The sequence below is a fragment of the Ranitomeya imitator genome, chromosome 3, assembly GCF_032444005.1.
Source record: "Ranitomeya imitator isolate aRanImi1 chromosome 3, aRanImi1.pri, whole genome shotgun sequence".
Taxonomy (NCBI): domain Eukaryota; kingdom Metazoa; phylum Chordata; class Amphibia; order Anura; family Dendrobatidae; genus Ranitomeya; species Ranitomeya imitator.
The window spans coordinates 115,404,252-115,548,430 of NC_091284.1; the positions used below are offsets into that span (position 1 = coordinate 115,404,252).

Consider the following 144,179-nt stretch of genomic DNA (forward strand, 5'->3'; position numbering starts at 1 on the left):
TCAGCAACCTCAATACCACAAATATGTGGAAACATGTGCGGACCAGGCACGCGGTGGAGTTACAGAAACACACTGAAGATGTAGGCCAACCAACAGCGGCAGCTACCACCTCTTCAGCTCGTGTTGCCTCTTCCTCCAGCTCACGCACAGCTGGTTTGGCTTCCTCCCAGAGACCTTGTGTAATTCCACCCACAGCACCACCTTCCCAGTCATCCTCACACTCCCAGTCTACTCTACAGCCATCGGTAGTACAGGCATGGGAGAAAAGGCGGGCATTCTCGGCCAACCACCCCCGAGCACAGGCTCTGAATGCAGGCATTGCCAAACTGTTGTCCCTGGAAATGCTCTCGTTCAGGCTGGTGGAGACTGACAGCTTCCGTGACTTGATGGCATTGGCAGTCCCACAGTACAAGGTGCCCAGCCGCTTTTACTTCAGCAGGCAGGCTGTCCCTGCCCTGCACAGGCATGTTGAGGCAAACATAAAACATGCGCTACTGAACGCCGTCAGTAGCAAGGTCCACCTCACCACCGATGCGTGGACCAGTCAGCATGGACAGGGGCGATATGTTTCCCTCACTGCCCATTGGGTTAATGTTGTTGAGCCAGGTACAGATCGTGCGAGTGGCGCAGGACGTGTCCTGCCCACTCCAAGGATTGCAGGAATCCAGTCTGTACGCATCGACTCCTCCTCTTACACCAGTTCCTCTGATTCCTCTCTGCAGGATCCGTCACAGTCCACCCCCACATGGACCCGTGAACGTTTACCTATGACCGACATGAGCACAGCCGTGGCCAAACGTCAGCAGGCCGTCTTGAAACTAGTTTCATTGGGGCATCGAAGCCACACAGCGCAGGAGCTCTGGAATGCCATAAAGCAGGAGAGCGATGTGTGGTTACTGCCAGCGAATCTCCAGCCAGGCATGGTAGTGTGTGACAATGGCCGAAATCTGGTGGCAGCTTTGGCCCTTGGCAACCTCACTCACATCCCATGTCTGGCACATGTGCTCAATTTGGTTGTGCAGAGTTTTCTGAGGGACTATCCGGATCTTGATGCCCTGCTGCACAAGGTCCGCCTAGAGTGTGCTCACTTGCGGCGTTCCAGCTTGGCCAGATCCCGCATTGCTGCTCTGCAGCGCCGATTCCGCCTTCCGGGAACACCGCATCATATGTGACCTACCTACCCGGTGGAATTCCACGTTACATATGTTGGAGCGGTTGTGTGAGCAGCAGCAAGCAGTTATGGAGTACCAGCTGCATCAGGCGCAAAGAAGTCGCAGTCAGCGCCGATCAGACTTCACAACCACAGAGTGGGCCACTATGAAGGACGTCTGCCAGGTTTTGCGTCCTTTTGATTATTCCACGCGGATGGCAAGTGCAGATGATGCACTAGTCAGCATGACTGTCCCCCTTATCTGCCTGCTTCAGCAAACTTTGCAAGGGTTAAGGGATGATGTGGTGGAAGAGGTGGAGGATGAGGAGTCACCTTTTCCATCAGCTTCTGGAGAGTCAGCGCCACGTGGTTCCTCACAAAGGGGTACGCAGGGGCCAATTTGTGAGGAGGATGAGGAGGAGTCAATGGAGGAGGAAGAGCTCCGTCCAGAGGAGGGAGCGACACAATTGTCCAGTGGTCAGTGTGTACAGCGAGGGTGGGGTGATGACGAGCGGGCAGAGATCATGTCTCAAGCAGGGGACAGCGTTTCTGGGCCGGTTGGCACTCTGCAGCACATGGTGGATTTCATGCTGCAGTGCCTGAGAAACGACCGCCGCATCGACCACATTCTCAACATGCCTGATTATTGGGTGTTCACCCTCCTCGATCCTCGCTACCGGGACAACGTCCAAAACCTCATCCCTGCGTTGACCCGGGAGCGTAAATTGCGGGAGTACCACGACACACTGGTGAATTCCATCATCTTCTCCTGTCCAACTGAGAGGAGTGCTGCTAGTGCTTTACAAAGCAGCTCAGTGCGTCGAGGCAGTGGGGGAGGCTCTGCCCAAAGAGGGAGCAGAAGCAGTGCCTCTGCCCAAGGCAAGCCCAGTATGGCACAACTCTGGCACACTTTTGTGTGCCCGCCCCAAATGTCTACACCATCACCGGCGGCTCCAGTCAGCAGGAGGCAACGGTTCCGTCAGATGGTGACAGACTACATGGCTTGCCCTCTTACTGTACTCCCAGACGGCTCTTCCCCGTTCAAGTTTTGGGTCTCTAAGCTGGATACATGGCCAGAGCTAAGCCAGTATGCATTGGAGGTGCTGGCTTGCCCTGCGGCTAGTGTCTTATCGGAACGTGTCTTTAGTGCCGCAGGTGGTGTACTAACAGACCGTCGCATGCGACTATCCTCCGATAACGTTGACCGGCTTACTTTCCTGAAAATGAACCAGGCCTGGATCTCGCAGGAATTTGCCACTCCTCTGCCTGATTAAGTAATTGGGTGTCATCCAGGTCTCCTGCTGTGTTCATCTTTCTACCACCTGAACTGCTATTCCTGGGCTCCAACACCGCCAGTTGCGGCTCAGAAGTGCAGGCTGCACAGTAAAAACATACGACCCAGTGTTATTGGGTTTCAGTAACGTCAGCTGATCCCCAGCTGTGTAGCCGGCAATGTGTCCTGCGACCGCCACGCTGGCACAACAACCTAAATGTAAGGGAACCTGTCCCCCCCCCCCCCGTCGTTTGTTACTGAAAGAGCCATCTTGTGCAGCAGTAATGCTGCACAAGGAAAAGGTAGCTCTTTTTTTTTAGCTCTTTGCACACGCAGAACTTAACACTTATAAAATGTGTTCACTGATACCGTTATACCGTCCCGGAGCTGGGACTTTCCTTCGTAATGTGACGCAGCACAGCCGTCATTCCTACCCCCTTGGTGCCATGCGCTGCCTCCTCAGCGTTGTTTTAAGCTGTCACGGAGCCTGCGCTGTTCTGTTATCCCTTGGGCATGCCCTATTTGCGCTGCCTGTCTTCTGACATAATTTGGTGTCAGGCTGGCTGCGCCTGTGCGGCCGCGCTGCCCGAGATCCCGCCTCGCAGTGTCTTCTGATTGAGTCACACTGCGGGCCTGGGATCCATGGGCATGCGCAGTGCATATCTTCCCCTCGGGCTCTCGCTCATTTCCCTCCGCCTTCTTTAGACTGTGCGCCGTCAGCTGATCCCTAGCATGCCACGGCCGTGACACCGCACAGTCTGAAGAAGAGGGAAGGAGGGGAGTGAGAGTCGAGGTTATGCACTGTGCATGCCCATGGTTCCAAGGCCCGCAGTGGGATTACGTTAGATGAGACTGCGAGGTGGGATCTGGAGCAGCGTGGACGCACAGGCACTGACAGCCTGACACCAAATTATGTCAGAAGACAGGCAGCGCTAATTGGGCATGGCCAAGGGCTAACAGAACAGCGCAGGCTCCGTGGCAGCTTAAAACAACGCTGAGGAGGCAGCGCACGGCATCAAGGGGATAGGAATGACAGCTGTGCTGTGTCCCATTACGAAGGAAATTCGCACCTCCGGAACGGTTTAACGGTATAAAGGGACACATTTTTAGTGTTTACTTCGGTGTTTGCAAGGAGCATAATTAAAAGAGCAACCTTTTCCTTTTGCATCCTTAGTGCTGCACAACATGGCTCTTTCAGCTACAAACGTCTTGGGGGGGGGGGTTAAAGGTTTCCTTTCAACTTGCTCCAATCAGGCTTCGGCCTACACTCTGTTCCTCTGCTCCTCCTGCTGTCCCTGGGCTCTAACACCGCCAGTTGGTGCCTGGAAGTGCTGTGTGCACAGTCAACAGTCGCTCCTCTGTTATTGGGGTTCAGTAACGTCAGCTGATCCCCAGCTGTGTGTGCGGCAATACCTCCAATCTGCTCCTCCTGCTGTCCCTGGGCTCTAACACCGCCAGTTGGTGCCTGGAAGTGCTGTGTGCACAGTCAACAGTCGCTCCTCTGTTATTGGGGTTCAGTAACGTCAGCTGATCCCCAGCTGTGTATCCGGCAACGTGTCATGCGACCGCCACGCTGGCACAACTAAAATGTAAGGGGACCTGTCCCCCCCCCCCCCTAGGCGTTTGTTACTGAAAGAGCCACCATGTGCAGCACTAATACTGCACAAGGGAAAGGTCGCTCTTGAAATTATGCTCCTTGCAAACGCTGAACTACACACTCATGTAATGTGTCCCCTCACACCGTCCAACCGTCCCGGAGGTGGGACTTTCCTTTGTAATGTGACACAGCACAGCCGTCATTGCTACCCCCTTGGCACCGTGCGCTGCCTCCTTAGCGTTGTTTGATTCCGTCATGGACCCTGCGCTGTTATGTTATCCCTTGGCCATGCACAGTTTGCGCTGCCCGTCCTCTGACATCATTTGTTGTCGTCCTGGCTGCGCCTGTGCGTCCACGCTGCCCGAAATCACACCTCGCAGTGTCGTCTAATGTGATCCCACAGTGGGCCTGGTATCCATGGCCATGCGCAGTGCATATACTAGCCTCTCACTCCCCTTCTTCACGCTTCTTCAGACTAGGCGGCGTCAGCTGATCCCTAATAGCATGCCACGGCCGTGACGCCGCACAGTCTGAAGAAGCAGGAAGGAGGTGAGTGAGAGGCGATGATATGCACTGCGCATGCCCATGGATCCCTGGCCCGCAGTGGGACTACATTAGATGACACTGCAAGGTTGGATCTCGGGCAGCTTGGACGCACAGGCACTGCCAGCCTGACACCTACATGATGTCAGAAGACGGGCACCGCTAACTGTGCATGGCCAAGGGATAACATTACAGTGCGGGCTCCGTGACAGAACCAAACAACGTTGAGGAGGTGGTGCCCGGCACCAAGGGGGTTGGAATGACGGCTGTGCTGTGTCACATTACAAAGGAAAGTCCCACTTCCGGGATGGTTTGACGGTGTGAGGGGACACATTATATGAGTGTGTACTTCAGCGTTTGCAAGGAGCATAATTTTCGGAGCCACCATTTTCCATGTGCAGTATTACTGCTGTACAAGATGGCTCTTTCAGCAACAAATGCCTGGGGGGGGGGGTTAAAGGTTCCCTTTCAACTTGCTCCACTGCAGGCTTCGGCCTACACTCTGCTCCTCTTTGATTCCCTGGGTTTCAACACTGTCAGTTGCCACCTGGAAGTGTTGTCTACACAGAAAAAAACACTAGGTGATGTGTCAGTGGGGTTCAGCACCGCCAGCTGTTCCCCTGCTGTGTAGTCGGCAACGTGTCCAGCACAAGCCACGCTGGCACAACAGAACAAAAGCTGCCACCAGTGCAGGCTTCGGCCTACACTCTGCTCCTCTCCTCCTCCTGCTGACCCTGGGCTCAAACACCGCTAGTTTTTGCCCGGAAGTGCTAGCTGCACAGAGAAAAACACCAGCCAATGTGTTAGTGGGGTTCAGCAACGCCAGCTGTTCCCCTGCTGTGTAGCCGGCAACGTGACCTGCAAACGCCATGCAGGCACAGGAACTGAAATTAAAAGGGAACCTGGCCCCACCCCCCCAGGTGTTTCTATGTATAACAGCCACCTAGTACAGCAGTACTGCTGCATTTGTACAAGGTGGCTGACTTTTTCTCCTTGCCCACGTGGAACTCAACACGTACAAAATGTGTCTCATTGAGACCATTCCACTGTCCCTGAGGTGTGACTTTCCTTTGTAATGATACGCAGCACCCCCCTTGGTAGCGTTTCCCGTCTTTTGTCATCATGGTTAGCTGGCTGCGCCTGTGCATCCGCCCTGCTAGAAACAACGCCCCTCGTTGTCATATTTATTTTGTCAGCGAGGGTGTGGTTTATGGGCACGAGCAGTGCATATGTTCGCCTGTCTTAACTCATCTCCTTCCGCCTTCTTCAGACTGTGCGGCCTCCTGGCCGTGGTAGGCGATAAGGGATCAGCTGAGGCCGCCCAGTCTGGAGCAGGTGTAAGGACATGTGTAAGCGGCCAACCTATTTACTGCACAAGGCCACGAATCCCAGCCACGCAGTGTGATTTTTTGAAAACACACTGTGGGTCTGGGATTCATGTCCATCGCTAACCGCAACGGCCGACATGAAATGAGGTCAGAAGACAGGAAGCGCTCACAGCGCATGGCCAAGGGATCACAATAGCGCAGACTCCTGTACAGCAAATAAGAACGCTCAGGAATCTGCGCCCAGTACCTAGGTGCAAATTTTGACACCTGTGCTGCGTCTCGTTAAAAAGACAAGTCACGCCTCCACAACTGTTTGACAGTATAATGGGCTAAATAGTGTACGTGTTTTAGTCAGCGTGTGCAAGGAGCAAAACAAATAGAGCAACCTTTTACTTGTGCAGCATTAATGCTGCACAAGGTGTGGCTCTTGTACCTTGCAACACCTGAGGGGGGGGTTAAAGGTAACCTTTGAAATTGGTTCAACTAGGCTTCGGCCTACACTCTGCTCCTCTACTCCTCCTGCTGACCCTGGGCTCAAACACCGCTAGTTTTTGCCCGGAAATGCTAGCTGCACAGAGAAAAACACCAGCCAATGTGTTAGTGGGGTTCAGCACCGCCAGCTGTTCCCCTGCTGTGTAGTCGGCAACGTGTCCAGCACAAGCCACGCTGGCACAACCGACCAAAAGCTGCCACCAGTGCAGGCTTCGGCCTACACTTTGCTCCTCTCCTCCTCCTGCTGACCCTGGGCTCAAACAACGCCAGTTTCTGCCCGGACATGCTAGCTGCACAGAGAAAAACACCAGCCAATGTGTTAGTGGGGTTCAGCACCGCCTGCTGTTCCCCCGCTGTGTAGCCGGCATCGTGTCCAGCACAAGCCACGCTGGCACAACCGACCAAAAGCTGCCACCAGTGCAGGCTTCGGCCTACACTTTGCTCCTCTCCTCCTCCTCCTGCTGACCCTGGGCTCTAACACCGCTAGTTTTTGCCCGGACATGCAATCTGCACAGAGAAAAACACCAGTCAATGTGTCAGTGGGGTTCAGCAACGCCAGCTGTTCCCCTGCTGTGTAGCTTGCAACGTGACCTGCAAACGCCACGCAGGCACATGAACTGAAATTGAAGGGAGCCTGCCCCCCACCCACAGGTGTTTCTATGTATATCAGCCACCTTGTACAGCAGTACTGCTGCATTTGTACGAGGTGGCTGACTGTTTCTCCTTGCCCACGTGGAACTCAACACGTACAAAATGTGTCTCATTAGAGACCATTACAATGTCCCTGAGGTGTGACTTTCCTTTGTAATGACACGCAGCACCACCCTTGTTAGCGCTGCCCGTCTTTTGACATCATTGGTTAGCTGGCTGCGCCTGTGCATCTCCCCTGCTCGAAACAACGGCCCTCGGTGTCTTATTTTTTTGGACAGCGAGGGTGTGATTGATGGGCATGTGCAGTGCATATGTTTGCCTGTGTTCACTCATCTCCTTCCGCCTTCTTCAGACTGGGTGTCCTCATGGCCGCGGCAGGCGATAAGGGATCAGATGAGGCCGCCCAGTCTGAAGCAGGTGTAAGGACATGTGTGAGCGGCAAACATATTTAGTGCACCAGGGCACGAATCCCAGCACCGCAGTGTGATTTTTTAAAAACACACTGTGGGTCTGGGATTCATGTCCATCGCTAACCGCAACGGCCGACATGAAATGAGGTCAGAAGACAGGAAGCGCTCACAGCGCATGGCCAAGGGATCACAATAGCGCAGACTCCTGTACAGCAAATAACAACGCTCAGGAATCTGCGCCCAGTACCTAGGTGCAAATTTTGACACCTGTGCTGCGTCTCGTTAAAAAGACAAGTCACGCCTCCACAACTGTTTGACAGTATAATGGGCTAAATAGTGTACGTGTTTTAGTCAGCGTGTGCAAGGAGCAAAACAAATAGAGCAACCTTTTACTTGTGCAGCATTAATGCTGCACAAGGTGTGGCTCTTGTACCTTGCAACACCTGAGGGGGGGGTTAAAGGTAACCTTTGAAATTGGTTCAACTAGGCTTCGGCCTACACTCTGCTCCTCTACTCCTCCTGCTGACCCTGGGCTCAAACACCGCTATTTTTTGCCCGGAAATGCTAGCTGCACAGAGAAAAACACCAGCCAATGTGTTAGTGGGGTTCAGCACCGCCAGCTGTTCCCCTGCTGTGTAGTCGGCAACGTGTCCAGCACAAGCCACGCTGGCACAACAGAACAAAAGCTGCCACCAGTGCAGGCTGCGGCCTACACTTTGCTCCTCTCCTCCTCCTCCTGCTGACCCTGGGCTCTAACACCGCTAGTTTTTGCCCGGACATGCAATGTGCACAGAGAAAAACACCAGTCAATGTGTCAGTGGGGTTCAGCAACGCCAGCTGTTCCCCTGCTGTGTAGCTTGCAACGTGACCTGCAAACGCCACGCAGGCACATGAACTGAAATTGAAGGGAGCCTGCCCCCCACCCACAGGTGTTTCTATGTATAACAGCCACCTTGTACAGCAGTACTGCTGCATTTGTACAAGGTGGCTGACTTTTTCTCCTTGCACACGTGGAACTCAACAAGTACAAAATGTGTCTCATTACAGACCATTACAATGTCCCTGAGGTGTGACTTTCCTTTTTAATGACACGCAGCACCCCCATTGTTAGCGCTGCCCGTCTCCTGACATCATTGGTTGGCTGGCTGTGCCTGTGCGTCCCCCCTGCCCGACACAACGCCCCCCGTTGTCTCATATATTTTGACTGCGAGGGTGTGATTGATGGGCACGAGCAGTGCATATGTTCCCCTGTTTTCACTCCCCTCCTTCCGCCTTCTTCTGACTGTGCGGCCTCATGGCCGCGGCATGCGATAAGGGATCAGCTGAGGCCGCCCAGTCTGAAGCAGGTGTAAGGACATGTGTGAGCGGCGATCATATTTACTGCACAAGGCCACGAATCCCAGCACCGCAGTGTGACTTTAGGAAAAGCCACTGTGGGTCTGGGATTTATGGCCATCGTTAACCGCACCGGCCAACATGAAATGAGGTCATGAGACGGCCTGCACTAACAGGGTATTGCCAAGGGATAACACAATAGCGCAGACTCCTGTACAGCAAATAACAACGCTCAGGAATCTGCGCCCAGTACCTAGGTGCAAATTTTGACACCTGTGCTGCGTCTCGTTAAAAAGACAAGTCACGCCTCCACAACTGTTTGACAGTATAATGGGCTAAATAGTGTACGTGTTTTAGTCAGCGTGTGCAAGGAGCAAAACAAATAGAGCAACCTTTTACTTGTGCAGCATTAATGCTGCACAAGGTGTGGCTCTTGTACCTTGCAACACCTGAGGGGGGGGTTAAAGGTAACCTTTGAAATTGGTTCAACTAGGCTTCGGCCTACACTCTGCTCCTCTACTCCTCCTGCTGACCCTGGGCTCAAACACCGCTAGTTTTTGCCCGGAAATGCTAGCTGCACAGAGAAAAACACCAGCCAATGTGTTAGTGGGGTTCAGCACCGCCAGCTGTTCCCCTGCTGTGTAGTCGGCAACGTGTCCAGCACAAGCCACGCTGGCACAACCGACCAAAAGCTGCCACCAGTGCAGGCTTCGGCCTACACTTTGCTCCTCTCCTCCTCCTGCTGACCCTGGGCTCAAACAACGCCAGTTTCTGCCCGGACATGCTAGCTGCACAGAGAAAAACACCAGCCAATGTGTTAGTGGGGTTCAGCAACGCCAGCTGTTCCCCTGCTGTGTAGCTTGCAACGTGACCTGCAAACGCCACGCAGGCACATGAACTGAAATTGAAGGGAGCCTGCCCCCCACCCACAGGTGTTTCTATGTATATCAGCCACCTTGTACAGCAGTACTGCTGCATTTGTACGAGGTGGCTGACTTTTTCTCCTTGCCCACGTGGAACTCAACACGTACAAAATGTGTCTCATTAGAGACCATTACAATGTCCCTGAGGTGTGACTTTCCTTTGTAATGACACGCAGCACCCCCATTGTTAGCGCTGCCCGTCTCCTGACATCATTGGTTGGCTGGCTGTGCCTGTGCGTCCCCCCTGCCCGACACAACGCCCCCCGTTGTCTCATATATTTTGACTGCGAGGGTGTGATTGATGGGCACGAGCAGTGCATATGTTCCCCTGTTTTCACTCCCCTCCTTCCGCCTTCTTCTGACTGTGCGGCCTCATGGCCGCGGCATGCGATAAGGGATCAGCTGAGGCCGCCCAGTCTGAAGCAGGTGTAAGGACATGTGTGAGCGGCGATCATATTTACTGCACAAGGCCACGAATCCCAGCACCGCAGTGTGACTTTAGGAAAAGCCACTGTGGGTCTGGGATTTATGGCCATCGTTAACCGCACCGGCCAACATGAAATGAGGTCATGAGACGGCCTGCACTAACAGGGTATTGCCAAGGGATAACACAAGAGCGCAGACTCCTGTACAGCAAATAACAACGCTCAGGAATCTGCGCCCAGTACCTAGGTGCAAATTTTGACACCTGTGCTGCGTCTCGTTAAAAAGACAAGTCACGCCTCCACAACTGTTTGACAGTATAATGGGCTAAATAGTGTACGTGTTTAATTCAGCGTGTGCAAGGAGCAAAATTAAATAGAGCAACCTTTGACTTGTGCATCATTAATGCTGTTCAAGGTGTGGCTCTTGTACCTTGCAACACCTGAGGGGGGGGTTAAAGGTAACCTTTGAAATTGGTTCAACTAGGCTTCGGCCTACACTCTGCTCCTCTACTCCTCCTGCTGACCCTGGGCTCAAACAACGCCAGTTTCTGCCCGGAAATGCTAGCTGCACAGAGAAAAACACCAGCCAATGTGTTAGTGGGGTTCAGCACCGCCAGCTGTTCCCCTGCTGTGTAGTCGGCAACGTGTCCAGCACAAGCCACGCTGGCACAACAGAACAAAAGCTGCCACCAGTGCAGGCTGCGGCCTACACTTTGCTCCTCTCCTCCTCCTCCTGCTGACCCTGGGCTCTAACACCGCTAGTTTTTGCCCGGACATGCAATGTGCACAGAGAAAAACACCAGTCAATGTGTCAGTGGGGTTCAGCAACGCCAGCTGTTCCCCTGCTGTGTAGCTTGCAACGTGACCTGCAAACGCCACGCAGGCACATGAACTGAAATTGAAGGGAGCCTGCCCCCCACCCACAGGTGTTTCTATGTATAACAGCCACCTTGTACAGCAGTACTGCTGCATTTGTACAAGGTGGCTGACTTTTTCTCCTTGCACACGTGGAACTCAACAAGTACAAAATGTGTCTCATTACAGACCATTACAATGTCCCTGAGGTGTGACTTTCCTTTTTAATGACACGCAGCACCCCCATTGTTAGCGCTGCCCGTCTCCTGACATCATTGGTTGGCTGGCTGTGCCTGTGCGTCCCCCCTGTCCGACACAACGCCCCCCGTTGTCTCATATATTTTGACTGCGAGGGTGTGATTGATGGGCACGAGCAGTGCATATGTTCCCCTGTTTTCACTCCCCTCCTTCCGCCTTCTTCTGACTGTGCGGCCTCATGGCCGCGGCATGCGATAAGGGATCAGCTGAGGCCGCCCAGTCTGAAGCAGGTGTAAGGACATGTGTGAGCGGCGAACATATTTACTGCACAAGGCCACGAATCCCAGCACCGCAGTGTGACTTTAGGAAAAGCCACTATGGGTCTGGGATTTATGGCCATCGTTAACCGCACCGGCCAACATGAAATGAGGTCATGAGACGGCCTGCACTAACAGGGTATTGCCAAGGGATATCACAATAGCGCAGACTCCTGTACAGCAAATAACAACGCTCAGGAATCTGCGCCCAGTACCTAGGTGCAAATTTTGACACCTGTGCTGCGTCTCGTTAAAAAGACAAGTCACGCCTCCACAACTGTTTGACAGTATAATGGGCTAAATAGTGTACGTGTTTAATTCAGCGTGTGCAAGGAGCAAAATTAAATAGAGCAACCTTTGACTTGTGCATCATTAATGCTGTTCAAGGTGTGGCTCTTGTACCTTGCAACACCTGAGGGGGGGGGTTAAAGGTAACCTTTGAAATTGGTTCAACTAGGCTTCGGCCTACACTCTGCTCCTCTACTCCTCCTGCTGACCCTGGGCTCAAACACCGCTAGTTTTTGCCCGGAAATGCTAGCTGCACAGAGAAAAACACCAGCCAATGTGTTAGTGGGGTTCAGCACCGCCAGCTGTTCCCCCGCTGTGTAGCCGGCATCGTGTCCAGCACAAGCCACGCTGGCACAACCGACCAAAAGCTGCCACCAGTGCAGGCTTCGGCCTACACTTTGCTCCTCTCCTCCTCCTCCTGCTGACCCTGGGCTCTAACACCGCTAGTTTTTGCCCGGACATGCAATCTGCACAGAGAAAAACACCAGTCAATGTGTCAGTGGGGTTCAGCAACGCCAGCTGTTCCCCTGCTGTGTAGCTTGCAACGTGACCTGCAAACGCCACGCAGGCACATGAACTGAAATTGAAGGGAGCCTGCCCCCCACCCACAGGTGTTTCTATGTATAACAGCCACCTTGTACAGCAGTACTGCTGCATTTGTACGAGGTGGCTGACTTTTTCTCCTTGCCCACGTGGAACTCAACACGTACAAAATGTGTCTCATTAGAGACCATTACAATGTCCCTGAGGTGTGACTTTCCTTTGTAATGACACGCAGCACCACCCTTGTTAGCGCTGCCCGTCTTTTGACATCATTGGTTAGCTGGCTGCGCCTGTGCATCTCCCCTGCTCGAAACAACGGCCCTCGGTGTCTTATTTTTTTGGACAGCGAGGGTGTGATTGATGGGCATGTGCAGTGCATATGTTTGCCTGTGTTCACTCATCTCCTTCCGCCTTCTTCAGACTGGGTGTCCTCATGGCCTCGGCAGGCGATAAGGGATCAGATGAGGCCGTCCAGTCTGAAGCAGGTGTAAGGACATGTGTGAGCGGCAAACATATTTACTGCACCAGGGCACGAATCCCAGCACCGCAGTGTGATTTTTTAAAAACACACTGTGGGTCTGGGATTCATGTCCATCGCTAACCGCAACGGCCAACATGAAATGAGGTCATAAGACAGGAAGCGCTCACAGCGCATGGCCAAAGGATCACAAGAGCGCAGACTCCTGTACAGCAACTAACAACGCTCAGGAAGCTGCGCCCATGCAAAAAGGTGTTGTTTTCGACACCTGTGCTGCTTTTCTTTAAAAAGACAAGTCACGCCTCCACTACTGTTAAACAGTATAATGGGCTAAATAGTCTACGTGTTGCATTCAGCTTGTGCAAGTAGACAAATTAATAGAGCAACCTTTTACTTGTGCAGCATTAATGCTGCAGAAGGAGTGGCTCTTGTTCTTTGTAACACCTGAGGGGGGGTTAAAGGTAACCTTTGAAATTGGTTCAACTAGGCTTCGGCCTACACTCTGCTCCTCTCCTCCTCCTGCTGACCCTGGGCTCTAACAACGCTAGTTTTTGCCCGGAAATGCTAGCTGCACAGAGAAAAACACCAGCCAATGTGTTAGTGGGGTTCAGCAACGCCAGCTGTTCCCCCGCTGTGTAGCCGGCATCGTGTCCAGCACAAGCCACGCTGGCACAACCGACCAAAAGCTGCCACCAGTGCAGGCTTCGGCCTACACTTTGCTCCTCTCCTCCTCCTCCTGCTGACCCTGGGCTCAAACACCGCTAGTTTTTGCCCGGAAATGCTAGCTGCACAGAGAAAAACACCAGCCAATGTGTTAGTGGGGTTCAGCACCGCCAGCTGTTCCCCTGCTGTGCAGCTTGCAACGTGACCTGCAAACGCCACGCAGGCACATGAACTGAAATTGAAGGGAGCCTGGCCCCCACCCCCAGGTGTTTCTATGTATAACAGCCACCTTGTACAGCAGTACTGCTGCATTTGTACAAGGTGGCTGATGTTTTCTCCTTGCCCACGTGGAACTCAACACGTACAAAATGTGTCTCTTTGAGACCATTCCACTGTCCCTGAGGTGTGACTTTCCTTTCTAATGATACGCAGCACCCCCCTTGGTAGCGCTTCCCGTCTTCTGACATCATTGGTTGGCTACTTGCGCCTGTTCGTCCGCCCTGCCTGAATATAATGCTCCTCGTTGTCTTAATTATTTTGACTGCGAGGGTGTGATTGATGGGCACGAGCAGTGCATATCTTCGCCTGTCTTAACTCATCTCCTTCAGCCTTCTTCAGACTGTGCAGCCTCATGGCCGCGGCATGCGAGAAGGGATCAGCAGAGGCCGCCCAGTCTGAAGCAGGTGTAAGGACGTGTGTGAGCGGCCAAAATATTTACTGCTCAAGGCCACGAATCCCAGCACCGCAGTGTGGCTTTATGAAAAGACACTGTGGGTCTGGGATTTATGGCCATCGTTAACCGCACCGGCCAACATGAAATGATGTCATAAGATGGGCAGCGCTAACAGGGCATTGCCAAGGGATAACACAAGAGCGCAGACTCCTGTACAGCAAATAACAACGCTCAGGAAGCTGCTCCAAGCACCAAGGCGTTATTTTGGACACCTGTGCTGCGTCTCATCAAAAAACCAAGTCACGCATCCACTACAGTTTGACTGTAGAATGGGGTAAATTGTGTATGTCTTTCATTCAGCGTGTGCAAGTAGACAAATTAATAGAGCAACCTTTCACTTGTGCAGCATTAATACTGCACAAGGTGTGTCTCTTGTACTTTGTAACACCTGAGGGGGGGGTTAAAGGTTTCCTTTGAAATTGGTTCAACTAAGCTTCGGCCTACACTCTGCTCCTCTCCTCCTCCTCCTGCTTCAACACGGGCTCTAACATCGCTAGTTTTTGCCCGCAAGTGCTAGCTGCACAGAGAAAAACACACGCCATTGTGTTAGTGGGGTTCAGCAACGCCAGCTGTTCCCCCAGTGTGTAGCCGGCAAAGTGTCCTGCAAACGCAACGCAGACACAAAGCTGCCTCCAGTGCAGGCTTCGGCCTACACTCATCTCCCCCTGCTTACCCTTTGCTCCAACACCGCTAGTTGGGGCTCTAGGAAGACAATCTTTAATAGGCAAGGCAACGCATCCGGGTTCCAGCACCGCCAGCTGGTTCTCGGCAGTGTTCTTGTCACAGGTACTCCCTCGTGCCAAGCCTGGTTTCAGCACCGTCAGCTGTTTCCGGGTTGTGTCAAGCTCACTGAGACACCTATGCTTGCCTCGTCGTGGTGCGGTCGGGTTAGCCAACTCCAGGGTGCCTCCAGTTTAGGAGCTTCCTATGTGGGCTGCGTGAACTGGTAGTCAAGGCTGGTTCTGTAGTGCCAGTAGGCCCAGCTCCCCCTGTAGGACTGTTGGGGTTCGGTAACTGCGGCTGCCTCGCGGCCTAGCTGTTCTCTCCTCTCCTGTGGGCCTTGGGGTCCACCACCTGGTTCCAGCACCGTCAGCTGGTTCCGGGCCGAGCCTTTGGCTTAGGTGCCTCCTCCTGGGTATCCGAGTTCCGCCAACGCCAGGCGGTCCTTGGTAGTGCTTTTAAGCGCGGGCACCTACAGCTTAGTAACCGGGTTCCAGCACCGTCAGCTGGTCCTCGGTCGTGCCATTGGCTCTTGCACACTGGGGCAACGCATCCGGGTTCCAGCACCGCCAGCTGGTTCTCGGCAGTGTTTTTGTCACAGGTACTCCCTCGTGCCAAGCCTGGTTTCAGCACCGTCAGCTGTTTCCGGGTTGTGTCAAGCTCACTGAGACACCTATGCTTGCCTCGTCGTGGTGCGGTCGGGTTAGCCAACTCCAGGGTGCCTCCAGTTTAGGAGCTTCCTATGTGGGCTGCGTGAACTGGTAGTCAAGGCTGGTTCTGTAGTGCCAGTAGGCCCAGCTCCCCCTGTAGGACTGTTGGGGTTCGGTAACTGCGGCTGCCTCGCGGCCTAGCTGTTCTCTCCTCTCCTGTGGGCCTTGGGGTCCACCACCTGATTCCAGCACCGTCAGCTGGTTCCGGGCCGAGCCTTTGGCTTAGGTGCCTCCTCCTGGGTATCCGAGTTCCGCCAACGCCAGGCGGTCCTTGGTAGTGCTTTTAAGCGCGGGCACCTACAGCTTAGTAACCGGGTTCCAGCACCGTCAGCTGGTCCTCGGTCGTGCCATTGGCTCTTGCACACTGGGGCAACGCATCCGGGTTCCAGCACCGCCAGCTGGTTCTCGGCAGTGTTTTTGTCACAGGTACTCCCTCGTGCCAAGCCTGGTTTCAGCACCGTCAGCTGTTTCCGGGTTGTGTCAAGCTCACTGAGACACCTATGCTTGCCTCGTCGTGGTGCGGTCGGGTTAGCCAACTCCAGGGTGCCTCCAGTTTAGGAGCTTCCTATGTGGGCTGCGTGAACTGGTAGTCAAGGCTGGTTCTGTAGTGCCAGTAGGCCCAGCTCCCCCTGTAGGACTGTTGGGGTTCGGTAACTGCGGCTGCCTCGCGGCCTAGCTGTTCTCTCCTCTCCTGTGGGCCTTGGGGTCCACCACCTGGTTCCAGCACCGTCAGCTGGTTCCGGGCCGAGCCTTTGGCTTAGGTGCCTCCTCCTGGGTATCCGAGTTCCGCCAACGCCAGGCGGTCCTTGGTAGTGCTTTTAAGCGCGGGCACCTACAGCTTAGTAACCGGGTTCCAGCACCGTCAGCTGGTCCTCGGTCGTGCCATTGGCTCTTGCACACTGGGGCAACGCATCCGGGTTCCAGCACCGCCAGCTGGTTCTCGGCAGTGTTTTTGTCACAGGTACTCCCTCGTGCCAAGCCTGGTTTCAGCACCGTCAGCTGTTTCCGGGTTGTGTCAAGCTCACTGAGACACCTATGCTTGCCTCGTCGTGGTGCGGTCGGGTTAGCCAACTCCAGGGTGCCTCCAGTTTAGGAGCTTCCTATGTGGGCTGCGTGAACTGGTAGTCAAGGCTGGTTCTGTAGTGCCAGTAGGCCCAGCTCCCCCTGTAGGACTGTTGGGGTTCGGTAACTGCGGCTGCCTCGCGGCCTAGCTGTTCTCTCCTCTCCTGTGGGCCTTGGGGTCCACCACCTGGTTCCAGCACCGTCAGCTGGTTCCGGGCCGAGCCTTTGGCTTAGGTGCCTCCTCCTGGGTATCCGAGTTCCGCCAACGCCAGGCGGTCCTTGGTAGTGCTTTTAAGCGCGGGCACCTACAGCTTAGTAACCGGGTTCCAGCACCGTCAGCTGGTCCTCGGTCGTGCCATTGGCTCTTGCACACTGGGGCAACGCATCCGGGTTCCAGCACCGCCAGCTGGTTCTCGGCAGTGTTTTTGTCACAGGTACTCCCTCGTGCCAAGCCTGGTTTCAGCACCGTCAGCTGTTTCCGGGTTGTGTCAAGCTCACTGAGACACCTATGCTTGCCTCGTCGTGGTGCGGTCGGGTTAGCCAACTCCAGGGTGCCTCCAGTTTAGGAGCTTCCTATGTGGGCTGCGTGAACTGGTAGTCAAGGCTGGTTCTGTAGTGCCAGTAGGCCCAGCTCCCCCTGTAGGACTGTTGGGGTTCGGTAACTGCGGCTGCCTCGCGGCCTAGCTGTTCTCTCCTCTCCTGTGGGCCTTGGGGTCCACCACCTGGTTCCAGCACCGTCAGCTGGTTCCGGGCCGAGCCTTTGGCTTAGGTGCCTCCTCCTGGGTATCCGAGTTCCGCCAACGCCAGGCGGTCCTTGGTAGTGCTTTTAAGCGCGGGCACCTACAGCTTAGTAACCGGGTTCCAGCACCGTCAGCTGGTCCTCGGTCGTGCCATTGGCTCTTGCACACTGGGGCAACGCATCCGGGTTCCAGCACCGCCAGCTGGTTCTCGGCAGTGTTTTTGTCACAGGTACTCCCTCGTGCCAAGCCTGGTTTCAGCACCGTCAGCTGTTTCCGGGTTGTGTCAAGCTCACTGAGACACCTATGCTTGCCTCGTCGTGGTGCGGTCGGGTTAGCCAACTCCAGGGTGCCTCCAGTTTAGGAGCTTCCTATGTGGGCTGCGTGAACTGGTAGTCAAGGCTGGTTCTGTAGTGCCAGTAGGCCCAGCTCCCCCTGTAGGACTGTTGGGGTTCGGTAACTGCGGCTGCCTCGCGGCCTAGCTGTTCTCTCCTCTCCTGTGGGCCTTGGGGTCCACCACCTGGTTCCAGCACCGTCAGCTGGTTCCGGGCCGAGCCTTTGGCTTAGGTGCCTCCTCCTGGGTATCCGAGTTCCGCCAACGCCAGGCGGTCCTTGGTAGTGCTTTTAAGCGCGGGCACCTACAGCTTAGTAACCGGGTTCCAGCACCGTCAGCTGGTCCTCGGTCGTGCCATTGGCTCTTGCACACTGGGGCAACGCATCCGGGTTCCAGCACCGCCAGCTGGTTCTCGGCAGTGTTTTTGTCACAGGTACTCCCTCGTGCCAAGCCTGGTTTCAGCACCGTCAGCTGTTTCCGGGTTGTGTCAAGCTCACTGAGACACCTATGCTTGCCTCGTCGTGGTGCGGTCGGGTTAGCCAACTCCAGGGTGCCTCCAGTTTAGGAGCTTCCTATGTGGGCTGCGTGAACTGGTAGTCAAGGCTGGTTCTGTAGTGCCAGTAGGCCCAGCTCCCCCTGTAGGACTGTTGGGGTTCGGTAACTGCGGCTGCCTCGCGGCCTAGCTGTTCTCTCCTCTCCTGTGGGCCTTGGGGTCCACCACCTGGTTCCAGCACCGTCAGCTGGTTCCGGGCCGAGCCTTTGGCTTAGGTGCCTCCTCCTGGGTATCCGAGTTCCGCCAACGCCAGGCGGTCCTTGGTAGTGCTTTTAAGCGCGGGCACCTACAGCTTAGTAACCGGGTTCCAGCACCGTCAGCTGGTCCTCGGTCGTGCCATTGGCTCTTGCACACTGGGGCAACGCATCCGGGTTCCAGCACCGCCAGCTGGTTCTCGGCAGTGTTTTTGTCACAGGTACTCCCTCGTGCCAAGCCTGGTTTCAGCACCGTCAGCTGTTTCCGGGTTGTGTCAAGCTCACTGAGACACCTATGCTTGCCTCGTCGTGGTGCGGTCGGGTTAGCCAACTCCAGGGTGCCTCCAGTTTAGGAGCTTCCTATGTGGGCTGCGTGAACTGGTAGTCAAGGCTGGTTCTGTAGTGCCAGTAGGCCCAGCTCCCCCTGTAGGACTGTTGGGGTTCGGTAACTGCGGCTGCCTCGCGGCCTAGCTGTTCTCTCCTCTCCTGTGGGCCTTGGGGTCCACCACCTGGTTCCAGCACCGTCAGCTGGTTCCGGGCCGAGCCTTTGGCTTAGGTGCCTCCTCCTGGGTATCCGAGTTCCGCCAACGCCAGGCGGTCCTTGGTAGTGCTTTTAAGCGCGGGCACCTACAGCTTAGTAACCGGGTTCCAGCACCGTCAGCTGGTCCTCGGTCGTGCCATTGGCTCTTGCACACTGGGGCAACGCATCCGGGTTCCAGCACCGCCAGCTGGTTCTCGGCAGTGTTTTTGTCACAGGTACTCCCTCGTGCCAAGCCTGGTTTCAGCACCGTCAGCTGTTTCCGGGTTGTGTCAAGCTCACTGAGACACCTATGCTTGCCTCGTCGTGGTGCGGTCGGGTTAGCCAACTCCAGGGTGCCTCCAGTTTAGGAGCTTCCTATGTGGGCTGCGTGAACTGGTAGTCAAGGCTGGTTCTGTAGTGCCAGTAGGCCCAGCTCCCCCTGTAGGACTGTTGGGGTTCGGTAACTGCGGCTGCCTCGCGGCCTAGCTGTTCTCTCCTCTCCTGTGGGCCTTGGGGTCCACCACCTGGTTCCAGCACCGTCAGCTGGTTCCGGGCCGAGCCTTTGGCTTAGGTGCCTCCTCCTGGGTATCCGAGTTCCGCCAACGCCAGGCGGTCCTTGGTAGTGCTTTTAAGCGCGGGCACCTACAGCTTAGTAACCGGGTTCCAGCACCGTCAGCTGGTCCTCGGTCGTGCCATTGGCTCTTGCACACTGGGGCAACGCATCCGGGTTCCAGCACCGCCAGCTGGTTCTCGGCAGTGTTTTTGTCACAGGTACTCCCTCGTGCCAAGCCTGGTTTCAGCACCGTCAGCTGTTTCCGGGTTGTGTCAAGCTCACTGAGACACCTATGCTTGCCTCGTCGTGGTGCGGTCGGGTTAGCCAACTCCAGGGTGCCTCCAGTTTAGGAGCTTCCTATGTGGGCTGCGTGAACTGGTAGTCAAGGCTGGTTCTGTAGTGCCAGTAGGCCCAGCTCCCCCTGTAGGACTGTTGGGGTTCGGTAACTGCGGCTGCCTCGCGGCCTAGCTGTTCTCTCCTCTCCTGTGGACCTTGGGGTCCACCACCTGGTTCCAGCACCGTCAGCTGGTTCCGGGCCGAGCCTTTGGCTTAGGTGCCTCCTCCTGGGTATCCGAGTTCCGCCAACGCCAGGCGGTCCTTGGTAGTGCTTTTAAGCGCGGGCACCTACAGCTTAGTAACCGGGTTCCAGCACCGTCAGCTGGTCCTCGGTCGTGCCATTGGCTCTTGCACACTGGGGCAACGCATCCGGGTTCCAGCACCGCCAGCTGGTTCTCGGCAGTGTTTTTGTCACAGGTACTCCCTCGTGCCAAGCCTGGTTTCAGCACCGTCAGCTGTTTCCGGGTTGTGTCAAGCTCACTGAGACACCTATGCTTGCCTCGTCGTGGTGCGGTCGGGTTAGCCAACTCCAGGGTGCCTCCAGTTTAGGAGCTTCCTATGTGGGCTGCGTGAACTGGTAGTCAAGGCTGGTTCTGTAGTGCCAGTAGGCCCAGCTCCCCCTGTAGGACTGTTGGGGTTCGGTAACTGCGGCTGCCTCGCGGCCTAGCTGTTCTCTCCTCTCCTGTGGACCTTCGGGTCCACCACCTGGTTCCAGCACCGTCAGCTGGTTCTCGGCAGTGTCTTTTGCTCTTGTACCTTCTGCTCCCCATCCTGGTTCCAGTACCGTCAGCTGGTTCCGGGCAGAGCCTTTGGCTTAGGTGCCTCCTTCTGGGTATCCAAGTTCCACCAACGTCAGGTGGTCCTTGGTAGTGCTTTCAGGCACGGGTACCTCCTGCTTAGTAACCGGGTTCCAGTAACGTCAGCTGGTCCTCGGTAGTTCCATTGGCTCTTGGACCTTCGGCTACCCATCCGGGTTCCAGTACCGTCAGCTGGTTCTCGGCAGTGTCTTTTGCTCTTGTACCTTCTGCTCCCCATCCTGGTTCCAGTAACGTCAGCTGGTTCCGGGCAGAGCCTTTGGCTTAGGTGCCTCCTTCTGGGTATCCGAGTTCCGTCAACGTCAGGCGGTCCTTGGTAGTGCTTTTTAGCACGGGTACCTCCTGCTTAGTAACCGGGTTCCAGTAACGTCAGCTGGTCCTCGGTAGTTCCATAGGCTCTTGAACCTTCGGGTAGCCATCCGAGTTCCAGTTCCATCAGCTGGTTCTTGGCATTTTCTCAGCCTTCTTGTACCTTCTGCTACATTTCCAAGTTGAAGACCCTAACGTCGACGACCCGGAAGACCACCACGATGACGACGACACGGAAGACCACCCCGATGACGACGACGACGACGGCGGAGACGACGACGGCGGAGATGACGACACTGGAGACGACGACCCTGGAGACGACAACATGGAAGACCGAGAAGCAGAAGAACAAGAGGCTGCAGAACAAAGAGCAGAAGAACATTAAGCATAAGACTTAATATCAGAGCAAAAGATATTATCTAAATTATATGCAGAAGAAGACTAAGCAGTGTATGGGGGTGAGTCCGTTCCTCCTCGTGGTGCCCCTGGATAAAGCCTGATGCTGCAGGCCAAACTGAACGCGGACAAATGTAACTTTTGTGACTGGCAGAACGGAAGGTGTAATCTTCAAACTTTTATAGATAACAACTACGGGAATGCCTGTCACAAATGAGAATATGATGAAGAAGTAGAATAGGAAGAATAATAACAGTGGAATAAAAAGAATATGTAGAATAAGAAGAATAATAATAGTTGAATAAAATGAATATGAAGAATGTAATAAAAAAAAAAAAATAGGTAGAAGATGAAGAAGAAGATGAATAAGGTGAAGAAGTTGATGTCAAAGATGCTGATGATGATGAAGATGAAAGTGTGGGAAAAGAAAAAAAAAAAGAAAAAAAAGAAGGGGAAGGGCGTGGAATAGTGAAACATCAATATCTGACAAAATAAAAAAAAAATTTACATAGTCAATATCTTTGTCACTCCGAACGTCTTAAAAAAAAACAAAAAACATGCTATTCTATTTGATTGGGATAAACCTCTATGACTTTAATGTCTCCGCCACCTCCCCAAATACATCCGGCATTATTCTTAGTTGTTTTCCTTCATGTAGAATGAACCTACAAGGAAAGAAAGGGTTTATTTTAATTCCGATATTTTGGTCCCATTGACTTGCATTGGGATCGGGTATCGGTATCGGCGATATCCGATATTTTTTGAATATCGGCCGATCCAAACCGATACCGATACTTTCCGATATCGGAAGGTATCGCTCAACACTACTTGTACGCCATCAAGGCACCCAGTGCCAGAGGCAGCAAAGCAACCCCAAATCATCTTTGACCCTCCACCATATTTGAGTGTAGGTACTGTGTTCTATTTGTGTAGACCTCATTCCGCTTTCGGTAAACAGTAGAATTATGTACTTTACCAAAAAGCTCTATCTTGGTCTCATCTGTCAACAAGTTTCTTTCCCATGAGGATTTTAGCTTACATACATTTTGGAAAACTGCAGTCTAGCTTTTTTGTGCTTCTGTGTCAACGTTTCATTTCATTCAAATGTCAACGGATAGTTCATGCATCCTGGGCCTGCAGGACGGCTTGAAGTTATTTGGAACTTGATTGGGGTTTATCCACATCCAGACTACCCTGCATTGCAACCTTTCATGAGTTTATCTCCACATTCAGGGAGATTAGCTACAGTGCCATGGCTGTGACCTTGAGATTGTTGATAATGTTCAACAATTTTGGTTCTCAAGTCCTCAGACAGTTCTCTTCTCCTGTTTCTGTTCTCCATGTTTAGTGTGGCATATACAGAGACACAGTGCAAGGGTTGAGTGAACTTTTTTCTCTTTTTATCTAGTTTCAGGTGTGATATTCATATTGCCAAGAAGGAAAAGTTTTGGAATTGTGAAAATCACAGGATTGAAAAGCATTTTACTGTTAATGATCAAAAAATGAAAAGTTTTTCAGCCGGAAAACTAGCACAGAAGCTGTGAAAAGTTGCACCTTTTTTGTGTAATGCAGAGTTGCGCAAAAATGTTATGACTTTTGGCTTTCACGTATGTTTGAAGCAGCTCTGCTAAAATGAACAGAAGTGGGAGGAATAAGGTCAAGATGGGGCATGGTCACGTGTGCTTATTCAGCTTATTAAAAATGATGGTGTTTTTTATGCCAGAAATGTTACTCTAGTATATCTGTCAAGAGAGCTTGAACCAGTGATGTGTCACTTACCAGGCTTTGTGTTGTATTTTCAATACAATCAGTGTTTTATCAGCATGAGATTATCACTAGAGGACTAGATCTCACTCACAGGCCAATCTGGTTAATCTGTGTAACTCCACCTCCATCACTGATTTGCAGCTTGCTGACAATGCACAGTGTACACTATAAGCTGCCAATCAAGGGTGTGTGCAGTTATACAGAGCTCAGCATTCTGATCACTGCTATATCGACAACAGAGAAAACAGGGATTCTATGAAAACTGCACAAAGCAGTCCAGTAAGTTACACATTGCTGCAATCGGGCTCTCTGTCCTTACATCATGCTTCTTTCAGTTTACATGGCAAAACTTGCTGACAGATTCCTTTGAACTCAGATGTGGACAATATTTCATATTTATTTATGCAGTTTATATAGTGCCAACATGTTTTGCATATATTATATAAAATGTGTTAAAAGGGTAGTCCAAAACTAACATTGATTTAATCCTTAGGCTGGGTTCACACTTAACGTATGAAAAATCGGTCGGTGTTTCCCTGCCCAGAGTCGCACGAGTGTTCTCCGTATGGTGATCCGTGTGTAATGCGTTTGCAATGCGATGATGCGATTTTCTCCCACCCAAGTATCTGTATGACATGTGTATGGCTTTATATTTCTCACTGCTTTTCCTCAATGAATTGAATGACTCAATGGGCTGAACTTAGGAAAATGTGTGCATATTTGTCGCAAGCTAAACAGATGGTCCATGTGGTGTCCAAGTTTTTGTCGCACCCATAGGCTTGCATTGGCGAGTCTCGGACAATATACGTGTATAATCGCAGCCTGCGATTTTACACGCACGCTGAATACGCCTGAGAAAAAAAACGGTGATGTGAGCTGTACCATAGATTAACAGTGGTCCGAGTGCTATGCGATGTTTTCTTGCATAGCACTCGTCCATATTCTGTGGTAGTGTGACCCCGGCCTAAATATCTATATATTTAATGTAATAGTCTAATTGCTTTGCTAATATATTTTAATTAAAAATTCCCTACAGGTCGTGGCAAGAGAGCGCACTGTCAGTGCACATTGTAAGGAGGTAACTCAGTGAGCAGATAAAGCAGAAACCAGCCCTATCCCTGAAAATGACACCGAATTCAGTTGCTCGCCAAGTTCCCTCCTTACAATATGCATTGACAGTGCTCTTTCTTGATGGCTTGTCACTTTTCATCAGAACCGGCAAGAAAGTGCACTGTCAGTGCATTAAAAAGAATATTGCATAGTGTTGAGATCCTACTGACAACCGTTGCATGCTCAGTAGAGGAAGCAAAACCCAAGACAAAAACATAATAAGCAATTAACCTGCAGTAAATAAGTAAATAACAACAGTGCATGAATATAATATAGGGGGCTTGGTTAACATACTGTAATTTTATAAAAGTATAAGCCATCCTACCACATCAAGGTGACCCTATTCGGGACTGACCTAACACCTAGTATTAAAACCTTTTCATTTGTCAACGTACATGTGGATAAGGGTTGAGAAGGACTGAGATGCAGATAATAGACACCTAGGCATGGGGAATTACATAAATATAATGTCCAGCACAAAGAAAAGGCAAGCCACACCCTTACTTACACAGAGTGAGAAAAAAACCAAAACAAAACAAAAAACCTAAAGAGATGAAATGGAATATACGTACTAATTTATATTATATGCACACTAGTGCATGCAGTTGTAGGAGCATGTTCACATTGGCAACTAAACAGACAAAACCCAAGACAGAAGCATAATAAGCAAATACCCTGCAGTAAATAAATTAATAGCAAATAGTTTCAGACCTCCTCTTTAATTCTCTTTGCAAGAAAATAATTGTTTTACTTTGGCTGCTAATGTGAAACTGACGTGCATATGCTAGGATCGGCAGAAACCATGAGCAGAGACAATGACTTTGCAACCACTGGAAGTTAATATATATTTTTTTTATTTTAAGATAATTAATTGCTGTTTTTCACAATAAATCCAGCCACAGATATGACCTGCTGCTCTGTTTCCCCTTGTTACTCTTGATCTTTCTCTTCACCATGGGTGATAACATAACACAGATTCTTGTAATCCAGGTTACCAGCTACATCTGGGCGAAACGCATTAAACATCTGGCTGATCTAGAAGATAAATGTGAAACAAGGTTACAATAAAACTTAAGAAAATCTTAGTGATATCTGGTTTTCGTGATTTCTGTAATTTCTGTTACGCAATATGATCCAATGTGGGACATGTGTGATGCCAACAAATATTGTTTGTGTTAAAAGAAAGATCTCTCTGGCACCAGGTTTATTGTCCAAGCAATCAAAGTTTACTGTTTCCTTTGCTCAAAGAATTCTAATCATCATCGACATCAGTATCCTCTCCATCAAAGCACAAAATCACTAAATCGTGCTTACTATATATGCAGCACATTTTTAGATATATTTACTTCCAAAACTGCGTTGCCTGTTTGTATTTGGGGTATAGTTAGGGATGCCAAGGCATGTGGCTTATTTGCTAGATGCCAACTCGTTGGGGTACGTAAATACTGGTGTATGGAGTAACTACCGTATTTTTCGGACTATAAGACGCACTGGACCATAAGACGCACCCAAATTTGGGGTGAAAATTACAGAAAAAAAGATTTTTTATAAGATGGGGGTCCGTCTTATTGTCCGAATTTACAGTATCTTACCTGAGGGCTGGCGGTGGCAGAGCAGGGTCACAGGAGGCATGGTGTCGGCAGAAGTACGGTGATGCGGTGGGCGATATAGCGTGCACCTGAGCAGGGTCCCTTCCTGTTTAGGTGGGCGACGCCATGGCCTGGTGTCCATGGGGGGTTGCAGCAGTGCTGTGGCTTCCGGGGCTTCAGGAAAATGGCCACGGGAGGCCGCACATGCGCAGATGGAGATCGCGGCGGCCATTTTCCTGAAGCCGAGTTTGCAGATTAGAGAAGCAGAGCACTCTGTCTGCGCATGCGCGGCCTCAGGAAGATGACCGCCGCCACCGATAAAGCCATGATTCACCCGGCTCTGCTGCTTACCTTGGATACTGGGCCGCTGCGTCACTTCACCTGTGGAAGGGACCCCGCTCATGCCATACCGCTCACTGCGCCTCATCATCCCCGCACCTCTGCTGCCGCCGCACCTCTGCCGCCGCCACCCCACTGCCGGTAAGCCTGGATTCCAAATATAAGACGCACCCCCCATTTTCCTCACATTTGGGGGGTGTGCGTCTTATAGTCCGAAAAATACGGTAAATGTTTTAAGAACTTTTGATAGACCCTTAAACAATCATCGCGAACCTCTTCATAAACTCGTTTATTAAAACAATCCTACTCCATATCTAATGCTACAGTAAATCCTGTATACATCGAATCCCTACAATAAATCCATATATAAAATTTGCCATATTATAAAACAAGAAAATAATCATACCTCTTCCTGGCTGAATCTGTCCGCTTGAGTTGTGAGCATTTCTCTGATACTAGGACAGAAAAAGAAGACAAACAAAATATTACCATAGGGCTGATATTTCGGTTCAATCAAATATTTCAGTTCAATTAGAAAAATGATAAATATAAGAATACCCTTAATATATGTCAGATGTTTCATGGGTATAGGACTTGTAATTATATGACATTAACTGGAGAATTTAAAGGTTCCCCCCATGCTTTAAAGTGCATTCAAGCTTAACATCTGTGCTGTTTTCTCCTTCGGCCACTATGTGGAGGCACACCTTTGTCACGGGTCATGCTTGACAGTATCAATCCTATTTATCTTCCTGTTGTCAGCGCTGGGTGGGGCTGTTCACTATATTAAGCCCTGAGATTCAGTTCCCACTGCCAGTCAGTTTGTGCTACCAGGCTTTACCTCTGTTCTGTGCACCTGGTCTTTCATCCCGATTTACTCTGTTCCCTGACCTCGGCCAGTTTACTGATGCTACTCTTGCTTGGCAATTTTGTATGTCCTGTACCTCCTGGATCTGACCCAGCTACCTGACTAGTCTTGTTGCCAGCTTGTGCCACCTAACAGCAGCTGACTGTGTTTAAGTCCAGATCCTTGGACAGATGTTAAAAGATGAAGGCCAGGGCTACCCTTGGGGTCTGGGAAGTGGAGTAACTTGCACCAAGCCTGTTCTTGGTAGACATTTTGGAGCTTCCAGGTGACCAAGAACAGTGCCTGCATGACACCAAGTCCTTTATTCTGGTATTCCAGTAATAATATAATCGTTTTATACAAGTTAACATTTGAATAAAATCATTTAATCAGGACCAGTCCAGTGAGGAGTTAACTCAGTGAAACTAGTCCAGGTTCAGTAGCACCACTAAAGGTCCTTGACTATTAACAGTATAGGCACAGCCGGTGTCGTCATAGTTTGCACTCCCCTGTCACCTATGTGTCCCAGCTCTCCTAATAGCCCACTGTAGCACAGATCCATGCCAGGAACAGGGGAGCCAGGAAATGACTTTGGTGAAAACTGCAGCATGATCTGCCTATGTCTTCAACTCTGCTGAGTAGTCCTCACTCCTCTTCACCCTTCCCTCCCTCCATAGACTTCAATTGTTTCTGTAGCCTAAAGGTACCTTCACACATAACGATTTCGTTAACGATATCGTTGCTTTTTGTGACGTAGCAACGATATTGTTAACGAAATCGTTATGCGTGACAGTGACCAACGATCAGGCCCCTGCTGGGAGATCGTTGGTCACTGGGAATGATCAGGACCTTTTTTTGGTCGCTGATCACCCGCTGTCATCGCTGGATTGGTGTGTGTGACGCCGATCCAGCGATGTCTTCACTGGTAACCAGGGTAAACATCGGGTTACTAAGCGAAGGGCTGCGCTTAGTAACCCGATGTTTACCCTGTTTACCATTGTAAAAGTTAAAAAAAACAAACAGTACATACTCACATTCCGGTGTCTGTCACGTCCCCTGGCATCAGCTTCCCGCACTGACTGTCAGCGCCGGCTGGCCGTAAAGCAGAGCACAGCGGTGATGTCACTGCTGTGCTCTGCTTTACGGCCGTCCGGCGCTGACACAGTGCAGGGAAGCTGACGCCGGAATGTAAGTATGTACTGTTTGTTTTTTTTAACTTTTACAATGGTAACCAGGGTAAACATCGGGTTACTAAGCGCGGCCCTGCGCTTAGTAACCCGATGTTTACCCTGGTTACCCGGGGACTTCGGCATCGTTGGTCGCTGGAGAGCTGTCTGTGTGACAGCTCTCCAGCATCGTTGGTCGCTGGAGAGCTGTCTGTGTGACAGCTCTCCAGCGACCACACAATGACCTAAACAGCGATGCTGCAGCGATCGGCATCGTTGTCTATGGATCGCCCCCAGACACAGGGCCACGAGTTCTCGGTACCGGGCCTCTCTGGTTCGGTTCTGAGGCTGTCACGGTGGCTAGACCCGGTCCGCGACCCTGCTAAGGGGCGTCCAATAAAGGTGGTACAGTCTGTCAGGGGTTCGTGATGCCACCTGTGGTGCTCGGTCAGGGTGACCGACGCTGCTGTGGGGTCCACTGGGGTGATGGAATAGCAGCTGGATGGTATACCTTCCCACAGGTGAAGTATGTCCGCAGGGCTTCCCAGTAAGGTAGATGGTGATGGTGTGAGGTGCAGGCAATAACGAGGACACAAGGTTGCAGTCTCTTTACCTCTTTACTGAAGACTTCAGGATCCTCAATCCAGAGCACGTTTAACAGGGCTATCAGAGACCGGCCAGCCTGATGGGCACTTCCAGAGTTTCCCTCGCAGATGGAAATCGTTGCCCACCACTAGCGCCTGTGTGTTGTAGTCCTACCCTGCTGAGCATTCGGAATAGTCCTCACAACTGCTGTTCTCGTTGGTTGTTCTCTATAGCTCTCTCTCTCTTTAGTTCCAGATGTTGCTAGTTTCTCGTCCCCCAGATATGTTATGGCTAGGACGCACCCGTATGACGGGAAGGCCTGGACGTCTTCCGGAACCCTAGAGACGCCCCTCTCCCACTGTTGCCCCCTATGTCTTCTTAGGAAATTTAAGGTAGACAGCCAACTTATAATTAACTGTCCTGCGGAGTTTGAAGTAAGGCCTAAAGTCAGTTACTCCCGCGGTGTTCGGGCCACCGGCTACGCGCCTCAGTAGGATGTTGCCCCGGTCTCACGGCACGACTCCTACTGGTACTCCTTTTTGCTTGATCTCGTTTACACTGTTCCACAATATCCTTCCCTTCTTGTCTCTTTCTTAGGATACCGCCGCAAGGAGGTGCAGGCGCGGCTCCATTACGTTCTGCTCTGTTCGCTAGGCACCTGCCAGGTTCCCACGCCTGACAGGGACCCCCCTGTGTCTTCTCCCTGCAACACCCCCTGCCACGGGATGTTGCCTGAATCCAACCCAGTCAGCTTCTGACTAACTTCCTATCCAACCCCTAGTTTTACTAGTGTGAGGAGGGGCCCAATAAATAAAGCCTTTTGCTCCCCCTAGTGGCCGGAGGGTGAAGTGTAATGTGTGCTGGTGATACCTGGTCAGGAGAATTCCTTCAGTGCCATCAGACGTACCATCACTCCCCTTAGTGGCAGAGTGTCATACTGCAATGACCAGGTCTCTGGGGCGCTGCATCTATATCGCTGCAGCGTCGCTAAATGTGACGGTACCTTTACACCTCATAATGCTGGCATTCTGTCTTGCCTTTACCAAGACAGATTTTAGCTATTTTACGTAGTAGATCGCAAGTGTAGGAGGCAGGGAGGTGAAGAAGTTAGTCATACGTGTAAAAAGAAGCATACACTCTCTGATAACACATATTACTAAGTTTCAAGTATTCATATGTCAAATTAAGTTTGCTAAAACAACAGTGACCATTCAAATGGAATCTCTCAGAAGGCTATCACCCCCAAAACTAATTATATACACATGCAGCTCCTACAAAGACAAGTCCAGCATTTCCTTAACATGACCAGTCCTTTCCTTTGTTACTGAGAAATAAGATTTTGAATTGATATGTAAATGAGGCTTAAGATCTGAAGGTTGGAGGAGGTGGAGATAGGCTAGGAATAGAGCTGTAGGGACAGAGGCTTCAGATTCACAGTAGAATTTGCATATGAATTCAAACACTGTAGAGTGACTCATTGGGTTGCACATAGGGGTAGACACAGGAACTCTGCCTCTGTAAATCTTCCACTGGTTTATTAAAAGTACTGCATAAACCAGTGCAATTGTGAGGTTTTAAGGAACTTAAGAGTGAACCCGCAGATCCACGACAACGAACCTCCCAAGGTGAGCTGACCAGGTAGATCACCCCCTATACAAGGAGCATTAGGGGCAGGCCCAAGGGAGGCTGTTGCCGCAGAAGCTGGGACCCGGAAACAGGTAGAAGGAGGTACAAAATAAAGATGCTAAGTGAAGGATGGACAGAGCGGGGTAAGACGTGGTACAGATGGGTACGAGCAGAGCACAGGTGAAACCAAGGGAGCACTGGGAAGAGGGGACACCAAGGAAGCGGAACAGGACAGAGACGCCAGATGTACGGAATATGTGGAACACACTAGGAAGACTGGACTGGACAAGGAAGCCTAGGAAAGGCAGTGAAGCAAGGCTAACTGGATAAAGCAGAGACTCTGGAGAGGCAAGGCAGAGACATAAGTGGACCTGGGTCACAGAAACACAAATGACAGGCAAAGAGCATAGGAAGGAATTACCTTATATACAAGATGTGCTGAAGGACTTCTGGGTCAGAGTCCCCCCAGGATCATAGAGAAAAGATATGGAGTGCCTGTAGTTCAGGAAAGAGAGGTGTGCGTGCGCAGAGAGGTGCTGGAGCAAGGAGTGCACATGCGCACCCGCCGAGAACCAGGAAGAGGATGTGCACCTGCAGGAGGAGTGCGCCGCCGTGGGTGAGAAGAAGCGGAGGAGACGGCGGTGGACCCGGCAGCTGGAGGAACAGGAGGAGTGCGCCGAAGCAGGTAAGTATGAGCTGGAGCGGCGGTGGACCCGGCAGCAGATACGGTGAGAGGAGAGGCGGCCGTGACAGCAATATTAGCAAAAACAAACTTGGCCTTTCTGGCCTAACAGGAAAACAAAAACATAACATATGGTACAGTCCTTGTTGCTACAGGAATCCGCCACATCAGGAACCAACTCAAAAAGTTCAGTTTTCCAGAGCTTTCACCTCCTGGCCCACCCACACCCTGAATGTTCTAGAAGGTTGGGTATTTGGCCTCTGGACTCCTCCCCCTCTACAGCTGCTCAATCAACCTAGCCATAAACATGTCTGATTAACCCCTGTCAGCACTTAGTGTGCTGGAGTTTTTTCCTAGGTTGGTAATAATAATAATATTTATATAGCGCTAACATATTCCGCAATGCTTTACACACATTATCATCACTGTCCCCGATGGGGCTCACAATCTAGAATACCTCCGGAGTGCCCGGAGGAAACCCACGCAAACACAGAGTTAACTCTTTGCAGATGTTGTCCTGGGTGGGATTAGAACTCAGGACCCCAGCGCCGCAAGGCTGGAGTGCTAACCACTGCGCCACCGTGCTGCCCTTGGTATCACTCAAGTTAACACCCTTAGTGAAACATACCTCCCCACCAATACTTTGCCAGTGACTTTGTCACACACTTATTTCTCAGGAAAGGAGGAATAGACTGGTTATATAAAGGTATTGCTGAAATTGTCTTTGAAAAGGCTACATGCGCATATAAATAGTTTGAAGGTTAAATCTTGCTGATAGATTCCCTTTAGTAATACAGATAACAAAAATATCAATAACAAAGTTTTTACTTTATTTAAATGCTTCATATTAGTATAAGAAAATACTGATCATTCATCGAGATTGTGTAGTAAAAGTTGCATACTTACTAGTCTGCTTTTATGTGACCTTTACCATCAGGATCAAAAATCTTGAAAGCATTTAAGATGGTTTCTTCTGGGTCTGTGCCTAAAATAGACATAATTCATAGAACATCATTTTAATGTAATGCAAGTGCGCTCCATATCTATCACTCACTCCAGATGTCCTAAGATATCAGTTATCTCTGACATTATGCTTTTCTGCCTATTTTTGGCCCAGCCTAAAGAGTACACAACTATAAACTACTTTAGCACCTTGCAAACTTTAAATTACAGAAAGAGTGACAGGACCCAGGGAAAAGCTGTCAGGTGGTGTTGAGCGAAATGAACTTATTAGACAGCACCATCATTGATGTCTCACTCAATATTTCCAGCCGCTGTTTGTTACCTGGAGGGCAATATCATTATTATTACATTTTCTTTGTCGGACTTTGATATATGTTTAAAAGGAGGTCATAGAGTTAAATGTTTTCTCAAAATGCCATATTATACAGAAGCAATCACCTGTCAACCTGTTATATAATTATAATGTAACAATATAAAATAATACTGCACAACAGACATGGCATAATCAGATTATATTGTAGTCATAATATTAAAAGGTACTGGAGAAAAATACTTGTGTCTCATGCATTTATAGTTCGATAATTATGTGATAGAGGTGAAATTGTGCCATTGGCTTCACTCCGCTCAATGCGTGTTACTAGTCACAGTCTTCGCTGCTTACTGGCTTCCAGTTGTCTGAGCCACGGGGTCACCCTGGGCACACACAAGGTGTTTAAGTACCACATTATGTGCATCGATAGCAAGTTGTGGGCAATTATATGGGCTATTCCCATTTGGCCTCTTGCTACTTTCAAAGATTTTCTATACCTAGCCTAGAAGAGTGGTTGAAAGACTTCAGTCTAGAGAACACTCTACAGCAAGATACATAAAATCCAGTCCCTGTTAAATACTAGGGCTTCCTTAGTCATTGCATTTTATTCTAACCTGTCAATTCAAAGTAATGCCAATCTAATAAAATCATTATATCTTTGAACTTTTTTTAGCTTGTTTTGTATTTACTGTTATTTTTCTATTTTAACTTTAGCTTTTTATATATATTTTTCTTGAACTTTTCCTACTCTCTTTTTTCATACTTTTTCCTGGCTTTATGTATGATTTTCTGGTTATTTTGAAATCCCCATTTAGAATATTTGAGCCTCTTATATTTGTGATTCCTGACTAAGTGCTTTCACATTACGTCAAGTACACGCTCGGTGGCCACATCAGGGCATACTCCCGAACTCCTCCGCAAGATGGGATACGAACGTATGCGCTGACGGGGCATAGACTGTAAAGGTGCTGGTAGAGCTCCTTGCCGTGCATCATTTTCAAGCAAGATAATAAAGGTATTAAACAACAGCATAACGAAGTATCACTAGTATAATGACTCTGTTGTCAAACTATAGGATAAGTCTGCACCCGGTCGTGAAACAACCAAATCAAAGAGAGATGTGTGGAAACCACACAGAAAAACGACCAATAAGGGTATATAGTAAATATGAACAAATCTTTATTAATACAAAAATGCATAAATATGAGAACAATAAAAGGGAAAATAGATACAGATCCCTGGACTACAGTGGAACACACAGAGGGAATGGTGGCGACCGCCGCAGCTGATCGCCACTGAACAGAACAGGACGCGCACACCGGCAAGCCGGACACAAAAATAACAACATATGCTGGTGACTATACACATATATACTGACTCCACATAGTGATGGTAAATCTATGACGCACCTGTCCAACAATGGACAAATAAATTGTAGCAAAAAAGATCATATATGAAACTGTATACCACAATGGGTTCCTAAGCAAGCTACATAGTATAGTGCATACATACAGCACCTGCGTGCAGAAGGGATGCTCATATAACATATGAATACAGTCCTAAGACTACACAACCACCATGGGTAAGGGTAATCCGATCTGGATATAAGCAGGGCCACAACAATAAAGTGTTCGAACACACCAGCAGGGCCAAATATGGGGAAAGTCACCCTAGACAAAACATAATGTGGGCACCCTAACCAGGCATGAGTGTGCGGCTAATAGCTGCATAGCGAAGGTGTCGCCAGGCACAATTGCCATAGGAACACCTGATAATTACCTCAGCGTGGGAGCCACCGATGTGTCCGGGTCCTGTGTGCACGTCCGCCCGACGCGCGTTTCGGAGCGGAAGCTCCTTCGTCAGGGGGCGTGCCGGCTGGTGAGGATGACGGGGTTTATATAGCGACGAGGTTAGTGACCGCTCGAGCGGAAGCCAGAAGTGACGCAGGCGCTACCATGGTAATCGGGGACGCCAGGCGGCGGCGGCGTCATGCATGGAAGTCACCATGGTGACCTACCATGCATGATGACGCCGCAAGCCGCCGGGAGGCGCCGACCCAGGCACGCATGCGTACGGGCAACGCTCCAGCGATCAGACCAGGCGCAATGTGGATGGTAGTAGATGTTACTGGAGACTGAAGAAATGTGTAGCCATCCAGGGGAGAGCAAAGAACAAATCACGGAATAAAAAGAATAAAAAAGAATAAAAAGGGAGGGAAAAGAAAGAGAAGGCAGAGAACAGCTAAATAGCATGTGAATATCCCCCAAACACCGTACGCGGGGTGAGACCCATTATGTCCGTGTGCGTAACTCCTGCACATATGGAAACAGCAGTATGTGATCTCGGAAACATTTAACGGGTCATACAGACCAAAACTACATCCATTTCAAACCAATTATCCATATGACAGGCCTAACGCCACCGGTAATACTAAACCCCACATACAGAACAATAAAGAATTTTTTATAAATAGAGCACCAAAGAACAAAAAACTAAACCCCACAAAAAATAAAATACAAAACCACTAAATGTAAAAACACAAACAAAAAACCAAATAAAATAGTTGTATGCAAAAAATTCTTCTGATCATCGTCTTCATGTATCTTCTGTGGTCTCCAGAGAAGAAAAAACTTGGATGCCATTATCATATCACACCATAGCTGGACACAACGAATATCTGAGAATAAAACGGTAAAATTAATAAAAATGATAAAAACAAAGAACAGGGGCGACCATACAGAAGATCGCCACCACTCGCGCCAAGTAACAGGATCATAGGAAGGGGGCAAAACTGATGGTTTCGTTTAAACCATGCGGGTGGACAGTATTTAAAGTCCACATCCATCTTGATTCGAGCCGTGCCAACCTCTGGGAGACATTTCCACCCCTGAAACCCATCTCTATCATGTCGATACCTTTCACCTTCAGACCACTGCTCTCACAATTGTGGTGTGACCTGAAATGCCTCGGTATCGTTTTTAACAAATTAGGGTCCGTAACACGTGCTGCTGCTTCAATCCCAAGAACGTGTTCCCGTACCCTTATCTTTAGCTGCCTAGTTGTAAGGCCCACGTAGATTAGTGGGCAAGGGCATACCGCATAGTAGATTACGTTCCTCGATGTGCACGTAATGGCCTTTGTGATCTTATAGCTTTTAAGTCCAGAGGAGTCTACGAAAGTGTCGTCCCTCCAGATATTACAGCATGCCACACACCCACCACAACTACGACAACCCCACCTAGGTTTATTGAGTGGATCATTTAAAAATGTTCTGGGTGGATTATCCACATAGTGGCTGCGCACTAGATGGTCGCGTATATTCTTGGACCTTCTAAAAGTAATAGGTGGACGATTGGGTAAGAGTTTGGCCAGTGTAACGTCTGTTCTAAGTATCGGCCAGGCCCGTTCCAGAGCATTTCTTATTTCTCCTGCTCTCGAATTATAGCTAGTAATAAACCTGACAACATCAGAATCGTTGCCTTCCGTACGGTTAGCGTATAGCAGTGAGTGTCTATTGCTATATTTCGCTCTGAAATATGCTCTTTTAATGGCCCGACTACTATATCCCCTGTCCTTAAAACGGCATTTGAGGTCTTTGGCCTGAATTTCAAACTCTGAGTCAGTAGAACATATCCGTCGTATGCGTAAGAACTGTCCAATAGGGACCGCCCTTATCATATGGGTCGGATGAGAAGAGGACGAGTGGAGCAGCATATTAGTAGCAGTTGGTTTTCTATAAATTGTTGTCTGTATTGTATCAGTGCAGTCTCTTTTAAGAGTCACATCAAGGAATTCAATGCTCCTTCTATTACAAGTAGCTGTGAGTCTGATGTTCAGAGAGTTGTCGTTTAATATGGACACAAATTGCATGAAGGACTCGCAACCACCCTGCCAGATGACAAGAATGTCATCTATGTAGCGCGCCCAAAGGAGGGCGCGCTCCATAGATGACGGACCATCTGAACGTAGGAGGTCCCTTTCCCACAGCCCCAGGAACAGGTTGGCATATGAGGGCGCAAAAGCCGCCCCCATTGCTGTTCCCTGGAGCTGTAGGAAATAGGACCCCCTAAACGTAAAAAAGTTGTGGGTAAGGGCGAAGTTGAGGACCTCCAAAAGAAATGCAACAAAATCCGGGGACCAATTGGATGTGGACAAAAAGAATTGAGTTGCTGCCAAGCCATCACTGTGGCGTATGCTCGTATATAAGGATTCCACATCCATGGCCCCCATGACCGTGTCCGTCCCCAATTTCAGGTCGTCAACCCTCCGTAATAGTTGATTCGTGTCCTTCAAAAAAGAAGGGAGCTCTTCCACGAGCGGTTGAAGGATCGAGTCAATCCATTTGTTTATCTGTTCGAGGTAGCTACCATTCCCCGACACAATGGGTCGTCCAGGTGGAGTGGACATATTTTTATGTGTCTTAGGAAGTAGATAGAAGGTTGGTATTGTGGGTTCTGTCACCATCAATGCCAAACACAATTCCTTAGTAATCGTCCCTTTTTCCAACCCCCTTTGAAGGATCTCCCTGAGTTGCGAACAGTAGGCGGACAAGGGGTTATAGGTTAACTTTTTGTAACAAGTGGAATTAGATAATTGACGCATAGCCTCCCTTTCGTACATGACTTTAGGCCATAACACGATGTTACCCCCCTTGTCCGCCGGCTTGATCACAACATCAGGGAGATCCCTAAGCTGTTTAAGTCGTAATCTCTCCTGCCTAGACAAATTGTCATTTTTGACAGATTGAGGAATCCGCATCAATTCCTCACTAGCCACTTTCACGAATGTCTCAATGGCACTACAACTCGATAGGGGTGGGAACTTCTTAGAACGCACTCTTATTGCTGATGGAATCATACCTCCTTCCACTGTCTGATGTTCCCTGGATAATTCCTCAAGGATTCTCAAGGCCGACTGTTCGCTTTCTGTGGGGAACAAATCATGCATACTGTTATCAAAAAAATGACGTTTAAATAATAAAGACCGGGCGAATAAATGTAAGTCCTTAATGACCGTGAAACGGTCAACACCCGCAGTCGGAGAAAATGATAAGCCCCTTTGTAACAGCGAACAGTCGGCCTGGGACAAGGGGTAGGTACTCAAATTAATTACCTTATTGTCCTCCCTTGGTACTTCAACGGTACGGGCTTTATGTCTCCTATAAGGATGATAATTTTGTCTTCTAGTTCTATTATAGGACGCTCCCGACCGTGTGACCGCAGAAGAGACTGATCCATCAGACTGTGAGCCGTACGATGAAATGGACGTATTCGATACACTTCGTGTCATAGCATGGTTTTGAACCGATGGTTTCCTCCATTGATACACATTTTGAGATTGATAGTCTTTAAGATCTCTGTTTAGTTTAGATGTCTGCATCTCACTGATGCGTTTAACAGTAGACTCCACTGCTTTGTCCATTTGTGTGTCATACTTTTTTAATTGCTCCTCTGAGCACTTATCACGTAGCTCTGATAGGACCACATCTATCTCTTTATCAAGTCCTTCCATAGTTTTCGAGTTCAGTCCAATCAGTAGCTTCATTAGGACGCCTGAACAGACACTACAGGCCTCCTCCCATTTAGTCACAAACTCAGAATCATCCACCGGAAAGGTTGGCACCACTCGAACCCGAAGGCCCCTAGGAATCATGCTCCTGGAGAGATATTTCTCCAGGAACAATCTATTCCACCAGAGTCTGGTGCGCTTTAGTAATAATTTTTTCATGGATTCAAATAAAATGTCACCACTATGATCCTGGATAGGCGCGCTGCCTGCCCCATCCTGTCCAAAGACCTGTTCGATCTGTCCCAGCCAGGATTGTTCCCTGGCCCTAAAATCCATAATACCTGCAAATAAACCTGTGCAAAACACAGAAGGAGATAACAAGATAATAAAGGTATACCGAGGCATTTCAGGTCACACCACAATTGTGAGAGCAGTGGTCTGAAGGTGAAAGGTATCGACATGATAGAGATGGGTTTCAGGGGTGGAAATGTCTCCCAGAGGTTGGCACGGCTCGAATCAAGATGGATGTGGACTTTAAATACTGTCCACCCGCATGGTTTAAACGAAACCATCAGTTTTGCCCCCTTCCTATGATCCTGTTACTTGGCGCGAGTGGTGGCGATCTTCTGTATGGTCGCCCCTGTTCTTTGTTTTTATCATTTTTATTAATTTTACCGTTTTATTCTCAGATATTCGTTGTGTCCAGCTATGGTGTGATATGATAATGGCATCCAAGTTTTTTCTTCTCTGGAGACCACAGAAGATACATGAAGACGATGATCAGAAGAATTTTTTGCATACAACTATTTTATTTGGTTTTTTGTTTGTGTTTTTACATTTAGTGGTTTTGTATTTTATTTTTTGTGGGGTTTAGTTTTTTGTTCTTTGGTGCTCTATTTATAAAAAATTCTTTATTGTTCTGTATGTGGGGTTTAGTATTACCGGTGGCGTTAGGCCTGTCATATGGATAATTGGTTTGAAATGGATGTAGTTTTGGTCTGTATGACCCGTTAAATGTTTCCGAGATCACATACTGCTGTTTCCATATGTGCAGGAGTTACGCACACGGACATAATGGGTCTCACCCCGCGTACGGTGTTTGGGGGATATTCACATGCTATTTAGCTGTTCTCTGCCTTCTCTTTCTTTTCCCTCCCTTTTTATTCTTTTTTATTCTTTTTTTTCCGTGATTTGTTCTTTGCTCTCCCCTGGATGGCTACACATTTCTTCAGTCTCCAGTAACATCTACTACCATCCACATTGCGCCTGGTCTGATCGCTGGAGCGTTGCCCGTACGCATGCGTGCCTGGGTCGGCGCCTCCCGGCGGCTTGCGGCGTCATCATGCATGGTAGGTCACCATGGTGACTTCCATGCATGACGCCGCCGCCGCCTGGCGTCCCCGATTACCATGGTAGCGCCTGCGTCACTTCTGGCTTCCGCTCGAGCGGTCACTAACCTCGTCGCTATATAAACCCCGTCATCCTCACCAGCCGGCACGCCCCCTGACGAAGGAGCTTCCGCTCCGAAACGCGCGTCGGGCGGACGTGCACACAGGACCCGGACACATCGGTGGCTCCCACGCTGAGGTAATTATCAGGTGTTCCTATGGCAATTGTGCCTGGCGACACCTTCGCTATGCAGCTATTAGCCGCACACTCATGCCTGGTTAGGGTGCCCACATTATGTTTTGTCTAGGGTGACTTTCCCCATATTTGGCCCTGCTGGTGTGTTCGAACACTTTATTGTTGTGGCCCTGCTTATATCCAGATCGGATTACCCTTACCCATGGTGGTTGTGTAGTCTTAGGACTGTATTCATATGTTATATGAGCATCCCTTCTGCACGCAGGTGCTGTATGTATGCACTATACTATGTAGCTTGCTTAGGAACCCATTGTGGTATACAGTTTCATATATGATCTTTTTTGCTACAATTTATTTGTCCATTGTTGGACAGGTGCGTCATAGATTTACCATCACTATGTGGAGTCAGTATATATGTGTATAGTCACCAGCATATGTTGTTATTTTTGTGTCCGGCTTGCCGGTGTGCGCGTCCTGTTCTGTTCAGTGGCGATCAGCTGCGGCGGTCGCCACCATTCCCTCTGTGTGTTCCACTGTAGTCCAGGGATCTGTATCTATTTTCCCTTTTATTGTTCTCATATTTATGCATTTTTGTATTAATAAAGATTTGTTCATATTTACTATATACCCTTATTGGTCGTTTTTCTGTGTGGTTTCCACACATCTCTCTTTGATTTGGTTGTTTCACGACCGGGTGCAGACTTATCCTATAGTTTGACAACAGAGTCATTATACTAGTGATACTTCGTTATGCTGTTGTTTAATACCTTTATTATCTTGTTATCTCCTTCTGTGTTTTGCACAGGTTTATTTGCAGGTATTATGGATTTTAGGGCCAGGGAACAATCCTGGCTGGGACAGATCGAACAGGTCTTTGGACAGGATGGGGCAGGCAGCGCGCCTATCCAGGATCATAGTGGTGACATTTTATTTGAATCCATGAAAAAATTATTACTAAAGCGCACCAGACTCTGGTGGAATAGATTGTTCCTGGAGAAATATCTCTCCAGGAGCATGATTCCTAGGGGCCTTCGGGTTCGAGTGGTGCCAACCTTTCCGGTGGATGATTCTGAGTTTGTGACTAAATGGGAGGAGGCCTGTAGTGTCTGTTCAGGCGTCCTAATGAAGCTACTGATTGGACTGAACTCGAAAACTATGGAAGGACTTGATAAAGAGATAGATGTGGTCCTATCAGAGCTACGTGATAAGTGCTCAGAGGAGCAATTAAAAAAGTATGACACACAAATGGACAAAGCAGTGGAGTCTACTGTTAAACGCATCAGTGAGATGCAGACATCTAAACTAAACAGAGATCTTAAAGACTATCAATCTCAAAATGTGTATCAATGGAGGAAACCATCGGTTCAAAACCATGCTATGACACGAAGTGTATCGAATACGTCCATTTCATCGTACGGCTCACAGTCTGATGGATCAGTCTCTTCTGCGGTCACACGGTCGGGAGCGTCCTATAATAGAACTAGAAGACAAAATTATCATCCTTATAGGAGACATAAAGCCCGTACCGTTGAAGTACCAAGGGAGGACAATAAGGTAATTAATTTGAGTACCTACCCCTTGTCCCAGGCCGACTGTTCGCTGTTACAAAGGGGCTTATCATTTTCTCCGACTGCGGGTGTTGACCGTTTCACGGTCATTAAGGACTTACATTTATTCGCCCGGTCTTTATTATTTAAACGTCATTTTTTTGATAACAGTATGCATGATTTGTTCCCCACAGAAAGCGAACAGTCGGCCTTGAGAATCCTTGAGGAATTATCCAGGGAACATCAGACAGTGGAAGGAGGTATGATTCCATCAGCAATAAGAGTGCGTTCTAAGAAGTTCCCACCCCTATCGAGTTGTAGTGCCATTGAGACATTCGTGAAAGTGGCTAGTGAGGAATTGATGCGGATTCCTCAATCTGTCAAAAATGACAATTTGTCTAGGCAGGAGAGATTACGACTTAAACAGCTTAGGGATCTCCCTGATGTTGTGATCAAGCCGGCGGACAAGGGGGGTAACATCGTGTTATGGCCTAAAGTCATGTACGAAAGGGAGGCTATGCGTCAATTATCTAATTCCACTTGTTACAAAAAGTTAACCTATAACCCCTTGTCCGCCTACTGTTCGCAACTCAGGGAGATCCTTCAAAGGGGGTTGGAAAAAGGGACGATTACTAAGGAATTGTGTTTGGCATTGATGGTGACAGAACCCACAATACCAACCTTCTATCTACTTCCTAAGACACATAAAAATATGTCCACTCCACCTGGACGACCCATTGTGTCGGGGAATGGTAGCTACCTCGAACAGATAAACAAATGGATTGACTCGATCCTTCAACCGCTCGTGGAAGAGCTCCCTTCTTTTTTGAAGGACACGAATCAACTATTACGGAGGGTTGACGACCTGAAATTGGGGACGGACACGGTCATGGGGGCCATGGATGTGGAATCCTTATATACGAGCATACGCCACAGTGATGGCTTGGCAGCAACTCAATTCTTTTTGTCCACATCCAATTGGTCCCCGGATTTTGTTGCATTTCTTTTGGAGGTCCTCAACTTCGCCCTTACCCACAACTTTTTTACGTTTAGGGGGTCCTATTTCCTACAGCTCCAGGGAACAGCAATGGGGGCGGCTTTTGCGCCCTCATATGCCAACCTGTTCCTGGGGCTGTGGGAAAGGGACCTCCTACGTTCAGATGGTCCGTCATCTATGGAGCGCGCCCTCCTTTGGGCGCGCTACATAGATGACATTCTTGTCATCTGGCAGGGTGGTTGCGAGTCCTTCATGCAATTTGTGTCCATATTAAACGACAACTCTCTGAACATCAGACTCACAGCTACTTGTAATAGAAGGAGCATTGAATTCCTTGATGTGACTCTTAAAAGAGACTGCACTGATACAATACAGACAACAATTTATAGAAAACCAACTGCTACTAATATGCTGCTCCACTCGTCCTCTTCTCATCCGACCCATATGATAAGGGCGGTCCCTATTGGACAGTTCTTACGCATACGACGGATATGTTCTACTGACTCAGAGTTTGAAATTCAGGCCAAAGACCTCAAATGCCGTTTTAAGGACAGGGGATATAGTAGTCGGGCCATTAAAAGAGCATATTTCAGAGCGAAATATAGCAATAGACACTCACTGCTATACGCTAACCGTACGGAAGGCAACGATTCTGATGTTGTCAGGTTTATTACTAGCTATAATTCGAGAGCAGGAGAAATAAGAAATGCTCTGGAACGGGCCTGGCCGATACTTAGAACAGACGTTACACTGGCCAAACTCTTACCCAATCGTCCACCTATTACTTTTAGAAGGTCCAAGAATATACGCGACCATCTAGTGCGCAGCCACTATGTGGATAATCCACCCAGAACATTTTTAAATGATCCACTCAATAAACCTAGGTGGGGTTGTCGTAGTTGTGGTGGGTGTGTGGCATGCTGTAATATCTGGAGGGACGACACTTTCGTAGACTCCTCTGGACTTAAAAGCTATAAGATCACAAAGGCCATTACGTGCACATCGAGGAACGTAATCTACTATGCGGTATGCCCTTGCCCACTAATCTACGTGGGCCTTACAACTAGGCAGCTAAAGATAAGGGTACGGGAACCCGTTCTTGGGATTGAAGCAGCAGCACGTGTTACGGACCCTAATTTGTTAAAAACGATACCGAGGCATTTCAGGTCACACCACAATTGTGAGAGCAGTGGTCTGAAGGTGAAAGGTATCGACATGATAGAGATGGGTTTCAGGGGTGGAAATGTCTCCCAGAGGTTGGCACGGCTCGAATCAAGATGGATGTGGACTTTAAATACTGTCCACCCGCATGGTTTAAACGAAACCATCAGTTTTGCCCCCTTCCTATGATCCTGTTACTTGGCGCGAGTGGTGGCGATCTTCTGTATGGTCGCCCCTGTTCTTTGTTTTTATCATTTTTATTAATTTTACCGTTTTATTCTCAGATATTCGTTGTGTCCAGCTATGGTGTGATATGATAATGGCATCCAAGTTTTTTCTTCTCTGGAGACCACAGAAGATACATGAAGACGATGATCAGAAGAATTTTTTGCATACAACTATTTTATTTGGTTTTTTGTTTGTGTTTTTACATTTAGTGGTTTTGTATTTTATTTTTTGTGGGGTTTAGTTTTTTGTTCTTTGGTGCTCTATTTATAAAAAATTCTTTATTGTTCTGTATGTGGGGTTTAGTATTACCGGTGGCGTTAGGCCTGTCATATGGATAATTGGTTTGAAATGGATGTAGTTTTGGTCTGTATGACCCGTTAAATGTTTCCGAGATCACATACTGCTGTTTCCATATGTGCAGGAGTTACGCACACGGACATAATGGGTCTCACCCCGCGTACGGTGTTTGGGGGATATTCACATGCTATTTAGCTGTTCTCTGCCTTCTCTTTCTTTTCCCTCCCTTTTTATTCTTTTTTATTCTTTTTATTCCGTGATTTGTTCTTTGCTCTCCCCTGGATGGCTACACATTTCTTCAGTCTCCAGTAACATCTACTACCATCCACATTGCGCCTGGTCTGATCGCTGGAGCGTTGCCCGTACGCATGCGTGCCTGGGTCGGCGCCTCCCGGCGGCTTGCGGCGTCATCATGCATGGTAGGTCACCATGGTGACTTCCATGCATGACGCCGCCGCCGCCTGGCGTCCCCGATTACCATGGTAGCGCCTGCGTCACTTCTGGCTTCCGCTCGAGCGGTCACTAACCTCGTCGCTATATAAACCCCGTCATCCTCACCAGCCGGCACGCCCCCTGACGAAGGAGCTTCCGCTCCGAAACGCGCGTCGGGCGGACGTGCACACAGGACCCGGACACATCGGTGGCTCCCACGCTGAGGTAATTATCAGGTGTTCCTATGGCAATTGTGCCTGGCGACACCTTCGCTATGCAGCTATTAGCCGCACACTCATGCCTGGTTAGGGTGCCCACATTATGTTTTGTCTAGGGTGACTTTCCCCATATTTGGCCCTGCTGGTGTGTTCGAACACTTTATTGTTGTGGCCCTGCTTATATCCAGATCGGATTACCCTTACCCATGGTGGTTGTGTAGTCTTAGGACTGTATTCATATGTTATATGAGCATCCCTTCTGCACGCAGGTGCTGTATGTATGCACTATACTATGTAGCTTGCTTAGGAACCCATTGTGGTATACAGTTTCATATATGATCTTTTTTGCTACAATTTATTTGTCCATTGTTGGACAGGTGCGTCATAGATTTACCATCACTATGTGGAGTCAGTATATATGTGTATAGTCACCAGCATATGTTGTTATTTTTGTGTCCGGCTTGCCGGTGTGCGCGTCCTGTTCTGTTCAGTGGCGATCAGCTGCGGCGGTCGCCACCATTCCCTCTGTGTGTTCCACTGTAGTCCAGGGATCTGTATCTATTTTCCCTTTTATTGTTCTCATATTTATGCATTTTTGTATTAATAAAGATTTGTTCATATTTACTATATACCCTTATTGGTCGTTTTTCTGTGTGGTTTCCACACATCTCTCTTCTATCATTTTCAAGCATGCAAAACTACTCAGTCTGCATCTGAGTGTTTGCCTCCAGTAGGTGTAGACTCCCGAAAATTATGCACAGCAGAGAGCACATCCGAATCCCATTTTACGGGGGTGTTCGGTTGTATGACCCGGTGGGAACACTTAGCCTGTACTAGATGCAATGTTAAAGCACCTTAAGAGGCATTGACAAAGCAGCACAGGGCCCCACAACATGATTTTGACAGGCTTTTTAAAATGTTTTAATTTTTATGATGAATAAAAGGGGTCTACAGTATTATAGCAATGTGAATCTCGTTCTCCTGCTCCAGTTGCTTGATAATTTATTGGTGAATGAGTTTTGGAGTGATGATCCTGAATCATTTTAGATTTTCATTTATCTTTAGTCAAATTGTTGGCAGGCCTTTCTGCCATCGTTGAATGTGTACATGAAGCTCACAAGAGACATTTTTACAAATGAATTGTGATATCACATAACACCGCATGCATCCATTCTGTTATCAGTGGGTGCTGGATCTTGTTGATGCAGACCTCATTAAATAAAAATGATAATTGAAAATTCTGAATAATGAAGCAAAGGGGGAATGATAGAGTGCAATAGTCATGAACATACATAAGGATCAAAAATGCCTCCACTCACCAGGTATATGGAAATAATGAATACATCCTTATTAAATACTGCTAATGCTGCTTATTTTACTCATTCCATAAATGAAGCTGTACAATGGTATACTTATATATGTTTATAATTAGTGAGAAACAGTAATATCACTTGCTAATTACCGTCAGCCAATTACAAACATAGACAATGTTATCAACAATCTGGATCATGATTTGGTGTAGACGGTAATCCTAAAGGCCTTTATGTACATTAGATTTAAGTTTGCTGAACCTGAGCATTTTAGCAGGACCATCCAACCATCTAATATACTATATTTTTCAGATGATAAGACGCACTATTTTTCACACAAATTTGGGGAGGAAATGGGGGTGCGTCTTATAGTGCAGATATACCTTGCAGGCCGCGGTGGAGCAGGGTCCCAGGGTCGCTGCTGGAGGAGGCAAGAGTGGAACGTTGCTGCAGGCCACAGGCTTGGATGAGGGGCTGTTCAGATTTGTGCCTCTGCCGGTGTTTGGTGGTGCAGGGTCTCTGCCGACATTTTGTGAAAGCCCAGAGCTCCAGCATTTACATGGTTTACTATATGGTGGACTTCGGGAACATGGCCGCCGGGGTGGCGCATGCGCAGATGGAGATCTCGGCACCAAGATCTAGGGAGATGAGATCTCAGCGCTGAGATCTCATTGCATGGCCTATAAGTCTCCTAACACTGACATGTCAGGCATTTCACATTTCCCCTTAGATCCTATTTTGACAACAAAATCATTGTAGCGCAGTGAGTCTATACCTGTACATCTGTATGAAGTAGCTGTCAGCCGAACATTAGCTAAACAGACAACTATCTCTACCAATTCTCCCATACACAAGAGTTCTTGTTTGAGATTTATGTGAGGAGAAAGCCAATTGTTTGGCAATGCCTCATGTGCCCTGAAAATAAAAGTATTGGAAATTGAAATTTCAATTGTCCAATCCTTCTCTCCCTGATATCCTGTCTCGAGACAGTAAGTAGGCACACTTATAGAGATGGTTAACTGATCCCGACAAAATTGACTGGTTCACCTGAGTGTCTTCTTATGTTTATAAGGGTTTAAGGGGACAATACAATGCCTCACATAGTCATCAGAATTCTGGGTGCCATTTCATAGTTCCTTGCACATGGCAATACCATGTACATTGACTCTAAAGCTTAAAGGGAACCAGTCATTAGATTCATGTTGCCCGAACCACCATAAAAGTCTGTCTGTTTGCAACCAAGAATGTTTTACTTTGAAAGGCTGTGGCATTTTAGAGAAAACATAAGTTAAAAATCCAGCTATCCTGATGACAACATCAACAAGCTTCTCCCTGCTCCACTCCAATTGATTGACAGGTCACTCTCATGTGTATACATAGGGGGAGACCTGTCAAACAACACTAGTGGGGCAGCATTTCAGAGTAAAACATACCTGGCTGCAATCGCAAAGCCAAGCCAGGATTCGGGCATCATCAATCTAATAACAGGTTCCCTTTTATTATTCCGGTACATGATGTTTTCATCAAAGTTTGCAACGGAAACTCACTTATTTGCATCTGTATTTTCCTGCTTTAACCATAATCACCATGTATAGCTGTGTAAAGTTCATAAAATGTCATTTCAATCATGATGCTGTTTTCAGGGGCTCAGGTTAGTGTTACTTAAAAAGAAATTTAATTTGTAAAATGAAGCCCAAGGTTAGATCTTTTGGCCACGACATATTGATATAAGGATGTAAAATGATTTATCACTGATGTCTCTGTTTTGCTGAGGGCTACTGGTAAACCTCTTACATATAGCTTTCATGTGAAGAATTCCACAAGCATCAAATATTCCTAAATTCTTAGAGGACATCGTATAACAAATATTGAAAATGGTAACTAGAAAAATATTTTTAAAAATTTGTATTAGGCACAAAATTAATATATGAAAATGTTTTTAAATCCAGATTTAGACTGAACATATAAAAGATGATTATCCAGTGGACCAAGGCTCTAAAAGAATCCCATCTAGGTTCACATGCTTCTAGAGTATTTTTATGGGATTAATCAAAAGCTAATAATACACTTATTGATAATATGTTTTGTGTGTGCCAAGAAAACAACACAGATTATGTTATAAATGGACAAGTACAAGTTTGGTGAGTTGCAGAATAATTTCTTCATGGGGTCCAAAAGATCCCCATTCAAATATGGTTTTCATAATATAATTTTGTCACCTCAAATAACTGTCCCTAATCTCTATGGAAAGTCGAGGTTTGTACAGATTTTAGCCACTAGACAGTGCCCAGTTCACAACCAAATAATCAATCAGTACTATACTTTCGTTGCCCTCCAGTACTGTCAGAACAGGAGTATTTCTATGTGCTATATTTTTTAAATATATTTAGTGAACAAATTCATAAAATATATAGACAGAAGTCTAGCGGTAAAGTTTCTCCTTGAGGGGAGGACCAGGCAGACTTATAGTCCATGCAATGCTCCCTGATAAACTGAAAAAATGTAAAAAATATTTTTATAAAATAAAAATTTGGAATTGTGGCATCCATCATAGTCTGATCTATCAAAGTATAATATTAAGTAACCAGATCAGTAAAACGCAGTAACGACCCCCCAAAAAAATCAAAATTACAGAATTGTAATTTTATTTTGTCAGCATTCCTCCTTAAAAAATGCAATAAAATAAATCACAATATTGATATTTTTATCAATAAAACCATCAACTCAACATGCAGAAAACAAACCCACACTCACACATCAATCGATGGCAAAATAAAATTGTTAAGGGTCTCAGAGAATGGTAACAGATTTAGTTTTTTTACAACCCTCCAAATTTCTTTCTCTATTTAAATGAAAAAAAAAAGATGTAAATTTGGTTTTGTCGGAATTGTACTGCTCTGGAAAATCATGACCCCTAGTCACCTTTACTACAGAATGAAGGCCGTGAAAACAAATTTCAACAGACCATAGCGGAATTGCATTTTTTCGACAAATTCAACTCATCTCGCAAAAGCAAGCTCTCACATGGCTATGACGACAAAAAAATAAGCAAAAGTTATGGTTCTTGGAATAACGTAAGGAACAAAAATGCTCAAAGTTGTAAAATCATCCAGTCTTTAAGAGGTTAAAAAAGAGGAGAACAGGGTTTCTAATGCTACTGATAAGGAGTAAGAACCCCAGAAGCTGCTGGTTACAAAGGGAGCTGTTGAGCTGGTCAGCTTTTGTCATATCTAGAAGGGCTGATTGAGATTAGCATTTAAGGAAGACATCTGACTCCTAAAAATGATTGCATATCTATTTAAAGGGAATGTTTCAAATTTAGGAGTTATTGCCTATTGATTGGATAAGGGATAACATTCCGGGCGCTGTGGGTCTGACCTCTGGAACTCCACTGATTCTGAGAGCCAGAGCTCTAGAGAGCACCATGTGAATGGAACCCTGGTCAATCACGCTAACTGACGTCCATTCATTCTTCATGGGACCACTGGAGAGAGTTGAGCAAAGCACTTGGCCGCTTGTCAGCACTCTCACTAAGAATGAATGAAGCAGCAGCAGGGTGCATGATTTACTACATCTCCATTCACACGTGGGGTCCTTCAGAGCCCCCAGTCTCAGGATCAGTGGGAGTCCTGGCGGTTGGACCCCCAGAGATCGGGAGGTTATCCCATTTAGTGCCTGTACAAAGGGATGCCTTATGGTATGCCTAGTCCATGGCACTTTTTGGCTTATCTTTTTGGGATAAATGGAAAAGATGTGCAAGTAAGTCACATTTGCTCTAGTCAATGCCTTCAGTACTAAGCAAAACATGGTGTGGCAGGTTATCCTGATGTGCTTCTTTAAAAATAGCCCTTTAACCAAATAAATATAGTATTGCATTTAGTATCCAAAATCTGTTAGCCCCATGTGCCCTATGTGGTCTTCTTCCAGGTCCACAATTGCGCTTCTATAGATCTCTTTATCTTCTTATTGTTCGTTGTTCGTTACATACATATTTAGCTCTTGGTTTTATATGATGCCGAGTCAATAAAGCAAATGCATTTTCCTTGGGATTTACTTGTTCAATATCCAAGTGCATCACTTAAGTTTCACTTGAGCAGACTGTCGATAAAGGAAATAAAAATCTCCTGAAATATACTTAAGGGCAGAAAGATGCATTATTGTAGTTTGAAGATTGTGTGCTATGTGCCTTCAAGGGATCACTGAGCGTCTTTCCTTTTCAATCAATATCTCTTTACGCTCAGTTCCCTATTGTCAATCATACTGCCGGTGGCAAACATGAGGCATTTCACAAAAGCTCGGGTTCCCACCATTTCATGCAGTGTTCTACATTTGTCTCTCACTATTTCTTCAGGCATTGTCTGAAACAATGTCATATATAACTCATCCTTTATTGATTAGTTGGTAAATAAAGTGGTCCTTTTCATGTGTATCAAACTTATTTTCTTTACAAGCTGCAAATGCATTTTTGTCGCACTCAATAGAAAACATCAAGCCATTAATATTACGTAAATAGACTTTTAGATATGAGCATTGGGATAATTCCTAATATTAAGGCAATTTGTAGTCTGCCCCGCATCAACTACTGTTGATTTAAAGTAAAAAAAAAAAAGCATTTTATTTAACAAAATTCACTGGAAGGAAAATCATTCTTATACAGCGTGAACAAAAAGATCCTCACAAAGGAGAACTACTAAAGATAATATATAAAAGGAATTTTAATCTATGCATTGAAAAAGGATTCATATCTCGTGACCTTTTTCACATTTTTCACATTGCATCCACAAACTTATATTTTATTGGAACAACCTACAAAAATAGTCCTCCAAAAAAATCTTATAAAATTAATTTTTATTGAGCCATGTTAAAACATAATTAAAAAAGGGATGACATTTATACAAAAGAAGAACAAGCAAACATTGGTCAGAAATATGCAAAAGGTCCAACAATGGTAATATTTCAATAATAGGCCATCATAAATAAATAGCACAATGCTAGACAGTGAATCAAGTGATAAAGTGCATATGCATTTGGACCAATATCAAAACAAGGAGCTGGGTACAACTAGTTCAGTGATAAAATGCAATATATGATATAGCACAGTTGCTTAATACAGGAATATTCCTCTGCACATCATAAGCACATATGGACTAGAATAGAGCAAAATTCATAGAAGATATTTGAACTGATGAAAACACATAGTTACCCACGATCCAGGCTTCCACAACGTACCCCCTGACGCGCGTTTCGAGAATCTATTCCTCAGAATTTTTATTGAGCCATGTTAAAACATAATTAAAAAAGGGATGACATTTATACAAAAGAAGAGCAAGCAAACATTGGGCAGAAATATGCAAAAGGTCCAACAATAGTAATATTTCAATAATAATACCCCTTCTGAGGAAGAGATTCTCGAAACGCGCGTCACAGAGTAGCACATGCCTGCAAATTTGTTTCACTTTCTGTCACTGGTGGCAAGTTTCACTGGACTCATTTCATTTCCCATGAACTTAAATGCAAATTGCATGCTACTTCAACTCGTCTGCAATTTCAAAGTTGATTGTTGTTTTTGTATTGTAGTAATTTGGCTGTGTCTGAGAAATGCTGACATGTGACACAAGCTGCCTTGTGGCCCCTGCCTCAATAAAAATTATGGGCTCTGTTATAGTTTAGCCATGCCTCACCTATTTGGGACAGTGCTTGGATCCAAATCACAATCTACATCAATATGCACATAAATATTAAATCAGTATTTTATTAATAAAACCAAAAACACATGGGCCACCTGCATAGCGAACAAGTCTGTAGGAACCTGTTCACACCACCAAAGAACTTGAAAACACAAAAGCGCACAGAGAGGTCAAAAAATACTCTGTTGTAAAAAAGTCACAGTAAATAAGCAAGTGCTAGTCAAAAAATGAAAAAATACAGGGTATTTAGTTAATACGTTTTTTTGCAAAAAAAAAGTATTTTATTAATACCTAAAGATATTGGTGAAAATTAATTAGCACTTAAACTACAGGATAGGTAATGACTTGTTGATCGGTGGGGATCTGACTGCTAGGACCTGCACCAATCGGTAGAAAGTGGAACTTTTTTTCCCTGTTAGAAATGAATAGCAGTGCACATGGCTATCCTCTGCTCCATTCATTCACTCTGGTGCCTCCAAGCATTGCTCTTGGCTTTTTCCGGCAGTGTCAGAGAATGAATGGAGTGGTGGTCATTCATCCAACCTGTTACACTGCTAAAAATCCTCAACAGAGAAGATAGAATTTCCCGATCTGTTGATTGGTCCTGTTCACAACTGTGGGACACCCAAAGATCAGCAAGTGATCACCAATTCCCATAACCTGTTTTAAAGATCATTAATAGTCAATTGAAAATAAAACTTTCAATATTCTGTACTGTAATAAAATAACTAATTTTCATTAAGATAATTCTCTACCGCTGCCTTTCTGCCTTTTCCCAGGATCCCCATCAGTCCCTGTACTATCTGCTCTTTCCCGACTGACAAAAAACTGTAGCCAAGCTCTGACTTACAACAGCGTTGTGTTGGTCACATTTACCCAGGGCCCAGAATACTTTCAATATATTTTCTTGGCAAACTCCTGCACTAGAAAATGGACCCGTTCTGCTATTTGCCTTTGACCATCTGACCAATTATGATGGAATCTGGTGATTAGAAATTCATTCCCACTCACATTGTAGCGAGCAATTCGATGAAAGTAACTTCTCTGGCCAAGAAGGGTGGTGATGGGCAATGGTTAATTATAACCGGGTCATTATCTCAGTATCCCATAAGCCTAAACCTGCTTCATGCATAATCTGTGGCACTATTATAACCTTGACAAGAGATAAGATGTCTTATTTAAAACCTTTTAAAAAAGCAAAGTTGTGGTCTGTAATGACTCAGACATTGTTTTTGTGACCACTTTTAAGCCAATGGAAAAATTAACCCCGCCACGATATGCCCCGTACTAGTACTGCGCATGTCGTGTCTCCCCCTTTGTTGTGGGCTCCGGCGCTGACTCGAAATCAAAGTCGCGACATGTCAGCTGTTTTGAACAGCTGACATGTGCGCGCAATAGCGGCAGGTGGAATCGCGATCCATCCGCCGCTATTAACTAGTTAGATGCCGCAGTCAAACTCTGACAGCGGCATTTAACTACCGCTTCTGGCCATCGGGCCGAAAATGCGTGCATTGCCGACCCCCGTCACATGATCGGGATTCAGCGGTTGCGTCGGCATAACAACCAGAGGTCTCCTTGAGACCTCTATGGTTGTTGATGCCAGATTGCTATGAGCGCCACCCTGTGGACGGCGCTCATAGCAATGCTGTAATTCAGCTACATAGGACCGACCTGAGCTTCACTCCTTTGTAGCTGAGGCGATCGAGTTGTGCCAGCTTCTAGCCTCCCATGGAGGCCATTGAAGCATGGCAAAAGTTAAAAAAAAAGTTAAAAAAAATATGAAAAAAATAAAAAAATAAAAGTTTAAATCACCCCCCATTCACCCTATTCAAAATAAAACAATAAAAAAATCAAGCATACACATATTTGGTATCGCCGCGTTCAGAATCGCCCGATCTATCAATAAAAAAAGGATTAACCTGATCGCTAAACGGCGTAGCGAGCAAAAAATTCAAAACGCCAGAATTACGTTTTTTTGGTTGCCATGACATTGCATTAAAATGCAATAACGGGCGATCAAAAGAACGTATCTGTACAAAAGTGGTATCATTAAAAATGTCAGCACACTTGGATTTTTTTTCCCATTTTCTAGTACAAGACATGGTAAAACCAATGGTGACGTTAAAATGTACAACTCGTCCTGCAAAAAACAAGCCCTCACATGGCAATATGTACGGAAAAATAAAAAAAGTTATGGCTCTGGAAAGGAGGGGAGCGAAAAGCAAAAATGAAAAAGGGCTGCATCTTGAAGGGGTTAAAAAGACAGTGCCCCATGTCTTAATCTGCCATGGAAGAGCATCCAACAGCCAGCCAGAAGCACATACAGGTATTCTGGTCATTTGCACCATTTTTCTGACCAGTCCATAATGGAAGTTGGTGGCTGATTAGGTAGTAGGTTTGGTCTTTGCTGCCCAATTTAACTTCCCCTTGATGTTTTCTTTTGTGCCTGCTATTGCATGCTATTATCAGTCTAGTGCACTCCATGCCTTTTATTTCTGCCTCAGTTTTCACTGACTAGATTTTTCGATCCAATCCTGCCATGTTTATTTCCCCTCTGTATATGACCACAACTTTTTTTTTAAACTCTGCAGAAAAACTTGGGCCAGATCCCTCTACAGGAATTAACGGGTGAAAACCTGGAAACCCAGTATTCTACTAAACAAAATGGCCAGCACCAAGGCTAACATGTGCATGTCCAATGTAATTAACAGATCTTTATCACATAATGGTAATATTTGTGGAAGAGAGGTGACTCAGATTAAAAGCAAGATGAAGAAAATATATTGGTGCATACTTACATTGAATAATATGGGGCTTGGGTAGATAATGTCATATTTATGAAAACCCTGTGGCAGGTTTTCCAACACTTTTGAGTTGGAAAAGATTTATATCAATTAGAAAGGAGTCAGAAAGCAAAACTCTCACAGAGGGCTTGTCCAACACCTTTGAATGTCTGCTTGTAATCGTTGGAGTGCATGTAGTCCTCAGTGGCTTCCAGAGCAGCTTTATCAAACACATAATCGCAGTCCAGGATACTCATAAAATCTTGATTGTAATAAAACATCTTGATTGAAAATGAACATAGAGAGCCATTCTCTGATGTATGAAATGCTCAAACTCTCAACGTCTTTTGAACCACATTAAAAGTTCTTTGTCACAACTTGATATGCAACGCGTTTCAAACTATAACACACTATGCTGTGACACAGAATTTTATAGTTTGAAAAGACCTGAAAATTTGAGCATTTCGTACTCCATGGAATGGCTCTATGTATCCATATTAATCAAGATTTCAAGGGAGTCTGGATTTTTTGGATGTTCTGGAATGACACTTTGGCCCCGATTCATCAAAACAATTTTTGACATAAAAGGTTTCAAAAGTTCACATGGAGTTGCGCCAAAAAATTTATGACTTCTGGCATTTCCAAGCCTGTTTTGGCCAACTGGGGTAGGGCAGGGCATGGAAATGCCCATTCATCAAACTCATGATGAGTTTTGTCGTACCTTACGCTACAGCCTCTTACTGGAGTAAGATTTGTGGTGAGGCGCACAGAGGAGTCAACCAATTTTAAGACTTTTCTGATTCATTAATTGTGCCTCTGTTAATAAATCCGGAGCATCTGACTCCAACACACCCACTCATTATGACCGGCATAAACAACAGTGGTCTTGATGAATCAGGGCCTTTACGGCAGAAAACAAATCTGACCTGTCAATGAGTCCTTTGTACTCTACATTGAGGAGAAACCAAGGAATTATTGGTATGGTGTGCTAATAATGCTAAATCTCACCCATGCTATTTTCTGTCTTACGCCTCTCTCTAGCAGTAAAATGCCCTGAACGTTGTTCATGATTTCCCTCTCATTGACATAAATCAGCAATAGCTGTGAAATAATTCTGGTGCCATGGTTGACAGAGTTTTATAGTACTTTCTAGAATAAGGATTCTGCATATGCTATTGTGCCTGACATTATTTTTGCAGTGTTTATTATGAACAGTTTTATTAGCATGTGGACTTGAAGAAGCATTAAACAATATGCATATTATAATTAGATGTATTATCCTCTCTAAATTACATCTCTTCCTTCTGCTTCAAAGAAATCGCTGCCAATTCGAAAGCAGGCTAATGATCTGTGTTAAATCGTGTAAGAAGATTACATAACAAGCTTCTTACATTTAATGCCAAATTGACAAACAAAGCTGGATTGAACAAAAAACACCTGTCTGTGTTTCACTGCCATACTGGACAATGTTGTATATGCAGAATTGATGTGAGGTATTCTTCTAAGGCCGGGGCCACACTTGCGAGTGCGATTCCAGAAACTTACGCGAGTCTCTCACATCAATACCCGGCACTGCCTGCATTCGGGACTGGAGCATGTGGCTGCATGTATTTCTATTCAGCTGAACGCTCCGGTCCCGAGTGCCGGTGGCAGTTCCGGGTATTAATGCGCGAGTTTCTCGCATTGTGCTTGCAAGTGTGACCCCGGCCTAAAGTTTCCTCTCATCCCAGCGGCGCCAGGAATATAGTCAACTAAGTCAACTAAGACAAGTCTAATATGTATATAAAAGTCTGGAACTGAAACTGTCCACGGATGTGGAAACCATCGTCTGATAACATGAGCTACAATGCAGTGGAATTGTGTATTTTCAAAAAGACTTTGGGGCAAATTCATCAAGACTGGTGTTGCAATTACAAATTCTTGCACTACATTAATATTGATGAAGTAGAAGAGGTGCAGAAATAATTAAGAAGAGCATGCCACATAATGAATTTTACACTTCTGAGTGGCGCGCACCGTGCCATAGATGGTGCTCCAGCAAGCAACTGGAGATGCATTTCTAGCATTTTTTTTGCAGTGTTGTCATTACAATGTTTACGAATAGGGTTAAATAATTTATATTTCAATAGATCGGACTTACGGATGTAGCGATATTATATGCGTATATTTTAATTACGTTTACTTCTTTATTTTTAATCAGGGAAAAGGGTGTTATTCAACTTTTATTTATATATATATATATATATATATATATCTATAATATAACGCTGGGAGCGTCACTCTGTCCGAAGCCTTTATAGACTGCGCAAGCGCAAGCGCCGGCGCAGTCTGGACCCCACAGAGTGACGCTCCCAGGAGATCGCGGTATGCGTAAGCACTGAACGCATACCGCGATCACCACCGGAGAGTCAAGGACCGCCAGGAGGGTAAGTATATTCACCTTTCCCCGTTCCAGCGCTGCGTGCGGCTCCGTCTCCCTGGTCCTCCGCTGTGACAGTTCAGAGGGCGTGATGACGCGCTTAAAGCGCGCCGGTGCCGCCCTCTGACTTACCAGTCACAGGCAGAGGAGCCGGAGTGTGTCTTCAAGAAAATGGCGCCGGAAAGCGTGGACTGCGCAGGCGCCGATTCCTGCTGCCGGAATCGGCGCCTGCGCAGTCCGCGCTTTCTAGCGCCATTTTCTTGAAGACACACTGCAGGTGTGTCTTTAAGAAAATGGCACCGGAAAGCACGGACTGCGCAGGCGCCGATTCCGGCAGCAGGAGGACGAAGAAAATGGGCGGAAAGGAATGGCGTAAGTAACAAATTGCTGTGGCATGAAGCTGTGACACTTCATGCCACAGCAATTTGTTATTTATGCCAAATGATTCCTTTCCGCCGCCATTTTCTTGGTCCTGCTGGTGGAATCGGCGCCTGCGCAGTCCGCGCTTTCCGGCGCCATTTTCTTGAAGACACACTGCAGTGTGTCTTCAAGAAAACGGCGCCGGAAAGCGCGGACTGCGCAGGCGCTGATTCCACCAGCAGGAGGACCAAGAAAATGGAGGCTGAAAGGAATCAGGTGGCGCAAGTAACAAATTGCTGTGGCATGAGGCTGTGGCACTTCATGCCACAGCTATTTGTTACTTACACCACCTGATACGGGGCATATACTATGGAGCATCTTATGGAGCAGCGTATGGGGCATATGGATGGGAGCAGCAAATTAAAGAACGGTGCCGCAGGATGGGAGCAGCACATGACAGAACGGGGCGCAGGATGGGAGCAGCACATGACAGAACGGGGGTGCAGGATGGCAGCAGCACATGGCAGAACGGGGGTGCAGGATGGGAGCAGCACATGACAGGATGGGAGCAGCACATGACAGGACGGGGGCGCAGGATGGGAGCAGCACATGACAGAACGGGGGCGCAGGATGGGAGCAGCACATGACAGAACGGGGGCGCAGGATGGGAGCAGCACATGACAGAACGGGGGCGCAGGATGGGAGCAGCACATGACAGAACGGGGGCGCAGGATGGGAGCAGCACATGACAAGATGGGGACGCAGGATGGGAGCAGCACATGACAGGATGAGAGCAGCAAATGACAGAATGGAGGCGCAGGATGGGAGCAGCACATGACAGAACGGGGGCGCAGGATGGGAGCAGCACATGACAGAACGGGGGCGCAGGATGGGAGCAGCACATGACAGAATGGGGATGCAGGATGGAGCAGCACATGACAGAATGGGGGCACAGGATGGAGCAGCACATGACAGGATGGGGACACAGGATGGAGCAGCACATGACAAAATGGGGACGCAGGATGGAGCAGCACATGACAGGATGGAGACCATATACCAATATAAATGCTCGCCACCCGGGCGTAGAACGGGTTCAATAGCTAGTATATATATATATATATATATATATATATATATATATATACAGCATATATATATATTTTAATTTACTTTTAACTGTATTTGTTAGTCCTTGTAGGGGTCTTGAACCTGCAATTATCTGATCACTTGTACTATATACAGCAATTACCACAGTATTGCTTTATATAGATTGCCTTGTGCAGGCATGTACTACAGAGGACAGAGAATGAACTTCAATCCAATATTGCAGCCAGCATGCAGCCAGCGGGAAAGGGTGAATCAAACACCCGAAAACCCCACCCCTATGGCTGAAGATTGTTCCCTCCAAATTCAGGTGACAGTGTCCCTTTAATATATTTAGTTCCACTGCATCCATGGCTTTTAGAGGCAGATTATAATTGAATAATACAGCCATCTTCTTCCGTCATATAAGCAGGCTCAGGAACTGAGCCTGCATGAAAGACAAGGAGCAGTCATACGAAGTAACTGAATGTCATATGTTGGTAAGGGGTTAAGAAGAAAACTATTTATACTCAGACACAGATTAAATGGTATTTTATTTTTACAATAAGGTTAGTTTTGAAATCAATCCTAGGTAAACTTTCCTGCATTTTGCTAAATCTGGAGTATTTGTCTTTCATATATAATAATACCTTTAAGTTTTTCACCAAACATTGTAAGGAAGACGGTAAAATTGATAGGTCCTGGTGCCTCCTTCACCATGTCATCCAGCTCTTCACTCTTTACATTAATACGACCTTAATAAAAAGAAAATAACAAGTAAATCCAGAGAAGTATTTTACGATAGCCAGATTCACATCACTTTTTGGGGCTTTTGCTTCAGAAAGTACGTCTCAGACTTCTGCAACTGTCGTAAAAACATTTTCTCCTGTCATCCTTTCATATTGAAAGAGCCGTTAAAACAATGTCAAAACAGATACAGTTTGTTGTTATACATTTGTATGATGAGTTTCTATCAGTTGTTGACTGCCTTACGTATGTATGCAGACATGTTATCTCACTCTGTTTTGCAGGGAGTCACCACTCAGTCATCTAATAAGACATACCTATCACCCTGCATGAAGAGATAGGGCACAGGGCCCACAATTTAAAGCGTAACCATTATTTTAATTTTATAAATCAATAGTACACATGAATATAAGGAATTTTGTAATATATCTTACCAGAGAAATCTGCTGCTTTCTCCTCTAGAATGGATCAGTCTTTCTCAAACGTCTCAATTCTCTAATAAAATCTGTATACAGTGAAGACAGATTGTTACATTACTTACTGAGATAGATGGCAGGTGTTTTTATAGGATTCTATGTAGAAGGTAGAAAGAAGGAGCTCCGTCTCTAGGCTCCTTCCTTCTCCTCTCTCCCCTCTACATAAAATATTATCTTGGTAATGTAACAATCTGTCTTCACTGTATACAGATTTTAGCCCTTAACTGAGAATTTTGAAAATTAAAAATCAGTTCAGGAGGAAAAAGAAGCAGATTTCTCTGATAAGTTATCTTAAAAAGTTTCTTCTTTTCATGTGCACAGTTGATTTATGGAATAAAAATAAAAATGATAGTTACTCTTTGAATCCACATAACATAACGCCAGTGGCACTGAACCAATTTGTTTTATCAGTTCCTCTCTGAACCTCCATCTTTGATTGTGGCCCTGTGTTCCATCATCACAACATACACAACCCACATCAGACTACATCTATTCGAAGAGTTACATTGCAGCTGGCATCTCTTCCTATTAGGCTGAGAAACCCACAAACTCACTGTCCAGGCAACCTAAGGCTAAGTTCACACTTTCTGCATTTTTTCTGCAGCAAAACATAATTTCTTGGCAGGAAAAAAGCTGCGGCAAAAACAGTTGTTTTGGTGTGTTTTTTGGTGCACTTTTTGTTGTGATTTTGTTTACTTTTTTCCTGCATTTTTTGGGCTAACTTGTGTCTCTTTCTGCATGCTAATATAGTTGAGTGCCGCCAGAGAAAAAAAAACTACTTTCCGTAGAACCATACCTCTAGATCACGATCAGACTGGGAAAAAAAATCGCACAGCACTCGGACCATGCAAGTGCTGTCCGATTTGATTTTTACACACCGATGTCCTTTGAAAAGCCAGCAATTCAGCATCCGTGTACAGTAAAATCACAGCAGGAGTCAGCAGGATAGAAGAGATGGATTACATACAGTAAATACATATAGAATACAATTAGTACAGTGTGTGTGCAGCTTACTGTACATGTATTTAATTATTAAAATATTTTTTTCTGAAAAAAATTATGTGGGCTCCCGCATAATTTTCTTAACCAGCAGAGGTAAAGCTGATGGCTGGGGGCTGATGTTTATGGCCTGGGAAGGGGGTAATACCCCTGGAGCTTCTCAAGCTATTAATATCAGCTCACAGCTGTATACGTAGCCTTTCCTGGCTATTAAAATAGTGACTCCCCAAGAAAATGATGTAGGGTCACACGGTGCAGAGGCTAGTTCACCGCAGTGAAATTCTCCTGGGGAACTGCGGTGAACTCGCTAGCGGGGATCTCACTGAAGTCATCGTTGTTCAACCCAGCTGGGAATACAGCCTCAGTGACCTACGGTAACCTCGATGATGTCACCGCTAGTCACTGAGGCTGCGCGTGAGGCAGCTCATTTCCCAGTGGTTCTCAACCTGAACAGTCGCATCTTGGCACCGCCCAAGTTGAAAACTGTTTATCCTCCAGACATGGATTACGGCGTGGGACAGAACGACGGACAGGTGAGGAACATTGTGATTTTTTATTTTTGTTTTATTACAGGAGACGAGCGATTCAATGGAATTAGGCATTAGGTGAGTATAACTGTGTTTGTTATTTTTAAATAAAAATGGAAAAGTGTTTTGCTTTATTTCAAATAAAGGACTTTATACTTGCTGCACCTTTATTTACCATATAACTATAGGATTAGTAATGGATAGGTGTCTTTTAGACGCCTCTCCATTAGTAATACGTGGGCTTGATGTCATCTGACAATACATCAACCCCACAAATATGAACCCCACTTGCCACCACTACAGGGCAAGAGGGAAGAGCCGGGCAAACCGCCAGAATTGGTGCATCTAATACAGTTGGGCAAATAAGTATTTAGTCAGTCAGCAATAGTGCAAGTTCCACGACTTAAAAAGATGAGAGGTTTCTGTAATTTACATCATAGGTAGACCTCAACTATGGGAGACAAACTGAGGAACAAAAATCCAGAAAATCACATTGTCTGTTTTTTTAACACTTTATTTGCATATTATGGTGGAAAATAAGTATTTGGTCAGAAACAAAATTTCATCTCAATACTTTGTAATATATCTTTTGTTGGCAATGACAGAGGTCAAACGTTTTCTGTAAGTCTTCACAAGGTTGCCACACACTGTTGATGGTATGTTGGCCCATTCCTCCATGCAGATCTCCTCTAGAGCAGTGATGTTTTTGGCTTTTCGCTTGGCAACACGGACTTTCAACTCCCTCCAAAGGTTTTCTATAGGGTTGAGATCTGGAGACTGGCTAGGCCACTCCAGGACCTTGAAATGCTTATTACGAAGCCACTCCTTCGTTGCCCTGGCGGTGTGCTTTGGATCATTGTCATGTTGAAAGACCCAGCCACGTTTCATCTTCAATGCCCTTGCTGATGGAAGGAGGTTTGCACTCAAAATCTCACGATACATGGCCCCATTCATTCTTTCATGTACCCGGATCAGTCGTCCTGGCCCCTTTGCAGAGAAACAGCCCCAAAGCATGATGTTTCCACCACCATTCTTTACAGTAGGTATGGTGTTTGATGGATGCAACTCAGTATTCTTTTTCCTCCAAACACGACAAGTTGTGTTTCTACCAAACAGTTCCAGTTTGGTTTCATCAGACCATAGGACATTCTCCCAAAACTCCTCTGGATCATCCAAATGCTCTCCAGCAAACTTCAGACGGGCCCGGACATGTACTGGCTTAAGCAGTGGGACACGTCTGGCACTGCAGGATCTGAGTCCATGGTGGCGTAGTGTGTTACTTATGGTAGGCCTTGTTACATTGGTCCCAGCTCTCTGCAGTTCATTCACTAGGTCCCCCCACGTGGTTCTGGGATTTTTGCTCACCGTTCTTGTGATCATTCTGACCCCACGGGGTGGGATTTTGCATGGAGCCCCAGATCGAGGGAGATTATCAGTGGTCTTGTATGTCTTCCATTTTCTAATTATTGCTCCCACTGTTGATTTCTTCACTCCAAGCTGGTTGGCTATTGCAGATTCAGTCTTCCCAGCCTGGTGCAGGGCTACAATTTTGTTTCTGGTGTCCTTTGACAGCTCTTTGGTCTTCACCATAGTGGAGTTTGGAGTCAGACTGTTTGAGGGTGTGCACAGGTGTCTTTTTATACTGATAACAAGTTTAAACAGGTGCCATTACTACAGGTAATGAGTGGAGGAAAGAGGAGACTCTTAAAGAAGAAGTTACAGGTCTGTGAGAGCCAGAAATCTTGATTGTTTGTTTCTGACCAAATACTTTTTTTCCACCATAATATGCAAAAAAAAGTGATAAAAAAACAGACAATGTGATTTTCTGGATTTTTTTTTCTCAGTTTGTCTCCCATAGTTGAGGTCTACCTATGATGTAAATTACAGACGCCTCTCATCTTTTTAAGTGGTGAAACTTGCACTATTGCTGACTGACTAAATACTTTTTTGCCCCACTGTAGATGTGCCTTTTCTGGGCTGCTGCGTGCTGCTACATATAGGCTGGTGGCCCAATATCCATGGCCCTTACCAGCCTGAGAATACCAGCCCCCAGCTGTCTGCTTTAGCTTGGCTGGTTGTCAAAAATGTAGGAATCCCACATTATTTTTTTAATTATTTATTGAAATAATTAAAAAATACCGTGTGATGACCCCTCTATTCTTGATACCCAGCCTTGCTAATGCTGACAGCTGAGGGTTTCAGCTCCCAGCTGTGAGTTTTTCCAGGCTGGCTATCAAAAATACAGGGGAACCAATGAACGTTTTTCTTAATTATTTATTTACAGCTCAGGAGCCGGTTGATGAATACTCCCATCAGCCGCTCCTGCTCTCACTGTTATTAGCGACAGCAGATGTTGGCTGATGGGAGCAGTAGTCCCATCAGCTGATACCAGTGATCGGAGGTGAACTTTATACCTCTGATCACAGCTTCTGGCTCATGCTGTCTTTTGACAGTGTGGGAACCGCATCTGTGACCAGCGTTCATGATTTTACTGCCAACTAGAAGTGGTGATTGCCGCTCTGTCATGCACATGACAGCGTGGCAAACACTGGATGAAGATGTTTGGGCCACCCATTCAAATAAATGGGGTCCAGGTTCGGGTCCGCTGCTCACTGTCTCTGCTGGATGACAGGCTGTATGGTCGCATCATGCAACTATGCAGCCTGCCATCTAGATGTAGCAGAGCTGACTGTGAGGTCACATCTTGCTGTCCTTGACTTTTCTGCTGCAAATGCGCTACAAAAAATGATACCTGTGTTTATGCAGTGTTTTTTTCACCACCCTTTCAAAACAATGGGTAAAAACGCTGAAAGAAGTGACATGCTCTATGTCCAAAAAAACAAGCAAAGCACAAAATACTGATTACAAAAAAACAATGTGTGTGCTTGAGATTTCTGAAATCTCCTAGACTTTGCTGGAAGCAGCATAAAATATGCAGCAAAAACACCCAGTGTGAACATAACCTAAGAGTGCACAGAGTGCAAGAGTGAAAGGTGCACAGAGCATTACACACCATCCCAAAACACAAAATAAATAGCATACATTGCAAATTACACATTGTGTACCTGGCGACAGCACCAGACCAATAACACAGTCTCTTTAACAAATAAGCAGCCTCTTATAATAAAATAAAGAGGGGCATAAGGTTTATTGCCCTTATCCAATGCCTTATTACAGGTAGCTGTGTGCATCAAGCCCAATGCACAAATTAATATTAGTATAAACAACACTATCTACTGCTAATAAACTGATCAAAATTATGAGTGTGGTTACATGACTGACTGCAGCATTATGTCTACAAAGAATGTTCAGTTTTTAAAGATGTAATAAAACAAATTAATGTTACGGAAACTAATGAGTGTATAATTAGATATGCATATTATAGATCAGGATGGGTCCCTGGGAAATATATGCATTATATATTAACATACACAAGCAAAATAATGGAAATGACAAACTCATTACTTGCTTATTCTTGGTATTATTAAATCTTTCGGATTCTCGTAATTTTTATTATCAAGAATTGTCCCTACAATGCACAAGAAAAATACACCAAAAATATTGGGCCACATGTTGTGTTATGTATAATGTTTCTACTGCATTGTAATAGTTTTTATTTATGTAATACTTTGTAAAGTATCTAAAAATATATATTTGCTATCTTTGATGCTTAAAATGTTAGTAAATATACACTAATCATCGGATGGCAACTGGAAGAGAAACATGTATATCATGTCTGGCAATTTTCACTTAGTTTATTATTTCACATGAGTGCTTATGAGAACTTTGACTGAGGTTGCAAAACTTTCCACAAAAGTTGATGCATCCTATAGCAGTTTCCAAAAATCTTCCCCTGTATTTTTTTATCTGCCAATGAACTTTTTTTAATGTACCTTTGTGATTTTGGAAAAAGTTGAAAAAAAAATTTAATCTAGAACTTCGTTAAACTTGGTCTCCGAGAGCCAATCAGTATATTTTTAAACAGATATGAATCTATACTATTAGAATATATACATGTTATTACTATATTAATATATGACTTAAAGTGAAACAGTCACCATGAAAATGCAGTACAATTACATTTCATTGCTCTGATCTTAGCAGCTTGATGTAGGGGCAGTAACCCTGATCCTAGTGATGTGTTACTTACTAGGCTGTGTACCTCATGACATGTAGTGCTCCTGCTTTGTGTAGCCCATCCACAACACTGACTAGAAGCTTTCTGTGCACTATATAAATTGGCAGAAAAATGCTAATCAGTAGTAGGAGTGGGTTATAGAAAAGAGGAGGACTACATCGCATGATACAACTAGTTAAATCATAGAATCATAGAATGCTAGAGTTGGAAAAGACCTCCAGGGTCATTATTTATTTAAATAATTAAAAAAAGGCGTGTTGAACCCTCTATTCTTCATAACCAGCCTTGCAAATGCCGACAGCTGAGGGTTGCAGCCCCCAGCTGTGTGTTTTACTTGGCTGGTTATCAAAAAAATAGGGGAACCTGTCGTTTTTAAAAATTATTTATTTATTTACACTCTCACGGTGCAGCGCTGAGCTCAGAGAGTTCACCGCAGTTCACTGTGAGAAATTTCTGCAGTAAACTCCCTGAGCTCAGTGCTGCACTATGAGACTATCTCACTGTGTTAGCCGTGATCTTACCAAAGTCACTGCAGTTCAGTCTGGCTGGGAACGCAGCCTCATAGACCGGCAGTAACCTTGATGATGTCACCGCTGCTCACTCATGCTGCACTCGCGGCAGCTCATTCATCAGTGGATCTCAGCCTGGACTGTCGCATCTTGGCCCCGACCAGGTTGAAACTATTTATCCCCCAGACATGGATTACATTGTGGGACAGAACGATGGACAGGGGAGGGATATTGCTGTTTTTTATTTTTGTTTTATTACAGAAGATGAGGGATTCAATGGAATGGGTGATAGGTAAGTATAACTGTTTATGTTACTTTTAAATAAAAATGGAAAAGTCTATTTTGTTTTATTTCAAATAAAAGACTTTATTCTTGCTGTGTTTTTATTTACAATACAACTATAGGATTAGTAATGGATAGGTGTCTTATAAAAGCCTCTCCATTACTAAGCAGTTTGCTTGATGTCATCTGACAATACAAAGGTGACATTAACCCCACAAATATGAACCCACTTGTCACCGTCACAGGGCAAGTAGGAAAAAGATGGGCAAAGCACCAGAATTAGCGCATCTAATAGATGCCCCTTTTCTGGATAGCTGTGGGCTGCTGTTTTTAGACTGGGGGGGGGACAATATCCATTGCCCCTTACCAGCCTGAGAATACCAGCCCCCAGCTGTCTGCTTTAGCTTGGCTTGTTGTAAAAAATGGGGGATCCCAGGTCGGTATTTTTAATTATTTATTTAAATAATTAAAAAATAGAAGTGAGGAACACTCTATTCTTGATAATTATTTTATTATTATACATTTTTTCCATGGCGCTTTACATGTGAAAAGGGGGCAAATATAGACAAATACAATAAACATGAGCAAAAAACAAGTCACTATCAGGTACAGAAGGAGGGAGGACCATGCCCGCGAGTGCTCACAGTCTGCAGGGGATGGGTGAGGATACACTGGGAGAGGGTAGAGCTGGTTGTGTGGCGGTTTAGTAGGTTGAGGATCACTGCAGGCTGTAGGCTTGTCAGAAGAGGTGAGTCTTCAGGTTATTTTTGAAGGTTTCTATGGTAGGCGAGAGTCTAATGTGTTGGGGTAGAGAGTTCCAGAGTATGGGGGAAGCACGCGAGAAGTCTTGGATGCGGTTGTGGGAAGAAGAGATAAGAAGGGAGTAGAGGAGATCTTGTGAGGATCGAAGGTTGCATGTAGGTAAGTACCGGGAGACCATGTCACAGATGTATGGAGGAGACTGGTTGTGGATGGCTTTGTATGTTATAGTAAGGGTTTTGAACTAGAGTCTCTGGACCATAGGAAGCCAGTGAAGGGCTTGGCAGAGAGGGGGGAGGCTGGTGAATAACGGGGATACAAGTGGTTTAATTGGGCAGCAGAGTGTAGGATGGATTGGAGTGGTGCCAGAGTGCTAGAGGGAAGGCCAGAGAGAAGGAGGTAGCAGTAGTCAAGGTGAGAGATGATAAGAGCGTGCACTAGTGTTTTTGTGGTTTCGTTGTTGAGGAATGCGCGGATCCGAGAAACATTTTTGAGATTGAGACAGCAGGAGGCAAGGGCTTGGATATGTGGCTTGAAAGAGAGGCAGAGTCGAGGATCACCCCGAGGCACTGAGCATGCGGGACTGGGGAAAGTGAGAAGCCATTGACCTTGATGGATAGGTCTGGTGGAGGTGTAGAGTGGTATGGGGGAAAGATGATGAATTCTGTTTTGTTCATGTTTAGTTTTAGAAAGTGAGCAGAAAAGAAGGCCAAGATAGCAGACAGACAGTGTGGGATTTTGGTCAGTAAGGAGGTGAGGCCAGGTCCGGATAGGTAGATCTGTGTGTCATTGGCGTAGAGATATACTGCAAACCATGGGATTCTATGAGCTGTTCCAGTCCGAAGGTGTAGATGGAGAAGAGTAGGAGGCCCAGAACTGAGCCTTGAGGGACACCGACAGACAAGGGGCAAGGTGAGGAGGTGGTGTGGAAGAGGGAGACACTGAAAGTTTGGTCTGTTAGATATGACGAGATCCAGGATAGGGCCAAGTCTGTGATGACAAGAGATGATTGACACTGTGGACCATTCCCTCCTGCTACAGATTCTAAGGCAGAAGACAGGTCCAGGTGAAGGATGACAGAGTAGTGTTGCTTGCTCTTGGCGGTTAGTAGGTCATTGGTGACTTTAGTTTCAGTTGAGTGATGGGATCAGAAGCCAGATCGTAACTGGTCAAAGAGGGAGCAGTTGGAGAGGTGAGAGGACAGTTCAAGATGGACATGCTGTTCCAGTAGTTTTGAGGCATGAGAGAGAAGAGATATCGGGCGATAGCTAGACATAGAGGATGGGTCGAGGGAGGGCTTTTTGAGGATGGGTGTGATCTTGGCATGTTTGAAGGATGAAGGGAAGACACCAGTTGTGAGTGAGAGGTTGAAGAGGTGTGTTAGGGTTGGGATGAAGACTGTGGTGACATTAGGGATGAGGTGGGACAGGAGCGGATCAAGTGTGCAAGTGTTGAGATGTGATCTAGACAGGAGGGTGGAGAGCTGATCTTCTGTCCTGGTGGCAAAGCTGGTTTTGGAGGAACAGGGTTGAGCAGCTAAGAGGGGCATTGGGCGCTGCAGGCCAAAGCTTTCTCTGATCGTATCGATCTTCTGTTTAAAGAAAGAGGCAAAGTCTTCAGCAGAAATGAGAGGGGAGGGATGAGGTGCTGGGGGATGGAGTAGAGAATTGAAAGTGTTGAAAAGCTGTTTAGCGTTGTGAGACAGGGAGGATATGAGAGATGAGCAATAAGTTTGTTTTGCGGCAGTGAGCGTGGACTTGAAGCTGGTGAGGGACTGCTTGTATTCGATGAAGTGCTCGGCAGAGTGGGATCTCTTCCATCTCTGCTCAGTGACCATGGAAGTCCGTCTCAGTTCTTTGGTCTGGCTGGTCAGCCAGGGCTGTCTGCTGATTGTACGAGTTTTGCTATGCATGAGGGGGTGGCCGAATCGAGTGTTGCTGTTATTATGGTGTTATAAAAAGTGGCAGCAGCATCTGTGTTATGAAGGGAAGCTATGTCTGTAACAGTGAGAAGGGACTCAGAGTGATTATAAATTGAGGTGTTTCAGATTTCTGCGAGGGGGAGTGGGTTAGTGGAGTGGAGGTTGTGCACTAGGAGAGGAGAGGGAAGAGAATGTCAGTAGGTTGTGGTCAGACAGGGGAAGGGGTGAGTTAGTGAGATTAGTAAGGGAACAGAATCGGGTAAAGATAAGGTTTAGTGTGTGACCATCTTTGTCAGTGGCCACAGAAAACCATTGAGTGAGGCCGAAGGAGGCAGTAAGCGATAAAAGTTTAGAGATGGGTCAGGTGGAAGTGCCAATGGGGATAATGAAGTCACCCATGATGATAGTGGGGATGTCAGCAGAGAGGAAATGAAGTAGCCAGGTGGTGAAGTGGTCGAGAAAGGTGGAGATGGCTAGTTCTGGGGGGTGGTAGATGACAGCCAGCTGGAGGTTGGAGGGGGAGTAGATGCGGATGGAGTGCACTTCAAACGGGGGAAGAGTACCAGAGGGTGGTAGTGGAATTGGGGTAAAGGAGCAGGTGTCGGACAGGAGCAAGCCAACTCCTCCACCATGTTTGGTGCTGGGGCGAGGGGTGTGAGAAAGGTGGAATCCGCATAGGAAAGTGCAGCTGGAGAGGCTGAGTCAGAGGGTGTAAGCCGGGTTTCAGTGATGCCGAGGAATGAGAGTTTGTTGGTGATGAAGAGGTCATGGATAAATGGCAGTTTTTTGCAGACGGAGCGTGCATTCCATAGTGCTCCAGGTAAGGGGACTAGGTGAGTGGGGGCTGGATGAATGGATTTGAGGTTATCATGGTTGGGAAAATGTGTAGCGGATCGTGGCAGGGGGTTAGAAATGAGTAACCAGCCTTGCTGAGGGTTTCAGCTTGCAGGTGTGAGTTTTGCCTTGCTGGTTATCAAAAATACATGGGAACCCATGCCGTTTTTTTTAAATTATTTATTTACAGTGCAGGCGCCAGCTGATGAATCAGCAGCTCCTGCTCTCACTGTAGTCCCATCAAACCTGCGCCAGTGACCGGAGGTAAACGTTATACCTCTGATTACAGCTACGCACTCATGCTGCCTTTTAACAGCATGGGAAATGTGGCTGTCTGACCGGCGGTGATAATTTTACCACCGATCAGAATCAGTGTTTGCTGCGCTGTCATGCATATGACAGCGTGGCAAACACTTGAAGTTTTGGCCCCCCATTCAAGTGAATGGGGTCCGGGTTTGTGTTCAGCTCCGGGTACTGTTCTGGTACCTGAACCCAAACTTTTTGTAACTGATCAGCCGAACCCGCTGAGCCCAGAAATCCAGGTGTCCTCCCATCTCTACTCACCACATCTCATGGCACTCTGCTCCACTCATTGATCACCCTGTTTTTTCTAATATCCAATCTGTATTTTCTCCCTTTCAGTTTCAATCCAATGCTTCTTGTGTTTCCATGTGCAAAGGAGAATAAGGATGATCCCTCTACACTGTGACATCCCGTCAGATCTTTTTAGACAGCTATTAAGTCTCCTCTTAGTCTTCTTTTTTGGAAGCTAAACATTCCCAGATCCTTTAACCATTCCTCGTAGGACATACTTTGCAGTCCGCTCACTATTCTGGTAGCTCTTGTCTGAACTCGCTCCAGTTTTTCAATGTCTTTTTTCAATGTGGTGCCCAGAACTGGACCAGAAGAGGTCTGATCAAGTTGGAGTAGAGGAGTATAATTACTTCATGAGATCTAGACGCTATACTTCTCTTAAAACATACTAGAACTGTGTTTGCCTTTTTTGCTGATTCTTCACATTGTTTACTCATGTGCATTCTGTTATCTATTACTATATCCAAGTCTTTTTCACACGTGCTATTGCTTAGTTCTAGTCCATCCATTTTGTAAACATAATTTTCTTTTTTGTTGCCCAGATGTAGACTCTTGCATGTCTCCCTGTTAAATACCACTCTATTAGTCGCTGCCCATTGTTCAAGATTCAAGATTGCTCAACTAGGTCTCTAGTGTAATCTCCTGCTGATAAACAATTACTTTATTGAAACTGAAACTAATGACACATCACTGAAATCAGGGTATTTGCCCCTATATCATATTGCTTTCAGATTATATAGTAAAAAATTGCTAAAAAATTCCCTTTAATATTGTAATATTCTGCAGAATGCAGTCTGTCCAGATATTAAAGGATTAAATATTATTAGAAATTACAGTGGGAGAAAAAAAGTATTTAGTCAGCCACCAATTGTGCAAGTTCTTCCACTTAAAAAGATGAGGGGCCTGTAATTGACATAATAGGTAGACCACAACTATGAGAGTCAAAATGAGAAAACAAATCCAGAAAATCACTTTGTCTGATTTGGCAAGATTCATTTTGCAAAATATGGTGGAAAATAAGTATTTGGTCACCTAAAAACATGCAAGATTTCTGGCTCTCCCAGACCTATAACTTCTTCTTTAAGAGGCTCCTCTGTCCTCCAGTCATTACATGTAGTAATGGCACCTGTTTGAACTTGTTATCAGTATAAAAGACACGAGAAGGACGCAAGAAACAAAATTGCAGCCCTGCAGGAGGCTGGGAAGACTGAATCTGCAATAGGCAAGCAGCTTCATATGATGAATTCAACTGTGGGAGCAATAATAGGAAAATGGAAGACATTCAAGACCACTGATAATCTCCCTCAATCTGGGGTTCCACGCAAGATCTCACCCCGTGGGGTCAAAATGATCACAAGAACGGTGAGCAAAAATCCCAGAACCACATGGGGGACCTAGTGAATGACCTGCCTAGAGCTGGGACCATCGTAACAAAGGCTACCATCAGTAACACACTACGCCGCAAGGGACTCAGATCCTAAAGTGCCATATGTGTCCCCCTGCTTAAGTCAGTACATGTCCGTGCCCATCTGAAGTTCATTAGAGAGCATTTTGACTATCCTGAAGAGTATTGGGTGAATGACATAAGGTCTGATGAAACCAAAGTCAAACTGTTTGGTAAAAAAAAAAACTTGTGTTTGGAGGAGACAGAATGCTGAGTTGCATCCAAAGAACAGAATACCTACTGTGAAGCATGGAGGTGGCAACATCATGCTTTGGGGCTGTTTCTCTGCAAAGGGACCAGGACAACTGATCCATGTACATGAAACAATGAATGGGGCCATATATCATGACATTTTGAGTGCAGACCTCATTCCATCAGCAAGGACATTGAAGATGAAAGGTGGATGGGTCTTTCAGCATGATAATGATCCCAAGCACACCGCCAGGGCAACAAAGGAGTGGCTTCGTAAGAAGCATATGAAGGTCCTGGAGTGGCCTAGCCAGTCTCCAGATCTCAACCCCATAGAAAACCTTTGGAGGGAGTTGAAAGTCCGTGTTACCCAGCAACAGGCCCAAAACATCGCTGCTCTAGAAGAGATATGCATGGAGGAATGGGTCAACATACCACCAGCAGTGTGTGCCAACCTTGTGAAGAAGTACAGAAAACGTTTGACCACTGTCATTGCTAGCAAAGGTTATATAACAAAATCTTGAGAGGAACTTTTGCTAATTACCAAATATTTATTTTACACCATAATTTTCAAGATAAATCTTGCCAAGTCAGACAAGGTGATTTTCTGGATTTGTTTTCTCATTTTGACTCTCATAGTTGTGGTCTACCTATGATGTCAATTACAGGCCTTTCTCATCTTTTTAAGTGGCAAAACTTGCACAATTGATGGCTGACTAAATACTTTTGTTCCCCACTGTATATACAGTATACCAAAAAAACTGGAAAGCTGAAATTAAAAAAGTACAAAAAAGTGTACTTTTATTAAATTTGCTAAACGTTTTTAGCACATATGATGGGTATATGTGGCATACAGTTGTTCTCATTGTGTTATCCCTTTTTGTTTTTGAATTCCAACATTTATGAAGATATTAAAATGTGTCTGCTTGTAAATCTGTCTGCAATCGCTAAGTGTAAGCCATGGACTTAAATTAGTTTTGCATGTATCTACAAGACATTCACACAAAACAATCTTATACAATTAATCAGAATTGATTTACAGTTGGGACTTAGTCTCTATTCATTTGAATATGCTCTTGTCACTACTGTATATGGACTGATGCTTAGATGGGAGCCACTCGAGATGAAGGCAGGGCACCACGATTACTGTCATATTCTGTTTTTTTTCTTCAAGATGCCATATGTAGTATCACATTAGTCATAAGAATTAACAATTTCCAATATACAATGGAACTTTTCAAAACCATAAAAACTATGAGATGACCATCCCTGATCCTGACCTGTAGTTTCATTGTTAAGTTTACAATTTTCTTTTATCCAAGCGATATTGTCCAGATTTGGGTGATTTATCTGATACAGTTTGGCATTGTATTTGACTTGTATTTAAATAGATGTAGAATATCAGTTGATCATACCAATGCAAATAATATTATTTTTTAGTAATCGCCATTAAAGGGAATCTGTCACCCCAAAATTTGCCTATAAGCTAAGGCCATCGGCATCAGGGGCTTATCTACAGCATTCTATAATGCTGTAGATAAGCCCCTGATGTAACCTGCAAGATAAGAAAAGCATGTTATATTATACTCACCCAGGGGCAGTCTCGGTTCGGGTCCGATCGGTGTCGTGGTTCGAGTCCAGCGCCTCCCATCTTCATACGATAATGTCCTCTTCTTTGCTTCAGGCCGTGGCTCCTGCCCCTATTGAGGGCAGAGCAAAGTACTGCAGTGCGCAGGCGCCAGGAAAGGTCAGAGAGGCCCGGGACCTGCGCACTGCAGTACTTTGCTCTGCTCTCAACAGGGCAGTTAAAGTACGCCTCCGCAGGAGCCGCAGCATGAAGCAAAGAAAAGGACATTATCGTATGAAGATGGGAGGAGCTGGACTCGGACCGCGACACCCATCGGACCGGAACCACCCCTTGGTGAGTATAATATAACGTGGTTTTCTTATCTAGCAGGTTACATCGGGGGCTTATCTACAGCATTACAGAATGCTGTAGATAAGCCCCTGATGCCGGTGGCCTTAGCTTATAGGCGAGTTTTGGGGTGACAGATTCCCTTTAAAATTATATTTTGCCTTAGCTGTCTCTTTTTAAAGGGTACTACATAGTGATGAGCAAACTGTAAAGTTCAGGGTTTGTACCGGACTCGTAGCGTCGTGCATGGACCCTGAACATGAACATGGTCTTTTTCCTGGAAGTCCTTCATAGTGTTCGGGTTCACCAGCCAAAAAAAGCATGTTGACAAGCTGCTGCACAGCTATTTAACAAGCTTACAGGCTGTGGGCACTTCTGGAGCCATCATAGTCATGCCAAGTATTGATTGTCTGGTAGACCATGTGTCCGTGCCTTTATAAAGGCTCAGCCATTCTGTTCTTTCTGTGCCATATCAGCCTTGTGCTGTCCTTATTTGAGGACAGATCACAGGTCACGCTGGAGCTGACAACAGGGATCAAACAGCAGATAGATGAACGGTTGGTGCCTGAGAACCTCAAGCCCACCCTGGTTGTTTGCGATTATGGGCAAAATCTGGTAGCAACTCTGGGCCTAGCTGGTTTGACTCACATCCTTTGCCTGGCACATGTGCTGAACATGGTAGTTTGCTGCTGAAAGTAAGTGCAGTGTGTGGGCGCTTTCAGCATTCTCACCCTGCTGCTCGCCTGTCTTCCCTGCAGCGTCACTTCTGCTTTCCAGCTCATCGCCTCATGAGTGACTTACCAACGAGTTGGAACTCCACCTTGCATATGCTGGAGAGACTCTGCGAGCAGCAGCAGGCAATAGTGGAGTTTCATCTGGGCACGCACACATAAGTCACTCAACGGAACACCACTTCACCACGAATGAGTGGGCCACCATGTGGGACATGTATGCTTTGTTGCGCTGCTTTGAATATTCCACCAACATGGCCAGCACTGATCATCAGCCATCATCAGCGTTATTATCTCATTTATATGTCTGCTTGAAAAAACATTATAACTTTATAACGGGTGGGTCTGCCCCATTTAACTTTTTTGTCTCCAAATTGGACACTTGACCTGAGCTTGACTTTTACACCTTGGAGGTGATGGCCTGCCATGTGGCAAGAGTACTCTTTGAACGTGTGTTTAGCACAGCAGAGGGTGTCATCACAGACAAGAGCTTCCATCTATCCACAGCCAATGTGGGCAAGCTTTCATTCATTAAAATGAACCAGACATAGATCACAAAGGACTTGTCCATACCTTTGGCTGAATAGACAACTATACCAATCCCACCCAGCCATGGTTAAACTCTATTTGCCATCGTTTAATCTTGGGGCCTCCCCCACCAAAAAATAAAATTTAAAAAGGTGTTTGCTACCTCCTCCTTCCCTCTGCCACTTCCACCTCAACTACCTCCTCATCCTCCACTTGGACCTCGGCCTCCTGGTTCAAGATAATACTTTGTTTTTGCATATACTTTCTGTTATTTTCATTAGTTCCTTTTAAAAACTAAAAAAATACCCCCCAAATTAAAAATAACCAAAAAAAAAAACAGTGTTATATAACTACTACTTTGATTGTCAAAGCTACATGACAATGTCTGTTATGATCTGGTGGTTTAGGAGCAACATGGGACGAGCTCTGAAGGAAGTGGTACCTGTACTGACCGCAGTCCCTAAGCTCAACACAACACTAGAAGTAGCCGAGGGATGCTCCTAACACTCCCTAGGCACCTCGTCACAGCCTGAGAACTAACTACCCCTAAAGATAGAAACAGGAAAACTATCTTGCCTCAGAGAAAATCCCCAAAGGATAGATAGCCCCCCACAAGTAATGACTGTGAGTGGAGAGGGAAAAGACATACACAGAATGAAACCAGGATGAGCACAGGAGGCCAGTCTAGCTAGATAGATAGGACAGGATGGAATACTGTGCGGTCAGTATAAAACACTACAAAAAATCCACACAGAGTTTACAAAAATCTCCACACCTGACTAAAGGTGTGGAGGGTAAATCTGCTTCCCAGAGCTTCCAGCATCACTGAATTAATTCATACTGACAAGCTGGACAAACATAGAAAGCACAGAACGGATAAGTCCACCACCTGTGGACAGAAAAGAGCAAGCAAGGACTTAGCTTTGCTGAACTGGTCAGGATAACAGGGAAATCCAAAGAGATGTGAATCCAACCAGGAACCATTGACAAGTGGCACAAGCTGAAGGAAAGAGCCAGGCTAAATAGCCGAGCAGAATAGACAATCAGTGGAAGCAGCTGCTGACTGCTAAATCCAAGGAGCAGCCATTCCACTTAAAACCACCGGAGGGAGCCCCAGAGCATAACTCACAAAAGTGCCACTTACAACCACCGGAGGGAGCCCAAGAGCGGAATTCACAACAAATGTCTACCTGATCCTCAACTTGGACCTCGACCTTGTGTTTCCAGATAATACTTTGTTTTTGTATTAAATTTCTGTTATTTTCATTGATTCTCCTTAAATATATATATATATATATATATATATATGTGTGTATATATATATATATATATACATACATACCTAACACCTAAGGTTTTATACCTAAAAATAAAGTGTTGGCTACCTCCTACTTGGACTTTTATACCTGCACCCCAATGTGTATCTGTGTATCTCATCATTGACTTGTACCTCGGCCTCCTGGTTCAAGATAATTGTTTGGGTTTGGGTTTTATTCTGTTAATTCCATTAGTTCCTTTTAAAAATTAAAATAAATACCAAAATAATATAAAATTAACAAAAAAACTGTTGGCTACTTCCTTCTTCACAACTTAGGCTGGGGTCAGACTTGCGAGGGCAATGCGAGAAACTTGCGCGAGTCTCTCGCATCGATACCCGGCACTGCCACCGGCACTCGGGACCAGAGTGTGCAGCTGCATGTATTTCTATGCAGCTGCACACTCCGTTCCCGAGTGCAGCCGGCAGTGCCTGTTATTGGTGCGAGACACTCGCGCAAGTTTCTCGCATTGCACACACATGTCTGACCCCGGCCTTACACATACATCACCACGTCCACCTCCACCTCCACTTGGACCTCTTTTCATCCCCCCCTCACAACAGAACCCCTTTAAGTTGCATTCCACGTTTGTTTGCAGGGCAATTGTTCTGCTCTTACCCCTATTTTGCTTCCTTTTGCAGCTTCCTACACCTTACTACCACCATTTTAGAGCACAAAAGTTCAGGCACGCATTGCCTCTTGGGGTGAAATTTGAATCAGTGTCTGTGGTGGTATTGTTCCCCGTGCTCTGAGGCTGAAATTTTTACAAAAATCTTCTGTGGGGGTATCATGCCGCATGATCTTTGGTTAAAATATAGTGTAATCTTCTGTGTGGGTATTGTTCCCCATGCTCTGAGGCTGACATTTAAAAAAAAAAATCTTCTGTGATGGGGTCTCATGCCCTATGCTCTGTAGCTAAAATTTAATGTAATCTTCTGAGTGGGTATTTCTCTCCATGCTCTGGGTTGAAATTTGTAAAAAATCTTCTGTGTGGGTATCATGCCCCATGCTCTGTGGCTGACTTTTAGTGTAATCTTCTGTATGGGTAGTGTTCTCCATCTGTGGCTGAAATTTGAATCCGTTTCTGTGTGGGTACTGTGCAGCATAATCTGGCTGTGAGGTTTGTAGATTTTTCTGTGGGGATACTCTCCCTATCCACATTTGTTTGCAGATCAATTGTCCAGCTCTTACCCCCATTTTGCATCCCTTTGCAGCCGCTGGCCCTTACTACTACCTTTTTATAGCCATTTCAGAGCTCTGAAGTTTGGGTTCCCATTGACTTATATGGGTTTTGGGATTCGGGTCAAGTTTGCTACCCGAACTGTGTTTTAAAGAAAAGTCCACCCAAACCAGCCGAACACGGACATCCACGGGTTCGCTCATTTCTAGTACAATTTTATATGATTACGTTAAAGGATTTTTTCTGGACTAACATATTGATGACTTATGTCAAAGATAGGTCATCAATATGTGAATGGTGAAGATCTGATCACCTGAAATTTCCACCAGCCTCATATGAGCAGTGAATGGGGCAGAACAGCACAGCACCGTTCATTGTTTAGTGGCTGCTGTTAGGTACTGCAGTTTATCTCCTGTTCAGGTTTGCAATTACAGCAATGTGTGAACCCATCTATCTAAAAGCTAAAGCTTGGCTGAAGCTGGGTCATTCACCAGGATAATGACCCCAGACATCAGCAAATTTACATCAGAAAGGCTGAAAGAAAAGAATAAAGGTGTTGCACATTACAGTGATAAATATGCGGCTCCACCTCCCATAAGGGTGAAGCCGCATATTCATTACTGTAATAAGCGGCACCACGTGACTGCTCATACAGGACAAGCAGCGACGCTGAGAGGATGTAAGCGCCGAGGGAGCTGGGTAAGTATTTTAATGCCAGCAGGGGGGCGCACAGGGGTGGGAGGGGGCAGATTACCGGCAACTTTATTTTAAAAACAAAAATAAATTTAAAAAAAAGATTATTCATTCCTTCTTTCCAGCGAACGCTGCTGGGAAGAAGGGATGAATACCGGCTTCAGCACCGCATGCAAGGGACAGCGCTTAACTCTAGCGCTGTCTCCTGCATGGTCCGTGTGGTCCTCAGTCGGCACACGGGCGGCACACGGCTACCGCACGTGTGCCACACTGATGTTCAACGTAAGCACACGGACACGGATAATTCCGGTACCGATTTTTCCGGTACCGGAATTATCTGGACGTGTGAGACTGGCCTAAGGAAGAGTGGGCTAAAATACCCGAAGAAGGAGAAACAGATAAAGTCAATTACTTCAATTTATTGCTTTTAAAGTTGGTTCTAAAAGCTTTTGACCTATGAGGTGCTTCTGCGATTTTGGCCTAGATTTTTAGTAAAAAAAAAATAATGACTGTAATGTGCAAATTGCCTCTTCAGAGGAAAAGAGGACTTGTAATGTGTAATGTGCTGCTCTTCATTGGAGATTGTATATATAGAATTTCTAAGGACAAAATGTTTGCTTTTTTTGTACTATCATCATTGTTATTATTATTTTCTGATATGTAGAGCTATAGAATACAATTAGGGTGTACTTAGTTTTTCTGTATAGTTCCAAACATGCACATATATGAGCAACATTGCAGTAAAATGTGAGAAGTAAGACCCTGCTTCACTAAACACATAGTGGTTCCAAACCCATAAAGAAGAGGATCACGTTAAATCAGTTTGGCAGACTTTCCTTTTGGCTCGCTGACTTTGACATATCTCCTTTGACTCACGCAGCTTCGGTTTAAGTATAATCATTTCCTACATATTTGAGCATGTGAATTTGATTTAGATATCACTTTTCTTTTACCCAGAGCAGCAAATGTGTCTCTCAGGTCTCCTTTATCAATGAAGCCATCTCTGTTCTGGTCCATAATGGTGAAGGCCTAGTGACAAGGAAACAGCGTAGCATTAGTAAGATCCGCAGGATCTCCCATCCTCTCAGATCCTCGCTTACAGCCTGTGACACATTTCACTTTCAGTTAAAAATAAGCAACAAACAAAGCCTGTGTGAATTAGGCACGTTTAGTATGCTAATGAATCCTGACAAGGGGTTTAATTAAAATACAATTAACCCACCCCAAGTTCCTTGAACTAAATTAATACTCGGCACAATATGCTGCTGGATGGGATCCAATATACGATTAGATACAGCCAGCATTAACTCTCTACTGGAGCTGAATAGACAACAATACCCAAGCTAGAATGACATCGTGCAACAAATGAACATCACAAAATGATTTCTCTGATTAACCAACTGTTTATGGACAGAATCCAGAGAAACATCCGCGTCTGCAGACTGTAGATGTATTTGATCTTCTGGCAAACTATAAAATAGTTTCTTTCCTCCAAGAAATGAAGTTCTCTAGAGTAATGTGCCATTATGGCTTTACATTTCTGGCCTCCACATCTCTAGATTGTATCCTGTATCTAATTCTTCATTGTTCTCCATCCAGCACGCACTAATAGGAACCAATAGTTTACTGTCCATAAAATGTAGTCAATCACTCCCTAATAATTAGAGTTTGCTTTTTAATAAAGTACTAAACATTTTTGAAGCAAGCTTATTTTTCATCAGTATTAGGCTTTGTGCACACGGTCGTATTTTTGGGACAAGCGCTGTCCGTAACGGATCACACTCTGACCAAGGTTATACAATGGGGCAGTGCAGAATGATATTTTTTTTCAGTGACTGAATAAGAATGTGAAAAAAATTACAGCATGCACGATTTTACGATTTTCCTACAGAAATCAGATGAGACTCACCCATTCTATTTTGCGGGTGTGAGAAAAAAATTGGATGACACAGTTTAGGATCCGATTTTTACGGATACATTGCAATTCTGTAACATTGGAAACCGCAAATGATTAATAACTGCTGCTGTAATAAAACGGATTGTATATGGACTGTGAGTGAGAAAAAAAATCGTCCCACTATTCTGGATGAAACTCTGAATGATTTTTCACTCTGTCTTGTGAATCTACCCTAATGTCCATAGCATAGAGAATTTGTCATCAGATATAGAGACTCTAAGGGCAGCTGCAGATGACTGTATGTTTTTCATCGGAGAGAAACAGTCCAATTATGCTAATTAGAGTTTGGTCAGCGTGAGATCCATTTTTCTCGGATGTGAAGAATTAAAAAAAAGTTTCTCCATCTTCTCCATTCAGACTGTTTGTGAAAATCAGACAGCACTCGGATCTCATCCGAGCATGGTCCGATGTTTTCCACCTATCTATAGACATGAACGGGTGAGTGCCATCCGATTATTGGACACAAATAATGTATGCTGCAAAAAAATCGGGCATGTGCGCGGCCTCGTTGAAAAACATTGGTCCAAGTGCGAGCTGATGTTTTGACGGATCATAGTCGGCCCAAAACTACAGTGGTCTGCACAAGCCCTAAACCAAGGCAAAAGCTGTCCATCTCTTAAAAGTCTTTTGCAGCATCAAAGAGTAATAAAATATAGGGCATATGCATAGCAAAGCGAGATCCTCCAGCTTAAGCTTCATCAGCACACTACGGATGTGTCAGGTACCCGTGGAGCTGTCGTTGAAGCCAGGACTACATGACTACACATATGACTTCCCCTATGACTTGCTCAGCTGTCAGGATTCCCTTAGAGCTAAATTTAAAGAGTGCCATAGGCGCAGCCATCTATCCAATCACAGTGACACCAGTCAGGAATGGGATCTGAAGATATCCAGTTATGATTTTATGAATTCCTGTAAAATTCTGACCTTTTATGCTTTGGAGTTTCACTCATAAGCTGTTGCTTTATGGATCTGCCCTGACCATGCACACTAGTTTTAGGAACACTAAACATAAATTGTGCACAAAAAATAATGAATATATCAGTAATATCTCTCTTAAAGGGGTATTACCATCTCCAAGATCCTATCCTAATATGTAGTATAATGTAATACTACTAATAATAGCAAATACCTCCAATTACAACTGTAGTATAATTCTTCAAATAAGCTATGACGCTTACCCAACGTGCAGGGTATTGCAGTTGCTTAGATATCAATGGTTTTGACTAGGGTTGAGCGAAACGGGTCGAACATTTTCAAAAGTCACCGACTTTTGGCGAAGTCGAGTTTCATGAAACCCGATCCGACCCCTGTGCGTTGTCGGCCATGCGGTACGCGACTTTCGCGCCAAAGTCGCGTTTCAATGACGCGAAAAGTGCCATTTCTCAGCCAATGAAGGTAAACGCAGAGTGTGGGCAGCGTGATGACATAGGTCCTGGTCCCCACCATCTTAGAGAAGGGCATTGCAGTGATTGGCTTGCTGTTTGCGGCATCACAGGGGCTATAAAGGGGCGTTCCCGCCGACCGCCATCTTACTGCTGCTGATCTGAGCTTAGGGAGAGGTTGCTGCCGCTTCGTCAGAAGCAGGGATAGCGTTAGGCAGGGTACATTAACCACCAAACCGCTTGTGCTGTAGCGATTTCCACTGTCCAACACCACCTTCGGTGTGCAGGGACAGTGGAAGCTACATTTTTTTTTTCTCAGCGCTGTAGCTCATTGGGCTGCCCTAGAAGGCTCCCTGATAGCTGCATTGCTGTGTGTACGCCGCTGTGCAAACCAACTGCTTTTTTCAAAGCACAAATCCTCTTGTTCCTTCCTTTCTGCACAGCTATCTTGTTTGTTTGTCCACACTTTTTATTTAATTTGTGCATCAGTCCACTCCTTATTGCTGCCTGCCATACCTGGCTGAGATTACTGCAGGGAGATAGTAATTGAATGACAGTTCCTTTTTTTTTTTTTTTTTTTTGTGGGAGATTAAGATTGGCATTTCTGCTAGAGTGCCATCCCTGTCTGTGCCATCTCTCACTCAGTGGGCCATAGAAAGCCTATTTATTTTTTTGCTTGATTTGGGTTCTAAAATCTACCTGAAAAAATCACTACATCAATCAGTGGGAGAAAAATATTGGCCTCAGGGCTTGTGTGCCACTCCTGACTCCTGTGTGTGCCATCTCTCAGTCAGTGGGCCATAGAAAGCCTATTTTTTTTTTGCTTTATTTGGGTTCTAAATTCTACCTGAAAAAATCAATAAATCAATCAGTGGGAGATTAATATTGGCCTTTGGGCTTGTGTGCCAGTCCTAAGCGTGCCATCTCTCTCACAAATAGTGGGCCATAGAAAGCCTATTTATTTTTTTTTTTTTTGGTTTTATAAATTCTCCCTGAAAAAAAAAAGGGAGATTAATATTGGCCTTTGGGCTTGTGTGCCAGTCCTAAGCGTGCCATCTCTCTCTCTCAGATAGTGGGCCATAGAAAGCCTATTTATTATTTTTTTTATTGGGTTTATAAATTTTCCCTGAAAAAAAAAAAAAAAAAAGTGGGAGATTAATATTGGCCTCTGGGCTTGTGTGCCAGTCCTGAGCGTGCCATCTCTCTCACAAATAGTGGGCCATAGAAAGCCTATTTTTTTTTTGTGTGTGTTATAAATTCTCCCTGAAAAAAAAAAAAGGGCGATTAATATTGGCTATGGGCTTGTGTGCCAGTCCTAAGCGTGCCATCTCTCTCTCTCAGATAGTGAGCCATAGAAAGCCTATTTATTTTTTTGGTTGATTTGGGTTCTAAATTCTACCTGAAAAAATCAATAAATCAATCAGTGGGAGATAAATATTGGCCTCTGGGCTTGTGTGCCACTCCTGACTCCTGTGTGCGTCATCTCTCACACAGTGGGCCATAGAAAGCCTATTTTTTGTTTTATTTGTTTTCTAAATTCTCCCTGAAAAAATCATTTTATTTTATTTGGTTTCTAAATTCTTCCTGAAAAAATCATTTTTTTTATTATTTTTTTTTCTAAAGTCTCCCTGAAAAAAAAAAAAATCAAATCAGTGGGAGATTAATATTGCCCTTTCTGCTTGTGTGCCAGTCTTGACTCCTGGGTGTGCCATCTCTCTCTCTCTCTCCAATTGTGGGCCATAGAAAGCCTATTATTTTTTTAGCTTGATTTGGGTTCCAAAATCTACCTGAAAAAATCACTACATCAATCATTGGGAGAAAAATATTGGCCTCTGGGCTTGTGTGCCACTCCTGACTCCTGTGTGCGTCATCTCTCACTCAGTGGGCCATAGAAAGCCTATTTTTTGTTTTATTTGTTTTCTAAATTCTCCCTGAAAAAATCATTTTATTTTATTTGGTTTCTAAATTCTTCCTGAAAAAATCATTTTATTCTATTATTTTTTTTTCTAAAGTCTCCCTGAAAAAAAAAAAAAAATCAGTGGGGATTAATATTGCCCTTTCTGCTTGTGTGCCAGTCTTGACTCCTGGGTGTGCCATCTCTCTCTCTCTCTCTCTCCAATTGTGGGCCATAGAAAGCCTATTATTTTTTTAGCTTGATTTGGGTTCCAAAATCTACCTGAAAAAATCACTACATCAATCATTGGGAGAAAAATATTGGCCTCTGGGCTTGTGTGCCACTCCTGACTCCTGTGTGCGTCATCTCTCACTCAGTGGGCCATAGAAAGCCTATTTTTTGTTTTATTTGTTTTCTAAATTCTCCCTGAAAAAATCATTTTATTTTATTTGGTTTCTAAATTCTTCCTGAAAAAAATTATTTTTTTTTATTATTTTTTTTTTCTAAAGTCTCCCTAAAAAAAAAAAAAAAATCAGTGGGAGATTAATATTGCCCTTTCTGCTTGTGTGCCAGTCTTGACTCCTGGGTGTGCCATCTCTCTCTCTCTCTCTCCAATTGTGGGCCATAGAAAGCCTATTATTTTTTTAGCTTGATTTGGGTTCCAAAATCTACCTGGAAAAATCACTACATCAATCATTGGGAGAAAAATATTGGCCTCTGGGCTTGTGTGCCACTCCTGACTCCTGTGTGCGTCATCTCTCACTCAGTGGGCCATAGAAAGCCTATTTTTTGTTTTATTTGTTTTCTAAATTCTCCCTGAAGAAATCATTTTATTTTATTTGGTTTCTAAATTCTTCCTGAAAAAATCATTTTATTTTATTTTGTTTCTAAAGTCTCCCTGAAAAAAAAAAAAATAAATAAAAAAAAACAGTGGGAGATTAATATTTGTGCTTCAGTGACAGTCCTGCGTGTGTGGCATCTCTCTCATTTGTTGCCACCAAAAACAGAGTGTGTAACATTGTGCCTGATTTTCGTTGTGGTCTCACCCACCTGTAAAGGGGTAGCTAAATCATACTGAAGTTATAGCTCACCGTGTAAGTTGTGTGACAGCAACAAATACCGTTAGTTTGGTTACGTTTTTAAAACAATGAGGAAGTCTGGTGGAAGAGGTCGTGGCCGGGGGCGTTCATTGTCAGCTGGTAATGAGGGTAGTGGTAGTGGTGGAGCATCAGGTGGTCGTGGGAAAAAAAATATTGCACCTAAGTCTGGAGCTGTGGAGCCAGGTTCGTCGTCTGGCTACACAAGGCCTCGAACGCTCCCTTTTCTGGGAGTAGGAAAACCGCTTTTAAAGCCGGAGCAGCAAGAGCAAGTTTTGGCTTATCTTGCTGACTCAGCCTCTAGCTCTTTTGCCTCCTCTCGTGAAACTGGTAAATGTAAAAGCAGCGCGTTGTTAGTGGATGTTCACGGTCAGGGACAAGTCGCTTCCTTGTCCTCTTCAGCAAAAACAACAACAGAGAAGAATGCAGCAGGCGACACAACGGGTTACTCCATGGAGCTCTTTACACATACCATCCCTGGCTTAGAAAGTGAAGCAGTTAACAGTCCATGCCCATTACAAGTTGAATCTGACATGGAGTGCACTGATGCACAGCCACAGCCAGACTACTATGCTGGTCCTTTGACTCAGACCACAACATTGCCCTCGCAGGGTAATGATCAAGAATCAGACCCTGATGAGACTATGTTGCCCCATCACGAACGCTATACCACCGACCGACACGGTGACACAGACGAAGTTGCACACGAGCTACAAGAAGAGGTAATAGATGACCCAGTTGTTGACCCCGATTGGCAGCCATTGGGGGAACAGGGTGCAGGCGGCAGCAGTTCTGAAGCGGAGGAGGAGGGGCCGCAGCAGGCATCAACATCGCAACAGGTTCCATCTGCCGGGCCCGCATCTTGCCCAAAACGCGTGGCAAAGCCAAAACCTGTTGGAGGACAGCGTGGCCATCCGGTTAAAGCTCAGTCTGCAATGCCTGAAAAGGTATCCGATGCTAGAAAGAGTGCAGTCTGGCATTTTTTTAAACAACATTCAATTGATCAGCGCAAAGTCATCTGTCAAAAATGTTCAACTACCTTAAGCAGAGGGCAGAATCTGAAAAGTCTCAATACAAGTTGCATGCATAGACATTTAACCACCATGCATTTGCAAGCTTGGACTAACTACCAAACGTCCCTTAAGGTTGTAGCACCCTCGGCCAATGAAGCTAGTCATCAACGCAACATCCCTTCCGGCAGTGTAGGGCCACCATTTTCCGCACCACCTGCAGTATCTGTGCAGGTTTCTTTGCCAGGCCAAAGCAGTCAGGGTCAGGGAATCACCAGTTTCGTAGTAGGAAACACTGCATCTAGGGCACCGGCGGCAATAATACCATCTCCCACCGTCTCTCAGTCTGCCATGTCCACCGGCACCCCCGCTAGTTCCACGATCTCCAGCTCTCCAGTCCAGCTCACCCTACATGAGACTATGGTTAGAAAAAGGAAGTACTTAGCCTCGCATCCACGTACACAGGGTTTGAACGCCCACATAGCTAGACTAATCTCGTTAGAGATGATGCCCTACCGGTTAGTTGAAAGCGAAGCTTTCACAGCCCTGATGGACTACGCTGTACCACGCTACGAGCTACCCAGTCGACACTTTTTTTCCAGAAAAGCCATCCCAGCCCTCCACCAGCATGTTAAAGAGCGCATCGTCCATGCACTCAGGCAATCTGTGAGCACAAAGGTGCACCTGACAACAGATGCATGGACCAGTAGGCATGGCCAGGGACGTTACGTGTCCATCACGGCACACTGGGTGAATGTTGTGGATGCAGGGTCCACAGGGGACAGCAATTTTGGGACAGTTCTGCCTAGCCCACGGTCTAGGAAACAGTTGGCTGTAGCCGTTCGCACCCCCTCCTCCTCCTCCTCGTCCTCCTGCAGAAGCGAGAGCTCGTCCACAGACTGCAGTCGCACAACCACTCCATCCGCAGCTGCCACTGTTGCACACCAGGTCTCCCATTATGGGGCAGCTACTGGCAAACGTCAGCAGGCTGTATTGGCTATGAAGTGTTTGGGCGACAACAGACACACCGCGGAAGTTCTGTCCGAGTTCTTGCAGAAAGAAACGCAGTCGTGGCTGGGCACTGTAGATCTTGAGGCAAGGTAGTGAGTGATAACGGAAGGAATTTCATGGCTGCCATCTCCCTTTCCCAACTGAAACACATTCCTTGCCTGGCTCACACCTTAAACCTGGTGGTGCAGTGCTTCCTGAAAAGTTATCCGGGGTTATCCGACCTGCTCCTCAAAGTGCGTGGACTTTGCTCACATATCCGCCGTTCGCCCGTACACTCCAGCCGTATGCAGACCTATCAGCGTTCTTTGAACCTTCCCCAGCATCGCCTAATCATAGACGTTGCAACAAGGTGGAACTCAACACTGCACATGCTTCAGAGACTGTGCGAACAGAGGCGGGCTGTTATGTTTTTGTGAGAGGATACACATACACGGGCAGGCAGTAGGATGGCAGACATGGAGTTGTCAGGTGTGCAGTGGTCGAAGATTCAAGACATGTGTCAAGTCCTTCAGTGTTTTGAGGAATGCACACGGCTGGTTAGTGCAGACAACGCCATAATAAGCATGAGCATCCCCCTAATGCGTCTGCTGATGCAAAGTTTGACGCACATAAAGGATCAGGCGTCTGCAGCTGAGGAAGAGGAAAGCCTTGATGACAGTCAGCCATTGTCTGGCCAGGGCAGTGTACAGGACGAGGTAGCGGGCGAAGAGGAGGAGGAGGACGAGGAGGATGATGGGGATGATTTTATTTTTAATGAGGAAGCTTTTCCGGGGCCACTGGAAATTGTTGGCGCGGCAAGGCCGGGTTCTGGTTTTTGGAGGGACACAAGTGACGTGGATTTGCCTGAAACTGCCCCTCAACCAAGCACAACCGCAGATTTGAGAACTGGAACTTTGGCCCACATGGCGGATTATGCCTTACGTATCCTCAAAAGGGACACACGCATTACTAAAATGATGAACGATGACGATTACTGGTTGGCCTGCCTCCTTGATCCTCGCTATAAAGGCAAATTGCAAAATATAATGCCACATGAGAACTTGGAAATAATATTAGCAACCAAACAATCAACTCTTGTTGACCGTTTGCTTCTGGCATTCCCTGCACACAGCGCCCGTGATCGTTCTCACACGAGCTGCAGGGGCCAGCAGACCAGAGGTGTTAGAGGCAGAAATCAGAAGTGGCGTTGGCCAGAGGGGTTTTCTGACCAGGTTGTGGAGTGATTTTGCTATGACCGCAGACAGGACAGGTACTGCAGCATCAATTCAAAGTGACAGGAGACAACATTTGTCCAGTATGGTTACAAACTATTTTTCATCCCTTATTGACGTTCTCCCTCAACCGTCATTCCCATTTGATTACTGGGCATCCAAATTAGACACCTGGCCAGAATTGGCAGAATATGCATTGCAGGAGCTTGCTTGCCCGGCAGCTAGTGTCCTATCAGAAAGAGTATTCAGTGCTGCAGGTTCAATACTAACAGAAAAAAGGACTCGTCTGGCTACCCAAAATGTAGATGATCTAACCTTCATTAAAATGAACCACAACTGGATTTTGAAATCTTTTGCCCCACCTTGCCCGGCTGACACCTAGCTTTCCTATGAAAAGGTCTTGCCTGTGGACTATTATGAATGACTTTTCCAATATCGTAATTTGCTGCACCTGATTGTCCGACATACGACATGTTTACACCTCCCTAAATGGCCAAACTCCCCACACGGGGCCGTGGTATCGCCACTTGGCGCCAGCACCCGTGAGAGTGCTGTTTTTTTTCTGAAGAGGTGGGTGTGCCCGCTTTTGGTCGACGGCACTGCCACTGGGTCCCTCATAGTACAATAAAGTGTCTCTGGCGGTGGTGGTGCGCACCCAACGTCAGACACACCGTTGTAATATGAGGAGCCCTGGGCCTGTACCGCCGGCCACAAGACAGTTCCCCCCCCCAGCTCAAACAGTGCTCTAACACTTGCAAAATTATCGCTCACAGCTCCACCAATGTTTAGTCTATGCGCTGACATCCTTCAATGCCTGGCACTGACAATACCATTGTATTGACATTTTTGTTATGTTAGGCCTTCGAAGCCTGTCTGCGGTCCCTCCTTCCACTAGGCCTCCACTGACCATTGTACTGCTGCCCGTGTACCCCTGGAACCAATTTTAAATTGCCAACAGCCCAATTTTGTTATGTTAGGCCTTCGAAGCCTGTCTGCAGTCCCTTCTTTCTACTACTACTACACTGACCAGACCACTGCTGCCCGTGTACCCCTGGAAACAATGTTAAATTGCCTGCACCCCTATTTTTGTTATGTTAGGCCTTCGAAGCCTGTCTGCGGTCCCTCCTTCCACTAGGCCTCCACTGACCATTGTACTGCTGCCCGTGTACCCCTGGAACCAATTTTAAATTGCCAACAGCCCAATTTTGTTATGTTAGGCCTTCGAAGCCTGTCTGCAGTCCCTTCTTTCTACTACTACTACTACACTGACCAGACCACTGCTGCCCGTGTACCCCTGGAACCAATGTTAAATTGCCTGCACCCCTATTTTTGTTATGTTAGGCCTTCGAAGCCTGTCTGCGGTCCCTCCTTCCACTAGGCCTCCACTGACCATTGTACTGCTGCCCGTGTACCCCTGGAACCAATTTTAAATTGCCAACAGCCCAATTTTGTTATGTTAGGCCTTCGAAGCCTGTCTGCAGTCCCTTCTTTCTACTACTACTACACTGACCAGACCACTGCTGCCCGTGTACCCCTGGAACCAATGTTAAATTGCCTGCACCCCTATTTTTGTTATGTTAGGCCTTTGAAGCCTGTCTGCGGTCCCTCCTTCCACTAGGCCTCCACTGACCATTGTACTGCTGCCCGTGTACCCCTGGAACCAATTTTAAATTGCCAACAGCCCAATTTTGTTATGTTAGGCCTTCGAAGCCTGTCTGCAGTCCCTTCTTTCTACTACTACTACACTGACCAGACCACTGCTGCCCGTGTACCCCTGGAACCAATGTTAAATTGCCTGCACCCCTATTTTTGTTATGTTAGGCCTTCGAAGCCTGTCTGCGGTTCCTCCTTCCACTAGGCCTCCACTGACCATTGTACTGCTGCCCGTGTACCCCTGGAACCAATTTTAAATTGCCAACAGTGTTGTGAATTCTGTGGCTGAGTTCACTTCTGTGGTCACAAGTGGTATTGCAGTCTCTGGGCTTCCTCCCTCAGGTGTTTTGGTGAGCTCGTTGGCTGCCTTGCTATTTAGCTCCACCTGAGTCTGTCTTCCTTGCTCCTTGTCAATGTTCCAGTGTTGGATCTGAGCTACTGCATCTTTCCTTGGGCCTGCTGCTCTGCTAGATAAGTGCTTCTAGTTTGTTTTCTGTTTTTTCTGTCCAGCTTGTTATTATCTTTTGCTGGAAGCTCTGAGAAGCAAAGGGGTGCACCGCCGTGCTGTTAGTTCGGCACGGTGGGTCTTTTTGCCCCTTTGCGTGGTTTTCGTTTTAGGGTTTTTTGTAGACTGCATAGTTCTCTTTGCTATCCTCGCTCTGTCTAGAATATCGGGCCTCACTTTGCTGAATCTATTTCATTCCTACGTTTGTCTTTTCATCTTGCTAACAGTCATTATATGTGGGGGCTGCCTATTCCTTTGGGGTATTTCTCTGAGGTAAGTCAGGCTTGTATTTCTATCTTCAGGCTAGTCAGCTCCTCAGGCAGTGCCGAGTTGCATAGGTAGTTGATAGGCGCAATCCACTGCTGCTTCCAGTTGTGTGAGGATAGATCAGGTACTGCAGTCTACAGAGATTCCACGTCTCAGAGCTCGTCCTATTGTTTTGGGTTATTGCCAGATCTCTGTATGTGCGCTGATTACTGCACGCTGTGTTGCCTGATTGCCAGCCATAACAGTACAAGGAGCCTTTCAATGATTTCCAATAGAGGGAAAAAAGAAATCCTGACATCATTTTTTTTTCTTAGCTCTGTCTTCAGTCTTTTTTTTCCCCTAGACATTAGAGTGCTTCAGGACACAGCTGTGGACATGGATATTCAGGCTCTGTGCTCCTCAATGGATAATCTCGTTGTAAATGTACAAAAGATTCAAGATACTATTGATCAGAAATCGATGCTAGAACCAAGAATTCCGATTCCTGATTTGTTTTTTGGTGACAGAACTAAGTTCCTGAGCTTCAGAAATAATTGTAAGCTATTTTTGGCCTTGAAACCTCATTCTTCTGGTAATCCTATTCAACAGGTTTTGATTATTATTTCTTTTTTGCGCGGCGACCCACAGGACTGGGCGTTTTCTCTTGCACCAGGAGATTCTGCATTGAGTAATGTTGATGCATTTTTCCAGGCGCTGGGATTGCTTTACGATGAGCCTAATTCAGTGGATCAAGCTGAGAAAAATCTGCTGGCTTTATGCCAGGGTCAGGATGATGTAGAAGTATATTGTCAGAAATTTAGAAAATGGTCAGTACTCACTCTGTGGAATGAATCTGCACTAGCGGCTTTGTTCAGAAAGGGTCTCTCTGAAGCTCTTAAGGATGTAATGGTGGGATTTCCTATGCCTGCTGGTTTGAATGAGTCTATGTCCTTGGCCATTCAGATCGGTCGTCGCTTGCGCGAGCGTAAATCTGTGCACCATCTGGCGGTATTGTCTGAGAGTAAGCCTGAGCCTATGCAGTGCGACAGGACTATGACTAAAGTAGAACGGCACGAACACAGACGTCTGAACAGACTGTGTTTCTATTGTGGTGATTCTACTCATGCTATTTCTAATTGTCCTAAACGCACTAGGCGGTTCGATAGCTCTGCCGTTATTGGTACTGTACAGTCCAAATTCCTTTTGTCCATTACCTTAATGTGCTCTTTGTCATCATATTCTGTCATGGCGTTTGTGGATTCAGGCGCTGCCCTGAATCTGATGGATTTGGATTATGCTAAACGTTGTGGATTTTTCTTGGAGCCTTTGCGGTGTCCTATTCCGTTGAGAGGAATTGATGCTACACCTCTGGCCAAGAATAAGCCTCAGTACTGGGCCCAGCTGACCATATGCATGGCTCCTGCACATCAGGAAGTTATTCGCTTTTTGGTACTGCATAATTTGCATGATGTGGTCGTGTTGGGGTTGCCATGGCTACAAACCCATAATCCAGTATTGGATTGGAACTCTATGTCGGTAACCAGCTGGGGTTGTCAGGGAGTACATGGTGATGTTCCATTTTTGTCTATTTCGTCATCCATTCCTTCTGACATCCCAGAGTTCTTGTCGGACTTTCAGGATGTATTTGAAGAGTCCAAGTCTGATGCCCTTCCTCCGCATAGGAATTGTGATTGTGCTATCGATTTGATTCCTGGTAGTAAATTCCCTAAGGGTCGTTTATTTAATTTGTCCGTACCTGAACACACCGCTATGCGCAGTTATGTGAAGGAGTCCCTGGAGAAGGGACATATTCGCCCATCGTCGTCACCATTGGGAGCAGGGTTCTTTTTTGTAGCCAAGAAGGATGGTTCGCTAAGACCGTGTATTGATTACCGCCTTCTTAATAAGATCACTGTTAAGTTTCAGTATCCCTTGCCATTGATTTCTGACTTGTTTGCTCGGATTAAGGGGGCTAGTTGGTTTACTAAGATTGATCTTCGTGGTGCGTATAATCTGGTGAGAATCAGGCAGGGAGATGAATGGAAAACGGCATTTAATACGCCCGAGGGTCATTTTGAGTATCTGGTGATGCCGTTCGGACTTGCCAATGCTCCATCTGTTTTTCAGTCTTTTATGCATGACATTTTCCGTGAGTATCTGGATAAATTCTTGATTGTTTACTTGGATGACATTTTGATCTTCTCAGATGATTGGGAGTCTCATGTGAAGCAAGTCAGAATGGTTTTCCAGGTACTGCGTGCTAATTCCTTGTTCGTGAAGGGATCAAAGTGTCTCTTCGGTGTGCAGAAAGTTTCATTTTTGGGGTTCATCTTTTCCCCTTCTACTATCGAGATGGATCCGGTTAAGGTTCAGGCCATCCAGGATTGGACTCAGCCGACATCTCTAAAAAGTTTGCAGAAATTCCTGGGCTTTGCTAATTTTTATCGTCGCTTCATCTGTAATTTTTCTAGCATTGCCAGACCATTGACCGATTTGACCAAGAAGGGTGCTGATTTGGTTAATTGGTCTTCTGCTGCCGTGGAAGCTTTTCAGGAGTTGAAGCGTCGTTTTTGCTGTGCCCCTGTGTTGTGTCAACCTGAAGTTTCTCTTCCGTTCCAGGTCGAGGTTGATGCTTCTGAGATTGGTGCAGGGGCGGTTTTGTCACAGAGAGGTTCTGGTTGCTCAGTGTTCAAACCATGTGCTTTCTTTTCCAGGAAATTTTCTGCTGCTGAGCGTAATTATGATGTGGGCAACCGAGAGTTGCTGGCCATGAAGTGGGCATTCGAGGAGTGGCGTCATTGGCTTGAGGGTGCTAAGCATCGCGTGGTGGTTTTGACTGATCATAAGAACCTTACTTATCTTGAGTCTGCCAAGCGCTTGAATCCTAGACAGGCCCGTTGGTCGTTATTTTTTGCTCGTTTTGATTTTGTGATTTCATACCTTCCGGGCTCTAAAAATGTGAAGGCGGATGCTCTGTCTAGGAGTTTTGTGCCCGACTCTCCGGGGTTATCTGAGCCGGCGAGTATCCTCAAGGAAGGAGTCATTGTGTCTGCCATCTCCCCTGATTTGCGGAGAGTGTTGCAGAAATTTCAGGCTAATAAACCTGATCGTTGTCCGGCCGAGAAACTGTTCGTCCCTGATAGGTGGACTAGTAAAGTTATCTCTGAACTTCATTGTTCGGTGCTGGCCGGTCATCCAGGAATCTTTGGTACCAGGGAGTTGGTTGCTAGATCCTTCTGGTGGCCATCTCTGTCACGGGATGTGCGTGCTTTTGTGCAGTCCTGTGGAATTTGTGCTAGGGCTAAGCCCTGCTGTTCACGTGCCAGTGGGTTGCTTTTGCCCTTGCCGGTCCCGAAGAGGCCTTGGACACATATTTCGATGGATTTCATTTCTGACCTTCCCGTTTCTCAAAAGATGTCTGTCATTTGGGTGGTCTGTGATCGCTTTTCTAAAATGGTCCATCTGGTGCCCTTGGTTAAATTGCCTTCCTCCTCTGATTTGGTGCCTTTGTTCTTCCAGCATGTGGTTCGTTTACATGGCATTCCTGAGAATATTGTTTCTGACAGAGGTTCCCAGTTTGTCTCGAGGTTCTGGCGAGCCTTTTGTGGTAGGATGGGCATTGACCTATCTTTTTCCTCGGCCTTCCATCCTCAGACTAATGGCCAGACCGAACGAACCAATCAGACCTTGGAAACATATCTGAGATGTTTTGTTTCCGCTGACCAGGATGATTGGGTGTCATTTTTGCCGTTGGCTGAGTTCGCCCTTAATAATCGGGCCAGCTCGGCTACCTTGGTCTCTCCATTTTTCTGCAATTCTGGGTTCCATCCTCGTTTCTCTTCAGGACAGGTTGAGTCTTCGGACTGTCCTGGTGTGGATTATGTGGTGGACAGGTTACAGCAGATCTGGACTCAGGTAGTGGACAATTTGACCTTGTCCCAGGAGAAGGCTCAGCTTTTCGCTAATCGCAGACGCCGTGTGGGACCCCGACTTCGTGTTGGGGATCTGGTTTGGTTATCTTCTCGTCATATACCTATGAAGGTTTCCTCTCCTAAATTTAAACCTCGTTTTATTGGTCCGTATAGGATTTCTGAGATTCTCAATCCGGTGTCTTTTCGTCTGACCCTCCCAGACTCCTTTTCCATACATAATGTATTCCATAGGTCGTTGTTGAGGAGATACGTGGCACCTATGGTTCCATCTGTGGAGCCTCCTGCCCCTGTTTTGGTGGAGGGGGAATTGGAGTATATTGTGGAGAAGATTTTGGATTCTCGTGTCTCTAGACGGAAACTCCAGTATCTGGTCAAATGGAAGGGTTATGCTCAGGAAGATAATTCCTGGGTTTTTGCCTCTGATGTCCATGCCCCAGATCTTGTTCGTGCCTTTCATGTGGCTCATCCTGGTCGGCCTGGGGGTTCTGGTGAGGGTTCGGTGACCCCTCCTCAAGGGGGGGGTACTGTTGTGAATTCTGTGGCTGAGTTCACTTCTGTGGTCACAAGTGGTATTGCAGTCTCTGGGCTTCCTCCCTCAGGTGTTTTGGTGAGCTCGTTGGCTGCCTTGCTATTTAGCTCCACCTGAGTCTGTCTTCCTTGCTCCTTGTCAATGTTCCAGTGTTGGATCTGAGCTACTGCATCTTTCCTTGGGCCTGCTGCTCTGCTAGATAAGTGCTTCTAGTTTGTTTTCTGTTTTTTCTGTCCAGCTTGTTATTATCTTTTGCTGGAAGCTCTGAGAAGCAAAGGGGTGCACCGCCGTGCTGTTAGTTCGGCACGGTGGGTCTTTTTGCCCCTTTGCGTGGTTTTCGTTTTAGGGTTTTTTGTAGACTGCATAGTTCTCTTTGCTATCCTCGCTCTGTCTAGAATATCGGGCCTCACTTTGCTGAATCTATTTCATTCCTACGTTTGTCTTTTCATCTTGCTAACAGTCATTATATGTGGGGGCTGCCTATTCCTTTGGGGTATTTCTCTGAGGTAAGTCAGGCTTGTATTTCTATCTTCAGGCTAGTCAGCTCCTCAGGCAGTGCCGAGTTGCATAGGTAGTTGATAGGCGCAATCCACTGCTGCTTCCAGTTGTGTGAGGATAGATCAGGTACTGCAGTCTACAGAGATTCCACGTCTCAGAGCTCGTCCTATTGTTTTGGGTTATTGCCAGATCTCTGTATGTGCGCTGATTACTGCACGCTGTGTTGCCTGATTGCCAGCCATAACACAACAGCCCAATTTTGTTATGTTAGGCCTTTGAAGCCTGTCTGCAGTCCCTTCTTTCTACTACTACTACACTGACCAGACCACTGCTGCCCGTGTACCCCTGGAACCAATGTTAAATTGCCTGCACCCCTATTTTTGTTATGTTAGGCCTTCGAAGCCTGTCTGCGGTCCCTCCTTCCACTAGGCCTCCACTAACCATTGTACTGCTGCCCGTGTACCCCTGGAACCAATTTTAAATTGCCAACAGCCCAATTTTGTTATGTTAGGCCTTCGAAGCCTGTCTGCAGTCCCTTCTTTCTACTACTACTACACTGACCAGACCACTGCTGCCCGTGTACCCCTGGAACCAATGTTAAATTGCCTGCACCCATATTTTTGTTATGTTAGGCCTTCGAAGCCTGTCTGCGGTCCCTCCTTCCACTAGGCCTCCACTGACCATTGTACTGCTGCCCGTGTACCCCTGGAACCAATTTTAAATTGCCAACAGCCCTATTTTTTTATGTTACGCCTTCGAAGCCTGTCTGCGGTCCCTCCTTCCACTTGGCCTCCACTGACCATTGTACTGCTGCCCGTGTACCCCTGGAACCAATGTAAAAGTGCCTACAGCCTGTCCAATTTGTTATGTTAGGCCTTCGAAGCCTGTCTGCGGTCCCTTCTTTCTACTACAACTACACTGACCAGACCACTGCCGCCCGTGTACCCCTGTAACCTATTTTAAAGTGCATACAGCCAATTTTTTTTCTCTATTTTACAATTATAAAGCCCAGATGGACTACGCTGTACCACGGTAAGAGCTACCCAGTCGTCACTTCTTTTGCAAGAAAAGCCATCCCAGCACTACAGCATCATGTAAAAATCTGCATTGTCCATGCTCTCTGGCTATCTAATAGTAGAAAGGTGCACCTGACAACAGATGCATGGACCAGTAGGCATGTCCACGAAAGGTTAGATGTCCATTACGGCGCACTGGGTTAATGTTGTGGATGCATGGTCCACAGGGGACAGCCTACAAAGTCTGTCTGCAGTCCCAAATATAAATTGTCCTCCGCTTACCACACAAATGCTGCCTGTGTACCCCTGGAACATTTCATAAACTCCATTGACCAAAATTTGGGGTTTACAGCCTACTACCAGTGTCTGCCGCTCCAAGGTGTTCCCTGGGTTGTCTTTTCTGAGCTTTGATCTTCAGGCTCTTCTTAAGTAGTTGTTGAAAACAACACTGCATTCGGCCTACAAGTTGGGTCTGGGGTGTAGAGATGGTGTGTTCCACTCCAAGGTGTTCCCCAGGTTTCCTCGCCATTGCTGCGATCTTAATGCTCTCGTTTAGTAGTTGTTGGAAACTACAGTGCATTAGGCCTACAAATTGGGTATGGGGTGTAGAGAGATGGTGTGTTCCACTCCAAGGTGTTCCCCAGGTTTCCTCGCCATTGCTGCGATCTTAATGCTCTCGTTTAGTAGTTGTTGGAAACTACAGTGCATTAGGCCTACAAATTGGGTATGGGGCATAGAGAGATGGTGTGTTCCACTCCAAGGTGTTCCCCAGGTTTCCTCGCCATTGCTTCGATCTTCCTGCTCTCGTTTAGTAGTTGTTGGAAACTACAGTGCATTAGGCCTACAAATTGGGTATGGGGTGTAGAGAGACGGTGTGTTACACTCCAAGGTGTTCTCCAGGTTTCCTCTCCATTGCTTCGATCTTCCTGCTCTCGTTTAGTAGTTGTTGGAAACTACAGTGCATTAGGCCTACAAATTGGGTATGGGGTGTAGAGAGATGGTGTGTTCCACTCCAAGGTGTTCCCCAGGTTTCCTTGCCATTGCTGCGATCTTAATGCTCTCGTTTAGTAGTTGTTGGAAACTACAGTGCATTAGGCCTACAAATTGGGTATGGGGTGTAGAGAGATGGTGTGTTCCACTCCAAGGTGTTCCCCAGGTTTCCTCGCCATTGCTGCGATCTTAATGCTCTCGTTTAGTAGTTGTTGGAAACTACAGTGCATTAGGCCTACAAATTGGGTATGGGGCATAGAGAGATGGTGTGTTCCACTCCAAGGTGTTCCCCAGGTTTCCTCGCCATTGCTTCGATCTTCCTGCTCTCGTTTAGTAGTTGTTGGAAACTACAGTGCATTAGGCCTACAAATTGGGTATGGGGTGTAGAGAGATGGTGTGTTCCACTCCAAGGTGTTCCCCAGGTTTCCTCTCCATTGCTTCGATCTTCCTGCTCTCGTTTAGTAGTTGTTGGAAACTACAGTGCATTAGGCCTACAAATTGGGTTTGGGGTGTAGAGAGACGGTGTGTTACACTCCAAGGTGTTCCCCAGGTTTCCTCTCCATTGCTTCGATCTTCCTGCTCTCGTTTAGTAGTTGTTGGAAACTACAGTGCATTAGGCCTACAAATTGGGTATGGGGTGTAGAGAGATGGTGTGTTCCACTCCAAGGTGTTCCCCAGGTTTCCTCGCCATTGCTGCGATCTTAATGCTCTTGTTTAGTAGTTGTTGGAAACTACAGTGCATTAGGCCTACAAATTGGGTATGCGGTGTAGAGAGATGGTGTGTTCCACTCCAAGGTGTTCCCCAGGTTTCCTCGCCATTGCTGCGATCTTAATGCTCTCGTTTAGTAGTTGTTGGAAACTACACTGCATTAGGCCTACAAATTGGGTATGGGGTGTAGAGAGATGGTGTGTTCCACTCCAAGGTGTTCCCCAGGTTTCCTCGCCATTGCTTCGATCTTCCTGCTCTCGTTTAGTAGTTGTTGGAAACTACAGTGCATTAGGCCTACAAATTGGGTATTGGGTGTAGAGAGATGGTGTGTTCCACTCCAAGGTGTTCCCCAGGTTTCCTCTCCATTGCTTCGATCTTCCTGCTCTCGTTTAGTAGTTGTTGGAAACTACAGTGCATTAGGCCTACAAATTGGGTATGGGGTGTAGAGAGACGGTGTGTTACACTCCAAGGTGTTCCCCAGGTTTCCTCTCCATTGCTTCGATCTTCCTGCTCTCGTTTAGTAGTTGTTGGAAACTACAGTGCATTAGGCCTACAAATTGGGTATGGGGTGTAGAGAGATGGTGTGTTCCACTCCAAGGTGTTCCCCAGGTTTCCTCGCCATTGCTGCGATCTTAATGCTCTCGTTTAGTAGTTGTTGGAAACTACAGTGCATTAGGCCTACAAATTGGGTATGGGGTGTAGAGAGATGGTGTGTTCCACTCCAAGGTGTTCCCCAGGTTTCCTCGCCATTGCTGCGATCTTAATGCTCTCGTTTAGTAGTTGTTGGAAACTACACTGCATTAGGCCTACAAATTGGGTATGGGGTGTAGAGAGATGGTGTGTTCCACTCCAAGGTGTTCCCCAGGTTTCCTCGCCATTGCTTCGATCTTCCTGCTCTCGTTTAGTAGTTGTTGGAAACTACAGTGCATTAGGCCTACAAATTGGGTATGGGGTGTAGAGAGATGGTGTGTTCCACTCCAAGGTGTTCCCCAGGTTTCCTCGCCATTGCTTCGATCTTCCTGCTCTCGTTTAGTAGTTGTTGGAAACTACACTGCATTAGGCCTACAAATTGGGTATGGGGTGTAGAGAGATGGTGTGTTCCACGCCAAGGTGTTCCCCAGGTTTCCTCGCCATTGCTTCGATCTTCCTGCTCTCGTTTAGTAGTTGTTGGAAACTACAGTGCATTAGGCCTACAAATTGGATATGGGGTGTAGAGAGATGGTGTGTTCCACTCCAAGGTGTTCCCCAGGTTTCCTCACCATTGCTGCGATCTTAATGCTCTCGTTTAGTAGTTGTTGGAAACTACAGTGCATTAGGCCTACAAATTGGGTATGGGGTGTAGAGAGATGGTGTGTTCCACTCCAAGGTGTTCCCCAGGTTTCCTCGCCATTGCTTCGATCTTCCTGCTCTCGTTTAGTAGTTGTTGGAAACTACACTGCATTAGGCCTACAAATTGGGTATGGGGTGTAGAGAGATGGTGTGTTACACTACAAGGTGTTCTCCAGGTTGCCTTTCCTGAGCTTCTATCTTCAGGCTCTCATTAAATTGTGGTTAAATGGAACAACTGCATTTGGTGTACTAGTTGGGTTGGGGCCTACTATCGGTGTCTGCCACTCCTTGCTGTTCTCCTGGTTTCCTGTCCTGAAATTCCATTTTCAGGCTCTCGTTAAGTAGTTGTTAATGTTAGACTGCATTTGGCCTACTAGTTGGGTTGGGGCCTACTATCGGTGTCTGCCACTCCTTGCTGTTCTCCTCCACTGAACAAAGCTGTGCCGCCTGTTTACTACGGTTGCCAATTTTGAACTGCATTTCGACTACTTACTGATTTGGGCCTACTCTCTGTGTCAGCCTCTCATTCCAGTTGTCCTCCACTGCAATGCCCCCTGGTTAGTCCTGTGTTACCAATTTTGAACTGCATTTAGCCCACTTTATTCTTTGGGCCTATATCTGTGTTTCCTCCTCATCCTGCCCATTGCCCAGCCAGTGATAGATGAGTCTGCTGGTACATTGACCCATAACGCTAAATTCCCCGTGCACGCTACACAGCAAGATTGTGACCCTGCTGAAAGTCAGGTTCCTCTTCCCGCATACCATACCACCTTACACGGGGACAAAGAGGAAGGTGCAGATGAAAGTGCAGGTTCCTTCATCAGGTGGGGGGAGGAATACTAGTTGGCGATGTCACTGGCACAGGGCCTCTCATAGTACGCAAAAGTGTTGCTGCCGATGGGAGGCGCCCCCGCCGTGCAAACACACCGCTGTACTTTGAGGGGCCCTGTGCCAGTGCCAGTGCCAATGAGTGGGCCCCCCCTGCTTGCTCAGGATCACAGCATTTGCAAAGTTGAAATACTTTCCTCTCCCTGCTCCACTGCCGTGACGCGTTCCAGATTTCCTGGGCCCACTAATTACTTGAACCAGCCCTACCCCCCACAACTTTAGCCAAATGACCCCCAATTTCAAATGCCTTCCAATTATTATAAGCTAAATTACGATTGACAAGCTTCAGTAAAAAGAATGGATGTTTTTGCCATTAAAATGGGCAGTGTAGGTGTTTTCCTGGCCTCCACTCACTGCCGACTATGCTCCCCCATTGACTTGCATTGGGTTTCGTGTTTCGGGCGATACCCGACTTTTCGCGATAATCGGCCGATTCCACTCGACTCGACTTCTAAGATAGTCGGGTTTCGCAAAACACGACTCGACTCTAAAAAGGTCAAGGTCGCTCAACCCTAGTTTTGACCATTAAAGTTACACTCCCACGATCAGAAAGTAGCAGTGCTTTGGACACTTTTCACTGCATCCAAAATGCTGCATTCTAATAACGAAGGTAAATTCACATGTGTTCACTGTGGATTTACCCCGTCCAATACATTTTATTGTGAAAAATTTCTGTTGCGGAAACTAGAGTATCAATAACAGAAATTGACATATGGCGGCTTGTAAACCCGCGCCACGGGTGAGGTTATGCAGCATCAAATAGAAGCTCAGTGGGCATGGGATGTCTATTATTCCCATCCACTGTGCTTGTACTGAACAATGCAGTATTTTGGACACAGCGCAGATCAGCTGTGTCCAAAACGCTGCTATTCCTGATAGTGGGCATGTACCCTAATAACTAGCTAAAAGTCATTATATCAGTGGTCGTAACCAAGGATACCTAAGATACTGCAATGCCCTGGACATGGAGTAAGTGACATAGCGAATTAGAAGAACTATACTACATTTCTAATTGGAGGTATTTGCTAATATTATTATTACACTAATTACATATTGGGATAGGATCGTGGAGATGAGAATACCCCTTTAATATCCTCCATTTTAGTGATCCTATGCTGTCTAGTAATATAGTTTGGAGGATCAATTCACCGGACTGCGGTCTATTGGCCAGGTTAGTAGTCTCTGGCCACTCAACGGGAGGCTCACAATTCTCTTACTGTCCAGAATCCTGCAGCTTTTTATTATGCAGGCTGGGGTGAGGTCATCATTGCGGCATGATATACCAATGACTTCAAAAGCTGCATTGTTGGCCCCAGAAGGTAAGAGATTTGCAAGCGTCCCATAGACTACTGATCTGGCCAATGGATCAGAGTCCCATGAATCGATGCACAACACTCTAATATAACAAATAAAACTAAGAAACATAGAAATAAATCTCTGTATATCTCAGAATCTCCTGCCACATACCCACACACCTTCTTCTCGCTGTCTTGTGTGTGTCTATAAGACAACTGTCTGCAGCAGAAGTCTCTCCACCCTACTATGTCTGCATGGTGAAGTCTCTCCACCCTACCATGTCTTCATCCTTTGGACTTACTCAGTGGTCCTCCTCAGCCACCCACACAGGCGGACACACATTAGACCTGGTCTTCACCCGTTTAGGCTCCTTATCTAACTTCACAACCTCTCCTCTCCCTCTATCTGACCACCATCTACTCACTTTCTCATCCCTGTCCTCCTCACCCATCACCCATGTCCAGCACCATGCGCACCCACGCAGGAACCTCACACACCTAGACTCCAACACACTCTCTGACTCTATCCTACCACTGTCCTCTATATCCTCACTCCACGACACAGACACTGCCACTGCTTTCTACAATGCTATTCTTGCATCAGCTATTGACACGGTCACCCCTGTCATGCACAGCAGAGTGCGACGACCCAATAGACAACCCTGGCACAATAACATCACTAAAAAGTTTCAGCAAGTTTCCAGAATTGCAGAATGGCGTTGGAAGAAAATGCATTCACAAGATGATTTCACTGCACTCAAAAAAGCAACACTGGCATTCAAATCAGCTCTCACCTCTGCTAAACAGGCCTACTTCACAACCCTCGTATCTTCCTTATCCCACAACCCCAAACAGTTGTTCAACACTTTTACCTCCCTCCTCCGCCCACCACTGCCCCCTACGAGTTCCCTAATCATTGCCGAGGACTTTGCTACGCACTTCAAAAATAAGATAGACCAAACAAGGCAAGTGTTTGTTGTCCAACCACCACAACCCCTTTGTATGAGAGACCAATGCCCAAACCCCATAACTTCACTCTCCAAAATCTCTGAAGGGGAGCTTGCTCATCTTCTCTCCAAGTCACACCTCACCACTTGTGCACTTGACCCCATCCCTTCCCACCTCCTCCCCAACCTCACCACTACACTAATCCCATCCCTAACCCATCTCTTCAACCTTTCACTAACTTCTGGTACCTTCCCCTCTGCCTTCAAACATGCCACAATCACACCTATCCTGAAAAAACCATCCCTTGACCCAAGCGGTATGTCCAGCTTTTGCACCATATCTTTGCTCCCATTTGCTTCCAAACTCCTTGAGCAGCATGTCCATGCTGAACTTTCCTCTCACTTTGCATCTAACTCTCTCTTCGACAACCTACAATCTGGCTTCCGTCCCCACCATTCCACTGAGACTGGCCTGACCGAAATTACTAACGACTTACTTACAGCCAAAGCTAACAGACAATTCTCTATACTCCTTCTCCTAGACCTGTCCTCTACCTTCGACACAGTTGACCACTGCCTCCTACTACAGATCCTCTCTTCCTTTAGGGTCAAAGACCTTGCCCTATCTTGGATCTCCTCATACCTTTCCAACTGCACATTTAACGTTTCCTACTCCCATACTACCTCTTCATCTCACTCCCTCTCTGTTGGAGTCCCCCAAGGCTCTGTCCTAGAACCCTTACTCTTCTCAATGTATAGAATCGGCCTGGGACAACTCATAAAGTCCTATGGCTTCCAGTACCATCTAAATGCCGATAACACTCAGATCTACCTCTCTGGCCCAGATGTCACCTCTTTGCTCTCCAGAATCCCAGAGTGTCTATCAGCCATATCCTCCTCCTTCTCCTCTCGCTTTCTCAAGCTCAATGTGGACAAATCTGAACTCATTATCTTTCATCCATCACGCATATCTTCCCTACCTGATCTATCTATCAAAATAAGTGAAATCACACTTTCCCCTGTCCCCAAAATCCGCTGCCTCGGAGTAACCCTTGACTCTGCCCTGTCCTTCAAACCGCACATCAAAGCTCTCGCCACCTCCTGTCGCCTCCAGCTCAAAAATATTTCCAGAATACGTCCTTTCCTCAACCCACACTCTACCAAAATGCTTTTGCATGCCCTAATCATCTCCCGCCTCGACTAATGCAACATACTCCTCTGTGGCCTACTTTCTAACACTCTCGCACCCCTCCAGTCCATCCTTAACTCTGTTGCCCGACTAATTAATCTTTCTCCTCGCTACACGCCTGCTTCACCTCTTTGCAAATCCCTTCACTGGCTCCCAATTTCCCAGCGTATCCAGTTTAAATTACTAACACTGACCTCCAAAGCCATCCATAACCTTTCTCTTCTGTATATTTCCACACTAATCTCTCAATATCTTCCCTCACGTAATCTCCGGTCCTCCCAAGACCTCCTCCTCTCCTCCACGCTTATTCGCTCCTCACTCAATCGCCTCCAAGACTTCTCCCGAATATCACCCATCCTCTGGAATTCAGTGCCCCAACACATCCGGTCATCCACTACTTTTGGATCCTTCAAAAGAAACCTGAAAACCCACCTCTTCAAGGAAGCTTACAGCCTGTAAAGACCACACGGCCACCTCAACACCATCGGAGCTACTGCAACCCTCGACCTACTGTCTCCTTCCCCATAATCCTGTAGAATGTAAGCCCGCAAGGGCAGGGTCCTCTTCCCTCTGTACCAGTCTGTCATTGTTAGTTTTGTTATTTTTGATATTTGTATTTTAATGTAACCCCTTCTCATGTACAGCACCATGGAATTAATGGTGCTATATAAATAAAAAAATAATAATAATAATTAAGACAAAGAATCACCGAGCTGTGCAACCTTCAGTTAGCCAAAGGTGGAACTGGGCTAAGAAAGATTAATCCCTATGCTCTCTGCAGGATAGCTGCAAGAATAACACTTGTGGGACTATACAGAATGAATGGATTTTAAAACATCATCGCATTCATACATCTGTCTTGATCAAAAGACTTGACCATTAGTTTGAAGTTCCAGATAATAGAAATGAGAAGTATAAATTCTTAAAGTCAGCATAGTTACCTCTTTAAACTCCTGGATCTGGCTTTGATCAAACATGGAGAACACATTGGATCCAGCTCCATCAACTTTCTTTTTTGCTTTCTTGGGAGACTTTAAAAAAATATAAACAAAAAAGCAGACAATTGAAATTCACAAGTTATTACATCCATTGGTGAAATCAATTCTAACTTTATTCTATTCTGTAATTTATAGTTATGAGCATAATTTCAAGAAAAAAAGAAACATAAAAAGAAACACTGCCAGTCCAAATCGCTGTTTATAGATAGCCAGGCCCCTGTTGAAAAAATATGTCCAATATATAAAAATAATTTCTATGGAAATGGGAACACAAATTTTTTTTATCGGTCTTTTGGGATTGTAAATATTTTTTTTTAAAATGTGAAATTTAGACACGTATTGTTTATTTTTCTTTAAACTATTCCTTTAATAATAGCAAAAAGAAAAAAAATCATAAAAATTACATAAAGATTAAGATCCATATATCACTAATATTTCAATGTCTGAACCAGGACATTTTTTAGAGCTGTTAAAACTGCATGTATGACAAAAAAACAAAATTTTCCCTGGTCAGGAATTGGGTAAAATGGCTAAAACCTGAACTGGTTAAAGTAAAACTTAGTTTGATAGAGTCCCACAAATGTACACTCAGAACAAGCTTTACAAGTTCACAGATGGACTATTAAAATTCCAAATTCAACCTCTCTTACACCCTTGTACTTTTGCCGCTATATGCTCAGATAATGACACCACCATGTATTTCAAGTCATGTGCAGAACACACACGATCTGTGATTTCAGCTGTCTCTCCTAATACTTTGCATCAACAACTTTTTTTTCTTAATAATGAATCAATTACATGGCTGTGCAAAGTTCAACATTCATTTTGGTTGCGCGGCTGATTCTAAAGAACCGTATCCATGTAAGTGAAGATTGAGGCGCCTTTCATACCCAATACTAGAGGCAGGGAGCTGAGCATTGTTTGATTCACAGGTTAAGATCGCCAAATCGCACATAACTATTACACAACATAAATTAAGATAACACATAAACCGGTGATAGATCTGGGTGTGACCTCACATTCTCATGCAAGCAAGAGCCTAAAAGTCTCCCCATGATACTCCTAATCTCTAGACGAGAAGATCATTGAGGTAGTTTGTGTTTTATAGGATATTGTTCTGCGGAAATATGTAATGGCTTAGACTTCTATTTTATAATTGCTCAGCGTCTACGGGAGGAGTTCGGGCTTGACATATGTTTATGTGTAAAATAATTATGAGGATTTTAATTTGAGTGATACAAAGTTAAAATACTCAGTTCTCATCATATAACTAAAGGGGCATTTCAATGACACAGTTATACATATGGTTTATGTTACAGTATATAAGGCCACTTATTTAGATTGCCTTATAATAGAAGTACATTAGCTTTCCATTTGATTTATTCATGTGGAGTTAGTGTGGACAGGTCTATTATTTATTGCATACTTATATGCTTATGTCCTTATCTAATGTGCAAGTTCTATACAATCTCAAGTCGTAGATAGTTTGTGGGTTGACAAAGGACCTACCGTAAGTTAATTTACTTAACAAATTTCCATAGTTCTTACATTTTATACTTTATACTTTGAGGCCACGTGCAGACGTTGCGGAAAGTGTTGCGGATTTTTCCAGACTGATTTAGGTAAATCCGCAGGTAAACCACACTGCGGATTACCTGCGGAATTACCGCGGATTTTGTGCGGATTCCACCTGCGGTTTTACACCTGCGGATTCCTATTATGGAGCAGGTGTAAACCACTGCAGAATCCGCACAAAAAATTGACATGCTGCGGAATAAATTAAGCTATGCTTCCACTCGTTTTTTTTCTGCAGCATGTGCACTGCGGATTTTGTTTTCCATAGGTTTACATGGTACTGTAAACTCATGGAAAACTGCTGCAAATCCGCAATGGTCAATCCGCTGCGGATCCGCAGCAAAATCCGCAACCTGTGCACATAACCTTATACTATCGTATCACCCCTAAGGCTATGTGCACACGTTGCAAATTTTGCTGCGGATTCGCAGCAGTTTTCCATGAGTTTACAGTACCATGTAAACCTATGGAAAACAAAATCCGCAGTGCACATGCTGCGGAAGAAAATGCCCAGAAACGTAGCATTGTTTATTCCGCAGCATGTCAATTCTTTGTGTGGATTCCGCAGTGGTTTACACCTGCTCCATAATAGGATTCCGCAGGTGTAAAACCACAGGTGGAATCCGCACAAAATCTGCAAAAAAAAACGCGGTAAATCCATGGTAATTCCGCAAGTAATCCACAGTGTGGAGTTACCAAAATCAGTCCAGAAAAATCCGCAACACTTTCCGCAACGTGTGCACGTAGCCTAAACCTTCTCTTCTCTAAGTTAAATAAATTTAGTTTGAACAACATACCCTTGTAACTGAGATCTTCCATACTCCATGCTAATTTGGTATGTCTTCTTTGAACTTTTCGCCCGTGCTTTCAGATATCTTTTTTAATGAACTAGTGCCCAAAACTGGATTTATTGCATACTTAAGATTCAGTTGTACCAGTGCTTGAGAAAGGGGGGAAATTATACATTCTGTGTTACCATTTTCTGAGGCTCTTTCTGTTTTGGTTGCTCCTTCAATGGTCTTGTGTGAGGACTTGTTTTTTATATGCCAAGCTTTGGTTTTTATTGATACCAATAATGGATACATACATTTTAATCACTTTTTATTGGATTTCTGAGGGGAAGTGAAAAAACTAAGAAATGCCAATTCTCGCATTTCAATATTTTACTCTTTTTGGCATTTATACATGGGTTAAATAATTTAAAATTTTGGTAGTGTTACTTTGATGACCACAATGATGCCAAATATATTTATTTATTTAATTTTATTTATTTGGGGAAAAAAGGACTGATTTAAACTTTTATATATTTTTATAACTTCACAGGACTTGTCTATATATCTTAAAAACATCTCTAGAATCCAACATTTTCTCACCTTTGAAACTGCAGAAACTCTTAATATTGCTCAATTTATTCTCATCTGGGACAGCTATGATCGTATTTCTTTCCAGCCACTACACCGATGCCACCACCCTGGGCCAGTCATTGCAATGGTTGCCCGTCCACTTCATGGTACAATACAAACTTATTACTTTCACCTACAAATCTTTCCACAGTTCTGCACCACCATACATCTCCTCCCACATCTTTGTCTATCACCCTACCTGTGCTTTTCATTTTGCAATTGATATAACACTAACATCCTCTATAATCTGAACCTTCCACTTCTGTCTCCAAGCCCTCGCTAGTGCTGTGCCACTTCTCTCGAATGCACTATCCCAGACAATATTGTAAATATTATTATAACACCTTTATCCTTTTCCAGCATTGCTCTGTTGATATCCGGCAAAAAGTGACCTGGGCTGCTCCAGTGTTTTGTGGAGAAGTGCGAAAGTCACTTTTCAATACAAGTCTATGAGAGCCTCATTCTGGCTTTCATAGACTTGAATTGAGCTCTTGTGATGTAATTTCTGACCTGTGGCCATTCAGAGGCTTCGCTCACAAAATGGGGCAAAGCTCACATTTAAAGCGCCATTCCAGTGTTGAAAAAAGAAAAATATCGTGCTGGAGAGGAGCTTAAATTGCATAGTACTGTTGGTGCTATATAGAAAAAAAAATATTTGTTATTATTTTATATATTTTTTTTTTTTTAAATATTTGTTATTCATTTTCAGCTCATTTTTTACCCTCTCCTCCCTCTAAGTAATGTAGTCCCTTCAGTTTTATGGTAAATAGTACTGTTACTGATCTATGAAACCCAGCCACAGCTCCAAGATGGTGGCAATGGAGATCATCAGCAGACCCCTTGCTGCCATGGCAACTCCCCGCCTTCTGCTCATATTGGAGGCACTATGGGGACGCAGAACAATTGCCTGTGGCAGATATGCACAGCGGCATTTAAATACTTAAACAGCAGTGATCAGATAGTCATTGCTGTTAATGGCAGGTGCTGACTGTATAGCACCCATTGAGTATTGAGCAGGCTGAATTACTGAGCCTGTTTCATACAACCATACCCGACATAGGATACACCATACATTTTATGTTGGTGCGAAGTTAAATCCTTGTCTACTTAATGTCACTTGTGACAAAATTACAATTTTTAATTCAGCAAACATACATTAACTGGTGTTTGTAGAATTCTGCTAGAAACCGATGAACTGCGGTGACTCACTGAGCTTAGCACTGCACCGTGAGACTTTTTCTCAAGTTACAAGTGGTGAGGTCACCTCAGTTCATTTGCAGGGCTGGGAGCGCAGCTTCAGTCACCTGAAGTAACATTGGTGACGTCATTGCTAGTCACTGAGGCTGCGCTCACAGCAGCTCATTCTCCAGTGGTTTTAAGCCTTGATAGTCGCATCTCGGCACAGTCCATGTTGAAAACTATTTATCCTAGACAAGTATTACGGCATGGGACAGAACGATGGACAGTTGAGGGGTATGACTATTTTTTTTTTGTACGAAACCATGGTTTCAACGGAATGAGCGTTAGGCGAGTATAACTGTGTTTGTTATTTTTAAACAAAAAAGTAAAAGTGTGGCCTTTTTATTTCAAATACAGGACTTTATTCTGGGTGCCTTTTTTTACAATATAACTATAGGATTAGTAATGGATAGGTGTCTTATAGACGCTTCTCCATTACTAAGCCGTGGTCATGATGTCACCAGAAAATACAAAGGTGACATCAACCCCACAAATATGCTGGGAAAAGCGCCAGAATTGGTGCATCTAATAGATTTTCCTTCTCTGGGGTGGCTGTGAGCTGCTATTTTTAGGCTGAATGGGGCAATATCCATGGCCCCTTACCAGCCTGAGAATATCAGCCCCCAGCTGTCTGCTTTAGCTTGACTGGTTGTCAAAAATGGTGGGACCTCATACCGTTTTTTAAATTATTTATTTAAATTATTTAAACAAATGATGTGGGGACCCCTCTATTCTTGATAGCCAGCCTTGCTAAAGCTGATAGCTGAGAGTTGAAGCCTGCAGCTGTCAGTTTTGCCTGGCCAGTTATCAAAAATACAGGGTAACTCCAGTTTTTTTAAACATCTAAGGGGCCAGATGATGAATACTCCCACTAGCCGCCGCCTGCTCTTGCTGTTATTAGAGGAAGCAGGCTTAGGTTAATGAGAGTCTTAATCCCATCAACCAACATCTGTGATCGGTCACAGCTGTGGGCTCACACTGTCATCTGACAGCGAGGGAGCCACGATTCTCTGACCGGTGGTATTAATCTTATCGCTGATCAGAGTCGCCGGTGTTTCTCGCGCTGTCATGCAGATGACAGCACGAGAAACACCAGGTGTTCAGGGGGGTCGAACCCGAACAGTAACATGGACTTCCTGGCGAAGTCTGTGTTCAGAGTGTGTGCTTGAACAGTGGGTGTTCGGTACGGACCCCGAACTTTACTGTTCAGGTTCCCCCATCTCCAATTATAGGTTCTACACCCAGTGTGTTAAGGCACCTCAAGGTTATCAATCATGGGACACTTCTGCACTATGGGATCTAAAACTACTCAGCCAATTGCAACGATCTAGAGGGTTCTGAACATCTGACTCGATGACAATAAAAGCCACCCCTCGTACAGCCCAACGCTTCCGCTCAGTGTGATGAAGTGTATGTGCTTAAGCATTCACAGGCCAAGCCAAACCCACTGTCTCCAGCAGACACTTCATTTGATAGTAGTCAAAAGTGGAGAATCAATATATGCCATATTTGGGGTGTAAGTATATAAAACATGCTCAGAAGCTAAACCCATGGCATGGCGCTTGCTCTGAATGCTGCTGTTTAATTCCTTAGATGCCAACTAGTCAATAACTGACAGCAGCATTTAAGTGGTTTAATTCAGAGAGGAGTCGGTTACATTGCCTACTTACAACCTCCCTCTGCCCCTGTCATAGGTTTCAACAAAGCAATCGCAGGTTTAAATCCCACAATGGGACTAGAAAAACCTGTAAAAAGTATTTAACATTAAAAAAAAGTTTAAATCACTACTCTTTACCCATATTGGAAAAAATCATATTTGGTATTACTGTATGCTTAAAAGTCCAATCTTTGCAAATATAGAATTATTTAATCCATAATATAAACCCATCCAATGATCCATATTATAAATTGTGTAGGCTAGGAGAGAGGACATTATTACATGATGTGGGGCATTATTACATGATGGGGGCCAGGGCATGACATTATTACGTGATAGTGGCCAAGATGAAGGACATTATTACAGGATGGGGAACATTATGACATGATGGGGGCCAGAACAATGCATTATTACATGATCGTGGCCAAGATTATTACCTGGATAGCAGAGACTAATCCTTTGAAAGTAGATTTAACAACTATTTGAATTATTACGATTGCCCTCAACATTGCTGTAATATTGAAGAAACCCTTAATTACTGTAGGGTGCCATTTGGGTGACAATATTACCGTATAAGGACAGACTCCGTCTGCTTCATGAAACCCAATAGCCCCGTCGGTGGATACAGCTAAATCTCGTTTTTAAAGGCTTCAGACAGAAGCCCTGGCATGCAGCAAAAACGTGAAGTGATCATGGCCTAAAGAGATATGCAGCATGGTAGCAGTCAAGCCCATCTTTTGCTATGTTATTACGGTACTTATATTTTTCACAAAAATTAATTTAGAAGGAAAACCTCAAGAGCATCTTTAAAATGAGAAACTCTCATGAAGTATGCCAAAAAAAGTTATTAAAAAAACTCCCACAGCTCACAAATGTCTAACATCCTAAAACTAAGCTCCAGACTGTCTCGAACTTCAAGGCCTCTTCCTAGAAAATTCTGCCATGAACTTTCTTTTTCTGTGATGTCTATTATTTTTACAGGGACATGTTGATTTCTCAGCTCAGGTGGTAAATTCCAGACAGTTTATCAGGAGAGCATCTATTTTCAGACTTATGAATCACTGCCCCCAAAATCCTCCTGCACACACAGCTCAGTCCAAAGTGTCGCCAAGCTTAATAAACCCTTCCCGGGCTTACGGAATATAAAAATAGAAAATACTTTTATGTCACCCTCAGTTACATTCCAGTGTTCTACTTAAAACAACACAGCCTCCGCTCTGTAAATTTGTGTGGTCTCATTGCACACGTCATTACTGTTTGTCAGTATCCAACAGCTCAAGCTAAACGTGTAATTATTTTCACTCTGCCGCTTTTGTATGGACTAATCCTTTGAAAGTAGATTTACCAACCATTTGAAATATTACGATGCCTTCAACATTGCTGTAATATTGAAGAATCCCTTCAGACATCAGAAAGAACAAATTCCCAGCAGAGTTCATTTGACATAATTACTACTTGAACATTTCTAGAGGATTATAAAAACAATTATCAGCTTTTTCCACATCTTTCTAATGCTAAGACAAATATACTTATTTCATTTATGAGCATTTTATCCATTTCCATCCATCAGAGAAGGAGAAAATAATAAATGCATAAAAAAGAATCTCAAAATCACCCAATTAATTCTGACCTGTGGAACAAAATCAGATTTAACTTCAATCACAGAGGCCAACCTAGGTCAACGCTTTCATCCAAAAAAAGTAAAAGTTTTACTCTTTGTTCTCAATAGACGTAACTTACAAAACAACAGATAGATTTTAGAAGTTGGATACCAGATTGATGGATAGAGAGTAGATAGATAGAAAGATAGACGTTTGTGAACTGATAGATTAAAAGAAATTTGTTATATTGAGAGAAGACTAAAATAATGATTGTGTTGCCTTATACGATATTGCAGGAAAATAAGTTGAACTAGATGGACTTATGTCTAGAAAATGTATATTTATTTCATAACCCTTAATTTCTAAGTCAAAACCAAAATATCACAATTTGCGTGAATAAACTGATCCATGTTTTGTACTCCACATCTGGAGCCCTTGTGCCTTTTCTTGACGATCTGGATTACATTTTTTCTGTACTGTTACTCTGGATATTCGCATTACAAATGAGCGTTCTCAGTTACTAGAGATTCCCTTAGAAGCGCTGGCTGTTTTAAACAGCAAACTGCAGTCTGCTAACTTATCAAATATACCAATACTTTTCAAAATTCCAATTTCATCAGTACCTGCTAATTAGTAAAAAGACTAGCAAACATATAGCTAATCCACTGAATAAATAGTGTATATTGGTGTGTATGTAGTGCAATAATATACTTACCAATTTCCATCTTCTCCCGTTTCCAGCACTGGTCCAGTCCTCTTCTCAATCATGTGCAATTCATACTCACCATATCACACAGGGTAAATAGCTTTTACAATTGAAGTCTAACTTATTGTCTGAACAAGGCATTATGGACTTACATTGTAAAAGCAACTTCTAACTCACACAAAAACCGCAGTGTGTTCTTGCAAGTCACTCAAGTGAGCAGAGGACCAAAGATGCGCTGGAAACGGGGAACGATCAGTAAGTATTTTATTGCCTTTACACTACAGAAAATGTTTATATACAGGTTTACCAAATAAAAAAAATCTTGGGAGTGCTTCTTTAAGTTAAAACAATTGGAAAAAATATGAAATAGTAACTATATTCTGTACCAAAAAACTAAGTGATGTTTGATGGTATGTGATTGTTTATCATGTACGTAAAACATATCAGAGAGGGCTGTACTAGAGAGTAATTAGTTTTAATTAAAAGTAAAAAAAAAAGTAATAAGTATCAACAAGTTTATATAGCATGGATTTACACAAGCATTTGCTCCTTGTACATTAGTTTTAAGCCTCAGGGTGCAATAAAACTTGTTGATACGTAACTGAATTGAGTGTAGCTTATATTGTTTGATGATTTCTTATCTACAAAAAAAATAATTCCACTAAGTCCATAGTAGCATCTCTGAGAAAGACTAAGTCATTACTCATAATTATAGGTAACATATCTAGGGAAGTTTCAAAGTGATATTATGCTTATTGCAGTTGTAGGATTCTGTCTAGTTTGATGGAAGTTCATTTTAGAATACAGCGTTAAGGAAGGTTCAGATGACTTATCTGAGTGTGAGCTGAACATCGCACCACACTCGGACCAATGTTATTCTATGGGGCCATACACATCTCTGAATTTTTCCTTGGACAGAGGCTGTTCAAAGAAATATTCACTACATGGCAAACTTTGATCCAATGTTCAGATTGCACTCGGCCAAGTAAGTCAATGAGTGCATGGAAAACATTAGACTGTACTGAGATGACATCTGAGTACAGTTCGACTTCAGCACACTGACACAATGGAGAAGATGGAGACATTTTTTTCTTCATGTTCTCCTGATCTGAAAGAATTGGGTCATGCTACGATCACACTCTGATCATACAGTGAAGAGTGTTTGATCAGAGTGTGATCAGTATAATAGATCTGATTTTCTCAGATGACAAAAAATACCCTTGTCTGCACTTAGCCTAAAGGCTAGTGTAAAACTGCAATACATTTATTAAAAGATCTGACCTCTTTGTCCCTCAATTATTGGGTCCGGTGTTACAGACCCTAAACTTTGATATGAATGAGTAACTAGCATGGACCAGTGATGTGACAATACTCAAATTTTAAGCATTATGGCACATAATCCATATTAATAGAATGTTAACATTTTATACACTCATTCCCTTCTGTTGAAGGTAAGATGACTGCTCCTTCAAAAGGACAAACCAACTTAGGTAACAGCCTTAAAGATTGTGTGTTTCCCTGAGTAAAGCAGGTCAAGCTGTCAACCGAACTATTGTTCAACTGATGTCGCCATGTCGCCCAACTCCCCCATATACTTTTTCATACTCCATATGAGAGAATGATCTAGCAACAGGTTATCCCCCCACTAAACAAAAGGGTTCGATTATCTAATTCCACCCTCTTGATCCTTACACCCCCCAGCATAATCTGGGGACAATAGTGAGATACTAGGTGGATGGCTAGTGTTTGGATGGTTTTGACAACTGGCCGGTTTGGACAACTTTTATCAAATACGTATTTGGGTCTTAAAAGCAAAGTGTGGCTCAATAGCACACCACCAAGTGACCAGCTGTGATTGATAGAAAAAATTTCATGTAAACCTTTGTTTTTTTAGAATAAATACACCAAATAGAACCCCATTGGAATTCAAATAAATCCTGTGCTTTGGATGGTTGACAAGGGACCCCCTACTATTACCTCAAAACTTTACAACAATTTATTTAAAAAAATGCAAAAAACACACAGTTCTCCACTCTCCTTTCCCCTTTAAAATGATGAACGATCTATAACAGGTAATTCTGAGCTGTTTATTTGCTAATAAACAAATGTTTGCTATCTGTCAGAGCAACTGTATCCTTTCTCATTGGAACATTCACAAATAATTGCTCATGTAAAGAACTGGTCAGAAATCATGGGGACATATTCATGGATGACTCTTATGAAAAGGAGATTAAATTATCTTTATTTTTGGAACTTATCCCATTGGGTTTTTAATATTTTGTCCTGTATAGTGTACTGTGCTATTCTTGCCATCAAAAATACTATAAAGTTATGGGAAACTTTGACATAAACTTTTGGACATTCAGCATATATGGCAAACATAGGCCACATACCTGATATGAACAGAGCTAATATTTGCTATAAAAAGATATTTATTAACCTATTACCAAACATACTCATTCCCAAATATACACATTGTGATAGACAATATGCAATTAAAATAATGTATACATTTTACTAGAGGGTCTTACCATGTTTCTGCTGCTCCCTTGCCCTCCTCAGTGACAACTATCAAGCCAGCTGAATCTATGATTGTCTTTTTATACTGTCACTCAGGATTAAATACGTTTGTTCCAAGTTTAGACAATAGATGTAAGGTCGGAAAAGTTCAGTAACTGGATCTCAGAATTATCCAAGGCATCTGTCCCAGGGGCCATTGTTTTTCAGAGAAATACAAATTGATTATGGGAAGCCTTTTCACTTGGAATATTTCTGCACCTGTAAACATTTTATGGAATAACAGCTGTGAATGAAAGACTTCACAGTATGTAATAGAAACAAAAGGCATAAAGATAACAGAAAGCAGCCAATGTGATCTAATACTGATACAGACATAACAGGTGCCTGGGACCAAATTCAAATGTTTTCTTTAACTCTTCCAGGCAACAAAACTGAAAAGAATATATGTAATTATTATGGATAAGCGAACCTGCTCGATGATACTCGGATGTGCTGGCTACTAGACGGGTAATGGGCGGTGCTCGATGTAAAAGTCGAACCCCGCCCCCATTTTTGGTGCCTGTTATGCAGCCAATAAGTATGCGGAGATTGTCTGTGAGTCACTGTAACACCATAGCTACCTTGGTTGTGGTATTACTTTGATTGTCTGACAGTCTGACATAGTAACATAGTAACATAGTAACATAGTTAGTAAGGCCGAAAAAAGACATTTGTCCATCCAGTTCAGCCTATATTCCATCATAATAAATACCCAGATCTACGTCCTTCTACAGAACCTAATAATTGTATGATACAATATTGTTCTGCTCCAGGAAGACATCCAGGCCTCTCTTGAACCCCTCGACTGAGTTCGCCATCACCACCTCCTCAGGCAAGCAATTCCAGATTCTCACTGCCCTAACAGTAAAGAATCCTCTTCTATGTTGGTGGAAAAACCTTTTCTCCTCCAGACGCAAAGAATGCCCCCTTGTGCCCGTCACCTTCCTTGGTATAAACAGATCCTCAGCGAGATATTTGTATTGTCCCCTTATATACTTATACATGGTTATTAGATCGCCCCTCAGTCGTCTTTTTTCTAGACTAAATAATCCTAATTTTGCTAATCTATCTGGGTATTGTAGTTCTCCCATCCCCTTTATTAATTTTGTTGCCCTCCTTTGTACTCTCTCTAGTTCCATTATATCCTTCCTGAGCACCGGTGCCCAAAACTGGACACAGTACTCCATGTGCGGTCTAACTAGGGATTTGTACAGAGGCAGTATAATGCTCTCATCATGTGTATCCAGACCTCTTTTAATGCACCCCATGATCCTGTTTGCCTTGGCAGCTGCTGCCTGGCACTGGCTGCTCCAGGTAAGTTTATCATTAACTAGGATCCCCAAGTCCTTCTCCCTGTCAGATTTACCCAGTGGTTTCCCGTTCAGTGTGTAATGGTGATATTGATTCCCTCTTCCCATGTGTATAACCTTACATTTATCATTGTTAAACCTCATCTGCCACCTTTCAGCCCAAGTTTCCAACTTATCCAGATCCATCTGTAGCAGAATACTATCTTCTCTTGTATTAACTGCTTTACATAGTTTTGTATCATCTGACGTCTTCAGGGATTATCAAAGGACAGGCGCCGTCCAGCCCCGCATACTGATGCCATTGCACCGCTCTATGACACTTCGTATTGGAAGGAGAGAATGCTTGTCTAGGCCTGTGTGCAGAGTATAATGATTCAGAGGCCTGTAGTGTTGATACTTGTGCTAGAGCTGAGCCATCATACTAACAGCCCTAAGGGCTAATCGTCTGTATCACATACAAATCTGCATTTAGCCTAGGGAGGGAGATAGAGTCACAAGAGCAGGGAGAATGCCTGTGTGTGCAGTCCATTGGTAAATATATAGCTACAGTTTGTTTTCTTATTGACTGAAAAAACTGAATATATTTTAATCCATCAAGTATTACATGCTTTTTTGTGTTATTTTTGAAATCATTGAAACATTTTCCTGGGCTACATTTCTCAGCCATACACTATTTCGTAGAGTGGATTAAATTTCTGTGATATCTAAAACTGATAAAAAGCTTTTAAAAATGTTGCAGGCTTCCACTTCTCAGCCATACAGGGTTACATGGTCTGCTAACATTTCTACTATCTCTAAAAGTAAAAAAAATCTTTTACAAATTTTGTAGGTTTCCATTTCTCAGACATACAGTATTACGTGGTCTATGAACATTTTTGTGATCTTGCACCATGGAGATGTTCGGAGAAGCCAGGTTGTGACATTCCGGTAATCTGGCCTTGTACCTCAATAAACTGTCATTCTTCTAAGCTTGTCGTTACCTACTCTCTGTGTATAATACAGGTGGGGGTAGTCAGCCCTGGAAGCTCTGAAGTCACAGATGTTCTTATTCAGCTGAGTCAGCGGAAGGGTGAGACTCAGTAATTTGCACCATCTTGGGTATTGTGCTGGGACTGTTCTACGTGTTATTTTCCTGTTTTGTGGTTCAATAAAGTATTGCCACACTGTTTTGCCCTCACCCTAAGTTGTCTGAGTAGTGTTCTGCCCAAGGTAAAAGGAGAGCAGGCATTCAGTGGTTGGTCCATGCAGTTTCGGCTAGTGGACTAGGGCACCCGCTGACCTCCATGTCTCCATACAATGGCACAGATATTCTCTCGTGGGACATCTCCTTGGAGCACTTCTGAAACCTAATGTCGAACCAAGTAGCCAGGGAAACCAAGTCGTCCAGCAAGGTGGGAATATCACGACCTGACAATTTTTCCTTATATCTTCCAGAAAGCCCTCCCAGAAGGCGGCCACCAGCACATTGTTGTTCCAAAAGAGTTCGGTGGACACCATACGAAAAATGGACGGTGTAGTGGCCCACTGTGAGGTCTCCCTGGCACAATCTGAGGAGGGAGGATGCTGCGGAAGAAATGCGGCTAGGCTTATAAAATACCTTTCATATAAATATATATCACCTGACCGGATCATGTGGCCTGATGAAGCGTGCCTTGAGCGCCTCTCTCCTCTGTGCGATGCAACATGGCGGGGACGCGCCACATACAACTGCATGTGATTTTACAATCTATCCTTACTATATAACGCAGTAAGATCAGTGCTTACCTACCTCCTGACGAAACTACAAAGGCGGTGAAACGCGAGTTGAGGTGTGGCACACATCCTTTAACAACATGACCACAGGTAACTCATGGTGATACCCACAGAGGGTTCTATTATTGGGGCATAACATTTTTGGATAGGTGCAATGATAATTGATAATTGCTATATTCGATATGTAGTTCTAATTTTGGGCACATGAACTTTAGTTGTTGATAATGGATACAGCTATATACTGGGGCTAATTTTGCAATCCTGGATATAGTTAAATGTGATTTTCAATCACCATTGATAGTACTAATCAATTGTTTTATGCCCCATATGAAATATTATGGGAGCTGCCATAATACATAGATGTTGTGTGGCTCTTCATCTCTCCATTTCTTTACAATCAATCTAGATTTTCTATGGGTGATTAATACCATCTGGTTTGTACTCTTGTTTTCACATATGTTGTATTAATGTATTTGTAACCTGTTATTCTAATCTTTTGATATTATAATAAAACTAGATGGTGGCCCGATTCTAACTCATCAGGTATTCTAGAATATGTATTTATGTATGTATAGCAGCCACATAGTATATAGCACAGGCCACGTAGTATATAGGAGCCATGTAGCATATAGCAGACAAATACTATGTGGCCTGTGCTATATACTATGTGGCTGCTATATACATACATATACAGCTACATACTATATAATACAGCCCACGCAGTGTATAGCAGCCACGCAGTATATAACACAGGCGACATAGTATATAACACAGGCCATGCAGTATATAACACTGGCCACGTAATATATAGCACAGCCCACGCAGTATATAGCAGCCACGTAGTATATAACACTGCCCACGCAGTATATAACAGTGGCCACATAGTATATAGCACGCAGTATAGAACATAGCCCACATAGTATATAGCACAGCCACATAGTATATAACACTGCCCACATAGTAAATAACACCGCCTATGTAGTATGTTGTGAATTCCGTTCTGGAGCTCCCTCCTGTGGTTGCCAATGGTATTTTTGTGAGTTCGGCCCTTGGGCTCCCTCTGGTGGTTTCGAGTGGAACTGCTGCTCCTTTAGGTAGCTGTAGCAGCTGCCTTCACTAATCGCCTTGCCTGGGTTTGTTATTTAAACCTGCTCTGGGCTTTACTCCATGCCTGCTGTCAATGTTCTTGGTTGGATTTGGTTCTCTCCTTGGAATTCTCATATGGCCAGTCCTTGTCTGCAAAAGATAAGTTTTTGCTAGTTTTTGTTTGTCCATTTGTTTGGACTCTATTGCTTTGCAAATATGTCTCTTTTTATCCAGCTTGTCACTATGTCTTATTCAGGCTAGCTGGAAGCTCTGGGAAAGCAGATTTGCCCCTCCACACCGTGAGTCGGTGTGGAGTTCATTTTTGTAAACTCTGCGTGGATTTTGTAGTTTTTTATGCTGACCGCACAGTATCCTTTTCTCTCTGTCTATCTAGTTTAGTATTGGCCTCCTTTGCTGAATTCTCATTTCATTTCTGTGTACGTCATTTCCCTCTCCATTCACATTCAATATTTGTGGGGGGCTATCTTTCCTTTTGGGGGTTTTCTCTGAGGCAAGATAGCTTTCTATTTCCTTCTTTAGGGGTAGTTATTTCTTAGGCTGTGAAGAGGTGTCTAGGGAGAGTCAGGAACATCCCACGGCTATTTCTAGTGTTGTTGTTAGGATTAGGGACTGCAGTCAGTAGAGATACCACCTTCTCAGAGCTCGCTCCATGTTGCGTTTTAGCCACCAGGTCATATCAGTGTGGCCTCTTAACCACCAGGTCATAACAGTACAGCAGGCCAGAAATGAATTAAATGCATCTCAAAAGAAGGAAAAGAAAGTTCTGAACCATTTTTTTTCTGTGCTCTGTTCTGTCTTTTTTTTCCTCTTGATATCTGGGTGGTGCTGGATATATGATCTGGTATGGAGGTTCAGAGTTTGTTTTCTCGTGTGGATCAACTTGCTGCAAGAGTCCAGAGTATCCAAGATTATATTGTCCAGACTCCGGCTCTAGAGCCTAGAATTCCTACTCCTGATTTGTTTTTTGGGGACAGATCCAAGTTTTTGAACTTTAAAAATAGCTGCAAACTGTTTTTTGCTTTGAAACCCCGTTCTTCTGGTGATCCCATTCAGCAAGTAAAAATCATCATATCCTTACTGCGTGGTGATCCTCAAGACTGGGCTTTTGCTCTTGAAACAGGGGATCCGGCATTGTTGAGTGTGGATGCATTTTTTCAAGCGCTCGGATTGTTGTATGACGAACCTAACTCAGTAGAGCATGCTGAGAAAACACTGTTGGCCCTGTGTCAGGGTCAAGAAGCGGCAGAGTTATACTGCCAGAAATTTAGAAAATGGTCTGTGCTCACTAAATGGAATGAAGAGGCTCTGGCTGCTATTTTCAGAAAAGGTCTTTCTGAAACCCTTAAAGATGTTATGGTGGGCTTTCCTACGCCTACCGGTTTGAGCGAATCTATGTCTCTAGCCATTCAGATTGATCAGCGCTTGCGTGAGCGCAAGGTGGTGCACCATATGGCAGTGTCCTCTGAGCAAAGTCCTGACTCTATGTAATGTGATAGGATTTTGACTAGAGCAGAAAGACAGAAATTCAGACGTCAGAATGGCCTGTGTTTTTACTGTGGTGATTCTGCTCATGCTATTTCTGATTGCCCTAAGCGTACTAGGAGGGTTCCTGGGTCTGTTACCATTAGTACTGTACAGCCTAAATTTCTCTTGTCTGTTACCCTGATTTGCTCATTGTCGTCCTTCTCTGTTATGGCATTTGTGGATTCTGGCGCTGCCCTGAACTTAATGGACTTAGAATTTGCCAAGCGCTGTGGTTTTTCCTTGGAGCCTTTGCAGAGTCCTATTCCCTTAAGGGGGATTGATGCTATGCCATTGGCCAAGAATAAACCTCAGTATTGGACTCAGTTAACCATGTACATGGCTCCAGCACATCAGGAAAATATTCGCTTTTTGGTGTTGCATAATTTGCATGATGTTGTTGTGCTGGGTTTTCCATGGTTACAGGTACATAACCCAGTGCTGGATTGGAGATCTATGTCTGTAACTGGTTGGGGTTGTCAGGGGATACATAGTGATATTCCTTTGATGTCCATTTCCTCGTCCCCTTCTTCTGAAGTTCCTGAGTTTTTGTCGGATTTCCAGGATGTATTTGATGAGCCCAAGCCCAGTTCCCTGCCTCCTCATAGGGACTGCGATTGTGCCATTAATTTGATTCCTGGCTGTAAGTTCCCTAAGGGCCGACTTTTCAATCTGTCTGTGCCAGAGCATGCCGCTATGCGGAGTTATGTAAAGGAGTCCTTGGAGAAGGAGCATATTCGCCCGTCTTCGTCACCGTTGGGAGCGGGATTTTTTTTTGTTGCCAAGAAGGATGGCTCCTTGAGACCCTGTATAGATTATCGCCTTCTCAATAAGATCACTGTCAAATTCCAGTACCCTTTACCTTTACTTTCTGATTTGTTTGCTCGGATTAAGGGTGCCAGTTGGTTTACTAAAATCGACCTTCGAGGGGCGTATAATCTCATGCGTATTAAACAAGGTGATGAATGGAAAACAGCATTTAATATGCCCGAAGGCCATTTTGAATATCTTGTGATGCCATTCGGGCTCTCTAATGCTCCATCGGTATTTCAGTCCTTTATGCATGATATCTTCCGGAATTATCTGGATAAATTCATGATTGTGTATTTGGATGATATTTTGGTTTTCTCCGATGATTGGGAGTCTCATGTAAAGCAGGTTAGGATGGTATTTCAGGTCCTTCATGCTAATGCGTTGTTTGTGAAGGGGTCTAAGTGCCTCTTTGGAGTTCAGAAGGTTTCTTTTTTGGGTTTCATTTTTCCCCCCTCAGCTATTGAAATGGACCCTGTTAAAGTCCAGGCCATTCATGATTGGACTCAACCTATATCTGTAAAGAGCCTTCAGAAATTTTTGGGCTTTGCCAATTTTTATCGCCGCTTTATTGCTAATTTTTCTAGTGTGGTGAAGCCTCTGACCGATTTGACGAGGAAGGGTGCTGATGTGGTGAATTGGTCCTCTGCGGCTGTTGAGGCCTTTCAGGAGCTTAAACGTCGTTTTACTTCTGCCCCTGTGTTGCGTCAGCCAGATGTTTCTCTCCCTATTCAGGTTGAGGTTGATGCTTCTGAGATTAGGGCAGGGGCCGTTTTGTCTCAGAGAAATTCTGATGGCTCTTTGATGAAACCGTGTGCTTTCTTCTCCAGAAAGTTTTCGACTGCTGAGCGTAATTATGATGTCGGCAATCGGGAGTTGTTGGCTATGAAGTGGGCATTTGAGGAGTGGCGACATTGGCTTGAGGGAGCCAAACATCGCGTGGTGGTCTTGACTGATCACAAGAATCTGATTTACCTCGAGTCTGCTAAGCGGTTGAATCCTAGACAGGCTCGGTGGTCTCTGTTTTTCTCACGTTTTGATTTTGTGGTCTCGTATATTCCGGGTTCTAAGAATGTGAAGGCTGATGCCCTTTCTAGGAGTTTTTTGCCTGATTCTCCGGGAGTTCTTGAGCCGCCTGGGATCCTCAAGGAGGGGGTGATTCTTTCTGCCATCTCCCCTGATTTGTGGCGGGTACTTCAGGAGTTTCAGGCTGATAAACCTGACCGCTGTCCTGTGGAGAAATTGTTTGTTCCTGATAGATGGACTAGTAGGGTAATTTCTGAGGTTCATTGTTCGGTGTTGGCTGGTCACCCTGGATTTTCGGTACCAGAGATTTGGTGGCTAGGTCCTTTTGGTGGCCTTCCTTGTCGCGGGATGTGCGTTCGTTTGTGCAGTCCTGTGGGACCTGTGCTCGGGCTAGGCCTTGCTGTTCCTGTGCCAGCGGGTTGCTTTTGCCCTTGCCTATTCCTGAGAGGCCCTGGATGCATATTTCCATGGATTTTATTTCTGATCTTCCTGTCTCTCAGAAGATGTCTGTCATCTGGGTGGTTTGTGACCGGTTTTCTAAGATGGTCCATTTGGTGCAGTTGCCTAAGTTGCCTTCCTCCTCTGATTTGGTTCCATTATTTTTTCAGCATGTGGTTCGTTTGCATAGTATTCCGGAGAATATTGTGTCTGACAGAGGTTTGTTGTGAGTTCTGTTTTTGGGCTCCCTCTGGTGGTTACTGATGGTACTGGGTGACTTGTCTTTCCTGGGTTTCTGGGTTCCACCTGTTCCATCAGCATATGGGAGTTTCCTATTTAACCTGGCTTTGCTGGCATTTCCTCGACGGTTATCAATGTATCCAGTGTGTCTTGTTACCTCTGCTCCCTGCTCCTAGAACCTTCTGGACAAGCTAAGTTTTGATTTTCCTGTTTTGTGTTTTGCTTAATTTGGTTTTTAGTCCAGCCTGCAGATATGTGATTCTCTGCTGCTGGTTGCTCTAGTGGGCTGAAATTGCTTTTCATGTACCATGAGTTGGCACATGAGTTCAAGTAATTTCAGGATGGTTTTTTGAAGGGTTTTTCGCTGACCGCGCAGTTCACTTTTGTATCCTCTGCTATCTAGCTTTAACGGGCCTCATTTTGCTGAAACTGTTTTCATACTACGTATGTGCTTTCCTCTCATTTCACCGTCATTATATGTGGGGGGCTGCTATTTGCTGTGGGGTATTTCTCTGGAGGCAAGAGAGGTCTGTGTTTCTTCTGATAGGGGAAGTTAGATCTTCGGCTGGAGCGAGATTTCAAAGAAAGAAACAACTTGCAATTGTTCCTAAAATTCAGAAAACGAGATCTATCTCCAGAAAAAAACTCTGGGACAGGAATTCTAGGTTCAGACATAGGAGCATGTACAACAAAATCCTGTATATTTTGAACCTTAGTGGCAAGATTATTCAGGCTGGAAGCCAAACTCTGGACGTCCATGATAAACAGCTGAGATCAGAGCCATTCAAAGATTAAGAGGAGGAGGAAGTAGCCAGGCTGCAATAAGGCTAGGCAGCAAACTCTGAGGGGAAAAAAAAAAAAAAAACTTCCTCAGACTACTTATCCTCCTACTTCAGCCAATACAATTAACACTTTGTGGGCCGGTTATACTGTCATGATCCCAATGGCAGGGGATCACAAAAAGGACAAGCACAGATACAAACAAGCTCTAGGGCGATGGAACCTGAGCTGACCGTGACCCTGAACCTAACACACAAATAAAAGTAGCCGGGGAACGTGCCTACGATGATCCTAGACGTCTCGCTCCAGCCGAAGATCTAACTTCCCCTATCAGAAGAAACACAGACCTCTCTTGCCTCCAGAGAAATACCCCACAGCAAATAGCAGCCCCCCACATATAATGACAGTGAAATGAGAGGAAAGCACATACGTAGTATGAAAACAGTTTCAGCAAAATGAGGCCCGTTAAAGCTAGATAGCAGAGGATACAAAAGTGAACTGCGCGGTCAGCGAAAAACCCTTCAAAAAACCATCCTGAAATTACTTGAACTCATGTGCCAACTCATGGTACATGAAAAGCAATTTCAGCCCACTAGAGCAACCAGCAGCAGAGAATCACATATCTGCAGGCTGGACTAAAAACCAAATTAAGCAAAACACAAAACAGGAAAATCCAAACTTAGCTTGTCCAGAAGGTTCTAGGAGAAGGGAGCAGAGGTAACAAGACACACTGGATACATTGATAATCGGCGAGGAAATGCCAGCAAAGCCAGGTTAAATAGGAAACTCCCATATGCTGATGGAACAGGTGGAACCCAGAAACCCAGGAAAGACAAGTCACCCAGTACCATCAGTAACCACCAGAGGGAGCCCAAAAACAGAACTCACAACAGAGGTTCCCAGTTCGATTCTAGGTTTTGGCGGTCCTTTTGTGCTAGAATGGGCATTGATTTGTCTTTTTCTTCAGCATTCCATCCTCAGACAAATGGCCAAACGGAGCGAACCAATCAGACCTTGGAAACCTATTTGAGATGCTTCTTGTCTGCTGATCAGGATGATTGGGTGACCTTTTTGCCGTTGGCCAAGTTTGTCCTTAATAATCGGGCTAGTTCTGCTAATTTGGTTTCGCCTTTCTTTTGTAACTTTGGTTTTCATCCTCGTTTTTCTTCAGGGCAGCTTGAGCCTTCTGACTGTCCTGGTGTGGATTCCGTGGTGGACAGGTTGCAGCAAATTTGGACTCATGTGGTGGACAATTTGACGTTGTCTCAGGAAAAGGCTCAGCGTTTTGCTAACCGTCGTCGGTGTGTTGGTTTCCGGCTTCGTGGTGGTGATTTGGTCTGGTTGTCTTCTCGTCATGTTCCTATGAAGGTTTCTTCCCCTAAGTTCAAGCCTCGCTTTATTGGCCTTATAAGATTTCTGAAATTATCAATCCAGTGTCTTTTCGTTTGGCCCTTCCAGCTTCCTTTTCCATTCATAATGTGTTCCATAGATCCTTGTTGCGGAGATATGTGGTACCTATGGTTCCCTCCGTTGATCCTCTTGCTCCGGTGTTGGTTGAGGGGGAATTGGAATATGTGGTGGAGAAGATTTTGGATTCTCGTTTTTGGAGGCGGAAGCTTCAGTATCTGGTCAAGTGGAAGGGTTATGGCCAGGAGGATAATTCTTGGGTTGTTGCCTCCGATGTTCATGCTGCCGATTTGGTTCGTGCTTTCCATTTGGCTCGCCCTGATCGGCCTGGGAGCTCTGGTGAGGGTTCGGTGACCCCTCCTCAAGGGAGGGGGTACTGTTGTGAATTCCGTTCTGGTATTTTTGTGAGTTCTGCCCTTGGGCTCCCTCTGGTGGTTTCGAGTGGAACTGCTGCTCCTTTAGGTAGCTGTAGCAGCTGCCTTCACTAATCGCCTTGCCTGGGTTTGTTATTTAAACCTGCTCTGGGCTTTACTCCATGCCTGCTGTCAATGTTCTTGGTTGGATTTGGTTCTCTCCTTGGAATTCTCATATGGCCAGTCCTTGTCTGCAAAAGATAAGTTTTTGCTAGTTTTTGTTTGTCCATTTGTTTGGACTCTATTGCTTTGCAAATATGTCTCTTTTTATCCAGCTTGTCACTATGTCTTATTCAGGCTAGCTGGAAGCTCTGGGAAAGCAGATTTGCCCCTCCACACCGTGAGTCGGTGTGGAGTTCATTTTTGTAAACTCTGCGTGGATTTTGTAGTTTTTTAAGCTGACCGCACAGTATCCTTTTCTCTCTGTCTATCTAGTTTAGTATTGGCCTCCTTTGCTGAATTCTCATTTCATTTCTGTGTACGTCATTTCCCTCTCCATTCACAGTCAATATTTGTGGGGGGCTATCTTTCCTTTTGGGGGTTTTCTCTGAGGCAAGATAGCTTTCTATTTCCTTCTTTAGGGGTAGTTTTTTCTTAGGCTGTGAAGAGGTGTCTAGGGAGAGTCAGGAACATCCCACGGCTATTTCTAGTGTTGTTGTTAGGATTAGGGACTGCGGTCAGTAGAGATACCACCTTCTCAGAGCTCGCTCCATGTTGCGTTTTAGCCACCAGGTCATATCAGTGTGGCCTCTTAACCACCAGGTCATAACAGTAGTATATAGCAGCCATGCGGTATCTAACATAGCCCATGTAGTATACAGCAGTGTGGGCACCATATCCCTGTAAAAAAAAAAATTTAAATAAAAAATAGTTATATACTCACCCCTGGGATCCAGCGAAGCTCCAGCGATACGCGCACAGCTGCCGCCATCTTCCGTTCACAGGATGCATTGTGAAATTACCCAGATGAATTAGCAGTCTCGCGAGACCGCTAAGTCTTCTGGGTAATTTTGCAATGCATCGCTAGGAACGGAAGATGGCGGCAGGCGCGTGCGGCTCGGCGGACTACGGAGGGTGAGAATAGCAGGTTTTATGTTTTTTTATTATTTTTAACATTACATTTTTTACTATTAATGCCGCATAGGCAGCATCAATAGTAAAAAGTTGGGGACACACAGGGTTAATAGCAGCGGTTACGGAGTGTGTTACCCGTGGCATAACGCGGTCCGTTACCGCCGGCATTAACCCTGTGTGAGCAGTGACTGGAGGGGAGTATGCTGGCGCCGGGCACTGACTGCGGGGAGTAAGGAGCCGCCATTTTCTTCCGGACTGTGCTCATCGCTGATTGGTCATGGCTGTTTTTCCGCGACCAATCAGCGACTTGGATTTCCATGACAGAGGCCGCGACCAATGAATATCCGTGACAGACAGACAGAAGGACCCTTAGATAATTATATAAAAGATGGTATTTTAATTAGACCATATTGTTCATTTGTTGTCTCTATAAGTAGATTTTAGCATACCTTGTGGAAAGCCTCCAGAAACATCTGGAGATTGGAGACAAGAGGATCCCCTCTTTCTGAAAAAGGATAAATGCCACTTTGGTCCAAAGTGAACTGATAAGCCAAGAGCTCAAAGTGCAGAGTGATTAATGAATCCACAGCATAGAGTAGGATCACCGTCATTAATGATGTGGACTGGGTCCAGAAATGGTAGGCTGGTGAGTCACGACTGAGGTTGCAACAACTTGGGCAGTTGAACTCACTGATGTACAGCTTTTCCCATGGCATTCACACTGAAGTCAGTGAGTTGAACTGAGTTCATTGGCTGTGAACTGCCAAGACCTTTCTGATGGCGCTGCGAGCGTGAGAACTTTCAGGTTACATGAGTTGCCAATGAGATACTGAGCAGTGGTAGCTCACGCTGCTCAGTGTCTCTGCTGGATGGCACGTTGTATAGTTGCATCATGCAACAATGCAGCCTGCCATCTAGATTTCCCTGAAGTCTCTTCTGACATTTTTCTGGTCATCTTTTCTAACAATAGAATTCCCGAGCACCATTGATGAGTATGTGCTACTCGGCAGGGCCTCCCATCAGGTTCAAAAACAACAGCAAATCAAAACATATCCTAAGCACCACAGTGCTCTTTATAAAAATCCAATTTTTATTCCAAATTATTTAAAACATCACAGCGGTGAGGAGACAAAAATAGAGCAATGTTTTGGCCAAATGGCATTTCTCAAGCCTGAAACTGGATTTTTATAAGGATCTCTATGGTGTTTTGCCATTGCTGCTTTTGTTTTGTTTATTTTTTAATTCCATAGTCAATACTTTTAAATTGAAGAAGCCAGAACAATGGGCTTGTCATTTCTTTTAGCAGCTACATGGCTTTTCAAGGCCTGAAGCAATTAGAAGTGACAAAAGACAGAACATATGCATAACAAGTCGTTTTAACATTACTTATATGTTGATTCTTTTTTGCATTTTTCAGAGCTTATTCAGGCAAGTTCCAGGCAGAATCTGACTGAAAAGACGTAGTGTGAACATAACCTAACATGTATTTCACATGTAAGCAGCATGAGAGCAATCTGACATTCACTTATTCTTGGTTTCAACTGAAATTAATATGAACTTCATCATTTCATGTAGGCATTAGAGATGAGCGAATATACTCCAAGCTCGGGTTTTCCCAAGCATAATCGTGTGACCTCCGAGTATTTGTTAGTGTTCGGAGACTAAGTTTCCATCACCTCAGTTGAATTATTTACAGCTATTAGCCAGGCTGAGTACATGTGGGGGTAGCCTGGTTGCTAGGGATTTTTATTTAGCTCAGATAGAAATGAAGAGGATGAAGAAAATATTTAACTCAAGCTAATTAACTTAGACATTAACCACATAGTTGCAATGAAAGATATATATATTATAGCTGTACACAAAATATGGAAGTGACAGAATGAAGAATTATTTTAAACTATTTCTGGGTCATTGATTACATGTGGAGATTCCCTAGCAACCAGGCAACCCCCACATGTACTCAGCCTGACTAATAGCTGTGAATCATGCAGCTGAGGTGATGAAAACTTAATCTCCGAACACTAACAAATACTCGGAGGTCACCCGAGCGTGCTCGGGGAAAACCCGAGCAACGAGTACACTCGTTCATCACTAGTGGGCATGTTTATGGAGGAGTCAGGCAAAAAAAATACTCAGCGTAAGGTAATCTTTCACTATGTTCACCTTCTTTACATAATAGCTTTGGTGTGATGCCCTAATAGAGCTATGCTAGTTAGTGTAATAGTATCCATCAAAAAGCCCCCCAAAGTAACTAACAGTGGGGCTGAAACAAAAACACTTCACAGGCAATCAACAGCTCTGTAAAGTATCATATACTCCCCAGCATTACATGATCCCTTCCAGAACCATTAACCAGCTGAGACAGATCATGCAACTGTATAAAACACAAAAAACCACCCATACATATGAACGTGTAACTCAAAACTTAATTGTCAAATACCCCATATATTGCCAAATAATACTCCACATTGTACCCAAATAAGTAATGCCTAAATATTACACACTCATACCACATTATAGCATCACTCACAGTCCTGTTTAGCACAGATAGTAAATTACAATAGCAAGGTAGTGAGTTTTATAAGAATTATATATATATTATAGATCCCAGGCAATGACCCAGAAATAGTTTAAACTAATTCTTCATTCTGTCACTTCCATATACTATGTACAGCTTTAATATATCTATCATTCATTGCAACTATGTGCTTAATGTCTAAGTTAATTAGCTTGAGTTAAATATTTTCTTCATCCTCTTCATTTCTATCTGAGCTAAATAAATAATTTAGGAGTAGATACATTGACCCTGACATCTTCAACTTTATTTTCCTCCAGCTATCAATTACAAGATGTAAGAATTCACAATAGCCATCCATCTGTGTGGTCTTCCTTTGTCAATAAGAAGAAACAATAAAGTAGATTGTTGTGAAGGCAGAGTCTGCCAACTTCATGAATAATCCTCACTTAATCCTTCAATGTTCCTGTATGTTTGCTTTTAATTTTTAATGCTCCAGAAAGTATTACTGATTTCGCTTCTCCAATTTCATTTACTATAAGATCTGCCTGATGTACACAAGACAAATGATGCACTAAAGTTACAAATCTGTATATATAATATGAATTCATTTGAGCTATTTTAGGCATTGATACTTTACAGGTTTGCCAACTTGACTTTTTGTTTTTATGGACAGTTTATCCAAAAATCAAAGACAGATAATTTTTTTAAGGGATACATTGAAAAACCATAATTATTGATTATGATTACATGTGATACATGTATACTGCCCATAATTCTGATGGTTATGAAGACATAAGCTTCATTGATTGTAAATGAAGAGTCTGGGAGTACAAACCTATATGACAACCTTTGACACACTCAGTGTAGGAATGAATGGATTCATGTCTTTTTATATCAACTAAGAAATGTATTGTTCAGACCTTGTGGGGGCATCATAACCCAGGACCAGACCTCAATCACAGAACAATAAAACTTTCACACTCCTTATCTATGAACTGTTCCAATATTTTTGGCCACAACTGTTTATCCCTCTCCCATAATGATAGTTCTGCTTCATGTCATTTGTCTTATCTATTACATTATTCCTGTGTCCTCTTGTGCATAAATATGTGACTCTTCAGATTTTGTATTAGTCTATGCCTGATGAAGAGACCTGAGTTTTCTGGAAAGCTTGCAATTTGTCACCATCTTTACAGTTAGCCATTAAAAGTTATCAACCACTGAGAACTCTCAAATATTAATATTTTTCATTGTAAACAGTTGCATGATGATAAAAAAGGAAAAACAATGGTAGGTCAGCTCACCAAATAGTTGGATGTAGTAGAAGTAGAGTTGTCGGAAGCCACGCATGGATCCAGTAAGAGCAGCTGCACATGTTCCCACATATAACCATGAGTGGGAACAGATGCGCCAAATTCTTAAGAAACATTGGGGCATATTGGGTTCCGAGCCTTCCCTAGGCGCCGTGCTGGAAGACTTCCCCCTAATGACCTCTAGGAGGTCTAAGAATTTAAAGGACTTACTGGTTTGGAGTAATTATGTACCAACCCCGAGGAACCTAATTGGGTCCAGAGGCCCAACCCCTGGGTCAATACCATGTGGCCATTGTCTTGCCTGCGAAAATGTCCTGCGCTGCTCCACCTTTCAGTCCTCTGATGGTAAGAGAGATTTTAACATCCGCCAACGGATCTCATGTGGCAGTACTAACGTCATATATTACACCACATGGGGGTGTACAAAAAATTACATCAGGGAGCTGAGTGTGAGAGTGCGGGAGCATGTGCAGGACATTGGCGCAGCCAAAAAGATGTCTGATCCCTCTGACCTTAAGACCATTCTACGCTACTTCCTACAATATCATAACTGTGATGCTAGGACTTTCATGGTGAGTGGGATCGATGTGTTACATCTTGGTATTGGGGGGCTAACAATAAGAAGATCCTGACCCAGATGAAAACCAAATGGATGGTGATTCTGGATACTGTGACCCCGAGGGGTCGTAATGAGACATTGACATTTTCTCCCTTCCTGTGATAAAAATTACCCATATTGAAGTATTATTATCCGTGTATATTCTCTGCTGGGCCATCCTACCCGGCCGGTCAGGTGTTTTGTGTTTTCACTTGTTTTTAGTTGTGGTTTTAAATTGTGTTTTTTTGTTACTCTTCTTTTTTAGAGTGTGTGACCATTTTTATATGTTGTACCCATCGGACATTAAAACCACATCAGATGTAACGGATACCTTCTGTGATACTGTACCCCGAATAGACCCTTACTACTAACCATGTCAGATCACGTCTCCCAAGAGCATCTGTGATTGTGGAGACGCCTTTTCCAATAGGAAGAACTATGTTATTATCATGGGTGTATTGCTTTAAATATTTGTGGCTTTGCGCATCTGTGGTGGTGCTTGTGGTGTTCGGCGTGCTGCTGGGCGTCCGATGGCCTCCTGCACTCACCCGGGCACCTCCCCGCAACTGCGCAGTGATGCTGGAGGCCTTTTCAGCATATGCTGGGACCTTTCGGGCCCACTGTGCATGCGCCATTGATGCCACTGTGATTGGTGAACTTCTAACATGTGATCGTCACCTGGGGCTTAAGAAGGTCCTGTGCATCCAACACAGTACATTCCCTTGAGAAAGCGGGACGCTACACCCGCAAAACGTACGTACTGTTTCACCTGACCAGGGGGGTCACTGTCTTGTTTCTGGGTAAGGATCGATGAGCGATAGGTATAGTACAGTTAGGGCCAGAAATATTTGGACAGTGACACAAGTTTTGTTATTTTAGCTGTTTACAAAAACATGTTCAGAAATACAATTATATATATAATATGAGCTGAAAGTGCACACTCCCAGCTGCAATATGATAGTTTCCACATCCAAATCGGAGAAAGGGTTTAGGAATCATAGCTCTGTAATGCATAGCGTCCTCTTTTTCAAGGGACCAAAAGTAATTGGACAATGGACTCTAAGGGCTGCAATTAACTGAAGGCGTCTCCCTCGTTAACCTGTAATCAATGAAGTAGTTAAAAGGTCAGGGGTGGATTCCAGGTGTGTGGTTTTGCATTTGGAAGCTGTTGCTGTGAGCAGACAACATGCGGTCAAAGGAACTCTCAATTGAGGTGAAGCAGAACATCCTGAGGCTGAAAAAAAAGAAAAAATCCATCAGAGAGATAGCAGACATGCTTGGAGTAGCAAAATCAACAGTTGGGTACATTCTGAGAAAAAAGGAATTGACTGGTGAGCTTGGGAACTCAAAAAGGCCTGGGCGTCCACGGATGACAACAGTGGTGGATGATCGCCGCATACTTAATTTGGTGAAGAAGAACCCGTTCACAACATCAACTGAAGTCCAGAACACTCTCAGTGAAGTAGGTGTATCTGTCTCTAAGTCAACAGTAAAGAGAAGACTCCATGACAGTAAATACAAAGGGTTCACATCTAGATGCAAACCATTCATCAATACCAAAAATAGACAGGCCAGAGTTAAATTTGCAGAAAAACACCTCAAGAAGCCAGCTCAGTTCTGGAAAAGTATTCTATGGACAGATGAGACAAAGATCAACCTGTACCAGAATGATGGGAAGAAAAAAGTTTGGAGAAGAAAGGGAACGGCACATGATCCAAGGCACACCACATCCTCTGTAAAACATGGTGGAGGCAACGTGATGGCATGGGCATGCATGGCTTTCAATGGCACTGGGTCACTTGTGTTTATTGATGACATAAGAGCAGACAAGAGTAGCCAGATGAATTCTGAAGTGTACCGGGATATACTTTCAGCCCAGATTCAGCCAAATGCTGCAAAGTTGATTGGACGGCGCTTCATAGTACAGATGGACAATGACCCCAAGCATACATCCAAAGCTACCCAGGAGTTCATGAGTGCCAAAAAGTGGAACATTCTGCAATGGCCAAGTCAATCTCCAGATCTAAACCCAATTGAGCATGCATTTCACTTGCTCAAATCCAGACTTAAGACGGAAAGACCCACAAACAAGCAAGACCTGAAGGCTGCGGCTGTAAAGGCCTGGCAAAGCATTAAGAAGGAGGAAACCCAGCGTTTGGTGATGTCCATGGGTTCCAGACTTAAGGCAGTGATTGCCTCCAAAGGATTTGCAACAAAATATTGAAAATAAAAATATTTTGTTTGGGTTATGTTTATTTGTCCAATTATTTTTGACCTCCTAAAATGTGGAGTGTTTGTAAAGAAATGTGTACAATTCCTACATTTTCTATCAGATACTTTTGTTCAACCCTTCAAATTAAACGTTACAATCTGCACTTGAATTCTGTTGTAGAGGTTTCATTTCAAATCCAATGTGGTGGCATGCAGAGCCCAACTCGCGAAAATTGTGTCACTGTCCAAATATTTCTGGCCCTAACTGTATATAGTTGAAGACGCAAGAAATGTGAAGATTGTTCCAGCTCCTTTTCCGATGTGCCATGATGAAGATCTTTTAGATCGAAACGCGTTGCTATTAGCAGGTTTTTGTCGCTGTTCACGTTCCCTTTTGTGCAGGGATGATTTTTAAGGCTATGGATCAATAACGGACTTTTAATCTTCACATTTCTTATGTCTTCAGCTGTTGCTACGTCTGGATCAGGACGTGTTCACGTGCTCCTGTGGTCTGTTGGTGAGCTGACTGGGCCTTTGGCCCCTGTATTTTTCTATTAATATATAGTATATAGTTACTTTAACTAAATACATTTGCTCCATGGTATGGTACCTTCCCCTGACACACTGCACTATAGCACCTTTCTTTTTTCCTCCCGCTTTCCCTTTCTGGGTAGATTGTGGGGCATGTGCAATTTTATAATAGATGGGGCGATATTGTCCCTCTGCATTAGCAGTATACTGTTTGTTTAGGTCCATCGCTGACCCTTGTAGGTCTTCACTTCTAGATGCTATTACTTTAGGCCCATATTCCTGTTCACATTATGTGTTATAGACTACTTTATTCTTGTGTGCTGGTGCAGTGGGGGGTACCATGTAGCCCTTTGTGTACGATGGTGTTGCAATACAGTTGGTCTTACCAGCCCCATTTTACCGTATGTACTTGTTCTTCTGTTATGTTTTTTATATATATTTAATAAAGGTTGATATTTTACGGGACATAGTGACTGTGTTCTCTCTGTGGTATATTAGGATTCCTGTTTTACAGTTGTCCCTGCTATTTTTGGTCCTTTCATACACACATGCCACACCGTATGCCATTGGCAATATTATTTATTGGTACTATTGTGTGTTATTTATGTGTGTAATATGTGTGCTACAATTTCATTATCCAATTTTATAATAGACCCTGGTTGCCGCACCTTCATGCCTCAGGTGGGATATACCTTATCAGGTTTTGGCACGGTCTTTTGAATTATGATGCACATTTTGATACAAATACATATATAGATACGATTGCCTGACCTAGTGCCATTTTGACCCGTATTGGTGCATTGACATAATAACACTGAATCCATGTGATTGTTTGATATCATGTGCGAGTGCATGGTTATACAACTATAGACAGTGACCTCAATATCTCTGTGTTTCCCTGAGTGTGTTTTTTGTATTGTAATGTTTTTTATACATATATCTTTTGAGAGACAAGTAAAACTACAAAAAATGTTATGTGCACTTATGTAATCCGTGTCCTCCTATTTTGTTATGCAATGTTATGGAGTTGGGGCCAATTGAATTGAGGGTGGACACCACTGTGTGATATCCCCCTCCTGCATTTAAAATGAAGCTGGGTTTTGTGCTTACATGTGCAAAACTGAAGGGAGAGCCGATCCAGCGGAAATAGAGATTTTCTTGTAAAGGTAAAACTTAGCATTTATTCAAGTATAAAAAGCTCATAAAATACAGGCAATGTAGTATAAAATACTGTTAACAGGACCTACAAGTTTCGACAAATATTCCCTGACAACCAGCAGACAAGACATACCATGAGTAAGACAGATTGTCGAAACTAGTAGGTCTCCCATCAATTTTGCACATGATGATAATTATAGCCAAAAACAATCTGTATAAATTTTTTCAGTTTTAAAAAAATCAGAGACTCCTTAAATTTTTTTTCTGGACATGTTAAAAGTGTGACCAATTTTTACGGACTGTCCTAGAATATTTGAACGTTTAGCAACTCCTGTAATTATGTCACTTTTGGAATGTTTTGCGTTATTTTGCTGACGTAGTCCATGGTCACAAGTCAAAACAAGGAGAGGTTCAAAAATACAGAAGTACAATACTTTGTTTTTTGGTCCACTCCTGGTATTGGCTTAAAAATAATGATGTGACCTATAAATTAAAATTCTGCCGTTAGTACGTGGCGATATAGTGATTTAAAAGGAATCTGTCAGCATGTTTTTGCTACTTAATCTGAGGGCAGCATGAGGTATGGGCTGAGCCACTGCTCTTACAGATGTGTCACTTATTAGGCTGTGTGCTGTTGCTTCAATACAATGTATATACAGTATAATCAGAGGGAGATTATCACTACATGACTACAGCTCATATGCATCTTGTCTCAACTCTGCCCCCAGCAATGATTACCAAATTACTGTCACTATACAATGTACATACAGAGCCCGAGTGGGAAACTTTCTGCTACTTGCTATGTCTAAAAACTATAATTGTATCAGAACGGCTGCACCCAGTAAACTAAGTAATACATCGATGGAATCAGGGTTTCTTTTCCTACATTATGATGCTCTCAGATGAGGTAACAAAAACCTGGTGACAGATTGCCTTTAAAAACTGATAGAACCCTGATTGCTTGTGCGTTGTATCAATGATCAAGTGCAAAACCCTGTACTATCAAGTCATATGTGCTTTGAATAATTGAGACAGTGCTGGTCCCTTAATCAGGTCAAGACAGGGTCACCTAATGAAGAGGAATGTCCAAATTATAAAATACTGAACAAGCCATTGATACACATACTCTACTACCCCAATTCCAAAAAAGTTGGGACGCTGTGTAAAATGTAATGAAAAGAAGAATGCAATGACTTGGAAATCTCCTTCACAGCAGAACATGGATCAGAAGATGAAAGTTAGACAATTTTCCATGTCATTTAACAAAAATCAACTAATTTAGAAATTGAGGGTAGCAATAAATCACAGAAAAGTTTGGAAGCCACCTATAAATACTTTTTATACAAGAATGAAGACAAATCTTCTAATAAGGTGATTTTCCAAAGTTTCATAACTTTTTAGTGGACAAAATTATATAAAAAAAAACCTTTTGTTACTTTTTAAAGTCCATGCATATTCCCTTTTTCCTATCTACATACACTACTGTGCAAAAGTTTAAGGCAGCTGTAGAAAAATGCAGCAAAGCAAAAAATCTTTCAAAAATTGTAATTGTATCTACTAGTGTAGTATATATAGCGGGAGGCGTGGGGTCCAGCAATTAAATAAGCATTCCCATGAAGATTATTTTAAATAAATAAATCTAAGTGTATGTAATGTAGCGTCTATGTGTTAATATTCCCACCTTTTAAGGGCTCTTGGGCCATTCTGCTCCTCTTCTCAGTCATGTCACTCCTCTGCAGACTCTACCGGTCACACTGCACTCTGTGCGACCCAGAATTGACTCTTACAATGTAAGGATATAACAGTCAGAACGAGGTTCTATAGGCTTACATTGTAAAAGAGACTTCCAGCTTACGCATAGAGTGACCCAAAGAGTCTTCAGAGCAGTCATGTCACTGAGAAGAGGAGCAGAACGGCACCATATAGCGGAGAAAAGTGAGCATATAATGGAGACTAAAATAATTGTAAACTTTATAGTCCTGATCTGAATGTGGCAATGGAAGGTGGAGTCTCATTTTTTTTCTAGTAGACCATATTGTTACTTGTTACAATGCTTGCTTGATGTTATTTTTAAAACCTTTAATGCTTTGCTAATACATAACTGGTTTTTATTTCAGTCAATGCATTTAAATTGAAAAATGTAACATTGCAAGCAAAAAATATTGCAAACAAATAAAAAAACTATTCTTATGGTTGCAAACTAGAAATAAACCCTATATAGTCGAACCTTGAAATTATATTCTACTTCATTTCTTCTTCTAACAAAAAGTAGAGAGTAGATTGGGTATGCCTGCAAGATCTGACTACACAGGGTTTGTTTGCAGTCTGTAACCATGGGGACGACTAATTTGTTGGAGCTCTAGATAGAAAAAAGATGGAAATTTGTAATCAAGACTTTTTGAAAAGTTGCTTCATTTCTCATTATGGACATAGGTTTAAGGTCATTAAAGATATATCAAACTCCTAATATATGAATTTGAGTGTTTCTTAAAGAAGTTTTCCACCAAAGAAAGATATGGAATATTGCCATAGATATAACATTACTTTCTAATTGATGGGGATCCAATACTTGGGAGCCCCATGATCATCAGATCCCCACCAGTCATAAGTTTATGGGATATTATGGTGACATACTATAGTATTAGAAAATAAGAATACCCCTTTAAATATGAATGTGAAGGCATCTTCTGTTATTCTGGCATACCATTATAAATAGTGCCATTGCACACATGTACTATATAGTAAAGGTAAACTCAGAATTATATAATACACACTATTATTATTATTATTATGCATTTTTATAGCGCCATTTATTCCATGGCGCTTTACATGTGAATACGGGGCAGATATAGACAAATACATTAAACATGAGCAGATAACAAGGCACACGAGTACATAAGGAGGGAGGACCCTGCCCGCGAGGGCTCACAGTCTGCAGGGGGTGGGTGAGGATACACTAGGAGAGGGAAGAGCTGGCTGTGCGGCTGTTCAGTAGGTTGAGGATCACTGCAGGCTGTAGGCTTGTCGGAAGAGATGAGTCTTCAGGTTCTTTTTGAAGGTTTCTATGGTAGGCGCGAGTCTGATGTGTTGGGGTAGAGAGTTCCAGAGTATGGGGGAAGCACGGGAGAAGTCTTGGATGCGGTTATGGGAAGAAGAGATGAGAGGGGAGTAGAGAAGGAGGTCTTGGGAGGATCGGAGGTTGCGTGTAGGTAGGTACTGGGAGACCATGTCACAGATGTATGGAGGAGACAGGTTGTGGATGGCTTTGTATGTCAGTGTGAGGGTTTTGAACTGGAGTCTCTGGGCGATAGGAAGCCAGTGAAGGGCTTGACACAGGGGAGAGGCTGGGGAATAGCGAGGGGACAGGTGGATTAGTCGGGCAGCAGAGTGTAGGATGGATTGGAGTGGTGCCAGAGTGCTAGAGGGGAGTTCAGAGAGTAGGAGGTTGCAGTAGTCGAGGCGGGAGATGATAAGGGCATGCACTAGCGTTTTTGCAGTGTTGCGGTCAAGGAAAGCACGGATCCGGGAAATATTTTTGAGTTTGAGACGACAGGAGGAGGCAAGGGCTTGGATATGTGGCTTGAAAGAGAGGGCAGAGTCGAGGATCACCCCGAGGCACCGGGCGTGTGGGACTGGGGATAGTGAGCAGCCATTGACATTGATGGATAGGTCTGGTGGAGGGGTAGAGTGAGATGGGGGAAAGATGATGAATTCTGTTTTGTCCATGTTCAGTTGTAGAAAGCGAGCAGAAAAGAAGGCTGAAATGGCAGACAGACAGTGCGGGATTTTGGTAAGCAAGGAGGAGAGGTCAGGTCTGGAGAGGTGGATCTGCGTGTCATCAGCGTAGAGATGGTACTGCAAATCGTGGGATTCTATGAGGTGTCCCAGGCCGAAAGTGTAGATGGAGAAGAGTAGGGGTCCTAGAACAGAGCCTTGCGGAACACCGACTGACAAGGGGCAAAGTGAGGAGGTGGTGTGGGGGAGGGAGACACTGAATGTTCGGTCTGTCAGATATGACGAGATCCAGGAAAGGGCCAAGTCTGTGATGCCAAGAGATGAGAGGATTTGTAGCAAAAGGGAGTGGTCTACAGTGTCAAAGGCAGAAGACAGGTCCAGGAGAAGGAGGACAGAGTAGTGTCGCTTGCTCCTGGCAGTTAGTAGGTCATTGGTGACTTTAGTTAGGGCAGTTTCAGTTGAGTGATGGGAACGGAAGCCTGATTGTAACCGATCAAAGAGGGAGCAGGAGGAGAAGTGGGAGGACAGTTCAAGATGGACGTGTTGCTCCAGCAATTTGGAGGCATAAGGGAGAAGAGATATCGGGCGATAGCTAGACACAGAGGATGGGTCGAGGGAGGGCTTTTTGAGGATGGGTGTGATCTTGGCATGGATGAGGGAAAGACACCTGTTGTGAGTGAGAGGTTGAAGAGGTGCGTTAGGGTTGGGATGAAGACCGTGGAAAGGTTAGGGATGAGGTGGGATGGGAGCGGGTCAAGCGTGCAGGTGGTGAGGTGTGATCTTGACAGGAGGGTGGAGAGCTGATCTTCTGTCATGGTGGAGAAGCTGGTTTTTGAGGAGCAGGGCTGAGCAGCTAAGAGGGGTAGTGGGCGCTGTGGGCCAAAGCTTTCTCTGATCGTATCGATCTTCTGTTTAAAGAAAGAGGCGAAGTCATCAGCAGAAATGAGGGGGGAGGGAGGAGGTGCGGGGGGACGGAGTAGAGAATTGAAAGTGTTGAAAAGCTGTTTAGGGTTGTGGGACAGGGAGGATATGAGGGATGAGAAGTAAGTTTGTTTTGCGGCAGTGAGCGCAGACTTGAAGCTGGCGAGGGACTGCTTGTATGCAGTGAAGTGGTCGGCAGTGTGGGATCGCTTCCATCTCCGCTCAGCAATCCTGGAAGCCCGTCTCAATTCTTTGGTCAGGCTGGTCAGCCAGGGCTGCCTGTTAATTGTACGAGTGTTACTATGCATGAGTGGGGCGGCGGAATCGAGTGTTGCTGTTATTGTGGTGTTATAAAAAGTGGCAGCAGCATCTCTGTCATGAAGTGAAGCTATGTCTGTGAGAGGGAGAAGGGACTCAGAGAGTGATTGTAAGTTGAGATGTTTGAGATTTCTGCGAGGGTGAGTGAGTTTGTGGAGTGAGGGTTGCACACTAGGAGAGGAGAGGGACGAGAATGTCAGTAGGTTGTGGTCAGACAGGGGGAGGGGTGTGTTAGTGAGGTTAGTAAGGGAGCAGAGGCGGGTGAAGATGAGGTCCAGCGTGTGGCTATCTTTGTGAGTGGCCTCAGAGGACCATTGAGTGAGGCCGAAGAAGGCAGTCAGTGATAAAAGTTTAGAGGCAGCTGAGGTGGAAGTGTCAATGGGGACATTGAAATCACCCATGATGATAGTGGGGATGTCAACAGAGAGGAAATGAAGTAGCCAGGTGGTGAAGTGGTCGAGAAAGGTGGAGATGGCTAGTTCTGGGGAGCGGTAGATGACAGCCAGCTGGAGGTTGGAGGGGGAATAGATGCGGACAGAGTGCACCTCAAACGAGGGAAGATTAGCGGAGGGGGGCAGATTCATCAAAGCTTGAAAGCTTTGAATAGTCACCATATTTTTATGCAACAAGGAGTTGCATAAAAGCTTTGAGACTTTTGGTTTTTACATGATAGCTTGAAGCAGCGTTGCCAAAATGAGTGGAGCTGGTGAGAAACTGGGGAAGGATGAAGAGGGGCAACAACAGCCTATCCAATTCATTAAAAATAGCAGTGTTTTGTATGCCAGAAATGCAACTCGGATCCCTGACCGGAGAAGCATTTCTAGCAGTGTACAAAGCACTTTGAAGGTATGATGAATTCGATATATTGTACTCCAGCAAGTGATTCATTAAAATTAGCGAGCCCTTTGCCAGTCCTAATGAATTGGCTCTAAATTCTTTAACTTATAGAGAACAGAGACACGAATGCCGTCTTGTGCTTCTAAGATTTGTTTGCAAGCAAAATGATTGTGCTTTTGTACATAGACTATAAAGGTCAGTATTCTCTGACCCAGCTGGATCATTTCCTTTCCCGATCAGTCAGCAAATATACATTTTGGATCGGGATAAAATTCTAATAATTCAGTCCTTTATGAGCAAAATGAAAAGCATCAGAGTTCCTGCTGGCAGGTAAGGGCATAGACTCCTTTTATCAAGTTTGCGGAGCTGTTGCCTTTGGACCAATTCGTTAATGGTTGACGTTGCAGGACACAAATTTCAACATATAAATTACCTGGGAACACAGTGCAATCATTTTAACTGCTTGGTACAGTATTAACTTACATTGCCAGGCCGGTGCCCAAAACTCACTTACAAATCATAGAGGAAATAAGATCTATTTGTACGGAGCGAAACATCTGAATGCCACATGAATTCACCAACCAATTACGGTATTTGCTTTAGAGAGCCAGTTTCTCATAAAACACGCACTATAAATTAAATCTACACAATACACATAAGTTTATCATTAATTGATAGATGTGAAATATTTTACTATAAAGCATCAGCTCCACGTATTATATTAAGGTGGGGGGGGGAATCTATTTTTGCCAAGGGCCGTTTCGATATTTATACAATCATTCTGGAGCCCTACAAAATTATCAACTTGAAAATTATTCTGCTACATGAGGTCAAACATTTAATTAACTGCCACCTAATGTGATGGCTGAAACTGCTTCTCTTTGGTGCGGCTGTGATGTTAGGTGGTATGGATGATGTTGCTTTTCCAGGTTTGTGTGGTCTTGAGCACAGGCGATAATAAGTTTTGCAAAGAACTCACAAAAATAAGTTGTACCGAACAAAGATATTTATTACACTGTAGGTCTCCTCATAGCGGGAAATTCATCACTGTTCACATTATATTTATAGAACTCAAGCAGTGGGAGATTTGCAGTATAGATCACATAGGAGACACCAAGATGGCAGTATACATCACATAGGAGACACTGAGATTGCCGTATACATCACATAGGGGTCACTGAAGCTGCTGTATATACAGTACATCACATCAGACTTGGGACTGGGGCATAGACATCACAGGAGACATGAGGCTGTGGCATAGAAATCACAGGAGACTTGGGACTGGGGCATAGACATCACATGAGACTTGGTGCTGTGGTATAGAAATCACAGGAGATACTTTGTGGCTGCGGTATAAACATCACAGGAGTCACTTGCAGGCTGTGATATAGATATCAAAGGACACACTTTGGGGCAGCGGTATTGACATCACAAGATACATGCGGCTGCAGGATAGACATCACAGGAGACATCTTGGGGCTGCAGCATAGACATCACAGGAGACGCTGCCAGTGCTTTGTTCCACTGTGGGATGGGACCACATTGCGCTTTAACTCTACCCACAAAGTATTTCCTGACGCTGGCACTGGCTAGTATGAGGATGTAATGTTTCAGTGCACACAACGCAATGTTCAGTAGTGAATGATGTGTGCACGTTCTCGTAGAATAAGAAGTAATTAAAGGGCCGGAGGTTGTCAAAACGCATCTGCCAGCCAGAGCACTGCAGTCCCAGGAATCTGCCTGAGGCCCAAAGAAAAGGTCATCATGAGCTGTAAATGGCCTTTGGGCCTAAGGTTCACCTTGCCTGTATTAAGGAATAATAATAATAATCTTTATTTTTATATAGCGCTAACATATTCCGAAGCGCTTTACAGTTTTGTTATTCAGAATATACTGTAGTATACTGGTAATATATGGTAATTAGTGATGAGCAAATATACTCATTACTCGAGATTTCCCGAGCACGTTCGGGTGTCCTCCGAGTATTTTTTAGTGCTCGGAGATAGTTTTCATTGCTGCAGCTGGATGATTTACAGCTATTAGCCAGCTTGATTACATGTGGGGATTTCCTAGCAACCAGGCAACTCCCACATGTACTTATCCTGGCTAATAGCTGTAAATCATTCAGCTGCAGCAATGAAAACTAAATCTCCGAGCACTAAAAAATACTCGGAGGACACCCGAGCGTGCTGGGGAAATCTGGAGTAACGAGTATACTCGCTCATCACTAATGGTAATAAATCGGTAATATATTATAATATATTATAATAAATTATGACATAATATTGTACTATTGGAATTGCACACTTTACCAGCGATTCTCTTCTCTGGTAATGTTCAGGCTTTATTAGCTTCTATGCTTTACCAAGCTATAGGCAATAGTCCATTATAATATTCATAACATGTCATAGAAATCACTTACCGAGCAAAAATGTATTTTCTCCAAAGGAATTCAAACATGTGTTGTTGGTCTAAAGCATAGGGCACAAACTACCATCTGCAGGCCACATGTGACCCACTATGCAATTCTGTGTGGCACCCCCCCAGCCATCTCTGGCTCCTCCGTGTTCAATATCTCTCATAAGCTATGGTGATGGTGGTACTTATTGTATGCTCATGTTAACTCCCTTTTTCTGGAGTGCCAAATAGGGAAGCAGGGGGACCTCTTTAGGTACTATGGTGAAAGTTCCAGAGATGGAACCCCTTATTTATTATATTATGGCATACATAGTTCTATCGATATATACCTCGGATCAGAATACCCCTTCAAATCTTATGTAGCCCTTAGGAGTGGTAGAATTGTAAAATTGGAAAATCGGAATAGGTTGTGTACTCCTCTTCTAAAGGATGCACTGGTATCAGTTGTGTCCATCATTGTTGCCACCTTATGCCACAAAGATGATGTCAGTATTATAAATGGCACATAGTGGGTAAGGGTACGGATTGTACACTGGGGAAACCATGCAGCTTTAATTATGCCTGTGCGTAACATGTAGATCAGGATTGAATGAATGTCACTCGCTGCTACCTTTTTTACTAACAGTTCCATTAACACCGCTTCTCTTTTAGTCTCAATACTTGTTACCTATGTTCTCCAAAATTCTGTTTCACATCTTACCCTAGCTTTCAATGCCCTTTATAATGCTAAAAAACTCAGTTTTTTTTTCTAATCTCTCCTTACGTTCCTAGCTGTGTACTCTACTCTGTAAAGAGCTGCACTCTTTATCTATGATTAGCGCCACCATTATATTTGAGAATTCTCCCATGCTGCACCTTATTTGTTCACTCCTCTACCTATTTCATAAAACCCT

At 44.8% G+C, this 144,179-nt stretch overlaps 1 protein-coding gene across 1 annotated transcript; it reads right to left on the bottom strand.

Annotated features, from left to right (window-relative positions):
• Positions 1–25,158: 25,158 nt before the first annotated feature.
• MYL10 (myosin light chain 10) lies at positions 25,159–114,869 on the bottom strand. The gene is made up of 7 exons (XM_069760058.1): positions 114,823–114,869; positions 104,054–104,143; positions 78,775–78,850; positions 58,690–58,794; positions 32,059–32,137; positions 26,653–26,701; positions 25,159–25,353 (listed from the first exon to the last, which is right to left on the bottom strand). Exons 1-7 carry the CDS (start codon positions 114,823–114,825, stop codon positions 25,249–25,251), a joined length of 507 nt encoding a protein of 168 aa, XP_069616159.1. The 5' UTR covers positions 114,826–114,869; the 3' UTR covers positions 25,159–25,248.
• Positions 114,870–144,179: the final 29,310 nt, after the last annotated feature.

What these genes read in the sequence shown, in the direction of transcription:
- MYL10 (XM_069760058.1), bottom strand. An exon ending in AGACACATTTGCTGCTCTGG is followed by an intron (nt 58,795 to 78,774) that starts GTAAAAGAAAAG and finishes CTTTTTATTAAG; the next exon opens with GTCGTATTAATGTAAAGAGT. An exon ending in ACAGATTCAGCCAGGAAGAG is followed by an intron (nt 25,354 to 26,652) that starts GTATGATTATTT and finishes TTTATCTTCTAG; the next exon opens with ATCAGCCAGATGTTTAATGC.